Here is a 144,179-nt window from a genome sequence, read left to right as displayed (position 1 = left end):
CCCCAGTTCCCCAAGTGCATGCCTCTCTTGCTTGCTCTTTCCTGTCTGAACATGCCTGAATCCCCCTATTAGATGCAATTTAAGCTCAAGCAGAGACCATCTACCCCATTCACAAAGCACAAATTTGTCCATCAGATTGGAAGTATAATTACAAAAAGTAAAAAAGTTTTAAAAGAAAACATGGCTATGCCCATCCAAGCAGTGTCCAAAGATGATATTGGCCTCCAGATGACCCATGTATTTATCCCATTGAAAAGCTATTCCTGCAGTAAGAAACACTAACTCAAAAAACTTAGCTAAAGAAACCTCCTTAAACTATTTAAGTCAGATTATTTTTATGCCATGCACATCAAACAATTTTGTGATTAAAATGTGACTTCCCCTGAAGTTCTTTTTATTATGAAGTAATTCTCTGTTCATGTTGATTTGAACATACAGGTTATATTTCTCAATGTTTGTCAATTCATACATGGGTTAATCCCTGCAAGATAGATTCACTTTGAAAGGGCCATCTAACCCAGTTTCTGATTTTCCAGGCAATGTGAATATTCCCCTATGCAGATCCTTTGGGAGGCAGCCAGGTGGCCTCTCCTGGTAATAACTTGCACCCATTGCATTTCATTCAAATCAAACTTCAACCCTATAAATTGACATCTTGTAGTTTATTCATTACTGGTTTACTAGCAAAATAGTTCCTTGTTAATGGTTTTCGTTTAAATGTTTGCTTTAAAAGATTTACCGCATTAGTGAGTTTAATATGTATTGAGACAAAAATGTATACATTGAAATACATTTCCAATTTTATTATAAAATTGAATGAGAAAATTCCATATTATATATATATATAAATTCAATTTATAGAAAGCTTTTCTGGAAATAAGTATTCCATAAAATGATTAATGCTTATAATACACAGACTAAATTTATAATTGCATCTACTTTTCAATTATAATGTTTATAATAAGATACTGGTAGCCAAACCTCATCTCTATGCACTGGCTGTGTTGTTTCACAAGCAAGAAAGGGTAGTGCTTTTTAAAGATTTCTCCCTTGGTCATGTTTTGTAGTTAAAAAAATTTATAACATTGTGTTGCCTTCTACCCAGCCAGCCTCCCCACCCCCTCACCCCATAAACATATATACACAAAAACCCTTTCCCGATCTGACAATTCTTTATAAAGATACTTCAGGAAATCAACATGTTTTTAAATTTATGAGGGTATAACTCTGTTCCCTTCTTGCTCTCCTGTGTTTAGCTGAAACAGGCTGTGACTGCTGATTACAAATGGCAAACTTGTGCTATTTCCAGGTGCCTTATGAAACAGCATGGATTAAGTGGAGCTGGGTGTCATTTCTACTGGACCATCATCTCTCCATGCTCTTTTCTGGGAAAAGAACGTTTGGAATGGGTGTTACACTAGAAAGATTAATCTCAAAATGGTAACAGTAGTTCCTTATCCTCTCAGGTTTCTGGTTAAAAGTTATTTGGGCCAGAATTTTCCCAGAAACTTTTGAACATGCTGAAGGACTTAAGTTTGCATCTTCCAATATTTTTTCTTGAAGGAGTTCATATCTCTTGATCCACTATACTTCACCACCCAAACTGCTGCCTATTTCGAGTTAGAGATTTGGAAGCTAACCAGCATCGTCTAAGAAGTGCGTGAGCTCCCTCTCGTGGGTCTTGGAAGTCACTTCTAATACTTGGAGCTCTAGCCTATCAAATTCCAGGTTGGCAAATTATTAAGTCATCTTTGTCTCCAAGAGAAGGTATGGTGCCTTGGCCCATCTTCACCGACTGAACAATTCCCATTTCAAGCTGTTATGCTTAGTTGCACCAGGGACTTTTTTGATTCTTTGAATCAATCCAACAAGCATTAATTATGCATAGAACTGACAGTTGTATAACAGGTTTATTTATATAAATGCTTGAAATCAGTAGTTCAGTTATGACAATAAATACCTATATTTTGCTTTACTAAATGTACATTTTACAAAGCACTTACACATACATTTCATTTGAACCACACACAGATGTGGTAGCATCAGTATCATTCTCAGTTTCAGGTTTGGTGTCAGCAGAGGACAAACTTAAATCTGAATCTTCTGACATCAAATCTGGCATTCTTTTCATCCCACCCAACGTTTATTCTTCTACCTTTTCCATCTTTCAATTCCTCCACCCAAGATGAAATTCTTTCTCAAATCAGGTCTCTGTTCTGATTTTTTTTTCATCAAAAACTTTCATGACAGACATATGATCAGAAAAAAAAAAGAGAGAGAGAGAAAAATCTGGCCTAACAGCCAAATGTTTCTAATTCTTAAAATGTACGTCAGCTGACTCAATATCCCTGTCCACAATGACAATATTTTTAACCCCAATTTGAGATAAATTTGATAAGTGTAGCATTGCATTTGGGAACAAATTGTTAGAAACAAAGGGCTCCCAAAATTAGAAACGTTAAGATTTCTACTCCTATACCTCTTTCTTGTTTCATTATGCTGAAACAACTACCGAAACTAAATTGAACTTTCATTTATGTAAGCAAGATCATTGACTGAATCTTAATCAAATAACAAATGACACTTATTACTCATCAGGAAATGCATAACAAATCTCAGTACAGGGAGATATGATATTTACTTAGTCCTTTATTCCCTCATTCCAGTTCATATCCGCTTATAACCAGAAACCAGTATTTCATTTACTGTATTCTTGGGTAAGTTAATTAATCTCTCTGAAAACTTGTTTCCTTATTTGTAAAATTAAAGTAATAATAGAACTTAGCTCATGGGGTTATAGTAAATATTAAATGAGACTGTGCTTATCAGTGTTGGCACAGATTAGGTATTCCATGAATGTAACTCTTAATAGTATTGTTAATATTACTAAGCCATGACTGTAAATGCCTTGGTTCTTACTACTTTGGTCCCATTCCTGATATTCAGACTTCTTGCCTAGTTTGACTTCTGGTAGCACATATCCATTAGTTTTGGTCTCTCACTGTTTATTCTTGATCTCTGTTGTCTTTTGTCATACACTTTGATCCTCAGTAGTAATGACTACTAGTGCCTCGCTGGGCCTCCCTGCCAAGCTGACTTCCATTGCCTTAATCACTGCCCTTCCCCATATCTTCTCTGGTATAGCTGAAACTCCTAATCCTGACTATACACAGACATGAACTGCTGCTCTCAGGCCCGGATGAAACAAAGAAAATGATATGTACACCATCTCTTGAACTCCAAGACTCTACCTGGTAAACTATGCTTCTCAAATATCAGTCATCAATTTATAAGTCAGTTCAACAGAAGCATAATGCATGGTGTCATTTGGTCATTCATTCATATTTATTTAATTAGTTTACCACGATCAGTCATAGAATGAAGAATGAAGATCACACCTATTTTCTTCCTCCTTATCTCCACACTCACGACTCTAAATAGCAGAAACAAGTAAGAGAGTGAAGGACTCAGAGCACTTGTGGAAGAAGCTGAAAATTCTCAGGATATAAGAAAATGCTGTGGACCCATCAGGTACAGAAAGGAAGCCCAAACCCAGGGAAAGAGGGGAACATGGATAGCAGGACCTTCAGGAGCACCAAAATAATTGAAAGAGCTGAGTCAGAAAATGGAGGGAGGGGTGGGAAACATTCTCTATCTAATAAACATCCATCTAGGGGTCACTCAGAGAAGTAGGCAATGAGGCTCCATTCTCTTTGAATAATGAATAGGAAAGAATTTGCTAGATTAGAGGAAGAAATGCCTCCTTCCTCATGCCATTTCCTCCTTTCCATCCAGGTTTGAATTTGATCACCAGAAAACTTCAACAAAGAACTTCTTGGACCTTCTTCAACTTTCTTTATGTGTGTGTTTTCTTTCAGACAAAAAAATGAGTAAATAACAGTACGCGGCCACCACAACACACACACATACCCCCCTCAAATAAGAGCAATCTATGACACCTTCGGTGTGGATGAGGAGGGGGCATGGGAATCCACCTGTGGAGATATAGAGACAACCAGCTGGAAGAAATGAAGACCAATTTCCTTTTTTACCCTCCATACATAAGAACTTACAGATACCATCTGTGGGCCAAAGTTAGAGCACCTGGTGCCAAGTTACAAGTATTAACAACTTGTTCATCATAAGCTTGCAGTCCTCATTGCTTGGGATATCAGGCAAACCTGCTTTGTAAATGATAAAGAGTGTGTCTCTCTTGTATTATAAACTCCATCAGGACCCCACACACATACACATACCTCACCCTATCCTAAAGTTAAACATTTCAGGAATCTTGAAAAAATACATATTTTACCATCGTGATTGCAATGCTGATAACTTTATAACTTTGGGATAGTCCATTTGGCTTTGTCCATTTTTGTTGACGTACTTAATATTTGTCCTCACGTCAGACATGCCTATATTCATTTTTTTAAAAGATTTATTTATTTCTCTTCCTCTCCCCACCCCAGCCCCACCCCAGCCCCACCCCCACCCCCACCCCCAGCCCCAGCCCCAGCCCCAGCCCCAGTTGTCTGTTCTCTCTGTCTATTTGCTGCGTCTTTTGTCTGCATCTGTTGTTGTGAGCGGCAAGGGAATCTGTGTTTCTTTTTGTTGCGTCATCTTGTTGTGTCAGCTCTCCGTGTGTGGGGCGCCACTCCTGGGCAGGCTGCACTTTCTTTCGTGCTGGGCAGCTCTCCTTACGGGGCACACTCCTTGAGCGTGGGGCTCCCCAACGCAAGGGACACCCCTGCGTGGCAGGGCACTCCTTGTGCGCATCAGCACTGTGCATGGGCCAGCTCCACACGGGTCAAGGAGGCCCCGGGGTTTGAACCACTGACCTCCCATGTGGTAGATGGACACCCTAACCACTGGGCCAAGTCCGCTGCCCCTATATTCATTTTATAATTTCTGTGTTTCTTCTTGAGTCAAGACATGAGGCAGAACAATTTAAGGATAAATGCATTATCAGTGTATATCATAAACCAAAAATCTTTGTAAACACAAAAGTCATTTTGTAAATTTCTATTAGTTTAATTTCTTTGTAAATAATTTGCTTATAAAGCCTCAACTGTAAATGCTAGTATTTCCTGACTCCCTTTTGCAGATGGACAAATTCCTTTTTTTTTTTTAAATTTATCACCTGACAGTTAATGGCAGCTTCATAAATTCCTACAGCTAAGTATCAGGCACTTTGCTAAGCACTTTACAATCATTACCTTTTTCATTCCTCATACTAAGCATATAAGATAGGTATTATCATTATTAACCCTAATTTATGAACAAAAAAATTTAAGATTTGGAGAGATGAAATAGCTTGCCTAAAGTTACATAGTATGTAACAAATCAAAGATTTAACTCATGCTCTTCATCACTGTTTTACTGCCAATAAACCAATATCCAGAGCCTTGTGGAGAACCCAGATGTAACTTCTTATTCATTTCACCAAAACATTATAATTTCCTCAGTACATGTCAAAAATGTCCCAATGCATTCATTTACTTGACCATTCATGCATTTGCTTATTTATTCAATAAGCATCATTTTAGGTACAGTTATGAATGTACAAAGTCCCTATCCTCATGGACCTTTTTGTTTAGCTCATATTCAAGGTTCTCTACTATCTGCTTATGTGAGATGGCTTCTCACAGGGGAAAGCAGTGCACCGTCGGCCACTCACACCAGAATCAGAGAGCCAGTGCAGGGCAGAAAGTCCATAGAGTGTGCTGTAGACAGAAGCAACTACTCCCTCTCTGTGAATAGTATTTCCTCTATTTCTGTCTGGATCCAAGTTTACAGACCCAACTTACCTAAGTTGCATGCTTTTTCACAAATATTCTTAAATATGTGCTATGATAGAGATTTAGTTGTGTGTGTTTATGCACACATAGGAGTGTATTCCCAAACATTTCCTTAAAAAAAAAGACATTGACTCTGTCTCTTCAAATCTCTTCCTTTCACTGTGATTAAAATCTTAAAGATCATTATCCTAGAAATATGGGTGGGCTTCTTTTCCTCTATGGGCTTTACTTTTCACTTGCCCATCCATAAGTTCAAAGATGCCCCATATTCAGCAAATTGGGTCTCACAAAATATAACAATTAGAAACAGAGTCAATATCTCAACAAGTAGAGATTCCTTTTTCTCATCACAACAGATTTGTATCTCTTAAAAGGGTACAGTCTCCAAGTGGCAAAACATGGAGAGGCATCACCCATAAGTTCACATGAGTTTTTGAGACTTTGGAATTGCTAGCCAGGCAACTTTCATGCCCCATCAAATGTACAGATGCAAAAGTCCTGAATTTACCCTTGTTTTATTTAATAAGGGTTGATTAGCTTTGCAATTAAGTCATATAGTTCTTAGACTCTGCTCTGAAAGAGTACCCATCTACTTACTGCCACTTAAAAAGTCTTACATCCAGTATAATAGCCTTTTCAGTTAGTTTCAGTTGGAAAGAACAGACAATATCTCACAGCACCATTTAACACAAATTCAGTCTACGAGTACACTAAGGAACAAGCAACCCTCTCAGTTTGCAGTTAATGAATCAAAGTTTAAGACGACAAATTGGCTCGCTGAGGCAAAATAGTTAATTAACTTTTAGTCAGAAATATTCATCCTGCTTTTCTGGCATAAACAAGTCTCATAAACCCTGTTTACTTACTCTAGTGTTTTTCTCCTCTTCTACATCCCTAGGCATCATTCAGAGCTTTTAATACATCATGTCAGAGTAGCTTCATAATTTTAACCCAATTTTTTAAGTTTTCAGCCTTCAAGACAAAAACATTACATCTCCCCATCATTAATTTGGGTTCTGTAAACACTGGAGTATAAAATTTTTAAAAGAGAGAAACACAAACCGCCAATATTCTGTGGCCTCCATGACTTTGAATGCTAATTGAATCAGACTTTGTGTGTCTTAAAGTAAACACATTAATTCCAAATGTTTGGTTAACTCAGGTTGTTCAGCCTGTCAGGTTCAGCTGAATTCTAAAGTTGCAGTGGACCTGACACATCCAATTAGCAAAAAAGTTTAATGGCAATCACTCTGGACCCTTTTGCCTCTGGTGCTTTACAGATGCACAATTTCCTTAAAACAACATTTTAAATATTAGCTAATGAGAGAACTATGTCAACAGCTTTGATGAATATATATTTGAACAGCCATTATATTATATGCTCCCTAGCCACTCTTTTAAAGTCCCCTCTTGCTAAATTTCTTCTCCCTCCTCCCCATTATCATGTTTCTTCTGGAGAGAACACTCATGCTTTCATTGAAAATGGCATCTATTTGTTATCTTCTGTCATTGCCCCATGTTTTCCAAAGGAAGGCTGTCTGCTACAGTGAATGCTTACATTTAACAGCAGCTGACTCTAAACACTGCTGAAATTTTGTTCTATGCAGTGTTGCCACAAAGTTTACTTTTTTTCTAGCTCTATGCCAGAAACCTCAAGTCATCATCATTTTATGAGATGATTTTTCCAAAAGCAAATTACAGGTTCATGAATTAAGTAAGTGTTGGACGAGAAATGGTGCTTATTTTTGAAGTGACTCATTTGTGTGCACATGAAAGGTAAGGTTAATGCCTTTTTACTTATATTTAGAGATAGGCATAGTGTTCTCGAGAAGGCAATCCTCAACTAAAAAGTAAATTATGTCCCCAAAGTTTATTTGTAAGCTGACCATTGGGAAATTTAGAAGCATTTTCCCATAAAACCAATCCTATGCAAGACTGATGTTGTTTAGTTCAACAAACATTTGTTGGACTCCTGCAAGTTTCCAGGTGAGGTGCTCAGAGCCAGGTATATTAAGATCGATGGGAGAGAGAGCTGTCCCTCAAGGAATTACAAGAAAATGAGGCAATTTATTTTTTATGAGAATTCCAAAGCTTCTCCTTAGAGATCCAAGTATTTATCTCCCTTTAGTCTCCTGGTGGATTCCTCCCATCCCTACACCCCCACCTCCCTTGACACTTAGAGAGCAAAGACTCCTGTGAGCACACAATGTGTGTGGCAGGTGTAGTGAATGTTACAGAAACACAAAGGAGACTCATTCCAGATGGGAAGGGATGAGTGGGTTCCTGAAGGGGACAATAGCAGAGTTGAATTATGAAGGATGGGGAGTGCTTACTAAACAAGTGATTCTCAAAATGTATGACCCTCAGACCAGCAGCATCAAGGTGAGGTGGGAACTCAGAAATGTAAATTATTGGGCCCCACTCTGGAGCCACCGAATCAGAAATTCTGGGGCTGGACTCAGTAATCTGGATTTTAATTAGCCTTCAAGGTGATTTTGATGCCACCAATGTTTGGAAGCTACTGAATTATGGCAAGTTTTCAGGCTGTAGAACAGAAAGTGGGGCCAATGATTGTATGGAGCAAGTGACATAAACTAACACTTAGGATTGTTTTAGTAGATCTTCCAGCTGCTCTGAGTGCTGGCTGCCCACAGCTCAAGCTGTACCGTTCTGCTGAGAATTTACCTCAGCCTATGGAAGGTGGATCTCCTGGGAATGTCTGGGAGGCTATGCCCTTTCCAAAGATGAAAAGACAATGATGGAGTGATAGGGAAATTACAAAGAGCCAGCTCCTTACCTCAAGATAGAAAAATTCCATGGTATTAACCATGCTCCAGAGCTCCCCATCAGACCAGCTGATCCCACTTCTTTGCCTGGCTTCATTCCCTGCCCTCTCTTGCTTCCCTCCCTCCCCTCCTGGTTTCTCATGAGGGAACTCCCCCAGTAAGTCACTGGCACAAGAATTCCCATCTCAGGTTGTTTCTAGAGAACCTAAGCCAAAACAAAAGTACACAGCATGAGGATGCATGAGCAACTGCATGAGGTTTGTGTTGATGGAGACTAAAGTGTAAATCAGAAAAATGGTGGGACTGGGGGATAGCAAAATGGGAGGAGCCTGTCTGTGCAGTACTTTGGGCAACAACAATCCATTAAAGATTTAAGACACACATATACACCCACAGAAAGAGATTGAACTTCAATACATAGAAAGTATTGTCATAGATGGATGAAGGGAAATCATTCAAGCTAAAATTGCCAGGAAGGTATATTTACTATTTACAATAATGGGGACAACTCAAGCCCTTTTATCCCACTCTCAGTGGTCACCACACGCAAGCAACAGAGGTCAGGGGCTATTTGATCGTTTGTAGAGACAGATTCTTTGCAGATCTGTAATAGAAAGGAGGATGAGAAGTGGCAAGGTAAAGAGCTGGGGAAATCCTCTAAGTAATAGTGAATTGGGAAGGGATAGGCCCTATGAGGAGGAGAAACACTGGAGTCCAAAGGAACCTTCAGTAAGGGTCAATTGTGGATTTTCTCCTCTTCCTTCTCCTTCAGCTTCTTCCTTACTTGTGTCAGGAAGCTCCTGCGGGTGCAAACCACTAGGGCCACATTCTTTTCTTCTAAGAGTTTTTGTTTTCCTTTCTATTCCATCAGTAATTGCTTCCAACCAGCCTCTTTTTGCAACCTGTCCCAGTGCAATGGAGAAATTCAGTCAATACTCCAAGCTTCTCCCCTTCCTCTGCCACTCAAATGCCTTTTGAGTTTTTTTTTTTTTTTCCTGTTAGCACAATTGAAAAATAGACCAGGGAGATGTAATAAATTATTGTTCTAACATTTTTATTGTGTGTACCCCCCAGTTTCCCTTCCCTTATCTTAATAGCAACAGTCATTAGTTTTCTTTTAAGGATCCACACTGTCTCCTTTCTCAATCCATGTGACTTAAATGGGTCTCCACCATAGTTTCATCAAAGAGAGGGTTCTTTTCTCACTACATTTGATCCTTCAAATATGAATAGCTGGAGATTCTAAAGCTACTCTGCTATCATTAATGGAGAGGAGGGGCTTCTGGAGATTCCATAAGGACTCTGAGAAAAATGGTAGCATCAGAGGGAAATAAAATATTACTTGATCCCTGAAATTATCAGGGTCTGAAGCCCATTCTACCCTGGATCTATCAAGTATGTACAACATTAAATTACCTTTTTGTATTAAATCACCTTGAAATAGTTTTTCTATCACTTTCAAAAGAGAATCCTAACTGACATAAGTTGCCTTATATTTTTCAGAAAGTAAACATGACTGAACCTTATGTTTTTCTAGGCTTTACTCATTTGCTGGAGGACCAATAAATGTCTTCATTTTCCTACTTTCATTAATACACTATATGCCCATAAGTGTGTTGCAAGGAAATCTAGTTTGTGATATTGTGTTATGCAAAATGTGAAAGGTAAGAGATGCTCTATGGTCACATAAATTCAGAAAATACTGCCTTTCACAAATGGCTCTTTACTACAGTACTTCTCAGTTCCTTTAACATGTGATTTATGTGCTAAATCTCCAAGGGAGACTAATAGTATGCCTAACTCCATCAATTTGTTTGGCTGTGGAAATCTTATTTTCATTAACTATGGAATATGATTACATCAAATATACATCAGAAAATGGGGATCCAAATGGAATTCCAGACCTTTTCTATTCCAAACTGCTCAGCATTTATGAATATTTTTGGGAAGGGCCCTATCTGAAAATGTATTTGGAGACAAGGGTGAAGGAGAATGTATTCAAAGGACAGGTATAAATATGTGTGCTTCCCATCACCACAACAAGATTTTATCACCTTTGGAAACAATGCAGGTTTCCCTTGTAACAAAGACATTTTCATGTTCATTGCTGCATGTGGTGTACATTTGTTGAATTTAAGATGACTATATCCTAAAATTTTTTGAAACACATTTATTAACATTTTTTAAAAATCTTGTACCCAGAACATGAAAACTACAATTCCAAATAATTATCTTGAATACATATGAACAGAACAGATTTTAGAAAGTCACTTATAAGGTTTTGGCTGTACTTCCTAAAATGTTTTTGATGGAGTTTTAATGTTTTAAAAGTCTGACAGCTGCTCCTGAAAATGAAAGTACTGTTTGTCAGCAAGCTACAGTTAACTCATTTCAATAAATAGGTAATTTGTTCCTTTAGAAAACAGTTCTAAGCATTCACTGAATTCAATATCATTTGAATAAAAGGATAATCTCTGAATAATTTCCAAGAGGGGAGGAACAAACTTGCATACCATCTCATCCCAAGCTCTCCGAAGGTGAGAGAAATTGGATACTTGAGGGCAGAGTGCTTTGGTTTCTCAAGTAAAAGTTGTCAGATTGCAAGTAGTTCTCTTTTACCACCAGGCTTAATGATAAAAGACCAGATATGGAAAACTGATTCCTGTGTGTGACCTTTTGTATTTACTTTATAAAGACCTATCATCTACAGCCAAGGTTGGACTCTTGAGAATTCCAAAGAAGAGATATGCAAATTGCTTATAAGCAATGTATAAGCTTTATAATGACTTTATTGTAAGGGTACATGGGAAAAAGAGAGAGAAGTTGTAGCAGAACACTGTCCTGGTCAGGAGTGAGTGACATTTCATAAGACCCTGAGAAATTCTACATAATTTTGCCAGGCATGAGAACCTGTGCTTTTGGGACCTGCCTTTTCTTACATCACCTGGCATTCATATTTTCCCCAAATTGTGGATTTGAATGGGTCCTTTTGCCTCAGTAGGTATGAAACATTGCTACTGAGTAGAGTTCATTCCAAATCACCTCAAAGATTATTGGCCTCATAAACCCAACTCAGATGTGGTTGATTCCAGATCTTGGGCCTTCCCCTATATAACATTATGCTACAACAAAGGCAGCAAATTTCAAGGAGGAGGACTGTGAAGGGCCCCCACCTAATCCATTCATCTCAAAGCAAAAGGTTATCCAGGAATTTTCCCACAAACTAGAGCTCATTGGTTCTTTCATTCCACCCTGAAACATCTTGTACTCTTCACTTTTAATCATCCTAGTTCAGCACCATTTTGCCATTGAACAAGGGCCTTAGGAAATACTCTGAGCAGTGATGCACCAAGAGTCCACCAAGGTAAGATTTCTGGGATGGAAGATACTATGTCTTCTATCCAACCATGTGGATCTCTGGAAACAAGGGTCAAAAGAGAGGAGGAAGAAATAATGGCTAGATTTCTAAAGTACATAGTTAAACAAATGCGATATTATTTGCAGAAACAGAAACCAGTGATAGGGCTCATTTATGATGAATTAGTTTTAGGATGGTGGAGACCTAAATATAGAGATAATAGCTTAAAATCAGAGAATGAATGAGCCTTTTTTGTTTGGTTTTATTTTTAATGTAATGATTCCTAAACTTTTGGTGCCATTAATCACTTTGAGCATCTAATGACAGCTACAGATGCTCTCCTCAGGGGAGAAAGAAAAGGAAAAAGAAAAGAAAAGAAAAACATACAGATGCAAATACAGCCAAAATTATACATATTATTAGAAGATTTTCAGAACTCTCAGGTCAAGCTCCCCCAGCCCCTAACTAATGAAAAAAGAGGGAAGTCTGAGCACTGAATCCATATGGCTGTAGGATTTAATATTTCATCCTCTTTTAGTTCACCTTCCTTACCCCAAAGAAGCTAAAATTCTTTGTGTGCCAAATCGTTTCTTGCCTAGCAATGCTTTTGAGAGATAATGAGAGACAAAGCAGGGCAATTCGATGATAAGAGTTTCTAACCACTGCCAGCAAGAGAAAGACCCAAGGTGTTCATTTTCTCAATTACTGCAATGCTCATTTTCTTGTTGGATGGGCGATTGCTCCTGAGCAAACTTTGGGGCTAATTGTATATATCCTGGCATATACAGTGTGCTCCAAGCTCAGAAGCTGCAGCTAGCAATTATATTCCACTGATTAATGTGTAATCCAAAATTTACAGGCTTGATGGTCCAAAGAGGCTCCCTGCTATGTGAGATAATGAATAGGAAATTGTCAGAATAATTAGCCAAGTCAGACCTCACAAGTCTACCTGAGAGTTGAAAGTAACAAAATAAACGAAAAAACACACAAATGCCTGTCCTTTCAAAGAATTAGAGAGTAAAAGATGGGGTGTAGAGAAGGAGCAGGATAGTCAAGATACTCCTTTTTGCCAATTTTGCTTTATTTAGCTTACTGGCCATAGGGTCTGTAACAGAGAGGTTCACTATCCAGATCCCCCTTCAGTCTACAGGGACTTATTCCCCCAGCTGCTGGAAGTGCTGCTGGTTCATCTGTCGGTGCTCTGCAGAATTTGCCCTTAGCTGGAGAGAGCTGCCTTGTCAAGCTCAGGCCATCTTCCTGGGGAGAGAGGAAGACAGTCCACCCACATCCAAAGACAGTTCACTGTGGGAGTATAAAGATCCCCACTACACCCCTAAACACACCAGGTACCCCAACCCTGCTTCAAAGTTCCCTCTGGGGCGGGCTGAAGCCTTGGTGAGACTCCAGCACAGACCAACTTCTCCCTCTGCCCATTCCTAATTTCTTCCCTGAGAACACTCCCTAGTAAACTCCCTGCACACTAGTTGCTATCTGAGTCTGCTTTCCAGGGATTCAGCTTTCAAGAGTGTCAAATCACACATCAATATCAGGATTACTGGGGGAAAAAAATGTCCCTGACACAAGGAATAGTTCCTTCCGTTCAGTATTACATGTTTTTGTATGCCTATCGTACGTAAGGCACTAGGCTAGGCCTGTTCAGCCAGGCCTGACACTATACTGAACTATTTTCTTGAGTTTTTATTATTGTGGTAGTAGTGGGTTTTTTGTTTGTTTTGTATGTGTGTGTGTGTATGTGAACTGGATATATACACAGACATTGGCCTCAAAGCTGATCCTTCTGCATAAATTCACCTCCATTTAGATTTTCTCACAGTCTAAACTACAAAAAAAGAATACAGTATTTTAAAAATACCTCAGGGAATGCTGTATTTTCTGCATGTTTTTTCTGTAAACATTTATCTTTTCATATACCCCAAAGGAGATGCTATTGATGATAAAAATCCATATTTCTTTGTTACATTTGAAATAAGTATGTGGCTACTATAACTATAGTTTCAAATAGATCAGAGCAAGGCATAAATGAATGTTATTAGGTCATCTCAGTTTGATGTAAATATTATTGTAAGCCATCAACCAAATAATTGCCACTAAAATCTCTATTAACTATAAAGACCAAAAGTGGTGACCTGTGTACATGATATATGGTGAAAGATGACCCACTTTCCAAGTATTATACAACCCAGGTAGACCCCACCTTAAGCAAACCTGATATTTCAAAAGCCCAGATTACTGTAAAGGATAAATCAGAGTGTAATTTTAAAAAGAATCCATTGCAAGTGTTTTTTTTTAATTGGCATTAAATTTATGCCAAATTTTACAATATATTTACACTCAAATTTTTATCAGCTTATCTTTTACATCTCTACTTCAGTGTTTGAAACCTTCTTCTACATCCCTATCTTCTGTAAATACTATAAACTGTACTGTTGCTTTCATTTTTTCAACCTATACATAAAACAGTACTGCTTCTTACCAGCAGTATGACCTTGGGTGAGCCATTTACCCACCCAAAGCCTAAATTCCTATTCCATAAAATGGAGTTGGAAATTGTTAGCTGAAAGCTGCTGAGGCTAATGAGAGATATAGGAGAAAAATCCCCACACAGTTCCTTACTCAATTAATGTTTATTATTTGGTTTCCACAAAGTGAAAGTGTTTGGTAAAAGTTTCACACACTGAGATATAAAAAGGAACAAACCAAATTATGGAATCACTTAAGACACATTCATATCCCTGTAGCTTACATAACTGTAACTATACACACATGCACACACGCACACGTACACAGAGTGTATAAAAACAAGTAAATGGTTTGACTCTATTTATAAATAATGGCCTGGTATAACTCATCATCCACCTTCAAAGTGGCCTAAGATAAATAATGGAAACTAATTTGAGATCAAGAATATCTGCTTGAGTCTGCTTTACCCAAATACATACTGACCCTTTTACATTTCAGTGCTGTGGGAAAAAAGCCTCATGAGAAGAGGCAATGGCCTCACTAACTACTTCAGAATTTTGTAATATAAGGATCTAGCAAGTGTAATAGGCCTTAAATAATCTTTCTGGAAGAAACTCTGTACTGTTTACTAAATAATTTTCACTACTGGGATCATTTGCTTTAAAGCTGAATTTGCTGAAAAGCCTCGGGCACAATTTTACCAGTGTCCCAGAGCACTGTAATTGGGCAATTAGTGCTTAATGATATAGAAGAAGGGTGCAGCTCCAGCCTACATAAAATTGAAAGAAAGGTACCACTTGAGCTGTTAAGACCATGGAGGCATGCATTTGCCAATGTCAGCATTACAGGATTTTTTTTTATGTCTCCATTTTGACATAAAGCATCAAAAATATATTTAATCTAAAGGCAATCAGTCAACATTTAGAAGCAAAGATGCAAAAACAGGAAAAAAGATGTCTCGACTTTCATGTTCATTGAGAAGTCTGATGGAATATACAGCGTATTTATGAACTTGGTGAGGGTTTGTTTTGGGTTGTTGTTTTGGTTTTTGTGTTTTTTCGGTTTTTGGTTTTTGAGGGGTATTGTTTTGTTTTGTTTTATCTTTTTCTGGTCTTTTTCAGGCAGGACATTAGGATTAAGTATGTTTTGGAATCCTGTAAATTTAGCTTTTTTCCAGTTTTGGACTTTTCTCCCATATGAAGGCCATGACTTCTCTAAAATTCAGGAACTTTGGGAAATGATTTCTTGATTCAAACGTTATTCCCACAAGGCCTGTTTTGTGACAGTTTGAAATATTCAAGTAAACACACACACACTGAACATCCCCCAGTGCAAAACGCTCTGCTAGACACCAGGAACACAGAAACAACAGCACATACATGCGCGAGACCGGCGTGCACAGCAGCCCCACTGCCAGCAGGTGCTCAGGCACTCTTGGCAACAGGTGTTTATTATCATTTACAATCTCTATATGATTTAGTTCACGTGAAAGTAAGGTTATTCTTTTGTAAGGCTGATGTGAAATGACCTTTCATGGATGAATTGTTCTGAAAAGTGATATCAGACAGAAGCAGTAATTCAATTAGAGATGTAAAAGAAAAAGGAAATTCTTTCCCTCAGAAAAATGTGATGATTCTGAAGCAGAATTCAGACTAGCTGCTCTTAGAATTCATCTAAGAGAGAGGTGGTTACATACTAGCTGGACTGAAATAGGCCAGGAATGGACCCAGGATGATATTAAGCCAGGATGCTGAATAGTAATTTTCAAGAGTTACATGCTTCAAGTAATCATCCACTTACCAACATAAGTACAAGGAATGAAATGGATTTCTACATACATATGAGAACTTATGACTGAAGTATCTTTTAAAATGTTCCTTCTCTCAAGTTTCATAGCACTGCAAGAAAACAATCGGACAAATTCAGAAGGTATGGCATTCTATAAGACAACTGGACTGTTCTCTTTAGAAAGTCAACATCATTAGGAAAAATAAAAGAAGGTGTTTTAGATTAAAAGTGACTTTTAAAGAAACCCAATAACCAAATCCAGTGTGTGCTTTTCAATTGGATCTTGGTGTGGAAAAAAAAATAGCTGTAAGATATATTTTGGAACATTTACATATGGACTGTATAGTAGATGGCATTAGAGAATTACCACTAATTTTCTTTGGCTTGATTATGGCACTGTGGTTATGTCAGGGGCTGTCTCATTTTTTGGTGGTACATGATAAAGTGCTGTCTTAGGTTGCCAGGTTGCTATGACAAATACCACACAATGGGTTGGCTTAAACAGCAGGAAAGTATTGGCTCATGGTTTTGGAGGCTAGAAGTCTTGCTTCCTCCTGAGGTAGCTTTCTGGCTGCAGGCAATCTTTGGGTTCCTTGGCTTTTCTGTCATCCAGCGATGCACATGGTGAGGTCCTCTCCTTTCTCTTCTGGGTTCCCACTGACTTTCATTTTATGGCTTCTCTCTGTGGCTTTCTTTCACCCTGGCTTCCAGTTTCTTTTGTCTAAAAGGCCTCCAGTAATCTGGAATAAAACCCCAACCTCATTCAATTGAGTGACACCTTAGATAAAAATAACATCTTCAAGAGATCCTATTCACAATGGGTTCAAACCCAGACTAATGCAGATTAAGACTGTGTCTACTTTCTGTACCATACAATTTTATAGGTTCTAGCAAAATGTAAATCAAAATATAAACCATTGACCAGGGTTACTGGCAATGCTTCTGTATTTGTTTATCAATTATAACGAATGTACCATATCATGTAAAATGTTATTAATAGGGAAAAATATGAGAGGGGGAGGGAATGGGGTATGTGGGAATCTCCCTATATTTTCTGTGTAAACTTTTCTGTAACCTAAAGCTTCTTTGAAAATAAAATGAAAAAAATAAGACATTGGGGGAATATGCAGAAGAAATTGTCACTTTTCATAAAGGATGACAGATCTTATAAGAATAAAAAAAGCAATGCAAAAAAATTTTTATTTTTTTATTTTTTATTTTTTATTTTTTGGCTTTATCTTTGGGAAGGTTTTGGATTGCAGAAGAGTCATGACTGTGGCAGAGGAGGATCCCTGGTGCAGGGTGTTGGTGGTGGGGGGATATGTGCAGAGGGGTTTACCCGGGGCATGCCTCTGTGGAATATGAATGTATTTAAGTGGTCATGGGGTATTGTCTCAGTGAGTGGAGACCGACATAATAACCAAAAGAATAGTGAATTCCCACCCTGAGGGGTCCTGCTACATTCTCTAATAGAGTGACAAGAATCCCTAGAGTACAGGGGCAGTACGTAGCTAAGGAAGACAGACCAATACACCAAGCCCTTGATATTGACACTTATACTTCCATACCTTGTTCTTGTGAAATTGAAACTTAACCTAGTGTTATATATATTGCCTAAGAGTTACTACCTGAAAGCATCCCACATGCTCAAATGTGTCCTCTCTCTAAGCCAAACTCATCACATACACTCACTACCTTCTCCCAGTGTGGGCTATGACTCCCATTGATGAACCTCCCTGGCAGCAAGGGATTATTACCAAGCACCAACTAGTGATGAATTTGGAAAAAGACCAAAAACTCCTTAAACACAAATGAGTTTTCATTGCTAAGAAATTTCAAAGTGAGTCAAGGTCATTCAAAAGATTACACTTATGCACATCTTAGGAGGACCTCACAGACTGCTGCAATAAACAGTGCCTCAAACAGGGCACTCCTGAGGGCTCTAGAGACATCTGGACACTATAGGCAGGGCCAACAACCCCAAGAATTCAGCACCCTGTCAGCGTGCCTTACCTTGGAATATATGATAATCTATCTTCCCAATGTACCAGACTTAGACTCACTTCCCTACATATGGTTCTTCTGCACCTTTTATTTGAACCTATAATTAACACTATACTTGTTGAATACATGTCTCAGAGACTTAAATCATCAGGCTGTTCATATGCTGGTTGAGCCCTGAATCTGAGCAGAGTTGCAGCCAACACCTACTCTCCAGTTCATTAGATTCACCCCAAACAACTAACAAAAGGATAATGATGGACAATGCCCATCCCCCAAAACAGAGAGTATCTACACTGCAATCAAGACAATTCCACCCATCTGCCCCATGGGATCTAAGGCCCTTTTCAATCAGAAGCAGAGTGGGCATCACCATCCCAAAATCCTCAAGATTGAGGAATGAACAAACATAAGGGGGAAATGCAACTATGGGCTAAAGTAGACTTATTATTATTCTAGTGAAGGAAGAATTTGTAGCATGGATATAAAGGCAGTGGTTACGAGAGGTTCTGAGGGAGGGGAGAGGGTAATGGGTGTAACATGGGGCATTTTGGGGATATTGGAATTATTTTGTATGACATTGCAATGATGGATACAGGCCATTAGACATTTGGTCCAAACATGTAAAAGTGTACAGTACAAAGTGTAAGCCATAAGATAAACTATAGACCAGGGTTAGTAGCAATGCTTCAATGTGTTCATCAGTTGTAACAAATGTACCGCACTAATGAAAGATGTTGTTAATGGGGGAAGGTGTAGAAAGGGGAGGGGATGGGGGTATATGGGAATCCCCTATATTTTTTATGTAACTTTTATGTACTCTAAAGCTTCTTTAAAAGTAAAATTTTAAAATGTGTCTAAATTCGGATATATAACTCAACTGACCACAAGTACACACAAGTAAAGTGACATGATGGTGGGTTTACAAATGACCAAAGCAGGTTAAAAGTTATATCGTCCTTTAAAGTAGATACAACCCCAGGTAATGGTTCTTCTGAGGGCTACAAAGACCCACAGGTTCTATGGTCATGGCAGATGGAGTTCAGTGCCATGTCAGTTGGCACTTCTTTGGAGTTTGTGTTTCTGTGTGATGGAGCTGGACTCAGATGTGATCTCTTTTCACAAGCCTCTCCTGTTACTTTTACCAGAACTGTAGTCAGTGCTGGGGTTTAATATATACCCAGGGGATCTGAATCTCTGGACTGACCATATGATAGCCAGGCCCTAAGCCTCAACAATCTTCAGCTCCTACACTCTGGTTTATTGGACTTACCCCACTCAACTAACATGGAGTTGAAGAAGGTCAAACACCACACCATGGAGCCTAGAGTGCCTACAACTGAAAGCAGGAGGATTGCATCCAGCATCCATGTGGAATCTAAGCCCCCTCTTGATATAGATGTGAAGTGGACACAACCATTCTAAGGTCCACAGGATGGAGGAATAGAGTATGGATTAGAGTGGACTTACTGATATTCTATTCATGAACTATAATGATTAGTAATCAAAGAAAATGTGGCATTGGTGTGGAGAAAGTGGCCATGGTGGCTGCTGGGTGTGGGGAGTGGGAGGAAGAGATGTGATGTGGAGGCATTTTCGGGACTTGGAATTGTCCTGGGTGGTGCTGCAGGGACAGTTACCGGACATTGTATGTCCTCCCATGGCCCACTGGGTGGAACGTGGGAGAGTGTGGGTTATGACGTGGACCACCGACCACGAGGTGCAGCAGTGCTCAGAGATGTATTCACCAAATTCAATGAATGTCTCATGATGATGGAGGAAATTGTTGCTGGGGGGGGGGGGAGTGGGGTGAGGGAGGTGGGAGGTATATGGGGATCTCATATTTTTTAATGTAATATTAAAAAAATAAATAAAGACAAAAAAAAGTTATATCATCCTTGAGCTAACTACCTCTTGGGTCTGAAGACCAGAAGTGTATTACCTGAAGTCTATTACCTGAAGTTCGTTACCTGAAAAGAATCTCTGTCAAGAATGTTCCAAAATAGTGTATAAAATATTCTAAGTATAAGCCTTTTTCTCACAGAAGGTCCATTGCAGTCATTAGGCTCCCAAGATGGCCAAAGACACCAAAAAAGGTAAGAACTTCTGCCTTAGACTAAATAAGAGTAAGGATTTTGTGCTGTTCAAAGCCCTTGTAAAAATTGCATTTTCTTTTATATGCTTTTTATCCTGTAATAGACAAATTGGCAGATGATCAGCAAAGGCTGCTTTTCCCTTATATAATTTTTTAAACTCTTATTTCAAATGATTATGAAAAATTATGCATTAAGCTGAATCAGCCAGTAAATATTCAGCCTATGTATACAATTTTGACTCATGACATCATGCAACTGAGTTCTTATTTGTTGGCACAAAGAAAATGAATGTAAAGGTTCTTTTTACCCTATTTTTTAAGATTAAAAGATGTTTGAACCAGGGAGCCAAGAGTGCCTACAACTGCAAGCAGGAGAATTGCATCCATCATCCATGTGGAATCTAAGCCACTTGTCGATATAGAGGTGGAGTTTATATAACCATCCCAGGGTCCACAGGATAGAGGAATAGAGGATGGATTAGAGTGCACTTACTGGTATTCTACTATGGAAGTATTGTGATTAGTAATGGAAGAAATTGTAGCATTGATGTGGAGAAAATGGCCACAGTAGTTGCTAAGGGTAGGGAGAGGGAAGAAGAGATATGATGTGGGGGCATTTTCACAACTTGGAGTTGTCCTCGGTGGTACTGCAGGGACAGCTGCTAAACATTGTATGTCCTGCCATGGGGGCATTTTCACAACTTGGAGTTGTCCTCGGTGGTACTGCAGGGACAGCTGCTAAACATTGTATGTCCTGCCATGGCCCACTAGGTGGACTGGGGGAGAGTGTGAACTACAATGTAAACTATTATCCATGTGGTGCAACAGTGCTCCAAAATGTATTCACCAAATGCAATGACTGTGCCATGATGATGAAAGAGGTTATTGATGTGGGAGGAGTGGGGTGAGGGGGGTGGGGGGTATATGGGGACCTCATATTTTTTTGAATGTAACGTTTTAAAAAATGAATAGAGAAAAAAATTTTGAAATTATTTCTTTGATTGCTGCATTTTAATGATTTTTTCCCTAGCAAAGAAATCATGCTTGTAATGAAAGATTCTAATTAATAAAGCTGTATCCATTGCTTTAGCTTAACATTGTTAAAGCATTTGTGAACTAAAATTAAAATAAAATTCTCTGGAACCACAAAAAATGAAGTCATTTTGGGATTATGAAAAATACTTCTTTCCTTTTTGAAGGTATTTCATTCTTTGCCAGAACACGAAATTGGGTAGAACCTGAAAATTATCATAACTCAAACCTATGAGTTTTAAAAATAAAATATTATCAAATTTAATGTAAGTAAAAATAGCTCTACGATTTAATATTTGTCTTCAAAATTACAGATTTCTGTAGCAACAGTAGCAGTAACTAACATTGGTATAAGACTTTCCTGTGAGAAAATTCTTCTCCCAAATTTTATATCTAATTTATTTTCATAATAACACTGTCATGCTTGTCTCTATTTTACAAAGGAGAAACTGAGATTCCCCTGTGCTCTGGATCCTACATCCTCAGGAAATACTCACTGAAATCCCTCTGTCACCAGTGGTTTTTTCCCCTCAGTATTAATCTAGTCGATTAGGGGAAAGTGGGGAAAGGAGGAGAGGAAGAGGGAGAGGGAGAAGAAGAGAAAAAGGAAGGAAGGAAATGTGAGAGGAGGGAAGGGGAAGAGGGAAAAGAAATCCTTTCTGGATACCAATTCGCCTTTAGCTTCTCTCCTCTCTTTTTCTTAATCTTCAAACCAAACTTTTTCAAAAGATTAGTTAGTATCCACTATTTCCCATTTTTCACATCCTAATCACCCTTCAACACACTGCATCATGGCTTCATGTAATCCAATTGGAAAATTTTCTGCCCTTTACATTCCATCTCTGTGCAACATCTCACAATTTTACTCAAACCATCCTAAAATTTCCAACCTTTGAAACTTGCATCACCATCCTCATTAGCATCTGATTGTTTCTATTGATTCTTCTCTGATATTCTTCCTTACTCTTCTTTAATTTAATGAAATGTATATGTAGTTCAGGAATATACATTCTAACTTTTTCTTTTTTCATTGGTCTAGTCTTTTACTATCCTATGCATTTTGTTGAGTGATCTTATCTATTCTAATGGTTTCAACCATTGTCTTATTTTTTTTAAGATTTATTTTATTTATTTCTCCCCCCCCCCCCCCTTAGTCTGGTGTCTGTGTCCATTCGCTGTATGTTCTTCTACATTCGTTTGTACTATCCAGTGGCACTGGGAAACTGCATCTCTTTTTTGTTGCATCATCTTGCTGTGTCAGCTCTCCATGTGTGCGGTGCCACTCCTAGATGGGCTGCTCTTTTCACATGGGGCGGCTTTCCTTGCAAGGCACACTCCTTGTGCATGGGGCACCCCTATGTGGCAAGGCACTCCTTGCACACAGCAGCACTGCATATGGGCCAGCTTACCACATGGGTCAGGAGGCCCTGGGGATCGAACCCTGGACCCTCCATATGGTAGATGGACACTGTATCAGTTGAGCCATGTCCACTTTCCTGAACCATTGTCTTTTGATGCCTCTCAAATCTTTATCACATCTCTAAATCTTCCTCCCAAATTCCTACACATAAATGCAACTAAAAACTAGCCACTTTTTTCTCTATGTTCCATATTCAACTCAAACTAAAGATTTCCAAAGCCAAATTCAATATATTCTTCAACAGACTTGCTACTATTGTCACATTCTCAATCTTTATGAAGAGCACTGTATTAGTCAGAGTTCTCTAAGGAAATAGAACCAACAGGAGATATCTATAAATATCATGAGATTTTATAAAAATTGTCTCACATAACTATGGTAATGTACAAGTCCAAAATCCATAGGGCAAGCTGCAAGTTGGGAGCTGCAATGAAGATTTTCAATGAATTCTCCTGAAGAAGCTTGTTGGTTGAAGTAGAGATGGAAATTCTCTTTTCTGGCTGCTGAAATCATCACTTCTTTTAATTGTTGAAGGCAGTCTCCTCAGCTGATTTAGATGTAATCAGCCATAGATGTAATCAACTCATTGATGATTTAAGTCCCAAAAATGTCCTCACAGTAACAATCAGGCCAATGCTTGCTTGGCCAAACAAATGGGCACCAAAACATGGCCAGGTTAACATGTGAACTTAACTATCATGGGCACCATTTATTCCAGTGGGAAAAGATTCTGGACTTCCCCTCTCTGTCACTCACTCCCATGGCTAATCAGTCATTTAGTCTTGTCAAATCTGTCTTCTTAAATAGGTAGTTTATTTTTTCCCTCCCCCCATCTTTAATCATGGTGACATCTTCCTAACAGCTCTTCCAGTCTCTACTCCCACCTCTCTCCATCTATTTTTCATAATATTAACAATTAATTATTCCAAATAATATTGTGATTTTTATTCTAAAAAACATTGTGATACTGATGTTCCTCAATGCTCCCCCCCATCTCTTAATTTCAGGGCAAAATCATAAGTTTTTAACATAATAAAAATATTCTTGCCTACCTATCCAACTCCATCTCCCATTGTTCCCCAACACACCTTGTAAACTAACCACACTTTAATTTTCCTAATTTTATTATTCATAGACTCACCTCTCTGTCTTGGCACATGTTGATTTCTCTTCTTAGAACTTTCTTCTTGAACTCCAAATCATTTCTAAAATGATTTTTTATGAAGGACTTGAGCTCACATCTCTCTACACCTTCAGAAGGAAAAGAAGTGGCAGTAGTGTTGGTAATGGGAGCAGTAGCTGCTACTCTTTAATAGTAGCAACAATAAAAATAGCTTATCTATATTGAATGCTCACCAAGGATCAGGAATCATAAGACTCACTTTATATACATAACTTATTTATTCCCAATCTAACTTTGAAGTATATAATATTGATATCCTCAGAGTATGGATGTAGAAACCGAGGATTAAAGAGATAAAGGATGTACCAAAAGCTACAGAACTTGGAAGCTAGGAAGAATAATATTTGAATCCAATTATCAAACTTCAGAGCCTCAGCTCTTACCTTTTTCACACATAATCTCATATACCCCCTTTAGAGTGGTTACTCCAGCCTCATCTTCCACCACTTTTCAGATCTACCTAAAACTCTGATTACACTAGACTTTCCTTGAATAATCTCAACCACACCCTTTCAGGGTTCTGCACCTGATATATGTATGTGGAATGCCCTTGGATTGCCCTTCCATCATTTCCTTATTCTCTAGGCAATACCCTAATAATTCTTTATCTGGTAGAATGTGGAGAAGAAGTTACTAATAACATCATCATTACTCATGGTAGAAAAGTAACAGACCAATGACGATATTAAAGATAACAATAGAACAAAATTAAATCTCTCCTAAATAATAAAATGCTAAAAGAGAAGGAGAGTACACACATGAAAAGAGAGCTTAGTGGAAGAATATGTATATAGACATATATCATAAAATGATATAATAAAATTGAAACTAAACATATTGATCATACCCATAAATGTAAAACTTTAACCTCAGTTATTAAAAGAGAAAGGCTTTCAGATTATCAAACAAGCAAAACCCAACTCTGTGCTGCATGGCAGAGATACATCTAAAACAAGGTAATTCAGAAAGGTATTTTTTAAAAGGAGGTTGCATAAATGTATACCAGGAAAATTCAAATAAAAGAAAGCAGAGATCATAATCTTATATAAGGTATAATTAAAACCAAAAATCATTAAACACTGAATTTCAAAAAGATATTTAATACACATAGCATCTCTGCACAATGCACTAAAACTAGAAATTAATGACAAAATAAAAAATCTAAAAGTCTTCCCACCTGGAAACTAAAGAACTCTCTCTTAAATAATTCTTGGATAAAAAATGAATCCTATTTAGAAATCACAAAATTTCTAGAAAATAATGATAAAGAAAACACAACATGTCAGAATCTATGGGATATAGCTAAAACAGTGTTGAAAGGGAAATTCAGAGCATTACATATCTAAATGACTAAAAAATAAAATGAAAATTAAGTAAACAACTCAAAAAGCTAGAAAAGAACAAGTAAATGAAAAGAAAGTAGAAGGAGAACAGTATTAGAGGAAAAGGCATACATGACTACGTTGGAAAAAGCAGTTGAAATAATTTTTCTCAAGCTGGTTCTTTTAAGAAAAAGCAAAAATGGACAATTGATTAACAAATCTAATTTTAGAAAATGAAAGAGGACAAAACACAAATATACATAATGCAATACTACAAAAAGAATAATAATCAATGAAAATAAAGAAAATAAAACTTCAAGAAATAATTCTTCAAAACTATAAGCAAATACATCTTTTTTTTTAAGATTTATTTTATTGCCCGCACTCCCGCCCCCACCTCAGTTGTCTGTTCTCTGTGTCTATTTGCTGCGTGTTCTTCTTTGTCTGCTTCTGTTGTTGTCAGTGGCATGGGAATCTGTGTTTCTTTTTGTTGCGTATCTTGTTGTGTCAGCTCCCCATGTGTGCGGTGCCATTCCTGGGCAGGCTGCACTTTCTTTCGCACTGGGCGGCTCTTCTTACGGGGCACACTACTTGTGCGTGGGGCTCCCCTCACGGGGGACACCCTTGAGTGGTGCGGCACTCCTTGCGCACATCAGCATTGCGCATTGGCCAGCTCCACACAGGTCAAGGAGGCCCAGGGTTTGAACCGCCGACCTCCCATGTGGTAGACAGATGCCCTAACCACTGTGCCAAGTCCGCTTCCCAAGCAAATACATCTTAAAAAACCCAGGGAAAATAGATAACCAGGAAAATGAAATCAAACTAATCCCAAGAGTATGAAACTATAAATAGAACAATTTTCATGGAAGAATTTTTAAAATCTGTGAAAAGCTCCCCAAGAAAAAAACACAACCTCCAGACCCAGATAGTTTCTCCAAAGATTGCTAAGAAACTTCCAAAAACCAAATAGTTACAATGCTACTTAAAGTGTACCAATATACAGAAAAAGAAGTAAAGCTCTGGTATTCTATTCAGGAACTATTGTGATTAGTAATCGAAGAAAATGTGGCATTGGTGTGGAGAAAATGGCCATGGTGGCTGCTGGGGTAGGGAGGAAGAGATGAGATGTGGGGGCATTTTTGGGACTTGGAGTTGTCCTGGATGATGCTGCAGGGACAGTTACTGGACATTGTATGTCCTTCCATGGCCCACTGCGTGGAATGTGGGAGAGTGTGGGCTATGATGTCGACCATTGACCATGAGATGCAGCAGTGCTCAGAGATGTATTCACCAAATGCAATGAATGTCTCATGATGATGGAGGAGATTGTTGTTATGGGGGGAGGAGTGGGGTGATGGGGGTGGGGGGTATATGGGGACCTCATATTTTTTAAATGCAATATTAAAAAAATAAAGAAAGAAAAAAATAGAAATAAATTTAAAAAATAAAAAGTATATAGATCAATACCCAAACCCTAGAAATGGCAAAACAAAAGTTTTAAATAAAACTTCAGCAAACAAAATGCAATATCCTGTTAGAAAAACATATTGTGGAATTTAAAATAAAAAGGCCCGTTATTAAAAATTATATTAATATGCTTTATTCTATTAATAGAGCTAAGGAGAAAAATCATATAATCATCTCCATAGATATCATAAGTGACTAAAATTTCATTACCTATTTATGATTAAAAATAAAATACTCAATAAAATAGAGAAATTTTTTCCATCTTTCCTCCTCTCTCTCTCTCACGCACACACACATAGCGGTGAGAAGAGCAAGGAAGATGGGCTTACATTTGCTGATAAGAAAACACTGTAAAATATGTATTATAAATTGTCTATAATTAAACATGTGAATAACCTTTGAATAGAAGAGCAGACCAATGGGACGTAATTGACAACATAGAAATAGACCCAAGTGTATAAGGAATTTTAGTATGTGATGAAGTGGGCATCTCAGATTAGCAAGGATAAATAGACTATAAAAAGATGTTGGGACAACTGAATATCACTTTGGAAAAAATTAATTTGATAGATAGTTCTTGCTCAATAGTAGATAAATTACAAACGGATCATAGATCTAAACATTAAAAAAAAGAAACTATACAAATTCTATGAGAAAACATGGGTGGTCTCTTTTATAAAAAGGGAGTGAGAAAATCCAAAATTTTTTTAAAATGAAAGAAAAGAGTAATTAATTCAATGAAATAAAGTGCTGAAATACTTTTTTGCCAAATAAACCATGAGCAAACACCTGAAAATAAAATTATGAATTGTGAAAAAAATATTTGCAACTTTTAGCTTCAAGAAAAAATATCCCTAATACATTTAAAAATTTGAAAATTTGGAAGACAAAAGAAACAAATCCTTTTTGATTGTCGTGGTGGTTTTATGACCATAGACACTTATGAAAATTTATCAAACAATACACCTACAAAGGATGAATTTACTGTAAATTATAATTCAAGAAACTTAGTTTTCAAAAAAGAAAGAAACAATCTAACAGAAATATGAAAAGGGAATATGCATAGACATTTGAAGATAAAGAAATACAAAAGACCATCAACATAAAAAATGCTCAAATGCACTCATAATGAAATGTAAGTTAAAACTAGAGTGATACCATTTTTAATTTACCAGATAGACAAAAGTCCAAATTTTTGGCAACACACCCTGTTGACAAGACAGAGTGAAGGGGGATGCATGGGAGGAGATTAACCTGGGGTATACCTATAAGGCATATGAAAGAGTTCAAGTGTTCATGAGGCATTGTCACCGGTAGGTAGAAATCCACACAACAACTGAAAGAATACCCAATTCCCATCCTGGGGAGTTCTGCTACATTCTCTAATGGGAAAACCAGAATCCCTTGTGAGTACAGGGGCAGTGACTAATGAAGGAGGATGAGCCATTGACAGGCCCTTGGTATTGATGACTATACTTATGAACCTTTTCTTTTGAAATTGAAAATTAGCTTGGTATTATAGGTTGCCTAAAAGCTACCTCCTTGTTGCTCAAATGTGGCCTCTCACTAAGCCAAACTCAGCATATAAATGCATTGCCTTTCCCCCACCCCACCCCCCCACCCCACCCCCAGGCATGGGACATGACTCCTGGGGATGAACCTCTTTGACACCTAGGAATTACTACCAAGCACCAAATAGCAATGCAATTGGAAAAACATCTTGACCAAAAGGGGGAAAGTGTAAAGACAAATGAGTTTGTATGGTTAAGAGACTTCAAAGTGAGTTGGAAGGTCAGTCCAGAGGTTACGCTTATGCACATCTTAGCAGAATCTCATTGACTGCCACAGTAAATATTGCCTCAATTACCGGGGTTCCTGAGGTGTCTGGAGACATCCAGACACTATAGGCAGGGCAGACAGCTCTGGAGTTTGGCACCCTGCCAGTTGGCCCTACTTTTGAATTTATGTTCCTTTGTACGACAGACTTGGACTCGGTTGTGGTTTCCCTACACATGGCTCTTCTGCCCCTTCTATTTGAAGATACAGTTAATACTTAAGTTGATAGGTTTATGTCCAAGAGACTTAAATCTTTTGGCTTTCCAATGTGCCAATTGGGTCCTGAACTTCAACAGAGTTGTAATACCTACTCTCCAGTTCATTGAATTCACCCAGGACAACTAACAAGGAAATGATGATGGACAATGACCATCCCAAGGAACACAGAGAATCTACAACTGCAAGCAAGATAGTCCCATCCATGATGCTGTAGGGATAATTACCGGACATTGTATGTCCTCCCATGGCCCACTGGGTGGAACGTGGTAGAGCGTGGACTATGATGTGGACCATTGACCATGAGTTGCAGCGGTGCTCTGAGATGTATTCACCAAATGCAATGAATGTCTCATGATGATGGAGGAGATTGTTGTTATGGGGGGAGGAGTGGGGGGAGGGAGGTGGGGGTATATGGGGACCTCATATTTTTTTAATATTACATTAAAAAAATATTACATTAAAAAAAAATAAAGTCAAAAAAAAAAAAAAAGATAGTCCCATCCATCTGCCCTGTAGCAGTTTGATATTATTGATGAATTGCAAAAAGAAATATTGGATTATGTTTGTACACTGGTCTTTTCCTTTGGATGTATTAAAGTGTATTGGATTCAGAGGTTTTACTTTTATTTGATTAAATAATGATTAAGGCTTTGATTGTGCCACATCAGTAGGCTGTTGATAGGCGGTTTCTCACAGAGAAACTGCACCACAGAGAAGGAGTTTGAGTTTTGAGTTGGAGCCCAGGAAGTAAGCACACAGAGTAGCAGAGCAGCTGAGCCCTAAGAGAATCAAGCCCCAAAAAGAGAGACAGAGTCAGTTGCCTGATAGTCTATAACTGGCCTTATTGAGAAAACAGAGGAGCTGAGCCCCGAGAGAAATGAGACCCAGAAGAGAGGAACCCAGAAAGCCTGAACCCTGGTAGATGTCGGCAGCCATCTTACTCCAACACGTGGCAATAGACTTTGGTGAGGGAAGTAACTCTCGCTTTATGGCCTAGTAACAGGTTTTTTATAAAAACCAGCAGATTTCTGGTATTTTGCATCAGCACCCCTTTGGCTGACTAATACATGCCCCATGGGATCTAAGCTCCCTCTCAATTAGAGGCGGAGTGGTTTGTCACAGAATCCTCAGGATTGGGGAATGAACAATGGGCTAGAGTAGACTTACTGGTATTCTACTATAGACTTATTGTTATTCTAGCAATGGAAGAACTTTTGTCATAGATGTGGAGGCAGTGGCCACTGGCATTTCTGAGGGGAAGGAGAGGGGAAAAATAGGTATAATACACGGGCATTTTCCGGACATTGGAACTGCCCTAATGATTGCAATGACAGATACAAGCCATTAAATATCCTGTCATAAGTTACAAAATTGTGAAGGAGAGAGTTTAAACTATAATGTAAACTAAAATCCACACTTAGTGACAATGCTCCAATATGTGTTCATCAATTGTAACAAAAGCACCACACTAATGAAAGATGTTGTTAATGTGGGAAAGTATGGGAGGGGTAGGGAGGCATATGGGAATCCCCTACATTTTTTACATAACATTTATGAAATCTAAGTATATTTTTTAAAAAATTTTTAAAGATGAAAAAAAAGAAATGAATAAAGATTGAGTGTTGACAAGCATTCTCATACTTTTGTAGAGGGAATGAAAACTGGTAAAGCCCCTATGAAGAGGAATTGACAATACCTAGAAAAATTAAATATGCTTTCACCCTTTGACTCATCAACCTCACTTTTAGGAATCCCAAAAATACATTTGCAAAACAATGAAGTGGTATGTTTGTAAGTTCATTCTTTTTGCCATTCTTTTTTGCTTTTTAGAGAAGTGGATTTACAGAAAAATCATACATAAAATTGGGGTTCCCTATTATTAACATCTTGCATTAGTGTGGTACATTGGTTATAATTAATGAAAGCATATTTTTGTAATTATACCATTTAATGTAGTCATGGTTTATCTTAGAGTTCACTGTTTGTGTTGTACTGGATTTTTTTTTTTATTATTCTTGTAGCATACATATGACCTAAAATTTCCTCTTTCAACCACATTCAAATATATAATTCAGTGCTGTTAATTACACTCACAATGTTATGCTACCATCAACACCACCCTGTGGCATTTTTTTAAAACAAAAGATTGGAAACAAACTAAATGTTAAATAAACTGTAGAGTATCCATACGATAGAATACTATACAGCTGTAAAATATGAAAAAGATCAAGTACAGAACAATGTACATAATCTACTAACTTTTATGAAGGAAGAGGAATACAAATATATATACATATGTGTGTGTATATATATCTAAATTCTTTGCATGTACCTTGTCAAATATTTTTGACTTTGAAATCATGCAAATGCATTTAATGATCAAGAAAACAAAATAAAAATTGTAAATCCCTAAAAAGTAAAGAAAATAATAACAAATTAGCATAACTATATCAAGCTGGTGACATAATTACATAGAGAAAAGAATTTCTTCAACTAACTTTAGGAAACAGTATTTTGTCTATATATTTTAGTGAGATATATTCTGACAAAAAGAAACTAGGAAAAAATCTTTCACATCATTCAGTAGTCTTCATTTTAAAAATTTGGCTTAGATATTAACTATTATATGTAGATAATAGAAAATACAAATAAGTAATTTTGTTAATATCATTCGGAACCCAGATTTTGGGCAACTATAGCTTATATTTAAACATAAAAATCAAATACTTTAAGTAAAACCTCTTAAACTTGAATTAGAAAAAATCACCAGGAAATTGTGATTTTGCCCTCTTCCTGAAAACACTATTTTCCTTGCTATGCCCAATGAAAGGGGCTAAAAACAGTAGAAAAATGGTAGCAATGAGCAGTCCTAGTCCTCAAATTATAATTTCTAAATAATAAGCTCTAATATGAGGAATCAGACTCTTTTTAAAAACGTCTGATTTGGAATTTGGAAAAGAAAATGTACAAGATGAACCTGGGTTATCTCAATATGCCCCAAAGCAAGGACATTATCAAAATCTAAGGCAATCATGCCAAAAGAACCCAGGAGTTATCAGCCTCCCACTAGGCAAAGATGGGATAATATAAGCATCCACAACGATTTAAAATATATATATATATATAACACAAAATATACAAAAAAAAAAAAGACATGGGTTTATAATAACAGGAAAAGGAGAAAGGGAGGAGGAGGAAAAGAGTAGGTCAAGAGGGAAGAGGGAGAGAGTGGGGAGTGGAGAATGAAGGAAAAGGAAGAGGAGGAGATCAAGGAGGAGAAGGAAGAGGAGGAATGGGGAGAGAAGGAAAAGGAAGAAAAAGAAGGGGAAGAAGAGAAAACAAAATCCATTGGACATTTGAATGTGTTAGGGCACAAACTCCTCTGAAAAGTGATAATTAAAGGAAAATAATTCAGCATTTAAACTCTTTTTCTGAAATGACATATATTGTAGGGAAAACAAATATGAATAGTAGATGAGGGAAAGCTTCTTTGATATAGAAGAATTTCAGGTAACATACGCCAAAGGAATTACACAATTAAGAAATGCATCATTTTAAAACCCCTAATGAATAGCTGTTTCAGGCAATTGTCATCAATGGATAGTAAAACCATTAGGCATAAGGTCAATGGGGAATCACACACTCTCACCATTTCAATTTACTAATCTACTAAAACGAGACTACCAGGCATTATTCGATTCCTGATATGGAGTAATAGTATATCCAAAACACTGTCTATGAAGTATTCTTGACTCAAAAAAAACAAACAACTGAATCTAATAAAGTCTTTAGGTCTAACTTCCTGTCTGTAGGAATAAATGAATAAACTATATCCTGAGATCTATTCAGCCAAATTTCAATTATAAGTATCTTAGATTGGATTCCCCCAAAAGAAGACCCTGAGACAGGATTTATTGGTCAATTCGTTGTATATCATTGGCAGAAAAATGAATATGCAAAACAAGCAAGGGAAGAGAAGGTAGGCATTAATAAGTATGCTGCAGGCAACTGGAGTTCAGCCCACTAGGGAACTCTGAAAGAAAGCATAGAACCGAAATCAGAGTTATCCCAACCAAAGGTGAGGAAGCTAAATCATTTTTCCACTCTCATCAGTCATTGGTTGAAGGCTGCTGGAAGCAGGTGAAAACAGAAGGGAATTATTAACTAGAGCCGAGAAATGGCACAAACTGCTGCTGTCTTTCAGCTGACCACCACACAGACGCCCTCACCTGGTGGACAGCTTTCTGAGACCCACTGACAGAGTTTCAAGCTTCCTGTTTTATTTCGTACATTGTCTTCCAAGTCTGGCCCAAATGCAAGTTAACATCATAGATGGTAAGGTAGTAGTAGCATAGTTATTAAACATCATATCAAAAAATGTTGCCTTGAAAAGGTGCATCCTGCCATCTGGAAGGTTTTCTGACAAGAATAGCCTGCCTGGCTATGAATAGATAACAGCTGGTCAGATTATCATCCTACCTTATAGTTCACAAAAGCCCTAATGAATGTGGGAAGACTATACATATAGTCTCATCTTTCACCATACACAACTCCTCCTCAACCTTGTACTCTGTTTTCAAGCTACACAGAACTTCTATAAATTCTTCAAACATGTTTTGGTCTCTCTCACCTTCACAAAAATGGTTCTCCTGTCCTCTCACCACATGGCTAACTCTAGTTCACCTATATTATCTCAACTGTGAAGTTCTCTCCTCTGGAAAAACTTTCCTGGGGCTCCTAAACCAAGTTGGATAAATCCTGTCTGCTTCCATTACTTCCCCTCTCATAGCTCACAGTATGTTGTTGCTTGTCCTTCTATAACTCTGAGGGGCCATATCTAACTTGTTCAACACTGTATCTACAACAATTAGCACAGTGTCTAGAAAACAGCAGCTACTCCATTAATATGAGATGAATAAATGAATAAGCAATTAAATTTAAAAATACAGAACAGAAGGCACAAAAGAAATTAGAGAAAATAACAAAATATGATCTGGAAATCTTTACCTCAGCAATAAAGAGCCTAACATTTACCTATTTCTTAAAAAGTTACATCTTGATGGAAAAGGTTTTGGGAAAGTTGATATGGCACCTCTCCATCACTGTCTAAGCACAGCGGCAAGAATAGTTGATGTTACTGAAGGCTTTCCACCCATCCAAGTGCTTTGTGTGTATTCACTGACTTCTCACAATTACCCCATAATGTAAGTACTAATATTATATCCATTTTATAGACCTGAAAAATGAAGGACAAAGAGGTTAGTTAATTTGCAACAATACAGCAGTGAAGAGTCAGGATTTGAACACAAACAGGGACATACTTAGCAGTGGGAGCAATTTCAATTAGTTATAAGGAAAAGAGTTTTGACTTCAGGGAAATGAGAAGGATGCATACATTTAATCAGGTTTTGGTCCGGAAATGTGTACTTTCCTCCATCATGTTTAGAGTATAAAACGTATCTACCTGGTCCAGTATCTTAGTTTTCCTGACCTGATATCGCAAGTACCACGCTATGGGTTGGCTTTAACAACAGGAATTTATTGGTTTAGAGTGTTGTGACTCTAAGAAGTCCAGAATCGAGGCGTCAGCAAGGCAATGCTATCTCTGCAAAGGCTGTGGTGTTCAGGTGCTGGCTGCTGACGATTCTTGGAGTGATTCTTGGGAGTTCCTGGGCTTGTATCCCTGCCTCCAGTCACAAGTTCTTTTCCGTATTCCCTTAACTTCCAGCTCCCACTCCTCCCCATGGGTTTCTCCATGTCTGAATTTTTTCTGTTTATAAAGGGCTCCCAGTTAAGACCCAACCTCATTCCATTTGGACACAGCTTAACTAAAATAACACTTTAAGAGATACTATTTACAATGGATTCACACCCATAGGAATGTAGATTAAGAACATTTCTAAATTGGAGTATGTAATTCAATTTACCTCATCCACTGATAGCCAATCAAGAATTCTGAGCATGAAAATTTCCCTCAACACAGCAAAAACTTAAATTTCAAATTATGATTTCCAACTACAATTTCATCTTTACTTAATACTAAGTAAGTAAAGTAAATGAGTAATTAAATTTAAAATGTTCTTTCTTGGTCCTAAGGTTTGATATTGATATTGGGTATCACAGGAAGTTAATATAAATACCTGTCCTGGAGAAAATTTTATGAATAAGACAGAAGAAGTGTATGGTTCATGGAGCCCCAGCTTTGCATAATATTATGGGAAGAAAAATAATAGAAATTTGGGAATGGCATACGAAAGTGAAAAGAATCGTCACTGCCAGCCTTCACAGAGACTTCAATAAACTAGTCACTGTGAACACCCATGCATAATACGCAAAGTTTCCTAAGCTTTACATCATTAAATTCTTTTCTTAAGGAGGTTTCTAATTTTCACGTCTATGAATTTATGGGGCCAGGGAATTATTGGTATTGTCCTTGCTTACAGACACATGCTTAGCAATTGGAGAAACATCATCTGGTTTATATCATTTAAATATCAGAACCATTTAGAAATGGTATGTAAACTGTCCATTAATTCCTATGAATATTGAAATTTGGAAAAGATATTAGGACCAATTTGGTACAACATCCCACCTAGTGTGGATGATACTATGAAAAGTTGGAGACTGATTCAACTTTCCAGTGTAATAATCTTACTTTGAAAGATTAAAAGCACCAGAGGAAAATGCTTTTCTGAAAGAACATCATACACTCCACAGAAATAATTAGAGGCTACACCAGCTGCCTCACTAAACTAATTATAAAGAGAAAAACCTAGGGTGACACTATAATGAAACATGAATTTCTATTATTGTATTCCTTTGATTGGACTAAATAGGCTTAACAGAAGCTCTGCACCCTGTAAATAACTTTTACCAGGAAAGTAACAATGAACTTGAGTATATGTAGTGGGCAAATTTCAGGTCTCCAGTAGTCCTTAATTAACCATTATCTAGTAAAAGTCAAGAACATGTGCTAGACAAGAGATGAAGGACCAGGCAATCACACAGATCAGGGGAGTTCAGGGTCAGAGTTATGAAAAACTAAAATAGAAATGAGCCTTTCTAGTTGTCAGTTATCGATGAAAAAAATTTAGGCCCTAATAGGACAGGTGACTTCAAGGTCACAAGTCAAAAGCAGAGTCAGAGCTATTAGGTAGAAGGAATTGCAGTTGCCAGTATAAACTGCTTTCGACCTACAAAAATGCTTTGTAAAAAAATTCCCCACTGTTAGACCATGGTTTTCCCCCACACAACATGCTAGAACTTTTGATGTCTGTAACCACTCTACACTAAAAAAGGGAGATGACCTGAAAAAGGTCCAAAATAGAGCCTTCACCTAAATATTGAAAATATTGGGAAACTGAAAGAAGTAAAGCACAAGACCTTTTCCAGGGAAGCGAACTTGGCCCAGTGGTTAGGGCATCTGTCTACCACATGGGAGGTCTGCGGTTCAAACCCCAGGCCTCCTTGACCCATGTGGAGCTGGCCCATGCGCAGTGCTGATGTGTGCAAGGAGTGCCCTGCCATGCAGGGGTGTCCTCCGTGTAGGGGAGCCCCAAGTGCAAGGAGTGTGCCCTGTAAGGAGAGCCGCTCAGCATGAAAGAAAGTGCAGCCTGCCCAGGAAGGGAGCCGCACACACAGAGAGCTGACACAACAAGATGATACAACAAAAAGAAACACAGATTCCCATGCCGCTGACAACAACAGAAGCGGACAAAGAAGAACATGCAGCAAATAGACAGTGAACAGACAACTGGGGCAGGGGGAGAAGGGGAGAGAAATAAAATTTAAAAATAAAGACTTTTCCATTTTAAAAATAGCAGGGGGAAGTGAGTATATCTCAGTGGTTGAACATCTGCTTCCCCTGTACAAGGTCGTGGATTCAATCTCTGGTATCTCCTTTAAAAAAGAGAGAGAGAAAAGTAGGATAACCAGCACAAAAAAAATGCATTGAAGAATGAATTCAATTAAATAATTGGCTTAAGTAATGCACCAGTTTGCAAAACGTAAAAAAAAATAATAATCTTTAAAATTATTTTGAGCACAATCCAGGGGTGGCTAAGAGTAGCTCCTGTCTTTCTAGCTTCTCTGCGAGGATGCTTGGCGCCACCTAGTGCCAACCAAGCAAAAGTGACACTATAAACATGACGGTAATCATAGCTAAAAGTAAGCGACCACCTGGACAATTACTAGCCTCTTCTTCATAAATAAGTACTGTGAAGCATTTTAGTTCATTATAAAACAGAAAATTTATGACAACCATTCATGGTTGGATATGTCTACATAATCATATTCTGAAGTATCCAAATCATACCCAATACACCATTCATTCATGCCACAGACCTGGTGGAGCACCACTTTTCTATCAGGTGTTGTGCAAAGACTAGGGACGGGAATCAAGGCCTAAAAATCTGGTGGAGGAGAGAAATAAGTAAACAGATATGATACAATATAATAGATGTGTTAGTTTGTGAGCACAGAGTGGGAGGACCTGCGAGGAGTTGAGTCCAGTGGGGGCTTTGAGAGGCACAGTGGTTAAGGGGTAGATTCTGGAGCCAGACCATCCTGGTTTTATCCTGACTGCTACTTCACTTCTCTGTGCCTCTGTCTTCACATTTGTAAACTAGAGAAAAGAATAGTATTTCAAAGAGGGTGATCATGAGGATGAAAGGAGTTAATCAACAGAAAGCACTCAGAAGAGTGCCTGACACATAGTGAGTGCTCAACATTTATTTTGGTTGGAGCGTAAGTGTATATGGGCCGGAAAGGGATGCAGATGCCAAGGGTGCACAAATAGTTACTTTAGAAACAAATAAGAACTGAACCCACCCTCTCCCTCCACACCCATGTTCTGTAGCACAGCCAGCCAGGGTTGCAAACCACCAGACGTATATTTCTTTTATCTAAGGACACAGGGGGAACTCTAGAAAACCAGGTGCCTCAGAAGGGCTCACTGGCACTTTTCAACCCTAGTGTGAAGACAAATGCTGTCAGAACCTCTCTACAGTCCCAAGGGTTACCAAGAACTCTGGTTACTGGAGTCTGAGAGCCCGAGTGGCGGGTTTTTTGTACCTACAGACTTCTCTCTGACAAGGCAGTGGATGATGGACAGGCTCAACCCAGAGGTATGAGAGGAAGACTAAGATTTAGAGAAATTATCTCTTGTATCCGCCTGACTTCTTTTTCTGATGTTTCTCATGTCTACTCTCTTGGTAGCTTCCTGTCTTTCTCCCACCAGGGGGTTAAAGAGGAGGAGAAGAAAAAGAAGGTGGAGGAAAGAAGAAAAAGAGGGGATAGAAAGGCAAAGGCTAAGATTCATTGAGTGCTTATGTTATTATATGCCAGGAATTATCCTAAGCATTTTATATATATTAATCTCATTTAATTAACATAGTCACATCTTATAAATGAGAAAGCTGAAACTGAGGCTTAGGGAGATTAAACAATTTACCCAAAGCCACACAGCTGATAAGTGGTGGAGCTGGGACTCTAACACATCTAAACCACCAAATTTACTGTACTCCATATACCCTGAAGCTTTCTGAAGGTCTTCAGCATGATAGACCACGCAAACTTTTCTCTCCCACCCCATCCAGACCCCTGCCTAAGGAGAAATTTTTTCAAAATGACTAAATTCATCCAGATAATAAAAACTTTGAACATACATATGTACGTATGTGTTTGAGTAAGTTTACATTAAGAAAAAGAAGAGTTACAATTCTCTCCTGGCATTCATGTCTACTGAGCATGCACATACACACATGCATCGACATGTAATCCCCCCAGACAAATTTGCCTTTTGAATTGGAGATTTTGCTAATTTGAATCATTCCTGAGCAAACCATAAAGAATTATTCCTGATTAAATCATGAGAAGCCCTCATCTCATTTTTCAGTCTTATCTCCACTCTCCTCAGACTTAAAAAGGGAACCCTTCTCCGCTATCAAAAAGTCACGCTTCATGTGAAATGAAGGTCATGTGTTACTTCACCTGGAGATTGCTTTAGAAGCCTCAACTTTATCACAGAATATAAATCCTACTCCTAGCCCCACACACCCCATAGAAGAATCCCAGATAGTTCTCAAACATGTACACTTGTTTTTCCCATAAAGGAAAAGACTTATGTGAGAGGAAAAGAGGCCAGACTTAAGTGAGAGTACGGATTCAGATTTTGAAGGAAAAGAGAATGAGAAAAAGTTAAAATTCAAAAGAATGGTAATTTTTACGCACATTTGACCCTGAGAATCTCCATGTATTCCTTTTTCCACTAATTCATATGTATGTTTGTATTGTAAGAGTATTTCAGATCCCGCTGAAACTGGGCTAAAATATAGAAAAAGGAAATTGGACATATATGTTAAGGAGGCAGGTTCAGGGCACAAGAGAAACTTTAAGCCAGGGGTTCTTAACAATGGGTCCATAAGCTTGAATTGAAATAAAAAAAACATTATTCTTGTGGGGACATGTCGGTGCAGGTGTGATATAGTTATTAAGTAATACACTGTGTAGTGTGACCTTAATAAGGGGTCTGTGGTTTTCACCTGACTGGCAAAGGGGTCCGTGGAACAAAAAAGGTTGAGCCCCTGCTTTAAACAAATGATCCCTTTATTACTTGCACAGAATAGAGTCCAGAAAGGATAAATTATCTCCTTGTCACTTACACAGTACAAAAAGTCCAAAAGAGCAGGGAAAGAATCCCATCATGACTGGTCTCCTGGGGTGGCTGTAAACTGCTCCCAGTCGGGACTGACTTAGATGGCACCTCGGCATGCCCCACTTGGCACAGGAAAAGAGAGACCAATCTACACGACCGGAGTGTGGGTTTTATCCACGGTGGTGTGGGGAGGGCTGGGGCTGCAGGTTTAAGGTCTGACGGGGTCTTTTCATTAGACTTATTTCTCCCAGGTTGTAGAATGGCACACAGAAGGAAAGGATGAGGGGGTAGTAGAAAGCTGGAGAAGACCGCAGGGGTAGGTGAGGTCTGGGGGATGGCTGATGGTCACCTAACAGGTGTCTGATTTCCACAACAGAAGTGTATTTGAAAACACAATAAGCTTTACAAAAGTCTTTGTAATGTAAAGTATGCATTATAATATAATGGACACATTTATTTCAAAATATCCATCTGGTAATTCTCAAGGTCTCTCTCTGAGGTCCACCAAGTCACCAAATGCTCAAGTAGCATTTGGAAAAATCTTTGACTGAAGCAGGGAAATATTAAATACAAATGTTTTCATAGCTAAGAGATTTCACCGTGAATCATGAGGTGATGTCAGAGGTTACGCTTATGCACGTCTCAGCAGGATCTCATTGGCTGTCACAGTAAACAGTGCCTCAAAAAGGGGGGCTTCTGGGGGCTCCAGAGACATCTAGACACTGTGGACTGGGCAGACAACCCCAGGAAGTTGGAACCCTCTCAGTGAGCCTTACCTTGGAATATATGATAACCTATCTCCTCAATGTAACAGAGTTAAACCCATTTATAATATTCCTACACATGGTTCTTTTGCCCCTTTTATTTGAACCTATAAAAAGCACTATACCCATTAAATATATAACCCAGAGGCTTAAATCTTCCAGCTGTTCATATGCCAGTTGAGCCCTAAAACTCAGCAGAGTCGCAGCTAACACATACTCTCCAGTTCATCGAACTTGACGAGAAAACTAACAAAGGATGACAATGGACAATGCCCATCCCCCCAAAAAAACCCAGAAAATATCTACAACGGCAATCAAGACAGTTCCATCCATTTGCCTAATGGGATCTAAGCCCCCTCTCAATCAGAAGCAAAGTGGAAATCACCATCCCCAAATCCTCAAGATTGAGAGAAATGCAACTATGGACTAGAGTAGACTTATTAATGTTCTAGAAATAGAAGAAATTGTAACACTGATATAAAGGCGTGGTCAGCAGAGGTTCTGAGGGGAAGGAGAGGGAAGGAAAACTGTAACAAGTAGCATTTCGGGGACATTGGAATTATTCTGCATGATATTGCAATGATGAATACAGGCCATTATACATTTTGTCAAAACCTATAAAATTATGCGGTGCAAAGTGTAAACCATAATTTATGCTATAGACCATGGTTAGTAGCAATGCTTCAGTATGTGTTCATCAATTGTAACAAATGTATCACATTAACGATAGATGTTAATGGAGGAAAGTGTGGGAGGGGGAGGGGGTGACGTATATGGGACCCCTGTATTTTTGATGTAACATTTATGTAATTCAAAGCTTCTTTAAAAAAATTTTCTGATTGAAAAAAAAAGATGTGGCAATAAAAGAAAAAAGGCACCTGTTTCTATACACAACAAGAAAAATCTCAGACAGATGATGACTATGGGCTTTCAAGACTGGCTTCTCATTCAAAATCTGCTTTGACTCATCTAGCACATTATCTACATGAATTCTCAGTTCTCAATTTGCTTAAACAACATGACTCAAATTTACTAAAGAAATACTACCTGCAGACACCTAGCAAGTTGAGTCACAGATGTTTTACAGCCCTGTTTTCTGCAGAGAAAAGTTGAGATTTCAGGGGTTTTCCCTTAGCTTTCCTTCCACAAATATTTTTAAAATACGTTCTGTAAAGTCATTATGATGGATACTGTGAAATACAGAGTTGGATAAGGCATAATCTCTAACCTTGGGGGATTTGATGGCCAGGTGAGAAGATAAAAGCCATTAATTTTATTGAACATGGACTACATTAAGGCAGAGGTACTGCGTGCTAATGAAGAGCTAATGAGGAATCTGGTCTGGTGGGGAGAAATCACCTAAATTTATACTTCGATGTAGTAAATATTACAGCAGAGTCACCAATGAAGTGCAAGAATGATGCAGGGTGGGGAGACATCACCTACAGGGTCACCTAAGCTGGCCCCTAAAGCATGAGTGGGAGTTAGAGGGATCTTAATAAAGCAGCTAGGAATTTACCAAATAGGAAAGTGGAGAAAAGCAATCCAAGAAATAGTAAGAGCCCCGAAATTAGAGTTAAATGAAATAGTCAAATAGCTGAATGACAGATTCTGATAAATGCCATTAAAAAGCCATCACAAAGGACTACACAAGTTCAAAAAGGGGAGAAAATACTTCCACCTAGAGAGATCTATGGAGCTAAGGTGGTGAGGAGAGCGAAAGGAAGGGGGTTGCAGGAAGAATCCAGTTGGTTTCAGTTTTAGGAAAAGCATGGTTCTGCACATTGCAGCCGTGTTTTAGACAAGGCAAATGATTCCCAGACCTGTATACTTACCTCCTCTCACTTTCGAGTGAATAAAATAACTCAGTAGTAACAATAAAATATAATTCGACATGTTAATTCAGGGAATCGGTACTCTATCGAGAAGGGTAGGGATAGCAGCTGCCTCTGGTGCCCTGCAGTGCAACCCCTCTGATTATCTTTGATTGCTGCCAAGCTGCCGTGCATAGCAGTGCCATACAAACTCAGACCCAGCCAATCACATGCTGTGAGAGTCCCATTGAAAACCTTGGTTTTTGCACTTTCTACTTCACAACCCTCACTCTCTCTGAACTGGGCAGCCCAGAAGGGTCCTGAAGTACCTGGTGCCAACCCTTAGTAAGACAGAGTCATGCACAGGGCAATTCAGAAATGCAAGAAAGGTAAAGACGGGGAGGGGGTCACCCAGAAGGTTGTAAACTGCACCTTTAAGATTCTCAAGAGGTTCCAAGGAAATCTAGGCCCTCAGTGCTCATTGCAGTGACCCCAATACCACATACTCATATTGGATGTTCCTCCTTTCTTGCCTCTATCTCTCTCTCTCTTCCTTCACTCCTGAACTCACTTCTTAAAGAAGCTGCTTGCACAAGTCTTTGTTTCAGGCTCCGCTTTCTGGGAATTCAAACCGAGACAATGACTCATATTTTAATTAGAATAAGTTTAAGTCTTAAAGTCTTGTTTTGAAAATTTATAAATTGAAAATGCTGATGATCTAAATATGCCTCTCTTCATACTGTAGGGTTAACAAAACAATCCACAAAAAAATCAAATTGAAAATGATGAAGCTAAATGAACGGCAATTTCTAATTTTTTTCAAAAAGCAATATTAAATAGGAAATGCAATGCAAAACCAACTTCAGAACAGTACATATAACAAAGGACAATATGTATTTTTGGAAAATCCAGTTACCTAGGAGCTTTGTAATTGTCAAGACAATGTATCAACCAGATATGTTAGAAGAATGGAAATTCTAATCCTCAATAAACTTCATTAATTCACTAGTGCTTATAAATACCAAATTTATTAATCCTTATTACCTCCCTTAATAGTTTAGCACTAGGTAAAGCTTAGTCACACATATAGAGTAAAGTCTATGGAATTGAATATTGTTCACCAGCAAGAACCTAAAGAACAGACGGGGATTTGGGGATTAGTTCTCAACCCACAAAATAAGGACTTGAAAAATCTTTTCATTATATAGAGATATCCATTGTGATGGGAATTTGTAATGGGATTTGAGCATTATAGGTTTGCACAAAAGATGTATAAGAAGCATAAGATTTTTCTTAGGAAACCATTTTTGTTCATTTGCAAGTATCAGTAACTAAAAATAATCTCTGAGGCAAAGGGAATTCCCCAGAAGGCTGCTAAACAAAATAAAAGCTTTGTCAAGGCTAATGTAGATTATGTTACTGTGTGGAAATGAGTCATAGAACCACAGACTTTTATTATCAGAAGCACTTCATTCATTATTGATGCCTGGCACTTTGCTAGGCGCAAAAAATAAGTAAAGCAGGTATACTGTTCTCATGAGGTATACAATTCTAGTGGGGACACAGACACTAAACAAATAAATAAAAACACAAACACATAGTTAGAAATTGTGATAGGTGCTAGAAAAGAGATGTATAAGGGGAGAAAATAAGGTAAGAGACCAAATTTAGACCAGAGTCAGGAAAGAACTCTCTAAGGAAGCAATATTTATGCTGAATCCTGAAGAATGAATAGGAAGGAGTTAGCCATATGAAGAGTAGGATCCTCAGGAGTCCAAGAAGAGGAAAACTTATGTGCTAATGTCACAAGGCAGAAAAGCACTCAGTCAATTCAAAGATTTTTATTTATTTGTCTATTTTTTCTAGTGAATGGGTAGTATAAAATGAGCAAGGCTAAGGGTGGCCCAAGGTGAAGCTGAAAAAATGGGCAGAGATTAAGTTATATGGCTCATCAGAGTATAGCTTAAGATGCTATGGGCTTTATGTTAAAAACAGGAAATATTTTAGAAACCTTATTGTCTAAAGTTCTGTCATATGCAAAAAGATTTAAAAAGACCTCAACAGCTTCCTTGGCTCTAGGTGGTCATAACACCTCTTCTTGAAACCATGACTGTCAGGGAACTTACTACGTGTTAAAATAGCCAGTTTTGGTGCCATGTGCCAAAACTGTCAGGAAACCCTTTCTGTGCAGGTTTCATTTTATGTGATACACCCTGATCTCATAGAACAGGATTGTAAGAGGGATCCAGGGCAAGACAATAGATCTGAATGACAAATGAGAGTCAAAGTTATAAGAGGCATTTAGCCCCCAGGACTTCTAATGGGGATGGATCAGAGTGGCATTTGTGGGGTTCTCTGGAGCCATGAATGCTTTTGCCCAGAAAACAACTACCACAAAGGTATGGATTGAGGTGAAGGGAATGGAAAGGGAAGACTTCTAATAACTATTTAGTATCTTACAGATACTGGTCACTATGTGAGCAGTCACATGTTTTTATGTAATCTTCACAACCATCTTACGAAGTATAATCACTTTCATTTCACAGATGAGGAAAGGGAGAGTCAGAAAGTTCAGTTCAATAGACAAAACTGGGAAGGAGCACTGCATACCAGGACTTGAAAAAGATGCCTTGCCCTCTTTCCACTAACTAAGATGCTACCCAATAAAATCCAAGCCTGGGAGGAATAAAAAAGTCGAAAATTCCCTTCCACCCAGACCTTTGTCTTATCTTTGTATTCCCCTCAAAATCTCTTCCCAAAGCAGACCATAATATCTGTTAATTAGTTGATGAGCTCACCAGATTGTGGCCATTTGTGCAGTCTTTCAAAAAGGGTCTGTTTGTGTCAAACAATGAACTCACTAAAACCACTTATGATGGGGAGTGGATGTGGCTCAAACAGTTAAGTGCTCATCTCCCATATGGGAAGTACCAGTTTTGGTTCCCGATGCCTCCTAAAGAAAAACAGAACAGACAATGAGCAAAAACAACGAGCAGACAGGAGCAAAAACAAACAGCAAACAATGAGCAAATAGAAAAGGAATAAGGGAGCAAACTCAGGGAAGCTGATGGGGCTCAGTGGTTGAGTGCTTGCCTCCTGCATATGAGGTCCCGGTATCTAAAAAAAAATCTTGTGAAACAATTAGACTAAAAGAATTTTGTTTGATAACAATGAAAGGTGGGAATGGGGACTGTTTATCACCCAGGGCCACAGACGTTTTGTCCTCAGGCTGAAGCCAAGTCCTGCCTCCCAGTGAGGTGTCAAGAAAAATAGTAATGCCACCAGAGGCATTCATTCTGAAGTTTCTTCAGTTTGCCTTTGAACGACGCAGTCAGGAAATTGCCACTAGGTGTCCTCAAAGTAAAAATAATAACTTGTATGAACTAAATTTACTTAAATGTCTGGGTTCTTTCACTCCTGGGTCCTGAGAGAGAGAGCAGTTATATGGTAAGTTAAACAGGAACATCCAACCTCTTTAAAGAAATGGAGGTATGTGAAGGAAAGGGTGTAGGATAACTGCTCATTTTCACTTTTAATTAGGGTTTGTAATACTTTGCTTCAGGAAGGCAGACCAAAGGAACTTGGAAGGGCAAGGAAAACACTGTTCCAAAACTTACCAGTCTGGAGAACACTGGTAAAGAGCACCTGGGGGCAGCTTATTATGGTTCCGAGCTACTTAGCATTTCAAACATACAGAAGCTGGGCTCTGCCAGACTTTTTATGTACACATATCTTTAAAAATTAAATTACAAATTGTAACAATTGCCTTTTCCAGAACCAGCAGCTGAAATAGCCCTCATCTTCTTTGCTTATGACATCAACAAATGATAAAACAATTTACCAAACTACTTAAACAGAGCTGCCTCCTCTCTTCAAGGTTGGTCTCTGCAAGTTCAGATTCCTCTTTCCTTCTTACCCATTACCTTCTCTTTAGTCCCCTTCTTTCCAGTTCTTTCCCTCATCCCCACTTCTTCTGCTCTCCTCTTCCATTTACTGCCTTTTTTTAACAGTATCTAAGTTCACTATTTTTTACATACACACACACAAAAGTAATTTCCTGCTTTTGATTTCTTATATATTCAATTGAAATAACTACTTGCCACAGCTTTGGAAAGGCAGGAAAAGGAAAAGAAAATAAAAAGAGAGGAAAAGAACAAACGATGAAGAGGACAAAAAAGGGGAAAGGAAGAGAAAAAGATTAGAAAAGAGGTGGCTCCATCTGTAATACTCCAAAACTTAAGTAGACCACCAAGGTCGGGGGAAGGGAGGGAGAATAAAAACCTTAGAAGGCTGCTTGCCTTCCTTTCTCCCTGCCACAAACACTGGAGTTCTATATCATGTTTTAAGAATGTCTAGTCTTACCGCAGCCAGATGACTCATATGCACTGACTGACTCTTTAGGTTTCTACAAAACACCTGGAAAGATAAACCTTAACCATGAAAACAATCTCTCACTCCAGGTCAGCCTTTCAAGGTAAATAGGGGAATTTTCAGCATTTATTGCCATTTTGTTCACCAAAGACTCATAGGCCCTAATCTTGATTTCAGACATAGTTGTGTCTGACAATCAAAGACTATTTCCGTATCAGGGGATAAACTGGCATAGACTGAGGCTTGCCTTTGCTTGGGGAGAGAGACTGAAATTAGTCAAGGTTGACCTTATTTGGGACTACAAAGGCCTAAGGTTTATGTGGGAGGGCACCCAGTCAGCTGCCAAAGCCAGTTCCCTCTCTCCTCAAAGCATCCCTCTCTTCACTCACCTCACTGGTCCCAGGACACCCTTTGGGACATGTCTTCTACTTTATCTCCTCCAAGCCTACTAAGATGATCTTCCAAACTAAAATCTCCCTGAGTGCAAACTATGAGGTAAAGAGAAGTGGAGTCCCTTGGCAAGGTCTAGTTCAAAACTTTTAACTGTAAACTAAACCCATGGAAACAAACATTTAACAAAATGCCTTCTTTTTAGGTGAGAACAAGAAGGGAAGAGGAGTTAAGAAAATACCTTTTCTAAAAGGAGTCCTTAATTTAGAAAAATAAATATATACAAATAACTACCTGCCAGACTCTTCTAAAATAACAACTGACATTGATTGAGCTCTTTGACTATTCCTGGATATACCCTAGGAACGCTATATGCACTGGTTCATTTGATACTCTCTATAACCCTAAAAGGTGTTTAACCCCTGGTAATTAAGAATTAGGAAGAATAGAAGACAAGACCATTTATTAATTTCTGGATCATCAGAAAAGAAAATGTCTAAGCTTTCCTGGTATACAGAGAAGGGAAGTACACGCTAACCATTTCTTGATTTTGCTTTTCTCTTTCTCTTAGATGATCCATTTTCTTCCCAGTAGACTCCATTTCACATTCAAAGTATCCACAAATACAGAGTACAGAGGCCCAGGATTGAACCCAGGAAGTCCACTCCAGAGCCTAGACTCATATTTACTCTTGTTATGCTGACTTGCCCGTGTTGGCAATCTTCATGCCACTGTCATGGAGGCCAATTTTGAAGAGTAGGTGTACTGACACCTTTAGAAATCTGGGTACTCTCGTGTGAATGGTGGGGAGCATCTGTGAAATTCCAATGAAATAGAATAAAATTGCCTTCCAGGGCAGTCTCCCATTTGAATCTATCTTGTTTCTAGGACTGTATCCCACTCCCAAGATGCTCCATGAGATTGTTTACTTCAGTGCCACTCAATGTGAGGTTCAAGGGCCCCTGTCAATCATAATTGTCTCTTTCCAGTCAGTAACAAGATAAGAAGAAAAATTGAGATTAAGCATTTAGAAAGCTTTGTTGCAATTTGAAATGGCCACATCATCCAAGCAAAGAATTTTTTATTTCCTGCTTCGAATTTGATCCTGCCTCGGATTTTGATCCTGCACCACAAATAGTTTAAGGAACTCTAGTTAATTTCGCTGGGGCCTTCAAGGTGTCTCAGGTCTCCCTTAAGAGATCTAAGCATCATTAGGCAAAAAACCAAGTTCATTGCCTGCTTGACCAACTAAACTGTTTGTTCTGTAAGGGCAGGGACTTTGTTTTGTTCACTGCTTCATTCTTAATTTCTAGAATCATGTCTGATGCTCAATGGATATTTATTGAATAACTGAAAGATGCTCACATCCTCCTCAATGAGAAATGCTCAGTCTTGACTGGGATTTGCTTGGAACCGCTTTGAAAGATCAGAGACACAAAACCCAGGCGGTGACCTGTGTTCTTCCCCAGCAGCCTGTCTGTCTCCTCTCTCCCCTGCCATGCTCCCCTCACCCAGCCCAGACCTCCATTACCCCTGAAGAAGAGATAGGAATGTTATGTCTATTTTGCCATTTGAGCTTCACAATATTTGGGCATGTTTCCCATAAAGTACCATTGAGATTTTGATTGACATTATTTAAATACATATATCAATTTGAGAAGAAACATTTTTAAAACATTGTCTTCCCACTTACAAGCCTATGTCTCTTTATTTCATTGTCTTCTCTTATAACTCTCAGTAAAATTTTGTAGTTTTCATATAGTTTCTGCATATTTATAATTAAAGTTAATTTCTAGAGTACTTTATTTTAAAAGTTGCTATTTTGCATGGGGGGGGGATTGCTCCACTACCCTTACCCTTTTATTTTCTAATTATTGGTACAGAAGAAATGAATTAATTTATGTATCTAGTCACTTTAACAAAATTCTTACTAATTCTAAGAATTTTTCATTTGATTACCTTGGGTATAAAATTATATTATCAACAAATGACAATTTCATCTCCTTTTCCATTCTTAGTTATGCCACTTTTTCTTATTGCATTTGGTTGAGCAAAACCTTTTTTAAATAAATCCTTCATTAGGGAAGACATTTATGATGCTCCCAAATATTTGAAGAACAAAATTATGAAAATAACAAGTGTCAATTTCTAGGATGCTGCCAATGCAGTTCCTGGAGGAAATGTATTGATCCCTGTGCTTTTATTAGGGAGAAAAATAAAGAAATCGATAAATCAAATCAATACCTGAAGAACTTTGTTCCATTTAAGTTACAAAACAAGAGAATAATCAAATGATAAATTTAAACAAAATGGTGGAAGAAGAAGAAAATCAGTTAATAATTGATCCTTTGTCACAAATAGTTTATTTTACAAAGCACTAGTTTATTTCTATAGAGTCTTGGTAGTTGTCTCCAGGTCTCCTTATAAGGGCTAAGAATCATTAAGCAAAACCATTCTGCAAAGAGGCAAGTTTTTCTTTGGTCAGCAGATTCCCTCCTGAAATTTAAGAGTAAACCTTAAATATTAAGCCAAATAATGCAAGTGATAATAATATAGGACTTTGAATTTGGATGCCAATGTTATATTTCAAATATAAAATTGGGATTGGCCAATATCTATGTAGTTTTAAGAGGAATGATGAGTTTCTTGCACTCAGGCAGCCTAATCACAGAACACTGGGCCATTCTTGATAAGTCAGAGCTATTTCCCACCTGCCATATAAAAAGAAAGGACAATGGGCATTTCTTCAATTATACCTGTTGACACCAACTCAGCAAACTGTCCTTCTCTCTCACCTGGATGATGGAAGAGACAGTTTTCTTGGAGATACAGAAGCTGTCAACAACACTACTCTTGCTTCTCTGTCATCAGAATGCACCTAACCCTGACCAGAGGGTAAATGAGCAAAAGTAATTTTGAAAAACTTGTCTGTCTCAGGCCTTTGCTTGGTGGGGGAAAAAAAAAGTGTTCCCTAAGAATTTGGAAACTCTAAGCTTCCCATCAGTAAGTTGGAGGTGGTGGGGAAAGGGATAGAAATCCTGGAACCCTCAATCCAATCTATCAAATTAAATATTCTTTCAGGCTGAAAACACTCTCCGGATCTTGTAAAAAAAAGAAACACAAATCTTTTCTGGAACTTTGGACATCTTCATACAAGTCCCCTCAGTAGTCTAAGAGAATTGTGATTAGTCACATATGAGAAGTAAGAAGTTATAAAAAATGAATGAGCAAAGGGATGTAAAAAAAGTAAATAGAACATCAAGGAATGAAAACCATAATCACCGATATTAAAAACTCACTGAATGATATAAATATCAGCTTAGAATGAGCCAAAGAAAGAATCTGTTCACTAGAAACTTGAAATAAATAAATCATATTGAATATGTCACAGAGAAACAAACAGTTGGAAAGGTAAATAACATGGGGAATAAAATAAAAATGTCTAATAATTGTCAAACAAAGTTCTAGGAAGAAAAAATAGAGAAAATGGGATTGCATTAGTTATCTATTGCTATATAATAAATCAACCACAAAACTTAGCTGCTTAAAACAAGCACAGTTTTTTCTCACAGTTTCAGAGGGTCAGGAATCTGGAAGTAGCTTGCTTGGGTAATTATGGTTCAGGGTCTCACACAAGGTTGTAGTCAAACTGTTAGCTAACACTATTATCATCTTGAACTTGACTAGGTAAATCACTGGGATAATATAAAAATTCCACTTGTATATACCTATTAACATAACCTCATAATACATAAACCAAAAAAATTAGCAAAGGTATAAGGAAAGGTTGACAAATCCACTATCAATGGGAAGAATTTTAATATACCCTCTACATAATATAGAGATAAAGCTAGCTATAATAATCATAGGAATAAAGAACATTTGAATAACATAATTAATTAATCTAATGGGCACAAACTAAAGACTGCAAGACTGTGCACCCAATGATTAGAAAATGTACGTTCTTTTCAAGTATTTTGGAACATTTATACCATGAAACAATTCTCAATAAATTTGTCAGTATCATTCATATCAGGTTGTATGTCCTAAATGCAATTATATTTGGAATCAGTAAAAATAATTATTACAAGAAAATACATTTGGGAGAAATCACAAACCTGCTTTATTAAATAACTAATTGATCAAATAAAAAGTCCTAATGGAAATTAAAATATATCCAGGACCGGACTGTAATTTTCACACAGAGAGTTATTATGTCTGTGTCTTTAATAACTGTACTATGAAAGGTAGATGAAACTATTTTAGTTAGTTGTAATTTTAAAAAAAAAGAAAAGAAAAAATATTACTTACAAAATGAAGGAAAAAAATAGGAAGTGCCTCAGTTTTGCCAGACTGTTAAGACAAATACCACACAATGGGTTGGCTTAAACAACAAGAATTTATTGGTTCAAAGTTTCAGAGGCTAGAAGGCTGGCTTCATTCAAGGTTCAATAGCATTCCTATACTGGCTTGCCACAATCCTTGGGGTTTCTTGACTTGAATCTCTACTTTCCATCACATGGCTATGTCCTCTCCTTTCAGCTCCAGGTTTCCACTGACTTCTTGCTCCTGGCTCCTTCTCGTGACTTTCTTTGCCTATATCTGAATTTCTTCTGCTAAAGTACTCTGGTACTGTAGATTAAGGACCACCCTCACCCAGTTGGACCACATCCTAACTAAAATCTAACATCTTCAAGAGGTCCTATTTACAATGGGTTCATACCCACAGGATTGTGAATTAAGATTAAAACATGTCAAAATTGGGGTACATAAATCAGTCTACCACAGGAAATAATCTGTTCTCTACCACATAAAACTACACACAAAAGAATACTACTGTCTGAGAAAGAGAATCATATTATAGCAAGTCAAAGAAAACATTACAGTTAGTCAAATCCACACTTTTACACTAAAACAAATGAGGATCAGAGAGAATAACTGCTTTCCTAGGATCTTACAGCTGTTTAATGGAAGGGACACATCTCCTGACTGCACTACTTTGTCATTTTATTAACACCTACATAACATGTTCCTGATACACATAACTCCTGCTTTCACACAGCATGTTCTTCCCCCTCCCACACATCTTTCCTCAAGCTGGCCCATGAGGCACTTGACTAGAGAGTATAAATAATAATTAAAACCATTTCCAGGAACTGCTTGCCACATATACCTAATTAAGTTAAAATAAAATTGCTTATATAACGAGGTAATTCTCAGCTAAACACAGCTATAAATTGTACTTTATCAAAGCACGGTATTTCCCTCTTACATACTCTTCATACTCTCTGCCATTTTCGTCAGCTACCAAGGAAACATTGGCATGAATGTTTATGAACTTCCTACCTTTGTCGTTAGGAAAGGAAATAGGACCCCAGAAGCGGGTAATAAGTATATATTCTAACTGAGAATTTCCAAAGTCCTAGGCACTGGATTGACTAGCAATTTTTCAACTTCTATATAGATTTGTAGTTCCACTGAGAGATACGGGCATGCACTATACATTCAGTATTTCTCCTAAACTCAGGCCATGCTCTCATACACAATTTAGAAGTGTCTTGGTGGACATGCAGTTGGAGCTGAAAAGGCTGCTTATGAGTCCATTTATTAAAAAAAAAAAAACTTTTCTAAGGAGCTATGGATGCCCTCTGGCATCTTAGAAAAGTTTATTTAAGGATTGGGAAAATGATTTTATTTTCAAATTTTCAAGTTATTTTTGAAATATACCTTTTTTGCCGTGAGTTTTTAAAGTCTATCTACATGGAAAAAAACACAAGTTTTAGAACTTTATTTTGAGAATACTTAGCTGTCACCAATTTGCTATATCTAAAAGTTCATCATCTTTGTTCTTTGAGAGATTAACATTTTCTCACTACAAACTGACAAGAGTAACCTTTTGCTGAGATCAGCTCAACGATAGGTTGGCTCAAAGGGAAGGCAACACAAAACTTACAGAAATAAAGGACAGAGAGAAAGACACAAGAGAAGAGATAAAGATGGGACCAGGGGACTCACAGCTTCTGGAACTGAGAGCCTCGACCCTAGTTTCCACATCATATTTATTGGAAACTCTCAAGCAGCTATTTGCTATCAGAAATACAACATCATCTACAATAATAGAGAACAACTGCAACATCTACAATAAGGCAACATCTACAATAGAACAGGTGAAACTCTTTTTCCCACAACCTTTGCTCCCAATATTTACTTCATTATTTTAATACTCTTATTTTCCTCAAATCAAATCCTGCTTTATCCAGTTTAGTCTAAGTAGAGAGCCAACATAGAACAAAATAACTTTTAAATAATAATCTTTATAAGAGGAGAATCCAATGTTATATAACTATTGCAGCAAAATAGATTAAAAGTTTTTTTTGGTTTTGGTTTTGGTTTTGGTTTTCTAAGATTTATTTTTTTATTTATTTCTCTCCCCTTCACCCTCTCCGTTGTCTTCTCTCTTGTATCCATTCACTGTGTGTTCTTCTGTGCCCACTTGCATTCTTGGCTGCATTGAGAATCTGTGTCTCTTTTTGTTGCGTCTTCTTGCTGCTTCAGCTTTCCATGTTTGTGGCGCCACTCTTGGGTGGGCTGCACTTTTTGCATGGGGCAGCTCTCCTTGCAGGGTGCACTCCTTGTGTGTGGGGCACCCCTAAGCAGGGGGCATTTCTACATGGGATGGCACTCATTGCATGCAGCAGCACTGCATGTGGGCCAGCTCACTACATGGGCCAGAACTCCCTGGGTTTGAACCCTGGACCTCCTATATGATAGGCAAACACTCTGTCAGTTGAGCCTCATCTGTTTCCCACAAGTTATTTTAACTTGTGATTTTACTATCCTTCAACTAACTTTAGGTAAAAAAATCATGCTCCTAGGAGCCATAGCAAATTTTCAGCCTTATGGATTAATCAACTCATTCATAGCTGTATTCTTAATGAGTAGTATGCAGGCATTAGTCTAGGCACTAAAGCTATAGCTATAAACAACATGAAATCCTTCCCACACCACCCTCCATCCCATGGAGTGTACATTCTAGTAGAAAAGAGAGACAGTATAGAGATAAATGAATAAATACATAAATACTGTCCCATTTTATGAAGAAAATAACAGGGCTAGAAAGTGGAGGAAGTGATATTGAGTATCTGTCTAAGAAGGTGACATTTGAACAGAGACCTTAAAAAGTGAAGGAACAAGCCACAGAAATATATTGGAGAAGGGTGTGTGTTCCAGAGAGAATGAATAACAACTGTGAAAGTCTTGAAACAGGAACATGCAGGGTTTATTAGATTTTTTTTTCTTTTTTTTTTATTGATTTTGTAAAAATATTACATTTAAAAAAATATGAGGTCCCATTCGACCCCACCACCCCCACTGCACCCCTCCCCCCCCCAGCAACACTCACTCCCATCATCATGACACATCCATTGCATTTGGTAAGTACATCTCTGGGTATCTCTGCACCTCATTGTCATTGGTCCACATCATGGCCCACACTCTCCCCCATTCCATCCAGTGAGCCCTGGGAGGATTAACAATGTCCGGTGATTGCCCCTGAAGCACCATCCAGGGCAACTCCAAGTCCCAAAGGCGCCTCCACATCTCATCTCTTCCTGCCATTCCCCATACCCATCAGCCACCATGTCCATTTTTCCCACTCCAATGCCACCTTTTCTCTGAGGTCCTTGGATTGTTGTGTCCGTTGCACCTCTATGTCAGAAGGAGGCTCAGATTCCACATGGTTACTGGATGCATTCCTCCTGCTTTCAGTTGTAGGCACTCTAGGCTCCATGGTGTGGTGGTTGTCCTTCTTCAACTCCATCTTAGCTGAGTGAGGTGAGTCCAATAAATCAGATTGTAGGAGCTGGAGTCTGTTGAGGCTCAGGGCCTGGTTATCATATTGTCAGTAAAAAGATTCAATCCCCTAAATATATCTGAAACCCCAATACCAACTACAATTCCAGTAAAGTAGCATGATAGTCTTATGAAAAGAGATCCCCTCTAGGTCCAGTTTTACCATGCAGAAACACCAGCTCCAAAGAAGGACCATCTGTCATGGCAATGAACCCTATCTGCCATGACCATAGAACCCGTGGGTCCCTTTAGCCCTCAAAGGAACCAATACCTGGGGATTGTATCTACTTCTAGATTTTTTTTTAAAAGACATACTCTTTTATGACTTCAGTAATATTTTGTCTATATAATCTTACATTATTAGCACAGGATTAATGCACACCACTAAAAGATACTAACAGAGCACCTACTATGCCAACACCAGGCTAATTACTTTAGAAAAGTAAGGCACAGACCCTATTTGTTTTAGTTTCCCCACTACTGAAACAAATACCTTAAAATGGGTTGGCTTAAAAAATGGTAATTTATTGGCTCACAGTTTTGAGGTGAGGAGAAGTCCAAAACCGAGGCATCAGCAAAGCAATGCTTTCTCCCCAAGACTGTAGCATTACAGGGCTGGCTGCCAGTGATCCTTGGTCCTTGCTTTTCTGTCACATGAAAATGCACATGGTGGCATCTTCATCTTTCTCTTCCAGGTTTCATTGACTTCCAGCGTCTTTCTTCTCCCTGTGGCTTCTCCTTTCATGCCCAATTTCCTTTGCCTACAAGGACTTCAGACATATTGGATTAAGGCCCACCTTCATTCAGTTTGGGCACACCTTACCTAAAAATGTCTTCAAAGGTCCTATTTCAAATGGATTCATACTCACAGGACCAGGAATCAGGACCTGAACATGCTTTATGGGGGGACATGATGCAATGCCCACCATTATTAAAGGAACTTAATAGTAGACTTTGCAATTGGAAGGGATCTTTGAATCTGAGTTTAACTACTCAGCCAGAATCTACAGACCTTAGGGGAAAATTTTTTTCTTGTTTTTGCATTGTGTAATCCAAGTTTAATTTAAGGATATCACTTGCAATACAAAAATGGAGGTTTATCTTTCACAGTCTAAAGCATTCCAGAAAGTCATAAATCAGGCGGTCATTTCTCTCTTTAATGATTTACCACCTTATCAAAGGCATCTCCTTGTTAGCTTTTTATGGAGCTTATCATCTAAGGCTGGCCTCTAAAATTAGTGGCAAATAAATGATTAGCTACATGTCTATATGTGAAACAGCTGATGGAGAAGTAATAAAAGAGCCCTCCCTTCTCCCTATTCAGCTGAGCGATTAGTCTGTGTCCACCAGCACAATCTTGTCAAGATCTAGGAATCATTTTGTTAATGTGTCCAGTACAGACAGCTGGGGAAAAGCCTGTACATGGCTTTGGAGTTTAGTAATCTGGGTTCCACTGACTTCCAGTTTCTTCCTTCTCCCTGTGACTTACACTGAGCACACTTAAAAGACTCAAACTTTTATCTCCAAAAGTCTGAAAACCTCTGTCATCTGAAGACACAGACAGATATCAATTTTTATTTTTATTTATGATTTTGAAAACTATGAGTTTTTTAAGTGTGCTGTCAAATTTCACCAATTTGGATTCAGATTGCACTAATCTTGAAAGTCCAAACAACTCTGAAAATAGCTGAGAAAATATCACCTTTCTTTCCTGGCAAATCTGAAAGCAAATAACATGAAAACATTTGTCAGGGGAGAAGATGTTTATGAGTATAAGTATTTATTCCCTTTAGAAGTGTGTTTCCTAAGCCAACTCACATAGGTAAGCCAACTCACATAGGTAGGTAAGTACATCCACATTGATAGATAGATTAATGATGAATGACAGGTTAGACAGATTACATAGAAGATAGATAGATAATATATATCTAGATAGCTAGATAGATAGATGGATGGATAGATAAAGTGAGTTTTCATAGCACAAAGAATCTATAGATTACTATGACCTGGTACCCACTCCTTGAGTTTGCAGGCCCTGAAATGCTCTGTATTCTCAAGATTGCTCAGCCTCAAGGAAACTGATTCGGATTAACAATCTCATGCAATATTTGTAAAATGTTTATTTTCAAAGCCATTTTAAAATTCCACTATAAGAAATCTCCCTGGCCACAATCTAAAGCCAATCACCTGCCCATCACCTGGGAAGATTTATTCAGGAGCAAAGGTTAGTTGATGGAGAGAAAATTAAACCCCAAGAAATAAGTGTTCTGTGGCAGACGTCACTCTTTCTGTTTTAGAAAGAACAGAAAGCAGAGCTGACAGCTGAGGTAGAGTGCGCAGATGACACTACATCCAGGAGATTTTCTACATTTAGGGTTCACTCTAGACATCTGACTGTGCAGGAACCCAATGCTTATGGTACAATCACAGAGGATCAATCAGAAAGGGAATAACTCTTGTTCATCTAAGTCACATAGGTGGATGTATATGCTGACCATTTGTGCTCTCCACCAAAAATTCCTGGCTCTCTACTTTCCAGGCACTTTCCAAACCCCACTGATATTAGGCATGAATGTATGTCTTTGCTTTAGGCAATAAAATGTGGATATAAGTAAAATGTATCTCTTCCAGGCAGAAGCTTTAAGAGGCAATGTGTGATTTGCCACACTCCCAGTTTTGGTGATCAGGGAAGCACAGGTTCAGATGACTATCATGAGCAAAACCCTTTGACAATCTGTGCTAGAAATGTGTTTTTTGGGTTAAACCACTGAGATTTCTGCGTTGCTCATTACTGAAGCATGACATAACCTATTGAAACTCCAAGTTGCAAATTATTTATCTAAAATAAAGCTACCACCTTCCTGGCATTAAGGTATGTTGACAACCTAATGAGTACTTAGCAGTTGACCTGGTGATTATATAATTAGAACAAAGGGAACTGGAAAGCGTTCTGAGCGGCCTGAAAAAAGCATGATAAAACTATACTGCCTTATAATAGAGCATATTTCTTTGATGATTGCTTTAGACCTGCCTGCCAAACACTATGGCTCATTCATTCATTCATTCACTCATTCACTCACTCAACAAAGAGTGCTTGTGATATGCCAGACACTATTGGATCCTTGGGCTACAACCATGAAAACGTTGGCACAGTCCTAGCCCTTACAAGCATAATCATTATCCTTGTCTGCTTACTCTCATTCTTCTAGATTCTATGAAGATCTTATGTTTTCTGCAAATACATTACTTTTTTATCATATCTGCTTTTACCAAAACTGTTTAGACTGTCACTTCAGTTATGTTCTTGTTCTAAACATACAATCTAGAAAAGTGCCTCTCAAACTATCAGGTTTTTTTAACCTGTCACAAACCGATAGTTTTGTAAAAATAAGTTGCTAGAAAAATGTTTCATGTGCTCAAAAGTCACAGCAATGTCAAAGAATTTTTACGCCTTGCTCTGAATTTCTGTACTTAACTTCCTTGCAGATAGACAAATGAGTTCACAGACCAATACTGTTCTGTAGGCCAATTTTGAGTCCTTTTTGAAACCTCCTGTCTCTATAGCACCAAAGTCATACAGTTTTACATGGTAGGTCATTCCCCTATTGCCCAGTCAGTTTGCCACTTGTGTTATTATATAGTTATCATTTTTCAAATCAATCCACTTTTCTTACCTGAATCCATTTATTTTTCAATGTCTACTCCATGTAAATAAAAAACCAATTTCACTTGCCAGAAATAAAATTTAACTGTACAAAGTACTATGACTAAGTTATTCAAGTCTAGAGAGATGCAGGTGACTTCTCTGAGAAGAGCTAAACTCTCGCAAATATTAAACTGAAACTTTCTACTTGACATAATTAGAAATTTGAGAGGGAATTAAAAAGAGAGCATTTTGTCATACTTCAGTGTATTTAACACCCTATTCATGTCCCATCCAAAACCACTGTAAGGGTTAAATAGTAGTCTTTACACTTCAAAAAAACAAGGCACCATCTTAACTCTCCCAATTTGGGACCAATTGAAGTTGTCCTCTATTTCTGTATCTAAAGGCAGCAATCAGTTGGTCATAATCAAATGAACAACTCTGATTGAATGTGGTCGTGAAATGCCACCACTTCCTTTCCTTTTATCCCTGTCTTAGGCACCCCAATGCTGTAGACCATAGACCTATTTCAAAATCTGAAATTAATAGTTTTCCCAGATCTAGTGTCTATGAAATTTTTGGAGTCCTAGTGCAGCATCTGGCACACGGTTAGTACTCAACAAACTTGTATTTTCTTCCTTCTTCCCTCTAAAAGTCAGTTTCTTTTCCTGACTGACGAGATAAGAAAAAATAAAATGACTAAAATTCCTCTTAGGTTCCCTTGTAGCTATAAGGAGAAAGACTCTGTCAATGCTGCCCAGTTATTTTTTACTATAATAATTATTTAATCATGATCCACAATTTTTATATTGGTGACATTATCAAACAGGCTTCAAAGATTTGGCTTGGTCTGTGCTTTCATATATCCATAACTCTACCCAACTTAGAACTTTGTTTTGACACTAGGGAACAGATATTAAGGACAGAAGCGTTGTTTATTCTCTGTATTACTCCCACTAAAAAACCCGGCCAGGGTTTATGCATGCACTAGACCAAGCTCTGAACATGCACAGGCTGAAAATTAAAATTATTTGATATTTCCAGGGACGGGAATATGAGCAGAATCTTTATAACAATGGAAAGGTCCTTCCGCAGGCATCTCTTACCTAATGTTGAACTTTTATCAAAGGGTTTTTTCCCAACTGTTTCAAATAAATGCTAACCATACAGTGTCTCCTCTCCCCTTTCAGGATATACAAACCACAGAATTCCGATGACTCACCCCAAAATAGCTTATGAATATGCCAGGGGCGGAAGGGCATGCTGTTTAGTTCTTTAAAACTTCCTGCCAAACTGAAGAAACTGAGAAACTGAACATACACAGATATTTGGGGACTAACTGTGAGTAATAATGAGAATTTAATCCCTTGTAGCATTCAGGGTTAGCAACAGCTTGCCTAGCATGTCCGGTTACATCCTGTTTGCTACGCATGTGACTCCTCAAAAAAATAATAATATAATATTAATAGCACAATGTTTCATTGTTGTTAGACTGCTATTATCTGTGTCAATGGTTCCCAGAAATTTGCAATCATTTGTGGGCTAAGGTCATTTCTTAGAAGATCTAAAAATGAACAGTTTTATAAGACAAATGTATTTTCACTATGGCATTCCTTGAAGTAAAATGCCAGGAGTCAGTGTATTTAATTTTAAGGCTGCATAAACCCTTAAAAAGAAAAGCAAAAAGTATATTGGCTAAAATCTTGGGATCAAATCCTAGTCCTTACACCCACTATGTCAACTTTAGCAGTTATTTGACCTCTCTAAATCCCAATATCCCCAGTTGCAAAATTAGAGTTGTTGTGGGGATTAAATAACAGCATGCATGAAAAGCATGCAGGGTATTACTCACTAAATAGTTGTCATTATTGTTAGGCAGTGAAATCTTTCTTTTCACAAATAATGGAATCTGAGGGGCAAAAACATTAAAATATCTCACAAGGACCACACACTTCTTCGGTAACAGTGCCAAGACAAAGCATCAGATGTGGTGGTTATGAACAAAGGCCCTTTAGCCAGTCAGCCTGTGTTCAAGCCAGTGTTCCTGCTTACTAGGTGTTTGACCTTGGGCAAGTGACTTCAATTTGCTGTACCTCAGTTTTCTCATCTACAAAATGAAGATGTTAATGTATTTTTTCACAGGATTGTTATTACAGCTTTAAACAAAGATAATACATGTAACAGTGCCTGCGCATAATAGCTATTCAATAAATCCTATTACTCTTTTTCTACTACACAAATATTGGGAAGTTTTGGTTCTTCCAAAATCAAATTTTCAAGTAATGAATATCAACAATGTGAGGCATTTTTAAACTGTATCCATAACCATAGTGAGCAGTAATATTTTGATGATCTTCTTTCAAAATCTGTAACAAATGTTCCACAACAATGCAAGGTGTTGGTGGAGGGGAATGTATGGGAATTCTGCACATTAAGCATGAATTTTTGTAAGCTCACAACTTCTCTAATAAAAAAATGTTTAAAACATACATACACACATACATACACATACCTGTGTATGTGTGTATGTGTATATTTGGTGAGTTCCAATGCATGTATCCTTTAGTTTGCTAAGAAACTTATTAAATGGATAGGAGCTTAAATTTGGAAATAGACGACACTCTGGGAAATATAATTTGATGCTCAATAGATTGAGAAACCTACAGATTATGAGTACTCTGTTCTTGCTATTTTTAATACATCGCATTTACTGAAGTTTTGCACCATTAAAATTTTTGCCATTCTTTCAAACAACAAACTGTATCCATATAAGCATCCCTAACTTAAAAAAAAAAAGAGCTTAATATTTTATGTGATGTTGTTTACCACAAGGTGGCCATAATATTTGCAGATGTCTTTTCAGAACAAGGTACATGCCTTCTTAAACCATGTTAATGTGCCTTATTTCCCTTCTGTTATAAAGGGAAAATATGAAACAAATGACTTAAAAATATTTCAGACAACTCCAGTTACTGAAAAGTCGACTGGCATTTGAAAAGAATGCTAAGAGCTGCTACTCTTGACATTTATGGAGGGAGAGTAACACAATGGAAAGGTGCCAGACTCCCCTTTCCAGTCCAGGCTTTGCCACTTGAACAGCCACATTAAGTTATTTAAACTTTAAGTCTCCATCTACGAAATGGGCACAATAAACCATCCCCACCTTATTATAAATACTGCATGAAACAAGTATGTGACTTGCTTCATAAATTGCAAGGTGTTCTATCACATTAAAGGTTATTATGGCTCATTGACTAACATTAAAAACTGATTCTGAAACAGTTAAGAGTCAGAAATATGTTTCCATTCTTTGCTTGTTACACACTCGAAGGACACTGAGGCTCTTATTTTAAAAAGCAATAGAGAAGAGGAACAGAGAAAACCTTCAAATCCCAAAGAAAGAATTTGAAACTTGTCAATATTGACATATGATAAAGACATACAAGACTATATATTTTTACATCTCTTGGAATCAGCACAGAGACATACACTAGTAGCTACTAAAGATATATTTGTTAAAAGAATAAATGAGACAATGAATTAAAGATTTTAGGATTTTTTGTGTCTAGCCCCTAATTGACACCATTGTATGCCTAGCCACACCAACTTAATAGCAACTTTGGAAATCTCTGATCTAGGCCTAGCCGTTAATGGCGGCCTAGAATTATATTCCAATAACTTCTAGAACCTTCATAAACAGATTAAAAAGCTGGTAGTGCCATAGATAAAGACGCTATCTGCATCCTGTGATTTATTCTTCCCTTGGCCATCCTTGGCCTTAATGTTGTCTTGAAATTCTGCAATCCCAAATTGGAACCAAGTGATCAAAAGGTCTTTAGAAACCACATTTCTTATTCTCAATAGACAACATTTTCAAAAGAGGAAGAAAAGTATACACATGGCCTTTACGTTCTATATGTATCTTGAAACGCTATAAGAAACAAATAGGAATGTTTAGTGATTTGGGAGTAGAATGGGTGCCTGGAAATGTCATGGCCTTTCCCAGCTACTCACACTGTCTAGGAGAGAGTTTATTGAACAAAACTTTGCTTGAAGACTTCAGAGAGCACCCCATATCAAGCTACTCCCTCCTGATATTCACAATGAAAAATCAGGTGGAGATTATCAAATATTTCATATTCTGCCGTCGGTCTCACTTGACACTGACCCATTATTGCATGAAACACCAAGGTGTAATCATGTTGGCCCATGTAACTTGTCATTTCCAGCCAAGTATTCAAAGCCCTAGTCAGATATTGTCCACCAACTTGCTTCTGCACCTTACCCTGAGATATTCCAAAAACCACAGCCATCATAGACTGCTACTCCCACCACCATGCATTTGCTCCTGGCTCCTCCAACTCTCTCCCCCAGGGGAGAAGCTGGAAGATTCTTCCTGGTTCTCAATAAATATTTGTTCAATTCAGTTCAGCCCTACTCAGAGATAATAGGCAACAGGGACAACCAGCCTTCCTAAATGCTTCTGAAAATGCATTGCCTAAGATTAGGATGATAGGGGTTGTTTCCTAACACAAAAAACAATTTTCTCCAATGCACTGCATTAAACTTCAATACAGATATTGTGTCATAATGAAGCTTGATAAAAAAATTCAACAGGTCTGTCACAGCAGCTAAAGGCCCCAGGCAGAAAATTGGAATCAATAACAAAATTCTCCCAAAGTAATAGATGGTTCATGGACATCAAAGGTGGAGTCAAACCCATCATGAAATATGTATTAGATAAAAATAGCATGGGACTAGCTTTTGTTTCTTCATATGTCGGAACAGCATGTCCTTCCCTCTTCTGTAGCAGAATCCATGTCTTATTAGTTTGTGTACACTGTGTGCCTGTAATGTACTAGAAGCAATGACAGATATTTTATATTCACTTCCGTTATTTAATGTGTTAAGAAGGCTTACATATTACTATATCATGTTTTCTTTTATTTTTAGTAATTATATTTCAGTATAATTGGTTTCTTTTGTAATCCTGTGTATTTTATTTTGTCAATTTAAAAATCACTATTCTGAGGAGTCCACAGCTTTATCTGACAGCCAAAGGTGTCTGTGGTAGAAGAATGTTTAAGATCTGTACTATAAAAACAAATTCAGGAAATAATTTTGACTATCTAAAATTTTAATTTGCTTTTTGCATTTTTAACCCTAAAAATGGCATTTATATGTAACCATTTAACAAATTTTACTAAGTATATTTTTGTTTTAGCTATCATGTTTTAATATTGGAATTGGTCACAAAGTCAGTAATGAAAGAGGAAAGGAATAAACAGAGAAGGAAGAAGTGGGCGAGGTGTTTTGCAATTTATCAAGTTATAAATTCTTAACCCCTTTTTCACGAAGAAAGAAACAAAGTATAAAAAAAAAAAAACCTTGTTTTGAATGTCTTTAAAATAGAGTCTGCCAGGCCACAAAAGCTCTTGTTCTTTCTATTTTGTTCCCCTGGTGTTTTTTTCTGTGTCTTGACATAATTAACTCTAATTTAATTCCAAGTCGCTCATCTAGGAATTTATACTTGAGACTAGGTATATTTTCAGCCTCCTGAGGAACTGAATTACTTACATTTACTACCTGTTATTTAAAATATAACTTATTTTTCAGATGTTTCTACATAAAAGTCTGAGTTTGGGTATTTTGTGATTTGTGGAACAAGGCAGCTTTTAGATAAGATATTTTCCCAGATTTCATCACATCCCCCTCTTAGATCTCTTTCCAAAATATAGAAGTAAAATGCAAGCATTTTCCCTTTATGCTTATATTTTGCTCGCTAGAACTCCCTGCCTGGACCTTTTCTAGGCCAGACTATCTTGGGCCTTGGATTCCTATGTGTTTGTTTCTCAGGTTCTTTAAACTCAACTGACCCACCACACCCCAGCCAGAACTTCAAAAGAAGCTATGAACAGCAACACTTGTTCTAGCTGGAAGATCATACTGAGTCCCTCCCTGTTTACTCTTGAAATATTTGGGCCTCCTTTCATCTTCAGTTCTCAGATTCTGACACAATAACCCAGCTCTGATGTCTGCTTCTGACCCTCTGTATCCCAGGCTGTCACTGCAATTTTTATGCTATGCTGATTCCATGGCTCTGCTCACTCAACTGATTTTGCAGTCTCTACCGCCTCAGGTGAGAAATCTCCCTGTCTATGACCAGACTCCCAATCCCTAGAGCACCAGGATTTGGGCATCCTTTACTTCTTTTCATGCAGCCTAGTCAGACCTGGAAGGACCCTCGACCGTAAGCCACACTTGAAAACAGTATTTTTAAATGGCCCACCATAAGATATCATTGACTCTCTCCTATAACTCAAATAAAACTGAGCCTTCCATTTTCAAACCTTTTTAAGCAAAGTGGCAAATCCAATAGGAGCAGAAAGTGGCCTTTTCTGAAAATTTCTTAAGGAATGGGGAAGTAAAGTGGATTATACCTCACAACCCGAGGAAATCTTCCAAATAATATTTTTTCTCCATCTTTCTCCCCCAAATTCCCACATCAACATACAACATTATCCCAATCTCTCTCTCTCTTTCATTGCTGCTAAGTTTCACGCAGCCCTAAAAAAAGAAAAAGGAATATCTCCATGAACTGATATGTTGTGATTTCCAGAGATATTTTTAAGTGGCTGAAAATAGGCTGGAGAAGAATACATACCATATATTCAGATTAAAAGACAGGGAAGGAAGAACCCTTATGTATACCTGCATATCTTTATAAAACGAACGAAGAAAGGATAAACGTGAAAACAAGGAAGTGGGTTACCTACCAAGTGTGAGCAGAACAGAACGAGTGGAAAGATATACAAGGGAGTGCGCTTCTCTGAGAATTCTATTTTTATAGTTTCGACTCGAAATCATCTGAATATTGTACTATTCAAAAAAATAAACATTAATCAACCAAGGATAAAAATAGAAAAAATCTAAAACTGAGAGTAAACAAATGAACCCAACATTACTTCAAAAGAAAAACATAATATTGGAAGGATGGAGAGGGAATAGAAGAACTAGTCTGAATAACTTATGATCATAGAATTGGACTATATTCCCTAAGTCTTGGGAAAGGTGTAGGGTGGGGAATGGAGAACAGCCAACGCATACTAACTCTTTTTAATAGGTTTGCTTTTTAGTGGCATGGGCAAAGCAATTCTGAAATTATTTTAAATCTATTATAGAATGGAGCAAATGAGCAAATGTATTGATGTTTTTGGGAGCCAGGGTTTTCTCCCTATGAACGGAGGGACAAAATGAAATTTAGGGAATGGAGAAGGCAGGAACCCTGTGGGAAAGGATCGGGACTGGTGATATCAGTATGGACTCAAATTATCTAAACAGTACATACATATTTGTATATGTATCTGTGTGTTTATATATATATAAATGCATCATGTGTTTTATGTATGTACGTATATATATGGTGTGTGTGTGTGTCGATATATATATATATCAAGAGAAAGAGAGAGATGTGTACATACCTGCACATATTTCTTAGCTCTGTCCACAGAAATGGCCTAAAACCAAAGATTCCATAGTAGCTTTGAACATACTTAGGACCCAGTTCATAGTCTCTAATAGCATTCCTCCCTAAAAGGAAACAATTTCCCTAATTTACTTGCCACCCGTTTTCACTTACCTGTACTAACAAACTTTATAATTAACTTAAAAATGAATACTTTTATTAATGTTTGAAGATCCCCAAATGCTCTCTAAATTCTTTTACATGTCATATAGGAACTCTCAACCTTTAATATATTTAAATCAAATCAAATTCATAAAGTACTTTGGCAAATAGCTTGATAAAATCTTCAAAGAACCCTATTTAATAATTTGAAATAGAAATGAGCTATCGATATGTTTTACTGAGATCTAGAATAATGTCAATATACTTATAAACATACTGCTCTATTGATACCTATGTCATCAAAGAAACTATTTAGTTAACTAACTTGAAAATAGAGAAATCATAATATGGAAAATCTATCTATCTTTTGCTTCAACATAATTTTCCTAGAACAGGTAGAAGTTATTCAGGAAGATCTCTGGGCTTTTGGTTAAACCAAAGGTTTGTCACTACTGCTTTTCCTGGTCACTTTGAGAATAACTGGGACAATATTTTTTTAAGGATCAAGAAAGGTCACCAAAAAGCAGTTTTTAACACATGATCTTATATGTAGGCTGAGATATTCTGCTGGTCTGAGTTGACCCTTTTATTCAAGGTTGCATTTCTAGTTGCATCACCAGTTAGTGATTGGTAATAATCCTTCAGCCTTGAATAAAAGGGGGAAATGGCAAAGACAAATGAGCTTATATGGCTAAGAGTCTTCAAAAAAGAGTTGGGAGGTCATCAGAGGGGTCACGCTTACACACGCCTCAGCAGGATCCCAGAGACAGCCAAAGTAGATACAACCGCAGGTACTAGTTCTCCTGAGGGTTATGGAGACACACAAGTTCTATGGTCATGGCAGATGGCTCTGGAGTTCAGGGCCATGTCAGTGGGTCCTACTTTGGGGTTTGTGTTCCTGAGTGTGACAGAGTTGGACTGAGATATGACCTTTCTGCACATGCCTTTTCTGTCACTTTTACTGGGTCTGTGGTTGGCACTAGGATTGGTGTATATTCAGGAGACTTGAATCTCTGGACTGTCCATGTGTCAGCTGGGCCCTGAGCCTCAGCAGAGTTGCAGCTCCTACTCTCTGGTTCGTTGGACTTACCCAGGTCAGCTAACAGGGAGGTGAAGACGGTCAACCACCACACCAGGGAACCAAGAGTGCCTACAACTGCAAGTTGGATAATTGCATACATCATCCCCATGGGATCTAAGCCCTCTCTCAATAGAGAGGAGAACTGGACATCACTATCCCAAGGTCCACAGGATGGAGGAATAAAATATGGATTAGAGTGGACTTAGTGGTATTCTACTATAGAACTATTGTGACTAGTAATGGAAGAAATTGTAGCCTTAATGTGGAGAAAGTGGCCACAGTAGTTGCTGAGGGCAGCCAGAGGGAAGAAGAGATGTGATGTCAGGGCATTTTTGGGACTTGGAGTTGTCCTACATGATATTGCAGGGACAGATGCTAGACATTATATATCCTGCCATAACCCACTGAATGTACTGGGGGAAAGTGTAAACTACAATGTAAACTATTATCCATATGGTGCAGCAGTGCTCCAAAATGTATTCATCAGGGAAGTGGTTGTGGCTCAACTGATAGAGCATCAGCCTACCATAAGGATGGTCCAGGGTTTGATCCCCAGGGCCTCCTGATCCGTGTGGTGAGCTGGCCCATGCACAGTGCTGCCATGCACAAGGGGTGCCGTGCCATGCAAGGGTGTCCCGTGCATAGGGGTGCCCCATGCGCAAGGAGTGCACCCTTCAAGAATAGCCACCCTGCGTGAAAAAAGCGCAGCCCTGCCCAGGAGTGGCACCGCACCACACAGAGAGGTGATGCTGCAAGATGACGCACCAAAAAAAAAACGACACAGTTTCCCGGTGCCACATGACAAGAATACAAGCAGACACAGAAGAACACACAGCTAATGCACACAGAGAGCAGACAATGGGGGGGACGGGGAGAGAAATAAATAAAATAAATCTTTAAAAAAAAATGTGTTCACCAAAAGCAACAAACGTGTCACAATGATGAAAGAGGTTGTTGATCTGGGAGGAGTGGGGGGTGGTATATGGGAAACTCTTATATTTTTTAATGTAATATTTTTTGTGATCTATGTATCTTCAAAAAAACACAATTTTAAAAAATGATGGGGGTGAGGTGGTATGGAGTGGGGTATATGGGAACCTCTGATGGTTTTTAATGTAATGTTTTGTGTGATTTATTAACTATTTAAAAATGATAATTAAAAAATAAAATAAAATTTTTTAAAAAGTAAAAAAAATAAAATTATTTGTAGTGATGAATGCACAAAAATGTGATTTTACTAAAAGCCATTGATTGTACACTTTAGATAGATGGTATGGTATGTGAATATATCTTAATAAAACTGCCTTACAAAAAGAATTTTTTAAAAAAGGTGACCAGATAAGAAAGTTCCACATGCATATATGTACACTTTTTGTTCATCCTAGACTGCCTCCTTTTTTTTCATCCTATTTCACTTGATTTAACTTAGTCTCTTTGTCAGCTGTAGTGATGGAAATTCACCCTAGCCTTAGTAGATTTTGAAGGATGGCCTAATCAAAAAGCAAAGAAAGTACAAGGTCGTAGCACACTTTTCCTGCATGAGGTGTGGCCATGGGTTCCTTCCTGGGACCTAAGTTCAGATGATATCAGAAAAGAGCGCTGTGAACCCCCACTAACCCACCAGCAGAAGGACTTGCCCTGCTCCTACTGATAAGGTCAATGAAGAGAGGTGTGGTCAAAGCCCAAGGGAGGAAAAATCCTCTAATTGGGAGCTAAGACACCATGTAGTAATTAAATGTTTGCTCAACCAAGGTAGACTATAGTCAGTTTGCCAACGTGTCAGCAAGCGTGGGTGTCATGAAAACTCGAAACAGGAAAGACCTGGATTTCATTGAGACCTACTAGCACATTTTTTCAGAGATCAAAAGTGAGGTTAAATGAATCGTATTGCTCAAGACAAAACAGCTGCACTCCTGAGGACAAAACCTTCCTTTTAGATTCCAGAATTTTCTCCAGATAGAATTTGTGCAATGATGATTTTTTATGTTTACTCGGCTTTAATCGGCTAAATGTTATAACGTACACAATTTACCGAATGCATATTAAGAAATTGTTGAAGCAAAAGGCCCAACTTGTTGAAATCATTGCAGCTGAGAACACACAAGGAATAGGTTGTTTCTAGGCCTTGGCATGACAGAGGAAGGGTAAAAAATAAAAATAAAAATAAGAGGAAATAATATTAAAATCATAACATGTTAGCAGCATTGAAAGAAAATTGGGGGATTATCTGTTTCGGTGGTTTTTAAGAGGTTTTGTGGGGAGACAGGAGGGTGTTTTGTTTCATTATTGTTGGTTCCTGTTCCCGTTTAGATTGCTTTTAAACAGCGCCCCCTGAGGCGCCTTTTCCATACTTAGGGAATCAATGAGTTTGAAAATCATGGATCCATTTCAGCCTCCTTGTTTTTTTTTTTTTTATGGGAACCTCCAGTACCACTGTCTTCCAGTAAAAGTGAAGAGCGAACGAAACAAAACTACTTTTTTAATCCATTCTGAAAGCAACGAAATAAAACTACTTTTTGAACCCATTCTGAAAACCCTGCAGATGAGCCAAGTAGCAGGGAGAGAGAGGCAAGTGAGTGGTGACAGGTCCATCCGCCGCGCCCCTAGCGCTGAGCCGGGTCAGGACGTCCAGCCCCGGGCCGACCCGGCGAGCCCGAGGATGAGCTCGGCCAAGGCCAGGGCAGACGCGCCGTTTCCAGGCTCCCAAGATCGCGTGGCTGCAAGGCCAGACTGCCTCGCTGCGGCTCAGGAGTGAGGAAGAGTGCCACGAGGTATGGGCTCTTTGACATAGCATCTACTGAGTGAAAGCGTTACTGCCCGCGATTGATGTGGTCTGCGAAATGGCGTTTAAGGTCCATTTCGGATCACAGCATGTGTGGGGTTGGGGGGAGAGAAGGGCGGAGGGAGACGGCTGACCCCATGCCGGAAAAGAATCCCCAGAAGGAAATCCTTCAGGATAAAGAATTTAGGGACGTTCCAGAGGTGGTGGATGGAATGGAAATCCTGGTTGATTGACATGAAAGTGCAACCTTCAAATGTTTTTGCAAAAGATGTCCGTGCATTACAAGGGTTTGAGAAATATTCTGACCTGGCTGCATCACAACTATTTTAGAAGAATAATAAGCTAAAATGCCTTGGATACGAATGTTGGTCCTAATCCTGAGGACCATAAGAGGCAAACTTGATGTTCTGAAATAAGAAATTACTGTGTTTGAAACGCTGATGTAAATGAAAGTATCAAAAAGTGGAAGGGTCACTAAAGAACCAATCAGGCTCAACACTTTTTTTTCCAAAAGTTAAATATTTAAACCAGTCAAAACAGACAATCGTTTATCTTAAACTTAATATTTTCCCAGGGATATTAAATTTCATACAACAAATTTTTATTAATTACCATGTTAAAAGTACTGTAGGAGATAACACAAGAAGACCACTGTGGGGATCCCCAAAAGATCTTCTAGAGACAGTCCACTTACATGCACATCTGTGCACTGCTCTTTGCCAAAGTGGAAGTAAAAGTCTAGTATGTTATAAATTTGCTATTATGAAATCACTAGGGAAAACGAAGAGTATTCATTAGGGATGTGGAAATGAAATGATTTTAAAAGTTCTGTTAGTACCTCCCCTTATACCATACTCCCAAAATTAATTCATGAGGAATAAAGAGATAAGTATTTTTAAAAATCATGCATCAGTGTGAAGCAAATTTAAGTATACATTTTTTATTGTAGGATGGGATGGACTTTCCAAGTAAAAGTTTTCAAAAAAATAACAACAAAAAGTATTGGTAGACTTGACTATGTAAAAATGTAAAATGTATTTAGGCAAAAAAAAAAATTAAAAGAAAATCTATGAACGTATTTACAACATAGGATACACAAAGAGTTTGTTATCACAAAGTTTTTACAATTCACTAAGATAATCTCTGAAATAAAAAGTGGGACAACTATCATGAATAGGCAACAAATTACAATTATACTATATGAACACTTGAAAAAATGCACTCATTAAGAGTTATAAGAAATGCAAAGAAAGCTGAGATGCAATATTTCAAATTTCAGTTAATAAAAATAATGTTAATATTTTCACTGATAAAGTTCAATTAAAATAGGCACTCATTTTCTAAAAATTGAATTCAAAATAATTTCTGGGAGATAATTAGACAATAGATAACAAAAATGTAAAAGTATGCTCTTTGGCATAGGAATTCCATTTTGGGAAATTATGCTATGTAAATGGCCATAGATTCACATGAAGATTAGCACAAAATGATAATCACTTTCCAATGACTTGAGTAATATATTAGCACAAAATAAAATGTAACTTGAAGAAGTAGGTTACAAAGAGATCTAAATTTTTTACACATTATACACATTTATATATATCATGAAACCCTATCTGATAGTTTACTAAAGGCTGCCAAGGCAATATACCTGAAATGGGGTGACTTTCACCATGGGGATTTATTAACTTAAAGCTTAGAGTTCTGAGACTGTGAAAATGTCCAAATCAAGGCCTCATCAGGCTATGCATTTCTCCCTGAGGACCTGCTACTACCTCACCCCTCTCTTCCACACCTCCTTGCTTTCAGTTTCTGGCTTCAGGGACTTCCTCTCAGCTTCTCTCTTCTGTTTGTCTCAATTTCTTGCTCTCCTGGCATTCTCTTTCAGCTTGAGGGAGTTTTTTCTTGGTTCTGCAGCCTTTTTCTCTGTTTATTCGTTCTGTTTATAAGGGACTCCAGTAAGAATGTTAAGACCCACCCTGGGCTACGCCTTACTGGAGTAATCTAATCAAATGACCTTTAACTGAATCTAAGCTAATCAAAGGTCACAAGAGGTTCACCCCCACAGGAATGGACCAACGTAAGACCATGATTTTCTGGGGTCCACGAAAGACTCAAACTATCACAATATCCTGAGAGAAAACTGTCACAGATATCCCAGAATGGCAAGTGGTCATTACTGGTTTTGGGATTATAGTTGACTTTCCAAGCTTTTTATAAAAAACATGAATTACTTTCATAACCTAAAAAATAAATATTGTAATATAGAAAAATACAAAAAAACAAAAATAATAAACCATTCAACAGTCTCAAGAAATCAAATAAAACTTTATAAAAATTAAAAAGCAAAAATTTTTAATTGACTCTTTTCTTATTATGTGAGTTAAAACTAAGAAGGATATTTGCAACTGAATTCCAGAGATAATAATTATTTTACTACACTAGATCACAAGTCTATCATCATCATAATTACCAGTAGCTTCATCATTATCATATTATTATAAATGTTTCTTCAAATAAATGTCTTTTTTGTTTTTCAGTAATTTTTCATATCATTGTTGCTTACTTATGCTAAATGGGGCTGTTAAAAATATGTTAAAAATATGACGCAGTAAAATAAATTAGAAAATAGATTTGAATATTAGATAATATTAAAGGTTTATTGTTAATTTTCTATGATGTAATAATGGCATGGTAGTTGTAAAAAATGTTCTTATCAATTAGCAATGAATAATGAAGTATTTATGGGTGAACTGACAAAATGCCTTAAATTTGCTTAAATACTCCAGTTTTCCCCCTAGAAAATGTAGACTGGATAAAACAAGACTGACAAAGTGCTAATAATTCTTGAAGCAGAATGATGGGCTCATAAGAATTTATTATATTTTTACCTCTACCTTTGTGTATTCTTTAAATTTCCCACAACGAAAAGCTTTTAAAATGTCATTAGAATGGTATTGTGTTGATAATGGGGGGAAGAAGGGTGGTATGGAAAAAGTGTGTCAGATGTACGCTATGGACCATGGTTGGTGGTAATAGTCTGATGATATTATCTCATAATTTGTAACAAATATTCCACCACGGTGTGGTGTGTTGGTGAAGGGGTGTTTTATGGAAACTCTACACATGTGCATGATTATTTTGTAAGTTCACAACCTCTGTAATAAAAATATACTCTTTTAAAAAATAGGGTGGGTTGGGGGGAAAATACACCAAATGTAAGGTAAAGACTATAGTTAGTACTAATGTTTTGATGATGCTCTTGTATAGTTTGTAACAAAAGTTTTACAACAATGCGAAGTGTTGGTGGAGGGGTGATGTATGAGACCCCTGTATGATATTATACACGTTTATTTTGTAAGTTCACAATCTTTACTATACACTTACTGTTTATGCATGTTCATGTATGAATATTTCAATAAAATATATATATATGTATTTTTAAATGTCATTAGAATAGTTTGGGCAACTACTAATAAATATATTGTGGGTGAAAGGAACTGTTCTGGAAAAAAATCAGACAATATGACAACTTCTAAGAGAGTAGAATTTTATTCTCGATATTCTTATCTTGTGTAAGTACAAAATACCACTGGCTTTTGAGTTCTCTCCCTTTTCTCTGGCCCCCTCACACATTTTTCTCATTTCATGTAATGAGTCATTACATGACTATAGGAGTAGGTCGAGAGTCAAGGTGACGATGAAGATTTTTAAAATCTCAACAGCTCTTAATGTTTATTATACTTTAAAAAAAAAAATAAGCGCTTGCTTTTATTTTCTATCAAACTAGTAGATGTTCCCAACTGTTATAGATGTGAATAAAAATGGATTTGAATAACCAGTGTTAATAGCAATCTACAAAAAAGTACTTCCAAAAAATTGCTCCTAACATAGTATATCCTGAAACACATTCTTTGTTGCTACAGTCAAGGACAGAGAATGAGAGGATCCTTAAAATGGCATGAATGATATTTTTCTTGTATTATTTGCATTTTGATAATTTCTGTTGTACAGATTTGCATTGGGAGGCACTACAGAAACATCTAAGTTTATTGTAAATAATGAAGCCTCTTGCTCATGAAACTCTCATCCCTTCCAAACTGATACAAGTCTTTCTGCTTACACATGGCAAGTCTCAATTCACTGAGTGATCTGTTCTGCCCCAGTGTCTGAAGGTCTTTGGCCTGTTTTAGTGGTGAATTTGCCATGCATGATCTGCAAAAACAAAGAGATCTGAGGATCTCAGGCTTGGTTAATTCTGTTACATGCTCATGTCCCTTACTCAGCTCTGAACTTGGCTCTATGACCCAGTCTCCATCCTTCCCTGTATCACTGTAGGGCTTGACATTCATAAGTTATTTCTTTGCTATTTTTACTCTCTTAGATTTCCCTAACAGACCTTGATTTAGCATACTATCCATTACTCCCTGCTGCCTGAGTCTTTGTTCCTGTGAATTCTACCCTCCTCTAGCCTTTGAGTCTTCCCACCCTGTCCCTCCTTCCCCCAGCCACCTCAACCACAGATAGGGCTTAGCAATGGGACCTGATGCTCCCAAGACGGTAGGGTTATAACATCTCATCTACCAGCTCTAAACATGTGGCTTTCACAACAATGTTGCTTTGACAAAAGATTTATAAAATATATTTTCTGGATGTTTTCACAATCGCCTTGGCCAGAAGGAAAGAATATAGAATATAGAATTCATTACATTGTGGAAATAATGAGGCACCTTAAGAGTTTGTTGCTTTTCACAACTGTGATTTCCTTCTCAAACATTCAGTGCAGGCAATGCCCAATTATGCTGTAACACAGATAATGAGTCAAACGTAAACCTGAAACTAAAAACAGAAGCTTCATATGATGCATTAACTTCTAGCTTTACCGTAACCAAATCACACACCAGAAAAGTTGACAACACTTTTTAAAAGCCTTTAATTGCAATTTCACCTCTTTTCCTCCACTGCATTCAAATGTTGTACAATTTAAAACATTTCCTCTTCAACTCTTCCCCTATCCCATCAACCCTGTTCTCCTTGTGACCTAATTATTCTATCAATTCAATAAGCATTTGCTACGCATCTGATTATGTTCTAAATCCTGGAAAATGTTGATGTGTCATCATAACCATAGCTAACATATAATAAGTGCTTATTCTGTGCTAGGCACAACATGTATTATTTAACCTTCACAGCAACATTATGAAATAGAGGCACAATTATTTTTAACTGCTTAATGCTAAACTGAAAATTTCCTCTAAATTTATCAAACCTTTTAGATAGAAGTTTGGATCTATGCTAAAATGTTATCAAAGAATTAGTTACATTTTTTAAACTGATAAAAGAAATGTGAAACACAAAATAGCAACTATATAATTCCAGAGGCAAGTATGCAGAAGACTAGCTCCCATTCAGTCTGAATTTATGAATGGTACCTGACATTGTTGTACTACTAGAGATGTTTCGTTGCTTTTTGCATTTCCTCTGGGAATGCTAGATACTTTGGTGAGAAGTTTGTTAACGTATAGATGGAAAAGACTAGTCAGCTCAGACTATGAATTCACTATAATCTCTGAGGTCCAGATTTAGGCATACTGAATTTGGTAATACATGAACTAAAGAGCACACATATTTTTTGAACACCTACAAAGCTAAGATTTTTTATACCTTATCTCATTCAATATTCACAAAGTAGGTAATCATATTCCCATTTAATGGATGAGAAAACCAAGAATCACAGAGTAAGGTAATAGGCTCAAAATATCAAAGTTGTGATGTCTTAGGAAGAATGGAAGAAAACTGCATGGAAAGACTGAATTGTGAGGTCAGATAGATATGGGTTCAATTTAGAGCTCTGATATATTCTTGCTATGTTACCTTGGACCAGTCCCATAACCTCTCTGACTTCCATTCCCTTAATTATAAAATGGGGACAATAATACCTATTACATAGACTTGTAATAATTAAATGAGATAACATATATATATATAATAGACTCTCAATAAATGATAGTACTTCTAATTCCTACCCCCTGAGATTAATGTAGTAAGGGAAAATTCAGGTCTGCTTCAATTGGACAATGAATCTCCCTCAAATGAGAACCACTGTACATTAAGGGCAAAATATAGACATACTGAAAGAGAAGGAAAATTATCTAAGGAAAAGGATGAAGATATGAGCCATGGAGAGTTATTCATATTAAAAGATGCCATACCAGGTATTCTTCGGTTTTTAACAACATAAATAAAATTAGACTGAATAAATATTTAAAGGAAATTATTGGAAACTGTGGTGTTTTGAAACTGTATATACCAAGAATAGCATGGTCTTAAAGTTAATCCATTCTTGTGGGTGTGGGCCCAGTGTCAGTAGGATCGTTTGATGAGGTTACTTGAGTTAAGGTGTGGGCCACCTCATTTAAGGAGAGTCTTAATCCTCTTCCTGGAGTCCTATGTAAACAGAATCGAGAGAAAGAGAGAGAGAGAGAATCAGAAGCTGAAAGCAATGAAACCCAGAAGAGAAGGGAGAGGCTAGCAGATGCCACCATGCACCTTACCATATGGCAGAGGAGTCAAGGATCTCCAGCAGCAAGTCTTCAAGATGAAAGTATTGTCTTGATGATGCCTTGGTTTGGACATTTTTCTCAACCTCAAAGCTGTAAACTATTAAATTCCCATTGTTAAAAGCCAACCCATTTTATGGTATCTGCTTTCAGTAGCCTAGAAAACTAAAACAGAAGGAATGAGATGGAGTAAATCACAAAATCAAGGGAAACTTGAACAATTAGACTTCTTGAAGAACAAGGAAGCACCAGTTATCAAGGCAGTTTGGGTCATCTCTTCAGAACATGGCCATGGGAATTAAGCCATCAACCATTTTCTTCCTTAAGTAACTCTTCTAAGACTCAAATTCCCAGGAAAGAGTATCATTTAGCCCATTTTGGATCATGTAACCTGCCCTGGAGTCTAGTCATGTTGAATGACAACCTGGTACACCCCAAACAACATTTTGTAATTGGGAAGGGATAATTTCTTTTACCAATTTAAAAGAAAAATTGGAATCAATTAGAGAAGGGGTAAGGAATGTTGAGGAGGGAAACAACAGAGTCCATGATAGAAAGGAAAAAGCATATGTGGCTAGCTTGAGAAAATGACCCAGGGGAGGTATAATTCTGAGCAAGCCTCATTTACACCATTGACCAAAATGCCTTAAAAGTGTTCCTTTACCTGGGTCACCCACAAGATTATGAGTTCCTTAAAGGCAGAGAATTGCTTCGAATATTTGTACCTCAGGTTCTGGCAAATAGGAAGATCTCAGCAAGTCTTACACCCCTACCACTAAATGTCCTTTTCACATACAAATGCAAGGAATTGAGACCATTATATAAGTTGGTTTATGAAAAATAGAACATTTATTTACATGAACCCTACATATAGGATGAATAAAGTTCAGGGTGAGATGAAGAATAGAATTAAACATCAGTTCTCCATCTCTAGAATTAGTGAGCAGTGTAGGCAAAGGAGTCAAAAGGCTTAGTAAACAATATTAGCAACTTTTATTGTGCACTTAGATATATACACAACAAAGAAAGGAATCCCTGGTAATTGGTTTTAGAAAGAAGCTTAACATGTCATTTAAAAAGAAAGTGAGATTCATAAGGAAATATGCTGACCTTCACATCCATCCATGATACTTCAATGGCATTATTCATCCACCATCACACATGAACAGCCTGCAGTTCTGAGCTGTTTTCACAGGAGTACCTGTGCATATTGTTTCATCCATAATCTCTTGCCAGAACCCTTTTAACGACCAAGGTTATATTTCAGAGAGCTACAGAGGCTACAGTCTTGGGAGGTAGCATGGGCCTTAAAACCAAATGACTCATTTGTGGATCAAACTCGTGTGTTAATATTGAGCATTTGCAATTGATAATAAATGACTTGCTCTTGATGATGTTTGTTTTTGTTGAAACTTGATATGGGTTTTTTGTTTCTAGTGTTTTTTTAAAGATTTATTTTTTTATTTATTTCTCCCCCACCCCCCACCCCCACCCCTGCTGTCTGCTCTCTTGTGTCCATTCGCTGTGTGTTCTTCTGTGTCCACTTGCATTCTCATCAGGCAGCACGGGAATCTGTGTCTTTTTTTTGTTGCACCCCTAGGCGGGCTGCACTTTTCACGCAGGGTGGTTCTCCTTGCAGGCCGCACTCCTTGTGTATGGGGCACCCCTACATGGGGGACACCCCTGCATGGCATGGCACTCCTTGCATGCGGCAGCACTGCACATGGGTGGGCCAGCTCACCACACGGACCAGGAGGCCTGGGTTTGAACCCTGGACCTCCTATATGGTAGGCGGACATTATCAGTTGAGACACATCTGCTTCCCTGATACGGGTTTTAGAGTCATTTTAAATAAAAATTTATGTAAGATTACTAGACATTATGATTATTTTTATTTCAAATAGCTATACACAAAGTGAGTCATTTCATTTAATTAAATGAATCAATTTTCTAAGAAATTAGAATTTTTCCTTAAATTTAGATGATATTTAATGAGCTTAGGACAGAAATTTGTTTCTCTGTTAGCTGACACCAAAATGTAGAGGAAAAGACTTATTGAGCTAGAAAGTAGAAAGGAAGCTCTCCTTTTCTGTTATCAAACAAAATTAACAGCCTTCCAGAACCTTCCCCAATATCCTTATTCATTTTCTTTAAACATGGACATTAGAGTTTTGTAAATATTGTCTCCTATGAATTAAATATTGCTCACTAGAAATGAAGACTTTCATTTTATAAGATGGCAAATCCAGTTCATTAACAAAACATCAGTTAGCAGGCTTTTATAAAGTGAATAATGAAGCTAATGGGCATTAACTCTTATCACAAAGTTATCAATAAATGGATTGCGATATGACAAAAAAGGAAGTATTTAAATAATGGGACTTATTGCTTTGGATTTCCAGGTGGCTATTAAGTACTCTAGCTACCTTATGCCTCTCTTTCAAGTATGAAGCAGATAAGGAGAGTTGCCCTCTTCCTTATTGATTGCAGGCCTACAGCAAAAAATGGTCAATTGGCTTTTCAGCACTGACAAAGTTACTTTTAAACTAAGGGTAACATAAATTCTTTATGCTTCCCTGATTCTTGGGTGTTTCCAAAGTTTCACTGAATGGAAAGCAAGTGGCTGTCTTTTTTATTTAAAATTGCTCAACTAGATTATTTTTTCAGTAACTTCCAGATTTTATGTTTTATACATCTATAAATAGCACATTTTCTTTCACTTCCTTGTTTGACACCCATGAATGGCTTCCCTTGGGTTCTTAGCGTTGTCTACAAGGTCCTATGTGATCTGCTCCTACCCTCACCCCCAAAGCTTCATCTAACATGATTACAGGCATCAGGCATTTGCACAAACCATTCTTTTTTCTGCTGGGTATGAGCACTCAGTAGGCAAATGCTCTTAATACTTTCAGTAAGGTAGAGTATCTTAATAGATTGTCCTATGCTTCACTAGATATTTCTATCCAGAAAACTGGAGATTGCTCCCAAAATTAGGTTTCTTTCTAATCTGAGAACTACTGGCTGTTCCAGTGAGAAGTCTTTATTCTTTGATATTCAATTTTCCAAACTCCATTTCCCTAACTAAATCTCTTTTGATAACATGACATTACCATATAGGTGTTAGAATAGTGCTGTCCTATTTTCCTCGGGTAAATATGCTGGTCACCTTGATGCAACTTGAGAAACACTCTGATGCCCATGACTAAATAGAAGGGACATCTTGGTCTCATCATCAGCATATTTTGAAAATTAGCTGAAGAAGTTGTATTATAACTACTTTGGCTGGCTGCATTTTTTACTCTATTCATTTTGAGGGAGAAATGTTTTCTGATACAGTTCCTATAATCTGAGAGTAATGTTCCCTTTTGGAACCTACTGCTCTGTGTGCACTGATTAGATCCTCATATTCACTGGACAATGTGACCGTGTCCAATGACTGTCTCTGAATCATTCTGCTGCCTCTCCTAAACCCCCCATAGGAGTTTGATATGGTTATAAATTCCAAAAATAGATATTGGATTTTGTTTGTAATCTGGTCTGTACCTGGGCATGTTTGAGTTATGATTAGGGCTTTGATTGGGCCACATAATTAGGGCATTGAGTCCCCGCTCCTTGGTGAGTGGGAACTCACAGATAAAAGGCATGGCAAAGGACAGAGTTGAGGGTTCTTAATGTTGGAGTTTTGATATTGGTGTTTGATGCTGGTCTTAAGTTGGAGCCCTGGGGAAAGAGACAGAGCCGTTCACCTGATAGTCTACAGCTGACCTTGTAGAGAAAACAGAGGAGCTGAGCCCAGAGGAAGACATCAGCAGTCATCTTGCTCCAACACGTGAAAATAGACTTTGGTGAGGGAAGTAATTTATGCTTTATGGCCTGGTATCTGTAAGGCCCTACCCCCAATAAATACCCTTTATAAAAGCCAACCAATTTCTGGTATTTTATATCAGCACCCCTTTGGCTGACTAATACACCCCTAATAATACTTCTGTTGTTAAAAATGTTTGTAATAACTTAGGTTATCCCATTCCCACTCCTTCCAAACAGTGCGATGTTTACCTTTTGAGAGATATACTAGTAAAATATCATGTCACATAAGCAAAAATCTGTAGAAATCGTCCAAAAAACGAGAGTCAGAAAACAGATGTCTGAAAAGATGTGGCTGCACCCATGTTGGTCAGAGTAACTGTACAAAGCATGACTCAGGACCACCACACACACACACATATGCACACACACATGCACATGACCAATAACAATAAGGAAAAAGGATAAACCTTGCATAATCCTAATCAATTATTGTAACAGGAGGAAACCTTGACCTAATTAAGTAAAATATGATGTGGCTGTGAGTATGAAATATATCAATAGAAGGAAAAGATCTGCATAGGACCTAGAAAAAGAGAAGCAAAAAGCAAGAAGTGGTCAATGTTTCTCATGTATCATTCAAGGAGGGAGTGCCTTGAACCTTGAGCCTGGAAATTTCATTCCACTAGTCAGATAATAAAGATAATGTATTACACTCATATAGTTTCTACACTATGCCAATGCAAAGTTCTAAGCACTCTACATTTATTAATTAATATTCACAGAAGCCTATAACTAGGTACTATTAATATCCCTATTTTCACACAATGAAACTGATGCACAGAGAGTTTATTTTACTTATCCAAAGGAAGGGGTAGAGCTGGACTTGTTCATAGACAGCCTGGCCCCAGAATTTGCCCTGTGATATTAGAATATGCTAGAAGTCGAAAAGACTGCTTCTGTTTATCTTTGTAAAGAGCAAAGAGAAAACTAGCATTTTTTGAACATGTACAAAATGCTGGGGATTATGTCATGAGTTTTAAATGCATTGTGCCCTTGGAGATCATATCATTGATTCGCATTTTACAGATGTGGACACTAATCCTCAGAGTGGCCTCTGGAGAACCAGGCAGTTCCTTGAACAATTTCTTAAAAGCAAAGCAAGTGTTGAGTCCTTTCATTCATCTTGAAACAAAGTGACAAGAAAATTTAGTATGTTAAACTGGTTCTGGTGAAAAGGCCCAATCTTGAGATTGTGGTCCATCTATTTATCAGATTTGGATCAGATGATAAAACATACATACAGTCACACACACACACACACAGTATTAGGGAAAGAAACAAAAGTTTAGCTAATTCCATTGAGATATCTTCTGAATGGATCGGACTAAATTGCAGATGACTCAATTTAGCAGACTCTAGTCTACTGATTGTGTGAGTCAACAGACTGTGTTCTGTTTAGTATCTCAGAGTCTACGAGATTGAGCACATTTTCAGTCCTCCAAGTGTTTGTTTAGCACCATAAAGACTTGTTTAGATGTAAGAGATGGTCTAAGGTTACAAGAGAAGTCAAAGCCAGAGCCAAGATAATATCCAAGAATCTCTCTAAGCATAATGACTTTTCCAGAAACCTTTCTTTTAAATACATCTACATTTTTATTTAATGATAACAGTAATATATTTTATAAAAGACTCTACAGAAAATGATAAAATACTCTATTACTATCCTGTGATAACCATGTTAATATCTGAGCCTGAGATAGTATTTTTCAATATATATATTTAGATAATATTTGGATCATACTATTATATACATTATTGGATTTTTTCATTCAGTATTTCATCCTGAATGTTTTCTTTTTTTAAATATATTTTTATTTATTTTTAAAAGATACATAGATCACACAAAACTGAATATTTTCTGTTATTAAATATTTTTTGAAGTTTAAGACTGCAAAGTATTTATAACATGGGCTTATAGCATGGATATAACACAGTATATCTTCTTTAGTTGCACTTTTAAATTGTTACAACTTTTCACTTATAAATCAATGAGATGGAATTTGCAAGGGTACCAACTCATTACTCTGAAAATGGCAAATAAGGGACGATATGTTTCAGGATAACCAAATTGCTGGAGAAGGAAAGTTTTCTTTATGGAAAATGTCATCTAATAAATGTACAAGGATTGGCAGAATTAGAAAAGATTCATTTTTTAAATCCTAATGAAATAAATGGATCTAGGCAAAAATCTGTAATGAATGCTATAACCATTATGTAAAAAGTCAATGGGAAACTTGATAATAAAGTATTCACCAGAACTTTACTTATCAACCTTAGCATCACTAAAAGTGGGGCAATTAGAAATCATGTGCCTTCTGGTGTAGTGCGACAGGAAGTACAGAACACCACACATCTAGCTCTTGCCAAAAATAAAAATGAGCCTAAGTCTAATCAAGCCTCTCACTTTAACTACTAGTTTACAGGAAATAAAAGGGATAGAGAAAAAAAAGTTGAATGAAACCATGAAGCATTAATCAGCTCAATCTAGAATGTAGGACACTCTAAAGGATAAATGACCCACTTTATTTATCAAATAAATAGCAGGAAGAGGACTGAAAGGGGGAAGGGCTATAGACTAAAAGAGTCTTAAGAGATATAACATCACCAAATTCAATGGGCAAACTTTGGTAGTGAAAAAAAAGTATAAAAATACATTCTTGAGACTATCAAAAAATTTGAACATAAACTGGTTCAATTTTCTTAGGTTAGATATGGTCTTTGGTTACTGTTTAAAGCTTTTACTGTACAAAAGTGTTTACAAATAAAATATCTTGGGTTCACTTTAAAATACTCCTGCAGAGGGTGGTGGGAATGTGGAGAAGCACGGGAAAAATACAACTGGTATGACCTATGGATTGAGGTTAACAGCAATACTATAATATTTCTGCATCAATGCCAAAAATGTACAATGTTGATAATGAGGGGTATGGAAAAAGTGTGCTAAATGTATGCTATGGACTATGGCTGTTAGTAATAGTCTGATGATATTATGTCATAATCTGTAACAAATATTCCACCACGGTGTGGTGTATTAGTGCGGGGTGTTCTATGGGAATTCTACACATGTGCATGACTCTTTTGTAAGTTTACAACCTCTGTAATAAAAACACATTTTTTAAAAAATAGGGTGGGTTGGTGGAGAAATAAACCAAATGTATGATAGGGACTATAGTTAGTAGTAATATTTTGATAATGCTCTTGCATAGTTTTTAACTAATGTTTCACAATAATGCGGGCTATTGGTGAGGGGATGATATATGGGATCCTTGTATGATGTTATGCATCTTTATTTTGTAAATTCACGACCATTACTATACACTTATTGTTTATGTTCATGTATGAATGATATATTAATAATTCAATAAAAATACATTTTAAAAATATTTTTTAAAAAATACTCCTGCAGAAAGAGAGAAGAAAGAAAGAGGGGTGGGGAAGAGAAGAAGAAAAGGAAAGAAAGGAGAAAGGGCAGGGGGAAGGAGGAAAGAAAAAAGATCCAGAAATAGATACAAGATTGGGAAAATAATAATTGATAGGGCTGGGAAATGGGTGCATCGAGATTTATTATAATATTCCCTCCACATTTATGTAAGTATAAAAATTTTCACAATAAAAAGCTTTTGAAAAATATTGAAATAGAAATCGTTCTAAATATATACCTTTCTTTAATTTTTTTACTAAAACTGCAGGGTATATTCTTAGAAAGAAAATTATAAGGTCAAAAGGCATGAATTTCTTTGAGGTTCTTAAAACTATTTTCAAAGTGTTTTGCAGAAAGTTTGTACCAATTTATCTTCCACCAATATGTATGTGTACATTACAGCACACTATCATCAAATCTGAATAAATAAACATTCATTCTATTTTGATAGAGGAATGGTATCTTGTTTAACTAATACCTTCTGTACAAAGTGGGTTGTAATATTTCAGTGAGAATAAGCTGTTTAAATTCTTTCTTTTCCCTACTTAAGATATCATCTTCCACATAATAAATATCTATATAGACTATAATATGACCCTAACTTCTTAATTTTATAGCTCCCTCTTACTGTTGAATTTTGTTTTATATACCATATTATTGACTGTGATTTCATACCTGGCGAATATAGATAGACTTGTTAAGCAAACCAGAATAAGAAATGAGAGAAATTAGGCTCCAAACAAGAAAAGGGCAAGAGAGTATTATAGCATGGACAACAGATGCATTTCAGTTTACATCATCTATTTCACCCAATATATTTTTCCTACCTTCATTCTTTTTTCTTTTTCTTTTTTCTTTATTAGAGAAGTTGTAGGTTTACAGTTTGCAGAACAACTTAAGTTTCACTGTTTGTGTAGTGTTGTTCCATCGACTTTTTAAATTCTTTACTTTACTACTGTATACACAATCTAACATTTCTCCCTTTTAATCATATTTTGATATATATTTCAGTACTGTTGGTTGCACTCACAGTGTTGTTCTACCAATATTTCATTAGCATCAATCCAAGGAAGAGAGCAAAAGTTCTGGAGTCAGTTTACAAAGATTCAAAATTTGGTTTATTTATTTTGTTAAAGATTTATTTTATTTATTTATTTCCCAGAAACCAAACCTGGGACCTTCCATGTGGGAGGGAGGCACCTGAGCTCCCCCTGTGTCTCTCACTGTATTTCTTCATTGTGTCTTTACATTGCATCATTTTGGCTGTATCAACTCGCCATCCCAGCCCGTCTCGTCAGCTTGCTTATCTTCTTTAGGAAGTATTAGGAATCAAACTGGGACCTCCCATGTGGTAAGAGGGTACCCAACTGCTTGAGCCACATCTGCTTCCCATAATCTGGTTTTATTTATTTACTGCCTGCGTGTTCTTAAGCAAATCACTTAACTTCTCTGCTCTTCTTTCTTCCACTAAAAAACAAGGATAAATAGGGTATTATAAGGCCAAATGTACTTGAGAGGTAGCTGAGAAATTCTTGGAAGTTATAGAACAGCTTGTTTTTTTTATATTTCAAACTAAAATGTTGGCAATTTGGCAATCCTCAGGATACTGATGAAAAGAAATAATAATACATTCACTGAAAAGATGCTGGAGATATTTGACATAACCTTTTCTGTAATTTCTGCAGTAAAGATATTCACTTCTAAGACAATGGGTGTTAAATAATCTGCTAGCTGAAGGGGGTTAAACACAAAAGATCTTGTTCAGTTCTTTGGGGTTCTGCAACATTGCTGGAATTAAAGATTTTGCAAAATAACCTCTATTTCCTGTGATCAATTTGACTGAAGCGTAGAGCTAAGTAAACTCTAACTTTATTTTTGGCTACTGCAAACTTGGCCTCACCTGTATAATGAAGAATTGTGAGTAGAAGAGACTAAGTCCTCCCCATCGTCATAATCAAATATGGCAGGTATTTTGCTTAGAGTCATCCTTACAAGCACTTTTGACAAGTGAGATTTGGAGTTTTAAAAATTCTGTCCTCGGTTAATTCCAACAAACCTGTAGGCTCCAAGCACATTCTCCAGGTATCACAAGCTGTGATCTGCGCCTTTTAAAAGATGCAGGGGGCACACACGCCAGCACAGCAAGGAGGGATGAAACACATCTGGAAGTTGGGGCAGTGGCCAACCTTCCAGCAGAAATTTGGAGTGCTTATCCTTCCTCCTCCTACTCTAACAACTTTGCGGCCCACACAGGGTCACACCCTGCTCTCATAATGAAACTTAATCCTCAGTTTTACCCATGCCAGCTTCTCCCCTCTTCTCTACTGCCTGATCAGGTGCTGACTCCTTACTGGCTTCCCAAACTTCTCTCCCCACTTGATGTGCCTGGCTTTATCACTCATGTCAACAAGTTCCAGCATGTGGAACATGACTAGGAGCCAAACTTCAATAAATACACTTGATGGGTGGAAATGAATACCAGAAAAAGTGCTCTTAGAAAAGTAAAAGGCATCAGTCTCAGAATAGGATAATGCAGCCACAGCCTGTAAATTTATGAAGTTTGACTCCCAGTGGAACATGGATTCCCTGACTGCTCACATTTGCACTTTTCTCAGATTAGAGACAAGAGGTTTAACAAAAAGGAGCATGTTCTAAAATAAAGCAGGTACAAATAAATTCCCATCCCAGCTTGACTTCCTTTACTTTCAGTAGTCAAATCTCCAGAGGAATTTCTTAGACTTAAACTGACAGCAATTAAAAGGAAGAGGAATGGTATAATATATATAAATTAAGAGGATCATGGAAAATATTGAATCTGTATACCATTCTATATTTACATTTAATTAATTTAATATATTCCCTCTTGGCCTAAGATTCATATCTATATGCATAAAACTGAGTTGAATGAAAACAAAACACTGCCATTTTTATCTAAAGCCACCATGCACAGACTGGAATCCAAAATTGAGTCCAAATAAATAATGAAATCCATACTCTTTCTTCTTATACTTAAGCCTTGAAATTAGAAATGCTTCTTAATTATATTTTCTTCTAATTTTTCAAATTCCTATTAAATGCCTACCATGTGATAAGCATAGCTAGGCAGTTGCCCATAAATTTTCTCATTTAAACTGCATAATAACCCTGAGACGTTCATTTAGAATTCACCTTAAGCCTGTAAGAGGTCAAAGAGCTATACTTTGCTGAGAGGAGGGAGAGGGAAGAAGAGGTGTAATATGGGGGCATTTTCAGGACTTTGAGTTGTCATCAATGATATTGCAGGGACAGAAGCAGGATGTTATAGATCCTTCCATAACCCACTGAATGGACTGGGAGACAGTGTAACCTACAATGAAAACTATAATCCCTGCTGTGTAGCTCCAAAATGTATTCATCAAATGTAATGAATATGCCACACTGATATAAGAGGTTGATGATGTGGGAGGAGTGGGGGTGGATGGGACATGGGAGTAAATGGGAACCTCTCATATTTTTTAATGTGACATTTTATATGATCTATGTATCTTTAAAAATAATAATAAAAAAGAGCTATGCTGAGCAGCACTAAAATTTTAACTCAGGCCTTTGATTCTAAGACCATTCCATAACTTGGCTTTCTTTTCCTAAACCCTTGCTAAATTCGGTTAATTACTGTAAGTCTTTGTTTGCCAGAGCTGCTATAACAAATGCCACAGATAGGTTGGCTTAAACAACAGGAATTTATTGTCTCATGTTTGAAGGCTGGAAATCCACAATGAAGCTATTGGCAAGCCATGCTTTTTCTGAAATCTGTAACGCGCTGGTGGTGGCTTGCCAGTGATCTATAACTCGATCTCTGCCTCCATCACAGAATGATCTGTCTCCTTCTGTCCCCACTTCACTCTTACTACTGCGTCCAAATTTCCTGTTCTCATAAGGTCTTCAGTCATGCTGGATCAAGGCCCACCCTGATTCAGTTTGGCCTCATCTTAATAGCTCTTTGAAGATCCTATTTACAAATGAGTTCACATCCACAGGACTGGGGATTAGGACCTGAATGTGTCTTTGTGGGAGACATGATTCAATCCATCACACTGTGGGATGTGAAGTCTTATCACTATTAATAACACTTCCAAAATGCACATGGATACAATATCCTTTTAAAATAGACTTTAAAACATAAGATATCCCTGGCACCAAGGGATTATTACCAAACGTTAATCAGCAACGCAAGAGATTATTACCAAGTGTTAACCAGTAATGCCTTGGGGAAAAGGCCTTAGCCAAAAGGGGGAACTATTAAATATAATAGAGTTTTTATAGCTAAGAGATTTCAAAGTGAGTCAGGAGGTCATTCTGGAAGTTAGTCCCATGCAGGTCCCAGGCATATTTCACAAACTGACACAGTAAACAATGCCTCAAATAAAAGTGCTCCCATGGGCTCTAAGGATGTCCAGACACCATAGCCAGGCTGGACAGCCACGTAAAATCAACACCCCTGAGCAAGTCCTATCTGGGAATGTATGGAAATCTATTTCCCCAAATATAACGTAGTTATACTCATTTCTAATTACTTTAATCATGATTCTTCTATACCTTTTATGTAAACCTATAATTTTCAATGTACCTGTTAAATATATTTCTCAGAGACTTAAATCTTTGGATTGTTCATATGATGATTGAGTCCTGAAACCCAGCACAGTTGCTGCAACTTCTCCTCTCCAGTTCTTCGTTCTTGCCCAAGACTGCTAACAAGATGATGATGATGGACCAGTCCCATCCCCAAAGCAAGGAGTATCTTCAACTACAAGCAAAACAATTCCTTTCCTCTGCTTCCTAGTATCTAAGTCCTTCTTAGCATGAAGCAGTCAGAGTGGGCATTATCCCAAATCCCACAAGACTGAGAAATGAACAAACATAAGGGGGGAGTATAACCATGGACCAAAGCAGATTCGTTGCTATTGTAGTTATTATCTTGTGTTAACAGAGTAACTTGTAATATTGATATAAAAATAAAATAAAATAAGAAATATAAGCTACTAGTTTCCCATATATTTAAAAATGGATCATAGATTTTCAAATAGAAGACTCAAATTCCAGCTATTCTCACCCCCATGTGAAATCAGAGTAAAGACAAAAATACAGCAAAGGCAAAAGCCTGCCTTTAAAGAAAGCCAGACATCACTAGAGATCAAATTCTGGCTCTCTTTTACTTACTATTTAAGTGTCACTGGGTATATTACTTCTCCTCTAAGAGACTCAGTATCCTCATCTATAAGGTGGAAAAAATAATTTTTTCCCCAAAGTATTTACTCAAAGATTATATCAAATAGCACATAAATTACCCCAATAAATGCCCAGAAAATAGTAGCTAGTATGGTCAGCTCAGTTTTTTAGGAACAAGTTAACTAATTTGCAGATTAAAGTTGGAACAAGTTGAAAAAACATTCTTCACAATACATAATATTATATACTTTATTATATATATAATAAATTAAGAGAATATACAGGAAAATTCCTGTTCTAATCCTGGTCAAGACATGGTTCTCATCATCCTCTTTTATAATAGCTGCTGTCTAACCTCTTCAGCTAGGGAAGTGATTAAGGCCCAAGTCCCCTCTGCATCTAATAACAGTTAACTTGTCTCCAAATGATACTGAGCTACTGTGGCTTTATTTAAACATTATTGGACTTATCTGTAACCTTCCAAGGTCTTGCCTTACCTCCCTTATACACACACCATACACACCACAATCAATACCTTTCTCTCAGACAATTTATATTTGACTCTTATTTTTCTATACGTTGCCTTCCAAGTGGACCTTCAGCTTACATTTCAACACCTCATTGACAGAGAAATAATTTCCTCCTGAACACACATCCTATTTGATATTTTGATAACTCTGAAAAAAAATCCTTCCTTACCCTAAACTAACAAGAGGCATCATATGGGCATTCTTTGGGATGCTAAAATTATCCTATATCCTGATTATGTTGGTGGCTATAATAATCTATGCATATATCAATACCCAAAGAACTGTACACCAAAAAAGTGAATACTACTATATATAAATTTAAAATAAAAGATAATATTAATTGATCTCTTGCTATGTGCCAGGTACTTATTCTTTCATTTAATCCTCAAAATAATCCCATGAGGAAGGTGATATTATTATCATTCTCATTATGCAGATGAAGAAACTGAGGCTGAGAGAAGTTAATTAAGTTGTCTCAGGTCACAAAACTTGATAGAGACACATCTTAAATTTTAATCCAAGCAGTCTGACTCCAAAACTAAATGTCTATACTACTCTTTTATGCTTTCTATGGAAAGAGCTAAAAGGGTTTTCATTTAGTCTTTATCAGTGAAACTACATGATCTATTTAAGGAGTGGAGCACCACAGAGAACTGCATCAACTTAATTTAACATGCAAATGGAGGCAAGCAGATCAAACCAAGACAAACATACTTCTAAGCCCACAAAAAGTCTGAATTTTTCTTTAAGTACCTAATATGAAAATTTCCAATTTCCACTTTTCTTTGTAATGAAATGTCTGCCTGTTAACATACTAAATAAATTTCAAAACTAACTTTCTAATGTCTGTAGACACTGTTCTGAAAATCTTTTCTCAACTGTTCCATAAGGAATCCAGATTCCAATGGAAAGGAATTAGAATATATCACCTGGAAGCTCAAATAATTGTTTAAAAATTCAGAAATTGTATTCCACTTGCTCTCCCTCTCCACTTCCCCAACACTAAGCCCTTCCGGATATTTTTTTGGAACTAAAACCTCTTAGTAATGAGGAAACGGATAAATACACCCACGTCTGGTGCCTTGTGGTCATTCTTACACATTCATTGAGGTCTTTCAATCCTATCATCTATATCCCCACAAACTCCATTCCATGCATTTTGCAAAAACAAAACTAGCAACTAAAACAGTGGTGCATCGTCTGTATCATAATTCAGGAGCAGCAGGAGCAACTGTAATGAGAAAAAAATTATGCTGGCTTTTAAAACTAAGAGTACAAAGAAGGTCTAGATTCAGTAAGCACTATCTTGAGATGAAAAAGGTTCTTAGTTTTGATGAGGAGAGTTGGCTATAGAAATTCCGCTTCTTGACACTTTTTTTAGAAGGTACCAGGGATTGAATCCAGGACTTCATACATGGGAAGCAGGGCCTCAACCACCTGAGCTAAATCTGCTCCCCTCTTCTTCACTTTTAATGTTCAATAGTTGTTCATGATGGATTTTAATCATGTCAGTACTTTTTTCCCAAGAGAGATTATATCCACAATCACGTACACATTTTCAGTCTCCAGTTAAGAATGATCCAAGATCTATGGGATATTTCTGCCTTGGGTCCACATTTCCTGGAATATTCAGGGTTTAATGGAGCTATTCTCACTCACCATCATCACCCTCCAAACATCATTAGCCTGGACACTCTTAAAATTCAGAAATGGTTCTACTAATAAACCCCATTATACCTTATGTAATCTACAATTAAATTTCATACAGAGTCATATCAAAAAAGGCACAAAAGAGGCATTAATGGGAAGAATCTACTTGGTTCTTGGTCTTTAGAATAGAACAGTTCTGGGACCTTCCTCACTCGATCATTTGCCAGCAGTGTGACATGCAATTTGAATTCTTTAGTCTTTCTTCTGTAAAAGTAGGATAGCCATATTTACCTTTCAGTCCTACCTTTAGAATCAAAGCCATATTTACCTGTCAGTCCTACGTTTACCATCTTTAATTTGTGACTAGCAAAGTTCTTGTCACATTCTAGGCCTTCAATAAGTGGTAGGTGGGAAGCGGACTCTGCCCAGTGGTTAGGGCGTCCGTCTACCACATGGGAGGTCCGTGGTTCAGACCCCGGGCCTCCTTGACTTGTGTGGAGCTGGTCCATGCGCAGTGCTGATGCGCGCAAGGAGTACTCTGCCATGCAGGGGTGTCCCCCGTGTAGGGGAGCCCCACGCGCAAGGAGTGCACCCCATAAGGAGAGCCGCCCAGCACGAAAGAAAGTTCAGCCTGCCCAGGAATGGCACGGCACACACGGAGAGCTGACACCACAAGATGACGCAACAAAAAGAGACACAGATTCCTGGTGCCACTGATAAGGATAGAAGTGGTCACAGAAAAACACACAGCAAATGGACACAGAGAGCAGACAATCAGGGGAAGGGAGAGAAATAAATAAAAAAATAAATCTTTAAAAAAAACAATAAGTAGTAGGTATAATTACAATAAAGGAAAGAAATCCTACAGATGAAACGGTGTTCATCTGTGGCCATTTGCAGTTTTATTTCACAATATTTCCTTAGGCAATTTTCTCTAAATCCCTGCCCCTGTTTCAGGTTTGATCTTGTTATAAACTCCTAGGCTTTGCGGTGTTAATTATTAGTTACCAGCACACTGCTCACAGAATATAATGGCTTTTAGTTTATGAATTTAGGCCCACTACAGAAATACTTATGACATGTGAAATGACTTTGCAACCTGGTGTGCTAACAGGGAGATTGCACAACCTTAATTCACAAGTGCAAGCACATATACACCCACTCACCCAGGAAGTGCGGGGGTCTTGTGGAAGTCAGTAGCTTATCTATTATGTGCACTTGGGAGCTGTAAACAAGACCATGTGAGGACTCAACCAAAACGCTTCCTCTGAGTCAGTATTAAACAAACTTCCGAACTGTTAGGGAAGGAAATAGGGCACTGTACCCCTCTAAGATACCCAGGGCAGAAAGCCAGGGACTGTGCGAGTTGTGGTCAATATTCTATCAGAAACTGATGCAATAATTAAAGTGAAGTTTGTAACAAAAACTAATTTCTGCAAAATAATTAATAGCTAGCCTGAATTAGAATGGGTGTAACTTCCTTACATAGTATCAGATCAGAAATACTAATAATTTCAATGTGGCATGTTATAGCAGAAATTTATGTGACTTAACAAGTGGGGAAACATGGTATTTTACTTCATAAGACTGCTAACACAACTTCCTATTTGGTGATGAAAACTTTAGTGTCATGGTCTCTAATATGATTTTGATTTAGAATGAATCAGAAGCAAAGATCTCATCAACAGTAAAAAAATAAAATGCCAGGAGATCAAATTCTCACAGAGTAGCAGGGTGCAGTAGAAAAGACACAGGCTTTGGAATCAGAAGTGTTCCAACTCTGTATTTTCTAGTTTTATGGTCTTGGACCATACATCTCCTTACTGAGATTCAGGTTTCTCATCTATAAGATCATGACATTCACAGGGTTCTTATTGAGATCAAATCAGATATTTGACAAGTAAGCACTTTGGCAGATAGGAAGAGCTATATATGATTGTGGTATATTATTATAATGATTCATTGCCACTAACCTTTAAATATTGTCAGATCAACTGAAACAGAGTTAGAAAGAAATCAAATTTAGAATACACTGGAATTAGAATTGTTTTGCTTGACATAGATAATGAGGACTAAAGTTTACATCCCTTTTGGCCTGAACTATGTTTTTATTTTTAGGAAAGGAAAAAGATGAATATCACCTATAACTGAAAATATGCAGTTATAGCTGAATACATATGCTCTTAATTACATATAATTTTACTTCTGAGTTTTAGAAGAGTGAATACATAAATCATAAAAGATAAAATAAGAGGAACAGTGAAAACATTTTAAGCCTTACCAAGGTCTACAAAGTAGGATGCTTCGTTAAGTGTTGTCTGGATGTCCAGACAGTAAAGGACATCACCATTTCCGGCAATCCAAAGCTTGACCTCACACTTGGATTTCTGAAGGTAAACTTCCTGAAAGGAAATTAAATACAGAGAACCTCTTCCAGTTTGAGATACTGCTTCTGTAAAAAACACTGTGAGAAACATTTAGAATAAATTAACTTTTAAATTTTACACTAAAAATATTAAAGCCAAAGAAAGGACAGTGAGGCTTTTTTAATTTAGAAGAGGAAGTGAAGTAAAAATCAAAGATGTTCAAATATCCTTTTCTCCTTGCCTATCCCGGTGTTAAATAAAAGGCTCTAAAGATAAAAGAATTGCTCCTTCCCTTCCTATTATATTTTTACTTAAATTGCAATCTCCAGGCCTTAAAAATGAACACATTCAGCCAGAAGAAAAAGAAGAAATATAACAGCCATAATTTACCAATGTGACATATCTATAAATTAAAAATGAAAATTATTCATACATTTTCATTACTCTAGCTACCCAAGACCATTCAAGCTCACTTTCTTCTCTAATAGTAATAGTACTCATTCTGGGTTCAATGAACACTTCAAGAGGTCAAATAGAGTCCATACTTCAGGCAGATGAGACACTGCCTATTTTTAAAAGACCTCTAAAGAAGGAAATTCCACAAGCTCTCCCAATTATACATTCCAGTGTCTCTCAATCATCACTGTCTGAAAATTTTTCCTTTTCTCTTATCTAAATCCCTCATGCTGCAACTTAAGCCCGTTACCTCCTGTCAGGTTCTTAATGGAAATCATCATCCTTCATAGTTCAACCTCTTCACATTAGGCTCTTTTCAAATTCTGCAAGCCAGACACCACTGACTTCTAAACTCTCTATTTGCAGTTATTTATTCATCTTTGTTACTCACCTATGATTTTCTCCCATTTTCTTCCTCCAATTTTGTATTCGTTTCACACATCTTTAACAGAAAAAAAGACTAAATTAAAGGGAAATTACCAAGTAAGTTCACTACACTACAACAGCCAATATGCAATATTCTTTTTTCTTGTCCATTATACACCTACAGGCACACATTACTGTAACCATTATGTGCAAATTTTATTGAATTTATTCTGAGTTTCAAATTCCTTCTTAAGTTTCACCACCAAAAACTTGCTTAGAATGAGGTAGTTTATCATCGTAATTTCAAAAATGCCGGCATACCTTCATTCAATAACATTAAATGATTGACCACTAAGTACTGAAGCACTTTACTAGGTGCTAAGGATTCAAAGCATTTAATGTACAGTCTTTGCCCACCACAAGTCATAACAAGAAATATGGCCAACTAAACTAGAATGAAAAGGTTCCTGTATAGATTATTCCTTCATCCACCTATTTTACACATCTTACTGGATAAGAGAGCTGGGTCTAGAGGGAGAACCAACTGTGTAGAACTCAGAGTTGGGAGCAGCAGAAGCTAGGGCTAAATTGCCTCAGTTGCCACCCAACTATTAGGAGGCCAGAGTAACTAAGTACACGGGTGCTGTTCAGAGTTTAACAGGGCCTCTGTAGGAGCAGGTTTGGTAAATTCTGAGCTCAGTGGCAACTGCCTTCCCAAACTTTTCTGAATTATAAAACAGAGCTTTGTTACCAGAATGAAATAGTAATTGAGTACAACTGGAAAAAAAAAAAAAGAGAGAGACTGGTTAACAGGGTAAGATGATTCTGCAGTAAGTGGAATTCGAGAATTCACTTCATAATTGATGAAACAGTGTGTTATCATTAAAAGAGCAACCATCTGAAATAAAATTTGATTCTAATATCATAGTGTCCTTGGGCAAATGGTTTCTTTGGTCTGGCCCTCAGTTTCCTCATTTGTAAAGGAAGATGTTGTTTACAGTGTTTTCCTGGACTCAGTCCAGGAAAAAGCAAATATTAAAAATAACACATTGTGTTTCCAAAAACTGAACATTCAATCATTTCTTTACAGATCCACATCCATTTCCACTACATCTTTGGCCTGGAAAAAAGTAAAATGGAATAATAGACAGATGATGCTGTCAAGGAGCTTAGTCTTAAAAATTGTATCCTGGTTTTAAACATTGAAGGAGCTTGCAGTTTATTGGTTTCTGATTGAAGTGCAAAAGCGCACAGTCATTTGTCCATTCATTCAATAAATACACGTTAAGCATTTACCATGTACCAAGCTTTGTGCTAGGTACTGGCAATATTTTGAAGAACAAAATTCAAAATTCAATTTTCTTTCATTAAAGAAAGTTTAATGAGAAGTCCATGTGTAAAGGGTGTGGGCAGCGTTAAGGAAAACTGAAGCATTCTGAGGCTAGCAACAATGAGGAGGGAGAGGAAGAGAAGCCAAATAAACAGACCGGGAAGACTGAAGGAAGGGGGGAAAAGTCAATATAAGGGTGCATTTTGAGATCACAACTTTGTGACACTGGGACTGAATCCTAGTGTCTAAGGTGCATACAGAATGTATCCTAGAGCTTTCTGCTAGGACAGCTGGGAAAAATATTTATCCATAAATTTTCATCCCTTGTTGTGTGGAGATTGCTGTCAGAGTTAATTTTCATAAATTTGGAGGCTCCACATGTGAGCTTAACGAGTAGGATCCCACTGTCACCTGTGGCACTGAAAAAGCCCTGGGGTAAAAAGTAAAAAAGTGCATGGTGTTCACTTGAGATGAGCGTCTCATGTTATAACAAAAGTCAAATTCAGAATGTTACGGTCCATGCATCCAGGCTGGGATCAGAGGTGAGGTTTTGAAGTTGTGAGTTAGGGTACTACAGATTATGATGCAAACTTGTATGAGCTTCTCAAGGGGGTTTGGACTTAGCTTGGTAAAATGTAAGCAAATATCAAAGACTTTTAAGCAGAGGAGTTACATGACTAGTTTTGTACTAATATTTTAGAAAGACTACACTTGAATGACTGAGGGTCAAAAGGATGTCTGTCTGACAAAAAAAAATATCTTGCCTCTTATTCTCAGAAAATTTGGTGTTAGGACTTGAAAAAGGGTTTTTTGGAACAGTGATATTAAAGGAAATAAAAATTGTGTATGAAAAGAACTTATGAGAAACAAACCAAGTGCAGCTGTAATGCTAAAAGTGCATTACAAAAGGCCAAAGTCTGTCATTTGCATGTGATCGTGATGTAAGATAAAAACAAATTTATAAAATTCACCACTTTCAATTTCAGGATTTATCACTTCTGACTTTGTACTAGCCTCTGCATCTCTTTAGCTATTATTGAACACTTATCAAATGAATATAAAAATACCTTTTTTCCTCCTTTGTGAAATTTGTATTGCCCCAAATACCTAGAACCTTCCTCTTTTTTTTTAACCCCAAATAGTTAATGAGCAGCTACTATTTAATCACCCTCCTAGGACTATTGATACTATCATTAGTAAGATAGACATAGTATTTGTCCTGTAATGCTTAGGGTCCATATTTGTATTCTGACTTTAATATGTAATTAACCATGGGACATCAAGTAATTCACTTAATCTTTATGACCCTCAAATTGTTAAAGGAGAAGGGAGGGGCAGAATAATACATATAATAAACAATAAGTTCTTTTTTTTTAAGATTTATTTTATTTATTTCTCTCCCCTTCCCCCTGCCAACCACCACCCAGCCACTAGTCTGTTCTCTGTGTCCATTTGCTGCATGTTCTTTGTCCACTTCTGTTGTTGTCAGTGGCACGGGAATCTGTGTTTCTTTTTGTTGCGTCATCTTGTTGTGTCAGCTCTCCGTGTGTGCGGCACCATTCCTGGGCAGGCTTAACTTTCTTTTGCGCTGGGCAGCTCTCCTTACAGGGCACACTCCTTGCGTGTGGGGCTCCCCTACGCAGGGAACACCCCTGTGCGGCATAGCACTCCTTGCGCACATCAGTACTGCGCGTGGGCCAGCTCCACATGGGTCAAGGAGGCCCGGGGTTTGAACCGCGCACCTCCCATGTGGTAGACAGACACCCTAACCACTGGGCCAAGTCCGCTTCCCAACAATAAGTTCTTTCCATGTCTAACATGTGCCAGGCTCTATATCTGCTTGTGCGCCAAAAATAATATGCCAATAATGTGGGTTATTATTGTGTGTATTTGATGAACAAAATGGACTCTTTTTTGCTGTTTAGTTTGCTTTTTAAAAAGCTTTGTCAAATAATTAAGCAGCAGGTCATAGACAGCGAATTTCAGAAGTTCTGAGGGGAGGAAGAGGAAAGAACAGGTGCAACATAAGGGCATTTTTGGGACATCAGAATTGTCCTGCATAACCCTGTAATGGTGAATGCAAGCCACTATAAATTTTGTCAAAACCTATAAAATTGTGTGGGGCAAAGTATAAATTATAATGTAAAGTATAGCCCTTCATTAGTAGCAATGCTTCAATATGTGTTCATCAATTGTAATGAATCTACCAAACTAATGACATATGTTGTTAATGTGAGACAGTGTGTGGGGAGGGGTTTTATGGGAATCCCCTATATATTTTATGTAACATTCACAAAATCCAAACATTTTTAAAAATAAAAATGAAACAAAATTAAATTTAAAAACATGAAAGTAAGCCAAAAAAAAGCTTTGTAAGCCTTTCTAATTTGTAAATTTAAGCACAAAACTATCATTTCTAGTACAAGTATATCAACAATTCTAATAGCTATATTCAACAAATCATTTGTGAGCCTCATAGAGGGGACAACATTTCACATCTAAATTGAAGAGTCGGAGTGGCTTGTTCACAGAAATAGTCGATAAAATTTGAAAGTAAACTGAAGCAAGAGGAAAAATAATGAATAAAGAGAATGGGGAAAAAACAGTGAAATTGGGGAAATTATTTTGAACTGTAATATCTCAGAATCACATATTCTCAAACTGTTTTCTGTTCATGCTTTTTGGTATGAAGACTACCTCAAGAAGGTCAAATACTTCATTGTTACTCAAAGTATTTGTTGGTTGGAATTCTGTGGCACTTTCATAAGATGACTTAGCAAAAGTTGTCTTATGATATTTAATTTTCTATATTTGTGTTACTTGAATTTTTAATCTAAATCCCAGATATATCTGTACTTGATAATATAGTGCTTGTTCCCAAGTACAATCAATGGCCACCACACAAAGTTAATGGCATGGAATTGCGTTTATCTTGCTTAGAACACACAAGCAGCAAATTTAAAGGGAAAGAAATACTTTATTACAATCCACATAACTTCCAACCAAACCCGATTTCCTTGCACATATGGTGGGCTTAAACCAAAAACATTTTCATGCCATTTACTATCACACATATAATATCAGCTATTCTGCTTGATTGAGTCTTATTTCAAATATACACACTATATATATCACAACCTCAGGAATTTGAAAATCTTTCACCTATACCACCTGTTCCCTTTATCACCATGTCAGCATCAGGACAACTGGTAACAGAAAATAAACCTGGAGAGAAGACATAGTAAAACAGGAGTTAAAAAATCCATATACAGACTTAAACAAGTTTAGAAATGAGTAGAGTTTGTAAGATTAAAGGCAAAAAGAACTGCACATACTACTGTACTTTATAAAGTGGTTTCCCATGAGGATATAAATTAATTCTGATACTTCTCTACATGCATACTGGAAATGAACAATTTAAAAAATGAATGGCAGATAGTGGGAGCCAGGTTTCTCACTGTTGGAGTGGCTTTTTTACAGAATAGCAAGGGCAGGTGTCTAGAGGAACCAGTAGTGGAGACATCAATATGAACTGATGTTTAGCTTAATACAGATACAGGGAAGTGGACTTGGCCCAGTGGTTAGGGTGTTCGTCTACCGCATGGGAGGTGCACGGTTCAAACCCCGAGCCTCCTTGACCCATGTGGAGCTGGCCCACGCACAGTGCTGATGTGCGCAAGGAGTGCTATGCCACACAGGGGTGTCCCCCGCGTAGAGGAGCCCCACGCGCAAGGCGTGCGCCCCATAAGGAGAGCTGCCCAGCGCGAAAGAAAGTGCAGCCTGCCCAGGAATGGTGCTGCACACACAGAGAGCTGACACAAAAGATGACACAACAAAAAGAAACAGAGATTCCCATGCCGCTGACAACAACAGAAGCAGACGAAGAACACACAGCAAATAGACACAGAGAACAGAAAAAAAAAATACAGATACAGATGATTACATAAAGAAATACTTAAGAACATGTGTACATACACAGCTGAGAGGGCCTAGAAGCAAGGACATCACAGTAGCAACAAGTATACCTAGTCCCCAGATCTTTCCTTCTAGTAAAGGAAACCAACAAAAGGAACTAGAACTCCTTGGAGAAATGGCTGATTCCGGGCAGGAAATATATAAGAGGAGCCTAGAGTATCTTGTAGTGCTGGCATATTAAGGAAATGCTAATAATACTAATATTAATAATAATAATAAATAAAAGTAAAACAGTAAGACCCTACAATGCTGGGGGTATGTCAAAGGGACATGGGAACCAAGTGAAATAGTTCCCAATAGTCAAAGCTGGAAAACTGTGAGCAACACAAAATTAAGTGTTGGATTATAAACCACCAAAGTATTTTTTAAAAATCCATAAGTACATACGGATATAAATAAATGACTGAATAAATAAATGGAGGAAGAGCGTAATTCCCCACTCAAGTGTGGGCTACACATAGTAACTTCCTTATAAAGAGTACAGCATGGATGGAAAAGGGGGAAAAGAGTAAATTTACAATGGAGAAATCTGACAAAGACTACCCCAGTCAGGTGATCATGGTCAACATCATCAGTAATAAAGCATGTTAATAGTATATACCCTGGATATGATGTGATGAAGATAACACTTTGCCTCTACTGTTTTCCTTCCCAAAATCTGTCATCCCAGTCTAACCATGAGAAAAACAGAAGACCAATTCCAATAAAGGCACAGTCTACAAAATAACTAACCATTCTCCTCAACACTACCAATGTCTGAGAAAGTACCACAGCCAAGAGGAGCCTAAAGAAGCAAGAAAACAAAATATAATCAAGTATCCTGGATGGGATCCTGGAACAGAAAAAGAGCATTAGGTAAGAACTAAGGAAATCTAAATACAGTACATATTTTAATTAATAAGAATGTAACATGTTGGTGCATTACAATAAACGTACAATACTAATGTAAGATGCTTGTGATAGGGGAAACTTGATGAAGGGCTTTGGAAACTGTACTATCTTCTCAATTTTTCTATAAGCCTAAAATTGTTCTAAAAATAAAACCTATTTATTTTAATCAGTAGACACTGAGGAGGCATTTGAGAAGATATCAATCCTTACAAAATATTTTTGAAAATTAAAAATAACAAGATACTTCTTAATCATGATATATAGGAGAAGTTTTGGAAGCAATCATAGAGGAAATTTTATGTAGATTAAACAACTTCCAAATTTTAAGAAAAACTCTCAAAGGGCAGACAAAACCTGAGAAAATATTTTCAATATATTCAAAGTAAAATATTAAAGGAGATAGATATTCTGAATCTATATAGAGGTCTTACAAATTTACTTTAAAAAACACTTTTGTTAAAAATGTACGGGGAAGCAGATGTGGTTCAACTGATAGAGCATCCACCTGCCATGCAGGGGTGCCCTCTGAGTAGAGGTGCCCCATGCACAAGGAGTGCTCCCTGCAAGGAGAGCCACCCATGTGAAAAACGTAGCCCACCCTAGAGTGGCACCGAACACATGGAGAGCTGACACAGCAAGATGACCCAACAAAAAGAGACAGATTCCCAGTGACACCTGACAAGAATGCAAGCAGACAGAGAAGAACACACAGCAAATGGATACAGAGAGCAGACAACCGGGCAGGGGTGGGGGGTGGGAAGAAAGGAAAGAAAATAAATCTTAAAAGAAAAATGTACAAAGGGCGTGGGAAGACAGTAGAAAAAAGAGGAAGTAAAAGTGCCTAATAAACAATGGGAAATTATTTGATCTAAATGCTATTCAAAAAATAAATTAAAATTAAAGCAAAAAAAAGAGGTACAATACTAATCTATATCTGATAAATTCCAAAATTAGGAAAAAATATACATAGCTGGTTACAGAGAATAAAACAGGTACTCTCATCAGGTAATGCTGGTGGGAGCGTCAATGAATACATAAATATTTAGTATATGTTTACAAGAACTTTTAAAATGTTGTTCCCATTTGACCCTAGTAATCCATCCTAGCAGTTTGCAAACTGTTTCTGTAAAAGGCCAAAGAGCAAATATTTTAGGCTTTCTGGGTCATATAGATTGTGTTGCAAATACTCACTTATACTGTTGTAGCACAAAAGCAGCCATAGACAATATATGATTGAATAAGTGTGGCTGTAGTCAATAAATCTTTATTTACAAAAAAAGGCTTTGGGCCAGATTTTGCCCATGGACCGTAGTTTGCCAAACCCTGATCTATCATAAGGAATAACAAAAGTGAAAGACCATTCATGATTTATAGAGCATTTATAGTTCTATAAATTCGTAGGATACAAACCAAAGACTTACATATACTGTATGATCTCAACTATATAAAAAAGTATTTGTACAGAAAATGTTAGAAGAAATAGCAAAATGTTAGCCAAATTTTTCTCTGGATAGTGGAATAAGGCCTTTTTTTTTTTTCCTTTTCTACCTTCTTCCAACATTTGCAATTTTTTTAAGTATTAAAAATAATAAAATGCAATCCTTAAGCAAGCTTCTTCAGATTTGTGTTTGAAGAATTAAGTTAGGCCTTTCAGGACAATTTAACCTTTGAAAGTATTCTTATTTGTAATATTTATCTACTTTCTAGAATATACTTGAATTAATCTTCATCCAATCCACAATACTGAGCTTTTTTTGATATTTGTAAGTTACAGGTATGAAATACTACTCTTTTCTAATCAATTCAGGTTATGATTCTGAGGCTTTTGTTAGTTATTTGTGAGCTTCTTCACTCCTGAAGCTTCTGATACCTTGCAGAGATTGCCTAAAGCCACAGTACTGGAAATTGTTGCAAGCTTTTCTAAAGCTCTTTTTAATGACTCATGTTCTTAATGGCCTCTGTTTAAGTGACAAAAGAACCAGTGTTGTTAGGAGGGATGTACAGTGTATTACACAAGTTTACCCTGGCAAGCCACAGGCCCTGATCTGCAATCCTGTGTCAGCATTTTTCAGTCCCCCTAATATGGCTACAGATGGGTGTGCTATCTGTTCCAGGCTTCTCACCAGGCCAAGCATAACATGGAAGACAAAGGCCTTTATAAGCCCAACGCTGACCACAGTTCCCTGTAGTATTGCTAAAGTCACATTTTTCTCCTGACTTTCTGTACACAGAACACCTCTCACCTGAGAGAAATCAGATTTAATTCACAGCCTAGGACTTAAGTTGGTTGTTCTAATGAGAGTGTGTAATTGCTCCCTTTGGAAAAGGGAAAATAAAGTCTTTTTCAGTCTTGCTCTAAAAACTTACAAAATAACCTCATGCAAGGCACATAACCTCATGATATCAACATCCCCTTGCCAGCCCTATTTGGGAATATATGACCATCTATTTCCTCAATAAAACATAGTTATACTCATTTATAATTCCCCTTATGATTCTTCTACTCCTTTTATTTGAACCTATAATTCTCAAAACACCAGTTAAATATATCTCAGAGTCTTAAATCTTTGGTTTGTTCATATGACAATTGAGCTCTGAATCCCAGCAAAGTTGCAGCCACACACTACTCTCCAGGTCTTCATGCTTGCCCGGGACAACCAACAAAACAATGATAATGGACAAGTCCCATCCCAAAAAAACAAGGAGTATTACAACTGCAAGCAAAATAATACTTCCATCTGCCCCATATTATCTAAGTCCCCTCTCCACCTGAAGCAGAGTAGACATCATCCCAATTCCATCAAGATTGAGGAATGAACAAACAGAAGAGGGGAGTGTAACCATGGACCAAAGTAGATTTATTGATATTACAGTTTTTATCTTGTTTTAACAGAAGAAACTGTAACATTGATATAAAGATAGTGGTTGTCAGGGGTTCAGAAGGGAAGGGAAGGGATGAATGGGTAGAACACAGGGCATTTTTAGGGCAGTGAAACTGTTCTGTACAATCGTGCAATGATGACACATGATATTAAACATTTGCCAAAACCTATAAAACTGTACAGGACAAAGTATAGATAGAATGTAAACTATAGGCACTGGTTAGTGACAATGCTTCAATGTTGGGTCATCAGTTGTAACATGTACCACACTGAAGTAAGATGATAAGAATAGGGAAAACTATATGTGTGGTTGGATGGAGGGGGACGGGGCGGGTTATATGAGAATTCTCTATATTTCAGGTGTAATTTTTCTGTAAATCTAAACTTCTTTAAAAATAAAGTTTATTATTTAAAAAAACAACCTCATAGCTCTATAAATTCGCAGGATACAAACCAAGGACAATGAGGTAGCCTAGATAGAGCAAAGGCATACAATTGGGCTGAGGTGACATAAATGAAAGAAAATGGAAAAAAAAAAAAAAAAGACACTATTATCTGAGACAATTCCAGATAAAGAGGTACTTCTTTATCTTGAAGCATTTGCTTAGCTTCGGTATCACCTCAAAGAGCCCAACCTGATCACCTTAAAGAAGGCCATCTCCTGCCCTTCACCCCCATCCACTATTACCTCTCAAGAGGACATTTGTGCTATTATAACAGTTTGCCATATTCTATCATTTAAATTTACTTGCTTTTGTCTGTTTCCCTGTCTAGAAATATGCTTTCCATGAGACAGAGTTCATAGACTCTCCATTCTCTGTTGTGCTCTTACTGCCTTCCATAAGCCTGGCATATAGTAAGTATACATGATAAATGTCTGTTTAATGCATAGATAAATAGCACAATAATTTAGTAGAAACAGTCTAGATTATAAGTCAGACAATGTGAGTTCTAGCTCTGGCTCTATCATCAACTGCTAGGTGTATAAATGAGGCTTCTTCTGTGATAATGCTGGTTAACAACCTCCCTGAATCTCAGGAACTTACATCAGCAAGTTTATTTTTGTCCACAAGCCTGTGGGTTTGCTGCAGCCGTGCTGAGCTTGGCTGTAGTCAGCCTGCAGGTTGGGTTCAGGTCGGTTCCACATGTCTCTTCATTTGGGGACCAGCAGCTACTTGGGCTGTTTTCATGGTGAATAGCAAAAGCACAAAAAGACGAACAGAAACATGTGAACCTCTTAAAGCCTCAGCTTGGAAATGAAACAGTGTCACTTCTGCCTACCTTCCATTGGACAAAATAAATCTCATGGCCAAACCCAACATTAGGGAGACAGGGAAGTATAGTCCACCAATAGTACACCATGGTGAGGACAAGGAGACAAGGAAGAATTGTGGTCAAATAATATAATCCACCACACTAGACAAGTGAAATTTATCAAGTTCTATGTTTGGAAAATAGGAATGACAATTCCAACCCTGACTACGCTCAGGGTTCTTGTGAAAAAATGATTTTTGTAGACATTATTCAATTAAAATTCACTTCAGCCATCATACTAGGCACTAGATAATGGTGACTGAAAATGATCAAGTCATTTTCTTTTCTTATAGAAAGAGTGTATAATCAAAATACATATTATTGCTATAACATAATTGTGCACAAAATACAGCAGAAACAGATGGTCAGCCTGGGTAATACAGTGAAGACTTTACAAAAGAATTGATGTTGTTTGCTAGTTAAAAGATAAGTAAGAATTGCTAATGAGGATGAGGGTAAGGAGAGAGAAAGTTTTAGCTTTATCAGAAATATTTCCTTTCTAAGGGTAAACATGAGAGATTTGAAGCAAATATGGTAAAAAAAAAAGTTTATATCTGATAAGTCTAGGTGTTGAAGGAATGGGTATCTGTTATAGTATTTTCTGTATGTGATAGAAATGTTCCATAATCAAAGAAAAAATTTAATTAGTTTTAAATAGTTGCCAGGAAAACAAGGAAGAGAAAGAGGATATTCTGTGTAAAAAGAACACACCTAGTAGGAAAAGGAATTTGCTCTTCATAGATCATAGTGGGGAGGGGGGCGGGTGGAGAATGGTGAGAGAGAATGAGGCAAGATGGATGGGAAGGGACAAGATATTGCTACAATTGATTGGCTGTTATTAGCAATAAATTTTCATGTTTATTTAAAAATTTTAAAGGAACATCAGAATATATTCTTAAACAATTGTAAAACCTCCTCAAGGGATCTGTGACTTAGATGACTGTGGATAAAAGAAGGGAAATCACAAGAAGGATGATGTTCATCTTGCTGTACATCTACCTCCAAAACAATGGGCTGTGCTCACCCCCAGTATACTCTGCCTCAAAGCAGCCCACGCTGGATGACTCACCACCCTGCCCCACTGTCCTTTGCAAAACAGTTTCATCATTCAAAGGAAAAATAATCTGGCTACTATCACCACTCTTTCGAACTGCAATACTTTGCCCTCAGGCTAGTTTTTAACCCTGGGATCTCCAGAAACTAACTAGAATGCAGAGACTCCAGCACTTATGGTCTGCCTCCTATTTCCAGCTCTGCTTTAGTAAACTCTCCACAATGTATGGGCTGCTCAGACTGAATTTTCATTCCCTTGTCATCTATTTTCCAGCTTTCAAGTATAAAACCAGGGATTTATTCCAGATCCGTTCTTACGACATATCAGCCAGGACTTACGTGGCCCATCCCTTACTCTAGCCAAGTGGCTTTCCTCCTCCAGCTGTAGGATCTGATTCTTGATAACTTCTCTAACCCCCATCCCACACCACTCTCTCTGTAGCTCACTATTCTCCAAATTTACTACCTTCTATCCCTTGAACAGGCCAAGGCCTTGTTCATCTCCATACCTTTCCTCTCTGTCTTCCCTTAGTCTAGATTCACTAGTGTTCTTTTGCCAGCTCATTCTCAAACTTCATTCTCATCCTCAAACATCACTTCTTTGGAGAGGCTTTCTGTGGCCATCCTGTCGAAAATACTTTCCCAGATTCTCAGGATCTTTGCCCTGTTTATTTCCTTCTACAGTTACTTGATCATTTCTTTATTTACTGGTTTATTGTTTATACTCTTTATACTTTGTCCTCCTAGTGCACTAATAGCGCCTGTCCTAATACAGTTCCTAGTTCATGATAGGTGCCTAACGAATGAAATGAAAAGAACTCTACCTGTAAGCTCAGGCCTTCCAAAACTCCAAGTTTTGGGCTCCAAGTAGGAAATATGGAAGGACTTGCCTTAGTCAACTATTAGTGTGGGTGCCCTAAACCCCTGGTTCTGTTACCCAGATCCTTTGTCCAAGTTACTGACACTTTATTCTAAAATTTTTTATCTTTGGTCTTGACTTAGCTCCAAAATTCGGGATTCCAGACTTTGCCGGTAGGAGCTCAGATCTAGATATCAGTGGTCTCCTCCCTGGTTCTTTATGCACTGAACCCTTATGTGCTAAACACTAGAATAGCTGCTGCTCCTCCCCACCTTAGCTAACAGCCTTGGAATTGACCAAGACCTGCCAAGGTTCTCCTTATTGACTGAGATCCTGTTCTCTCTAGTTCTTATCCATACATTTCCACTATTATTCAATTTCTATCCTTATCTTTGTAAGCAAAAGGGGTGGTTAATGTGTACATGTCTTTAAAAGTGAATCATTCCAATTCAGTCTCCTCGCTACTGACCACTTGTGCAAAGCTCCTACTAGATCTGTTTCATTAAATACAATAAATCTCTAGGTCGACAATTAAAATTTATGCATCTGCCAACTCTAACATAAATATGAATTAAGTCTGCAGTGTATCAGCTCTGAATACTTTCAGGTACTATTTAGATACTCTTGGGACCCTTTATACTATTGACTGTTGGAACGCCTTGAAGACTCTCCTCCTATTAACCCAATTCTATCACTTTTCCCTAAAAGCTAATGTCAATAATGCATTTAAGAAAAGCTACTGTGAGCTCCCTGGATATTTTCCAAGCTCTGGATACCATGGTTAGTCACATGGAATGTGGAATGGGCTAGACATCTTAGAATTATTCTTGTTGAACTGGTGTAAGAGATTGACCCAATTGTTTTAATAATCACTATTTGCTTAGCAAGTTCCTGTAAGGAAAGCTATGAAGTTGTCTTGTGAAGTAGCTTCTTAAAAGGCTTTTATTTTGTCTGGATATGATAAGGATCATTACATGGTATGTCTAACTGATGACTTAGTGCTCCGTTAGTGCATAGAAACTTCTCTGGGAAAAAGAATTGGAAAATAAGTACCAATGACTTAGAGCATGCTATGTTTCTAATTCAGTTTGCTTTGATAAAAATCAAATAATCCCCAGAAACACAAATATTTGTGTACAGTGATTTGACAGTCTATTAAAATTGGCATTCTTGGTGCTCCAAAACATTCATTTGTCCTTTATACGACCCACACATTGTCAAGAGATTAATAATGTTGAGAAATTCCTGTGGCATACTTAGTTTTTGTGCTATCTAGCAGAGAAACACCAAGATCCTTAATTTGCTTTTCAACATAGCATTTTCTTTATCCACAATCAATGGTTTTCTCTCTTAATCAACAAAATAGGAAACAGATTTTTAAAATACTACAAGCACTGTAAATTCATAGCATTTTTTCTTTGAAGTAAAATGTTTTATATGGCTACAACAAAACACGAAAAGAATTCATATGCTCAGAAGGCTTAACAACTAAAAGCACAGTAATTTATCCTCTGTGGAATAGACTGAGATTAGAAAGGTAAATGGGTACTATTAAATGGTTTGGCAAAGTGATTTTAAAATATGGTAGTTTTAAATTTCACAATAAATTTCAAAATGTGATTCAACCCTAAATACAATTAATTACCACATTTCCTATGTGCAAAGATTATTCTTTACTTTTTAGATAATTTTTTTAAGTACTACATTTTACCTCAGTGTCAATTTCCTGGAACCAAGATAAAATGTACCTTTAAAAAAGATAAGAAGCCATCTACTCCAATAAAACCATAGCAGATAAACTCTTTTGTCAAATGTATTCAGTACAGGTTAAATCATAAAATATCATAGGACTAACTAAGGAGGATACCTTTACACTTTAAAGGTTATTGAATTTATATACATACCCAACATGCTTTAACACAAGACTTTGGAAAAAGCAGACTTTATTATTATTAAGATATAGGAACTAATATTAGTCACAAAAATTAAAAAGCATAAGTGGGCTTCACTTTCTTCAATATGCCTCTGGTATTTAGAGAAAAGAATGGTATGGGAAGAAAACTCAGATGATAGCAACAGGATAGGAAATTAGAACCTAATTCTAACCCATTGGGGAGGTGGAAGCCTCTAAAAACAGGATATTATTTGGATTCCCATTCATAATTAGATTGCTAAATCACATGCACTTATGCAGCAGAGAAACAGGAACACTGAAAGAAAAAACAGTACCATATGATTCAGAACGGAAAATTCCCTGTATCTATAAGTCCTGTGATTTGCTTTTTCAATAGTTTGAATCTTCAGATAAGAGCACACCATCTACACAAGTGAAGTAAAGAGCCAATTTGTTTGGAAGCAGGATTCTTAATTTATAGGCAAGTTAGGACTATTTTTTTGCTCCCGATATGAGAAGCATAAATGTGGACGCCTGTACAGTATACTCTTAGTGATCTTAAAGAAAACCTTATCTTCATTGTCACAATTTGTTCTCAGGACAAATCAAGAAAAAACTTCCCAATCCCAGGGTAAGAGAGGAAAGAACACAGAACTGGGAAATAGACTTACTATCATGTGAAAACTGGAACTAGAGATAAGCTATTAATAGACCTGGACAAAGAAAATAGGCCAGCAGGGCAGTGGTGTTCTCCTGCTTTCCAAAGCCCACAGTTCCAACACTATCTGAGGAGAGACCTGACGAGTGCTTTCAAGTCCATTGACGGGCTTGTTTTGGAAAATTCCAGCTTAACTCTTAGAATCTCACCTGCTTAATTGAGACTTTGTCAATATTTTAAATACCAGTTTATATTATGTAAAGGCCAGAAACTTTTGGAACCCTTCCTACCAGAGAAGGATGATCCCAAGAGGGAGACAGAATGGGCGGTAGGGCTGAAGGGTGACAGAACAAGAAAACAGCTCTAACAAGGTCTGGTCAGTAGAAATGGCATTCTTATGTTCTTGGGAGGGTATTGCCAGAATAGACACACACACACACACACTTCAAAACAAAGTAAGCATAGTAACACATTCCAAAGTAAATGCACATTTTTATTATTATTATCTCCAACCTTTTATTATCCATGTCTCTGTTCCTAGGTATTTGTGTGGATAATTGAAAAACGACAACATAACAGATTTCTTTCCTTGGGTCTTCATTTCTCTCAGGGCAGAAAAGCTGCAATAAAACAGGCATCCTCCATGCCACAGAGGACAATTGTGTCTATCAGGTAATCCAGTGGTCTTATCTTAACAGTCATACCCTTCTACGACCCTTTCCAACCTCTAATGGAACCAATACACATGCAGTTGTGGGAAAGAATGTTTTCATGCCACTGATTTTCACACTCCTTCTCTGACTTTGCTTTATTTCCAACATGAAATATTTATATATCTGCTTTATTTTGATACCCATTTTATTGTTCTCTCTCAGATTGTGCTTTTCAAAATGTGACTGCTGGCAACACATTAGGACTTCGTACTGTAAGAAAAAAATATGGATCCTCTACTGGGGTAAGAACTAGGGCACGAAAGGTGAAAGCAAATAATCTGCTATCTATTCCCCACCAATACAGACAAGTTAGAATTTATGTCAGTGTTATACTAAATATAATATTAGCTGAGAAATTATCAAAGCCAGGTGACAAATACCCAGGTTTATTTTTTCTATTTTCTCTAGTATATGCTGGAAACTTTCCATCATTAGATAAAAAACTTTAAAAATTTAAATGAGATCAGAGAGATACTCTCAGAGGAAAGAAAAAAAAAAGTGGTCTGAAAGATGTACTCAGATTTCAGACTCTAGTCATAATTCCTAGCCATAGTAGAGCTCCAGTGTTCCTTTCTTCAACCTTGGGTGATTCCTGAGGTGCTAAGCATTATTTGTGTATGTGTGTGTATAAGTTTTACTCCCATAAGAGGTTGCCCAGTTTTCTTGTTGAGGTTGTTCAAACATGAAATGCTATGCATTTCAAACTAAATGGAGGATAGGGTAAAAAAAAGTGTAAAGGCTCCAGAGTTGGATAGAGTGGATCCAAATCTTGGTAGCAGTGCAATTGGGGGGAACTACTTAATTTCTCTGATTTTTTTTTCATTCCTAAGGTGACGTTAATATCAGCTTTTGAAAAGTTATTATATTAAAGTGCCTGCCAACATTTCTGGCAAATACATGTTCAATGTACATTTATTTCCTTCCTTCCTCAAGTGTCATAGATTCACTTACTAATCATACAACATGTTTAAGAAACTCTAGACTTTCTAATCATAACTCTGAAAACCTTTTCAATTCTCCAAAACACCAATAACAGCTTGGCATTTCCAAAGTCAGAGTACATTGTTAATAGAAGAGCTACTAATAGAAAAAGAAACCCATGTCTTTTAGACAAATTAGACATCAGGTAATGTGGTATTTTAATGATAGGGGCATGGATTCTCACACCCACTCTCTCTTTGAAAACAACACTTCACGAACTCTTGTCTTCACCTCCTTAATCTTTACAATGAATTGGGGAGGGAATTTTTCTGAAGTATGTTTAAGTTCTCCACTTGCTATAAAATAGATAAGCACAGAAACTGATTAAAATACATGAAATTAATCATCTGATATGCCACTGTATTAAATATGGTTTCTCCCAGATATGGAAACCAACTTTATTAGATTTTGACAAACTAAAAATGTTGTATAAATATGAGGTTTTGACTCCAAATCAAATGGCCTTGGCCAGAGGCCACTGCACATAGTTGTGTTGTTTTATTATTATTGTTTCAGTTAGAATAAAAGAAATCAGGATTATGACTCTAGTGAAATAAGTAGCTGTGAATGAGCAAAATCCCAGCATGGAGAATAAGTAAGAAGGTGAGAGCTCAGCTGTCGGACACCCTGGGTGCCTGACCTGGCCCCGTACCTTGCCATGGTCTAGGCAAGTTATTCCACACTCAAAAAACTCAGTTGCCTCATCTCTTAAGACGGGGCATCTCTACCCTCGAAAGTTGTTAAAAGTTAAAGTGAGGAAATCTTGGTAAAAATTTTTCTGGCCTTGAGTAAGTGCTTAAGAATCTTCTTCTCTGTGAATTTCTATTTTTAGGCATATCAAGCCAGTTTCTAATGAATAATACTGATACTCTGAAAGTTAAAATTCCAAATTTCACTTTTCAAGTTTATATGTCACATCATTATTCACCATACATTTATATGGTTGGAAAAAAAAAAAGTTAGCAAAATCCTAACAGAATAGCAAGATCACAGTATTTATTGTGGGTGAATATCCATGGAGACCTCATGTACTCCCAGACTAAAGGACTCAAGTCCAGGGTGGCTCTCAGTAGGAAAGTGTTACGATCCATCAAAAGCCACAGATGTGTCTAAAGCCCTACCCTCCTCAGCCCCAGTCACAGGACGCCTGTTCAGGCACACGGGCCAAGGCAATTTGCAAATCACTCTTGAATAACAGGGGATGTACAATTCTAGCATATCACATATCTAGAGACTTGAAAGCTAAGAAAAGAAGTAGCAGGACAATATGTATAAGTACAGTTGAAGATCCTATATTTGAGGGCTTGGGCTTGCGACAATACAGAAGGAGACAAAATTCTCTTTAAATAGAAAATTAGTTTTGATTCAAGAAAGTAAGCAATAAAATCTGGATAGCGCAGGATGTGATCCAGCACTTTGACGTAGATCAGCAGATCATTCAAAACACGGAAGACAGGAAGAGACAAACACACAAATGGAGTAGCCCAGACCAAGCATTCTCCAGGCACATTTATGAAAATCCTAAAGGGTTGGAATAGAGGGCAAGCTGCTGATAGGATCTAAACCACTCTGTGTGTGTACTGGCTTTGCAACATGTAAATTAAATGTGCAGCTTTAGGTATGAGTAGATAATTTATATGTATATACACACTGATGCAATGTATGTATATGTGAATGTATGTGTGTAGGTAGAGTTTTCCTCAAAATTGACCTGCAATTTTGTTTAGGAAAGTCAGGTGAACTGTCTTGGAGTGATACCAAATAAGCATTTACAGAGAAACATGACTGTAACAAAGTGTCCAGCACAGGTCCTAATTCTAATCCTATTTGACGGTGCCTCCTCCTTTACAAACAGTACAAGAATTGATTCTGGCTACTTTCATTTTCAGACCTCTCACCACAAGATGGGATTTAAAGCATCTATACCAGTTGGATATATTTATTTAGGGACTCAATACAATCATTGGTACTCCCAGAGTAGCACAGACACTAGGGCTTTATTGATTTATTAGGAAAATATTCTCTTACTGTCTCCATGACAACCTGAAAAAGAAATTCATCTGCCTTTGCACTTCATCTATCTCGCAAGTCTTCCTCTGTGTTTTACTCCTTATTTTTCTCCTTCTTAGATTCTTTCCCCAAAGCTATTCATCTTTTCCTTACCTCATATCAACAAGGAAATCATTTAACTTCTGAGAATGGTTGTCCCAGTTTACCTTTTTTTGGGGGGGTAGGAAATGGCAGACTTACCCCACAATGGAATCCCTGCCAGCAGGAAACCCCACAACCCGCCATCCCACCACTCCCACCTCCTCATCCCCGTAATAAGAAAACCCAGACATTTAGCTGGACCTGAAACTGCCCTTGCCTGAGAAAGCACGAATCTCTGAGACAAGAGAGGAAATGCTGTAGACAATAGCAGAAGCTACACAGTCCTCAAACTCTCAGCTTTTCACCACACCCACTGGTGGAATTCGTTACCAGTAAACACACATTGCTCTAAGTATCATTCTTTATTAGAGATGAAAGAGAAAAATCATTTGCTTTTGCTTTTAAGTCAGCTTAGCTCCAGATATGGTGTGGATGAAAATAGGATATCTATGCTTCCCTGAGCTCAAAGCTAGAACCCTTTGCTGCCTAAAAAATTGTTCTTTTCTACGTTTGCTGAGCATTATTTCTCTCTTGGTACTCCAAGATGGTCAGTGATTTCAGATCAAATTGAAAAGTATGCTGGGTGCGGTGGTGCATGCCTTGAGTCGCAGCTGGCTTGGGAGGCTGAGAAAGGAGGGATGCTGGTGCTCAGGAGTTCTGGGCTTTAGTGAGCTATGCCGATCAGATGTCCACACTAATTGGCGTCAATATGGTGACCTCCCGGGAGCAGGGGACCACCAGGTTGCCTAAAGAGGGGTGAACCCGCCCAGGTCAGGTCTAAAAGTAATGAGGGCAGGGAACATGATGAGGGAGCACTATTTATATTTCTCATCAAAAGTATCTAAGGGGAAGCAGATTTGTCTCAACAGATAGAGCGTCCACCTACCACATGGGAGGTCCAGGGTTTAAACCCAGGGCCTCCTGACCCATGCGGTGAGCTGGCCCATGCACAGTGCTAATGCACGCAAGGAGTGCCCCGCCACGCAGGGGTGTGCCCCACATAGGGGAGCCCCACACACGAGGAGTGTGCCCCGTAAGGAGAGACACCCAGCGCGAAAAAAGTGCAGCCTGCCCAGGAGTGGCGCCACACACACAGAGAGCTGACGCAGCAAGATGACGCAACAAAACGAGACATAGATTCTGGGTGCTGCTGACAAAAATATAAGCAGACACAGAAGAACACACAGCGAATGGACACAGAGAGCAAATAACGGGGGGGGGGGGGGAGAGGCAGGGAAGGGGAGAGAAATAAATAATAAATCTTTTTTAAAAAAGTAGGAATTACATGTACAAAGGAAATCTTCATGTTTAGTCTTATAATTAGGAAAGAAAGCCTTACTAAGCAATAAGAAATATTTGAAGTTTATTCTACATAAAATAATAATTAAAATAATAATGGACAATAAGGAAAAAGAATAACAAAAGGATCAGATATACTTTATACCATCAGAAGGTCCCTCTTACCTAACCCCAGCCCTTCTCCCTCTGCTATGATTTAAGAACTTCCAGAAATTGTTCAGGCTCTCCTTTCTCCCCTCCATATATCTCTGGGCTCAGTCCAGCAGCTGTATATCTGCCTCTTTCCAGCTCCTGTCCAATGATGCTTTAACCATAACGTCAGCCTTGCTCTCAAGCATCATTACCTCTGGGAGCTATGGCGCTCCCCTGATTTCATTCTCTGCAGCCTTCAGACTCACCTGATGCCCCTCTCTGTCACCCTGGAACTTGGTCCATTGTTCTATCCTTCTAGTTATTTGGCAAAGAAAGTCAAATTTTGATCTCAACTGTCTGAGCTTCGGTTTTCTCATCTAAAAAATGGGCCAGGCCTAGCCATTTCAAATAGTTGTTATATTTAGAAATACTTCATTTAAAACACCTGGAGCAAAGCTTAGAACATATTAGGTATTCCAGAAGCAGCAGTAACAATAATAACAAGAATGATAATAATAAATTAGAAGTAAATAATTCCACATTATGAAACAAGTACTAACTCCATAAACAAAAAGTTGTTCACCTACTTCAAAATATATATTGAGCCAATAAAATTATAGGAGTCAAATAAATAAAGACAAAAAAATTATAGGAGTCAGACACTTTTTAAAATTTCTACCTAATCGTTGCCCAAAAAAAACAAACCCATGAGATAGCATTATCATCGTTTTCCATGTGAGGGAACTCAGACCCAGAAGAGCTAAATAATTCACCCAAGAGCTATCAAGTCCTAAAGCCTTTTTTTTTTTTTAAGATTTTATTTTTTTATTTATTTCTCCGCCCCCCCCCCCCCCCCCCCCCGCACCCTCCTTTCGTTGTCTGCTCTCTGTGTCCATTCAAGTCCATTCACTGCGTGTTCTTCTGTGTCTGCCTGTATTCTTGTCAGCAGCACCCGGAAGTCTTAACCCTTCTGTGAAGCCAGCCCTGAGCCTAGAACCCATGCTCTTATTTCACCATTTGTGTTCTTTTCAGTACTAGAGATGTAGATAAACGGCTCTTGCTATTGAAAGCCATCCCAAACCACGGTTTGAAGGGCCCTGGAGGGAGTTTTCAGAGTCCGACATCTGATACATGAATCCACAATCCTTCCCCTCCAGCACCACCCTTGTTCTAACCGAGATGGCTTCTCCCGCCTCCCTTCCTCACTCTCTTTCTTGCCCTGCCTTTCCCCCACTCCAAAGTCCTCAGTGCACCCATGCAGAATATTAAGTGATCTCAAAGTTCCCCTTCCAAAACACAAAAGCACCCACCCAAACCATCATTCCCCCTCAAATTATCACCCTTCTTCCCTCATTACAACTCTCATAAGCTTAGTTTCTCACCCACTAGTTATGAGAAAGGGAGGCTTCTAATTACTAATTCTGCCTTAAGAATAACTTAACTGACATTCTTCCTTTGTTTTAAAGAAGATGCTTAGGGAAGCGTACTTGGCTCAGTGGTTAGGGCATCCATCTACCACATGAGAGGTCCAAGGTTCAAACCCCGGGCCGCCTTGACCCATGTGGAGCTGGCCCATGCACAGTGCTGATGTGCGCAAGGAGTGCCCTGCCACACAGGGATGTCCCTGCATAGGGGAGCCCCATGGCAAGGAGTGCGCCCTGTAAGGAGAGCCACCCAGCGCGAAAGAAAGTGCAGCCTGCCTAAGAATGGCGCCACACACACAGAGAGCTGAGACAACAAGATGACACAACAAAACGAGACACAGATTCCTGTGCTGCTGACAACAACAGAAGCAGACAAAAGAGACAAGAATGCACGTGGACACAGAAGAACACACAGCAAATGGACACAGAGAGCAGACAATGGGTGGGGAAAAGGGGAGAGAAATAAATAAAATAAATCTTTTTAAAAAATTAAAAAAAATAAAGAAGACACTTAGTGCCAACTGGCTACCTCATTGGTCAAATGTCCCCGTCTGAAAATAGTTTATTGTTTTGGGGGTATTTTTGAGTAAAAGAGGTTGGCCAACATAACGATTTGAAACAGAATGTCATTCTTCTAAACTTACTTACTTCATCTACAAATAAAAGCTTTCTGAAGTGATCACCATTCTCACTGCTCTCCAGCAATTGCTCCTCCATTCCCATTCAAGCTTACCCAAAGAGCCAGGATCAAAAGCGCAGTTCAACTCTTTTTGGAAGATGACCAAACCTTTTTCTCAACCACACCTTCATCAATACATTCCTCCACTGCACATTTTACCTTTTTCCATTGTTTTCATTTTGAAAAGAATACATGCACGTATTTTTAAAACTATGCAAACCTACAAGTGTATACAATAAAAATGTATTGTCTTGCCTGTCACAGACCTCTTCTTTGACTCTCCAAAGATAATTACTCTCACATTTTCTAAGTTCCCTTCCAAATGTTTACCATCAATAGGTGCATACATGAATATGGTTTTCCCTGAATCAGAGAAATATAGAGTTTTACCTGGCTTTCTCATTTAGCAATATGTCTTGCAAATCTTTGTAGATCTGTATATGTAAATTATTTTACTCCTGTAAAATTGTCATATATTATTCCATTGTTGAGATATATCTAATTTTTTTAGCACTTTACCTATTGATAGACATTTTCTAATATTTTCCTATTGTGAACAGTACTGCAATGAACCTAATTATGCATACACGTTTGTTTATATTTGTAAGCATAGCTATAGAACAAAGGCCTAAAATCATAATTGCTGAATCAAACAGTAAGTGAATTTTGAATTTTGATAGTCTCAACTTGTCCTCTAAAAATTTTTCCAATTTGCACTTCCTACAACAGTGTATAAATGTCACTGCTTCTGCATATCTTCATCAATATGTTATTTCCACCATATATTTTCCTTACCTCTCTGTGTAGCTGCTTTTGACCTGTTGATGAGGTAGTCAGTGTAAGGAATGACAGTAGGGTAGTGACCAGGAATTAGGACCAAAGTGTAAGCATGAAAGCAGAAGTCTTAACAAGCTAGCATATGAAGTGGGTACAGCTAATTTTTATTTGATAACTATTTTAACAAATAGACAGTTAAACGTACCCTACAAAATAGTATCTTTTAAGGTCACTGCCTTATTCTAAGGATGTTGCCTATATTCCAAATATCTTTGCAACTGGTCTTTGGGTATGTTTTCCAGAGTTAGTGCCCCATTCTCTCTCTTTTTTTTTTTTAAGATTTATTTTATTTACCGCCCCACCCCCACATTGTTTGCACTCACTGTCCACTTTCTGTGTCCATTCACTGTGTGTGCTCTCTGCGTCTGCTCATCTTCTCTTTAGGAGGCACTGGGACCCAGATCTGGGACCTCCCATGTAGGAGAGAGGCGCTCAGTGTCTTGAGCCACCTCAGCTCCCTGGTTTGTTATGTCTCTCATTATCTTTCCTCTTTGTGTCATCTTATTGCATCAGCTCACTGTGCCTGCCTATTGCTCCAGCTCACCTTCTCCAGGAGGCACCAGGAACTGAACCCGGGACCTCCCTGTGGTAAGAAGAAGCCCAATCGCTTGAGCAATATCCTCTTCTCCCATTCTCTTTTTCCTCTTCAGTGGTGACAACACTCTGCATTTTAAAGCTGTGTTTGATTTTTCTGATAGCCAAAGGCATCACAGTTCAAGTCCTCTGGGAAAGAAAATTGGTTATCAAGCAACATAAAACATTTTTGTTTAAAAATGAGGTGTCCCTTAAAATAATATGTGTGTGATAAATTGTGTCTGAAGACTGTATCCAGTGAAGAGTTTAAATGTTTGATGCCATGTGTGAACAATTTCCCAAGGTCACAGCTCTGAAGGACAATTCTCATTTGGATATAGATATTGTGGTATGTTTGCCTTAAAAACTGATTGTTTTATAGTTACAGATCATAAAACCTCTGGTCATAAAATCCCTCACTATATCTTGGAGGTAGACCATGCTTGTGTAAATAATGGTATCACGTTCTAACTTAGCTAGACCACTTCTGGCCCTAATGTAGCTAGATTCCACTCTATACCCAAGTAGACCACTTCTATTCCCACAGAGCAAAAGACTATGTCTGGCTTAACTAGAAAATAAAAGAGGAATTTACTTTCAAAAGAATATTGTTAAAGGATGAGAAAGTTCTAAAACATAAAATCACTTTAAAGATAGGAATATACATAATATTTGGAGACTCTTTGGTTTGTAATAAAGGACTTTAAAATTTGAGAAAGAGAGACATAGAAAGACGCAAAAACTCTATCTTGATTCCACATCTGCTGCTTGCCAGGATGGCCACACCCCACTGCTCCATCTCTAACAGCCCTGCTTTGTCACAGTTCAGTTTCAACTGACTTAACTGTCCTTTTGGTCACTTTCCAGTCATACTTTCCAAATCTGCTGTTTGCTATTTCAGAAACTCATAATCTCTTAAAATTTTGTAGTGTGCACCTACTACCTCAAATTTGGTTTACCCATTCCTTCCTTGATTCCTTAAAATGCAGTTTCCTGAAAATAGACTACACTTTGAAGTCAGAGATGGGTTTAAATCTTGGCTTTTAGTTGTGACCTGAGAAAATATAATTCATGGTTCTCGGCTTTTCTAAATGTAAAAAGAAAAATTATTTAGGTTTTTCTAAATTAGTTAAGCAACAAATGTTCACCAAAAAAACTGAAAAATGTTTATACAAGGCAAACATTTATCTGTTTGGTAGATTTTTGTATGCGTGTTATACATATATAAGCTTTGTGAAAAGGGAGCATAATATAATATTTATTGTTCTATATTTTACACTGTTTCCCTTGACAACATTTCCAGTGAGTAAGTTGTCCAGCCTCTGCTTGCATCTGCACCATGGCCAAAAACTACATAACTATAAAAGGAGTCGCTTCTCATTGCTGCTGCTGCTGTTGTTGTTGTTGTTATACTGTCTCTGTGGTTGGCTTTGGAAGGTCTTCTCCATTTTGGTTTTAAATCTTCCTACCTCTAAATTGCATCCATTTGTCACATTTCTGTCCTCTAGAAAAATAAAAATAAATTTAATCGCTTTGCCACATGATAACCTTTAAAATGTTAGAAGTAATCATTCACATCTCTCTGGATCTTTTCTTCTCTAAGCTAGGTAGCCTCAGTTGGGATTTTTTGGGGATTTTTGTCCATTTCTCACCTACCATTATTGCCAGGTCCTTGGCCATCCTAACACTACATCCTGCCAACTCTTTGACCTCTCCTGTCCTTCAAGGCCTCCCTCAGGTCCATCCCTCACCTAAAACCCTTATCTCCTCAGTGCAAACTCATTTCTCTTCCCCAACTTTCACTGTACTTTATTCTGTTTTCATTTCTCTCTTCAGCTAGACCATAAAAGGTATGTCATATTTCTTTTGGAAAAACATCTACCCACCTACTTTTCATCCCTTCCATTTTCCAAACCATAAGAGAGTATCTCAATGCTATTCCAAGTTAATTTGGTTGACTTTAGCAGCCATTTCCTCTTTTTATGTAAATATATTTTACATGGATTGTTTCGATCTTTAAAATATTCTCAATGGCTTACTAAGAAGTAAATTATGAGTTGTGAAGTAATAAAAAGCTTGTAACATAAAAGAGAACTCTGTTCACTATGTGGGCCCACTTTTATTTTTAAAATGTGTAGGAATAGTTTTTAAAATCATTACTCTGGAGTCATCCTGCCTAGGTTGAAGTCCCAAAGACACTCAACAGCTGTGTGACCTCTGTTTCTTCATCTGTAATATGGGGATAATAGCAACCACCTTGTAAGGTGAGGACTACAGGAGTTCCCAGTAAGACAAGTAAAGCGCCTGCCTTAGCACCCAGCACAACATTGTCTACCATTGTGGTGATGATCACAACAACAAAGGAAAACATCTATTGCTAAGTAATTTTTGTTTTCTTCTTTTTGTTGATCCACATTTATACATTTTTTATGATCCTTTAGCATTTTTTAAATTACGTATATACATATGGTTATTTTTTTAAGCAGGGAGTTGAACATTATAGAATCTCATCCTGGCTCTGTCACTAACCTGATCTATGTGCTTGGCCAAATCTCTTCATCTTTCTGGGTCTTAATTTTCTAACCTGTAAAATGAGAAGGAAAAGGGATAAATGTTGACAATAGTAAGAGTAATGCTTTACAATCGAACAGGCCTTGACTTTTTACAAAGCACTTCCATATGCAGTAGCTCAATAGGAAATACTCCTTCATTAGTATCAGTGATATTTCATTCACTTCTATAGTATGACAGAGAACAAACACATCTGAAGGGTGGTCATTGTTTCATATGATATATATTGGCAGTGAATAAGCTCATGACTGTTTTCCTCTTTATTCTTCCTGATTTCTTTTCTACCAACAAGCTTCTTTGAGCCCCCAACTTGATGGGTTAAAGCCCCAAGGACATGTGAGGGTAAGGTCAGCATAATACACATTACTCAAAAGTCCTGAGTCAGTCAACTGGAACTTACTTGCTTGTTCAAAAGAAACAGAATAAAATTGTTGGAGCAATGAAGCCAGGGTCTTGATGTCCAGATTTCATTGTGTTTGACCAATGCCATACTTGAACTTGAATAATTAAAATTATAATTACATTTTAAGATGCATCAACATTATCTTCATTGACGTCTTAACGGACACTTAATAAATGTCAGGCAAAGTACATTGTGTATTTTTGCACCTGACCTTCACAATAACTGTGAGGGAGGCATGATTATTATACCTATATTTAAAGAGTTAATGGAGGCACAGGAATGTTATGTAACTTTCCAAAAGTCACAGAACAAAAAACTGGTAATATCAGGTTTTATACCTTGGCAGCCTGACTCCAATACTCATGCTTTCTAAAAGCAAGTTTCCATTCCCTCCGGAAGATGGTCAGATATGTAGGTGTATGCCCCTAAACAAGGACTGTATAGTTTAATATTTTACAAATTCTTCAGTCCATTTAGACACCCCTGTACTGAGAAGGTGGAATGATTGAGCTGGATGTAGAGATCTGTGTATGCTAAGACACCCATCGATAGGGTCACGTGCCTGTTGGATCACAGGCCACCCTTGAGTTGGTATTTCACTGAGGATTTTTTGGTATGGTTAGAGCTGACTTGTGGTGAATATACTAAAGGCATTGTATTTCATTCTATTACTTGTATCCAACTCTCTCAGTATGAGATGCGCCGTTAAAAAGGAAATAAGGAGAAAACTGTCAGCCTATGAAACAACTTGTCACTGATTTGTTTCAAAGCCTAGAATTCACAAAACCTTTCATTCCTTTTACTCCACAAAGGTCCTTCTCCTGCCAGAAAGCTCCTCTTCCCAAAGCCAACACTGAGAAAATAAGGACGGAACAGCAGGTGCCTTCTTGTCTCAAGTGGCTTATTGACATGGCTGAGATATTTCAGACTGGGTGACACCCATTAGGCTGGTTATGCCCTGCATAGGAAAAATCTTGGGGTACTTTCTCCCTGGTAAGAGGGAGTGGAGTGGGGTGGGGAACATGCCATATTATGAATCAGCCTTTCCCTATTTTCAGTTTTAGTGCAGCTTCACTTATGTTGCCCAAGTGTGACTCCATTGCAGGAGAGGATTGAAGGTTACTTTGTGGTACCACTAAAAGGCAAAAGGAGGAGAAGGGCTCATGACAAGGTTACTAGAAGAGCCCACCCAGGGCAACTCCTCCCTGTGTTACAAATGTCTACCAGGGAGACATGTGATGAACTGAAGACAGCATAGCCCTAGGAGTCAGGAGGTCAAGATTCAAGTGCTCCTCAGGCTAGAGACTTGGACCAGCTTCTTTCCCTATTGAGGCTCCAGTTGCCTCACTGTTTGGAAGGGATAAAACCTCACCAGATGGTCAGGAAGAATTGATGAAATATCTCATACAGGCATGCTTGCTCTGAATCAACTCTAGGGGCCTGTGTCAAATGCTGTTTGTGAGTTTATTTTTCACAGATCTGGCCTTGCCTCTCATTTTACCCAGGAGCTTGTCCTCGATCCTTGAACCTCTTACCAGGCACAGGAGAGGTAATAATCTGATATTGCCTTGGGTGTGACCCCAGTCAATCTTGTTAATAAACATCGCTTCCTGTTTCTCCACAGTGAGAAAAGAGGAGGGAAGCAAGGTCTGAGGAGAGCTATGAGGGCCACCCGGGGTGAGGACCTAGGCAGGGACAGCAGAAGGTCGCTCAGGCTGACTCAGGCCTATGGTTTTTCCTGTTAAATGATTCACTTGTGGAGGCAAATCAGTCCGAGATATGAGAACACTTCTCTGCCTCTCCGATGAACTTCTAAATTAATTGGCACTTCTTTGTTTTTGTTTTTGTCTTTCCTATTTCACTTCTCTCCCTCTGTCTTTTCTGAAATATGATTTCAGAGTTTTCCATTTATGGTTGGGTCCTTGCTACCCCTCATTTAAATGCCCTGGGAAGGAGCCTTTGTCATAGCAAAGAAAGTCTGTGCTATTACCCATGACTTTAAATCTATTTAAATGGCTATTTTAAATGATAATTCATATTCCTTAAATTTCCTTGTATGTTTTTGGACTCAAGTAGATCAAATTATAAATAAATAAAATTTCACAGTGTATAATATAGAGTGAATCCTGAGCTCCCTAGAAAACAAGGTCTGGATAATGTGAATTTTCTATCTTGAAAAGATTATCATTGCAAACACCCAAATTTACAGTTCTTTTGAATGGGAAGTCCTTCTGATTTATATAACATATATAACATTTTTCTTCAGAATAAAATGTAACTTTACTTCATTATTAAAAGTCATTATTCCTACATCCTTTTGGCACTCTGAGCTACCATTTGTTCCTACTCCAATGTTTAACTCAGGTGAATTTTAATTGAGGGCTTTCTTTCATGTTCTGCTTAACCTTCTTGCATCATCATAGCCATAACATCCTTTAATCAGAAAGAGATGGTTTTACATAGGAGGCACTCAATAAATACATGTTGAAGGAATGAATTCTGGCTCATCTCAATAACTTCTTAAAGTTGATCTCCATCTATGACAGGGAGCTCTGGCTGCCTTTAGTCTTGGTGCAGATTGGGTAATCTAGTCTGAATTATCAATTACGATTACATCCTCAGATGACTGTCAAAACAGTGAAAGCTGGTTAATGTCCAATGTAATTTGCTCCAACTTTGGAATGAGACAAAAGAGCTAAGAGAATGTTGAGTACACACTCTTATTTCTTGGGCAGTTCTTTTTAAACTTTTCCAACTAAATACAATGAATAGCTGAGAATAGTGAATAATGACACAGGGGAAGATCAGGAGAGGAATGTAAATTAGCCCCCAAGGGCAAAATAATCTTTGAAGTTGCATGATTTATTTTTAGAATTCAGATGAATTTTGCACTCTAATCCATAATATATCTGGGTTTCATTTAAATATAAAAGAAATTTCCCTTCAAATTTTTTTGGGGGAAAATGTATCTTCCAAGATGTTCCCTTTTTACCATGGCAAACCACCAAGAATCCCAAGTACATCTGGCCCAAGCAGAGAAACATCTAGAAATTATTCTGGAGGAGGCTTCAAGGGAGCATATAGCCTTCCCCCACGCCCCCAGCTTCACCCCAGGGAGGAAAAGCTCTGGAACACAGACAACCTAAGTAGACCCACAACTCTAGAAGGTGTCAGGATTTGAGAAGAAAAAAAAAGATGAAAACTCTAGATTTCTGGAATTTTTCTTTTTCCAGACATCTCTTGAATCAATTCACTGCTTGCTTGCTTTCTACATGTTTGGTGATGTAAGAAGCATAGGAAGATACCCCCTAGAATTACCAGACATCCTGGTTTTCTCAGGACCAACCTGCTTTATGACTGCTGCCCCACTTAAATATTAATAGCACTCCTTTTCACATGTACAATGTTTGATCACCTTCCCCACTCTCCTCCACCTTAGAATGACAACAGGTGCCAAGCTAAAGGAGTCATAGACAACATGATATCAATCTTCTTTCTAACTTCAAAAAACCAAGGGAGAGGAGTCCTCATGATGGATATCAGTTTAATACAGGTCTATATCTTGGTTAGTAATAATGAAGTTGCCTTTTCCTCATATATTTCTACAGTTAGGAGTTTATAATCACCATTGGCTGCTCCTTGAGGGATGGAGGTTCAGGATCCAGGCCATCTTACACAAATTATGATAATATCTATAGGGAGGAGACAGGAGAAGAGGCAATTGGGAAGGTGCGAGTGAATTAGGCTAACTAAACATCATCAGGGAAATTAGGAAGCAATATTTTACCATAAAAGAAAAAATCATAAATGGAAAATTTTCAGTTAGAGATGTAACATGAATTTTAATAATTAGCCCTTGCAATGACCTTGCATTTGAAGACATGAGAGAAAGGATCATTATCCCATGAAGGTACCAAGAGCAGCTTGCTGGAATGGTAGTTATGGTTGCCATTTGGCAGAATATAATAGACTGATAGTCCCAGCTGCTGTCCACTGAAATCCATCACATTGGTTCTGAATCCATGTTTGCTATGGCTGCTTCCAGCCAATAACTGAGCACAGTGGAGCTTACAAACCAGGTCCATTCCTGGAAGATGCAAGTCTCTACTGATGGACAGCTTTGCCTTGCAGACTCCCAATCAGCCTTGTCAAAACTTTCTTAGAAATGCAATCTTTAATCTTTATTGTTTTAATATTAACATTCATGTAGGCATAGTCCCCACTCCTTAAGAATTGCAATCTCCCAGCATCCTCCAGCTCCCTCTCCTGTTTTCCCCCACAAGCATGTTCCCAGCAAATCTCTTGCACAACAAATCTCTTGGAATCTACTTCTCAGAGAACCCAATTAACACAGTGGTCCAAGGAGAATATGTTTGAGGGACAGGAAGAATTAGACTGTTTAATACATTGATGAAAATTTGATCCAAGACTAAGAGGGCCAATAATGGATGACCGTAAGAAAGACATGTTTGATCAAATGTAGGAAAAAACCTTCTGAGAATAAGTAGGTGATTGTGATGGTGGTAGTGAAGGTGAAAATAATCAAAGCCTGAAGTGATTTCTTTGCATATCTAATGTTGTATTAAGTCAAAGGGCCAATGAGAGAATCTGATTAGATTCCCCCTGTTTTGGGCAATATGGATAGTTTGGCTGGTGGATGGATGGACTGGAGGTCTTTTAAGAAGACTATAAATTTTTATCTGGCTTTAGATTTATGATTACAAGGTTTTGCATAATCAGAAAAGGTGAAAATGTTCATTATTTGCATCAGATATTAAATCCATTCAAAATTTTTCAGTTGCTAGAAATGTATTTATTATAAAAGCAATAATTTACATTTTTATATTCTATGAAAGTCTTCAAATGTGTGGAACTTTGGATCACTGACATAGTAATGTTTATATAACTGAACTGAAATATGTTTAACATACATTATTACATTCAAACATAACATCAACTGTATGAGGTAAGGAGGCCAATAGCATTTTACCAATGAAAAAATGGACTTGAGGAAGTTAAAAAGGTAATATATTGTAAAATTCAACCCGGAAGCCAAATTGTGGTAGGTAGAATTTCTAGGAATGATGCACTGGATTCCAAAACCTTATCTCTGCAAATGTGTGACTGCAAATCACTTCTGTGATTACCTAATGTCATATATAGCATAATTTACCTTTAAAAGGGGACATTATACAGTGACTTAATCTAATCCTTAGAACCCTCAAAAAAGCAGAGAATTGAGGGTTTCTAGGAAGATGGCATTGTAGTAGGCAGACAGGGCTCAACTCTCTCACAAAAACAATGGAGAAAGGGCCAAAAGCTGTCCAAGGGGCCTACTCTGAAGGTCAGCAGACCAGGACAGTGCTGCTGAACTTCAAGGAGGGTAAGGAACAGATAGACAAAGAGTCCAAAACAACAAACATGAGTTACTAAACCCCTGTAGCTGGGAAGGGCTCTCATCCTTCACCCACAAGACAATAAGCCTCAATAAAACCCCTCGCTCACTGCAGCCAGCTGAGAGGGGAACAGACATCTTCTTCACTGTCAGCTCTCTACTTTGAATTTGGCCAGTGGAGCCCACTTTGAATCTTGGTTCTGGCCAGACCAGAAACACAGGAAAGCAGAAGTTGAAAGAAACATTTCCGTGGAAAGGCTCACTGACACCTATCATCTCCTGACCAACCAGGAAACTGCAAGGAGAAAAACTGTTTTCAGGTCTTTCTTTTGCCCCATCCCTGAGGAAAAAATCTGTGCACCATTAGTGAGTCCCTGGTTTCCTTTTGATAACTTAAGCTAGACAATTTTAAAGATTTAGAATAAGTTGAATCAAAAATGAAAGAAGAGCTATGGAAAAAAAAAACACTAGGCAAGAGAGAAATTGACCATCAGAGTAATTTTACCATCATCAGGAAAAATTACAAACCATACTAGGAAACGGGAAGAGATGGCTCATCCAAAGGAACAAACCAAATATCCTGAAGAGATACAGGATTTGAGATAACTAATCAGTGTTAATCATACAAATCTCCTAAATCAGTTCAAAGACTTGAAGGAAAATAAGACTAAAGGGATAAAGGATATTAAGAAGACGCTGTGTGGACATAAAGAACAATTTGAAAACTTGCAAAGAAGAGTAACAGAGTTTATGGAAAGGAAAGAAATAATGGATGAGACTAAAAATATATTAAATTTTAATTGTTCAAAGACAGAATTAGTGATTTTGAGGACAGAACAACTGAACCAGAAAAGACAGGAGAACAGAAAGAGAAAAGAATGGGGAAAAATGGAACAGGGTCTCAGGTAAATGAATGACAATAAGAAATGCACAAACACTCACATTATCAATGACCCAGAAGTGGAAGAGAATGGAAAGGGGGCACAAAGAATATTTGAGGAAATAATGACTGAAAACTTCCCAACCCTTATGAAAGACATAAATATCAATATCCAAAGACAACGCACCCCAAATACAATAAATCTAAATAAACCTACTCAGACACACCTACTATTTAGAATGACAAATATCAGAGATAAGGAGGGGTTCTGAAAGCAGCAAGAGAAAAGCAAAGCATCGCATACAAGGGAACCTCAAAAAGATTAAATACCAACCTGTCAGCAGAAACCATGGATGCAAGAAGAAAGTGATATGATGTATTTAGAGTAGTAAGGAGAGAAAAACTGCCAGCCAAGAATTCTGTATCCTTCGAAAATGAAGGTAAGTTTAAAGCCTTTACCGACAAACAAACACTGAGAGGGTATGTTACCAAAAGAGCAGTATTACAAGAGATACTAAAAGGAATTCTGAAGCCTGAAAAGAAAAACCAAGGGCAAGAGACTTGAAGGAGAGTATAGAAATGAAGATTATTAGGAAAGGTAAATTAAGAGGCAAAAAAAACAGACAATTGTAAGATATGACAATGGAGAACCAAAGGACAAAATGGACAAAGTAAGTAATGCATTTACAGTAATAACATTGATTCTTAATTGCTTGAATTCCCCAATCAAATACATAGATTGATAGAGTGCATTAAAAAAATATGGGCTATCTATATGCTGTCTATAAGAGACTCACCTCAGATGTAAGGACATAAGCATGTTGAAAGTGAAAGTTTGGAAAAAGATATAGTAACCAAAAAGAGCTGGATTAGTGACACTAATATCGGACAAAATAAATTTTAAATGTAAAACTGTTATAAGGGATGAAGAAGGTCATTATATATTAAAAAGGGGCATTTGCCAAGAAGAAATGATTATAGTAAGTATTTATGCACCTAACCTGGGTTATTCAAGATACATGAGGCACATACCGGCAAAACTGAAGGGAGAAATAGATGTCTCTACAACAATAGTGGAGACTTCAATACACCACTCTAAGTATTGGGTAGAACATCTGGACAGAGAATAAATGAAGAAACAGAAAGCTTAAATAATGTGATAATCGAACTAGACCTAACAGACATTTATAGAGCATTACACCCCAAAACAGCAGGATATCAAGCACTCATGGATCCTTCTCCAGGACAGATTATATGTTTGGTCACAAGACAGGTCTCAATAAATTTAAAAAGATTGAAATAATACAAAACACTTTCTCTGATCATAACTGAATGAAGCAGGCAATCAAATAAATGGAAAAAGGGAAAATTCATGGAGATTAAATAACACACAATTAAATAATCCGTGGGTCAAAAAAGAAACTGCAAGAGAATTCAGCAAATATCTTAAGATGAATTAAAATGAGAACACAACCATCAAAACCTATGGGACAGCACAAAGGCAGTACTGAAAGGGAAATATACAGCCCTCAATGTTTACATTAAAAAGGGAGAAAGAACTAAAATTGAAGGTCTAACTGCACACCTGGAGTAACTAGAAAAAGAACAGCAAACTAATCCCAAACAAAGCCAAAGGAAAGAAATAGTAAAGATCAGAGCAGAAATAAATGAAATCAGGAACAAAAAGAAAAAAACAACAGAATCAACTAAATCAAAAGTTGGTTCTCTGAGAAGAGCAACAAAATCAAAATCAACAAACCCATAGCTAGACTGATAAAGAAAAGAAGAGAGAAGATGCAAATAAATAAACTTAGAAATGAGAGGGGGAACATTACCACTGACGCTGCAGAAATAAGAGCGATCATAAGAGGGTACTATGAACAAGTGTATGCCAAAAACCTAGACAATGTACACGAGATGGACAAATTCCTAGAAATGCATGAACAATCTACACTGACCCTAGAAGAAATAGAAAACCTCAACAAAACAATCACAAATAAAGAGATTGAAACGGTCTTCAAAAACCTCCCAAAGATATAAAGCTCAGGGACCAGGTGGCTTCATTGGTAATTCTTACCAATTATTTAAAGGTGATCTAATACTAATCTTGCTCAAGCTTTTCCAAAAAATTGAACATGAAGAACACTACCAAACTCATTCTATGAAGCCAACACCACCCAAATACCAAAACCAGATAAAGATAGTCCAAAAAAGAAAATTACAGACCAATATCTCTAATGAACATAGATGTAAAAATTCTCAACAAAATACTAGCAAACAGAATCCAAAAGCACATTAAAAGAATAATGCACCACAGTCAAGTAGGTTTTATCCCAGGTATGCAAGAATGCTTCAACACAAGAAAATCAGTTAGTGTAATAAATCACATTAATGAATTAAAGAAGAAAAATCACATGAGCCTCTTGATTAATGTTGATAAGGCATTTGAAAAAATATAGTATCCTTTTTTTTTTAATTAGCCCACCTCCCCGCCCCCCACCCCGTGGCTTTTTGCATGCTCCCTGCTCTCTGGGTTCATTCTCTGTGCATTCTTCTGTGTCTGTATTTATTTATTTTATTTCCCCTCCCCCTTTGTGGCTTGCTTGCTGTCTGCTCTCTTTGTCCATTCACTGTGCCCTCTTCTGTGTTTTTGTTTGTCTCCCTTTTTTTTTTTTTTTTTTGCTTTACCTTACTGAGTTGGCTCTCCACAGCACTTGGAGGCCAGGTGGCTCTCCGCAGCATCACGTGAGCCTGCCTTCATAAGGAGGCCCTGGGATGCAAACCCAGGGCCTCCCATGTGGTAAATGGGAGCCCAACTACTGAGCCACAGCCGCTTCCCAGCATCCTTTCTTGATTAAAAAAAAAACTCAAAAATATAGGAATAGAAGGAAACTTTCTCAATATGGTAAAGTGCACATATGAAAAATCTACAGCCAGCATTGTACACAACAGTAAAAGACTGAAAGTTTTCCCACTGAGTTCTGGAACAAGACAAGGCTGCCCACTTCACCACTGTTATTCAATATTGTGCTAGAAGTTCTAGTTAGAGCAATTTGGCTAGATAAAGAAGTAAAAGGCACCCGATAGGAAAGGAAGAAGTAATACTTTCACTATTCATTGATGATATGATCCTATATCTAGAAAATCCTGAAATATCCACAACAAAGCTACTAGAACTAATAGACAAGTTCAGCAAAGTGGCCAGAAACAAGATTAATATGAAAAAATCAGTAGTGTTTCTACACTTTGCTGATGAGCAATCTGAGGAGGAAATCAAAAAACAAAATCCATTGATAAGAGTGACTAAAAGAATCAAATATTTGGAATAAATAGGACAAAAGACCTGTAGTCAGAAAACTACAAAGCATTGCTAAAAGAAACTGTAGAAGACTTGAATAAATGGAACGGCATTCTATGTTCGTGGACTGGAAGACTAAAAATCTTTAAGATTTCATTCATACAATCCCAGTAAAAACCCCAACAGCCTTTTTTGCAGAAATGGGAAAACCAATTTACAGAATTATTTTGAAGAGTGAGGAGCACCAAATAGCCAAAAATATCTTTAAAAAAGAACAAAGTTGGAGAACTCTCACTTCCTAACTTTGAAGCATATTATTTAGCTAAGTGGTAAAAAGAGCATGATACTGGCATAAAGACAGACAGATTGATCAATGAAACTAAATCAAGAACTCAGAAATGAACCCTCATATCTACAGTCAAGTGATTTTTGACAAGACCATCAAACCCTCCCAACTGGGCCAGAATAGTCTATTCAGCAAATGGTGCTGTGAGAGCTGTATATCCATATCCAAAAGAAAGAAAGGGAACCATTATAGTACACCTTACACAAAAATTAACTCAAAATGGATGAAGAGGGAAACAGACTTGGCCCAGTGGTTAGGGCGTCCATCTACCACATGGGAGGTCCGTGGTTCAAACCCCAGGCCTCCTTGACCCGTGTGGAGTTGGCCCATGCGCAGTGCTGATGCGCGCAAGGAGTGCCCTGCCACGCAGGGGTGTCCCCCACGTAGGGGAGCCCCACGCGCAAGGAGTGCACCCCATAAGGAGAGCCACCCAGCGCGAAACAAAGTGCAGCCTGCCCAGGAATGGCGCCACCCACACTTCCCATGCTGCTGACATCAGAAGCGGACAAAGAAACAAGACACATCAAATAGACACAGAGAACAGACAACCGGAGGAGGGGAGGGAATTAAATAAATAAATAAATCTTTAAAATAAAAAAAAAATGGATGAAGAACCTAAATATAAAAGCGGCAACCATAAAACTCTTGGAATAAAATGTAGGAAAACATCTTCAAGATCTTGTTTGGGTATAAACCTTACACCCAAAGCACGAGCAACAGAAGAAAAATAAATAAATAAATGGGACCTCCTCAAAATTAATACCTTTGCACTGCAAAGGACTTTGTCAAAAGGGTGAATATGCTGCCAACTCAATGTGAGAAAGTATTTGGAAATCACATATCCTGTAAGGTTTTAATATCTATGGTATATAAAGAGCTACTACAACTCAACAATAAAAAGACAAACTACCTAATTAAAAAATGGGCAAAAGATTTAACTAGACATTGTCCAAAGAAAAAACACAAACAGTGAAAAGAAAACACATGAAAAAATGTTCAGCATCACTAGCAATTATGGAAATAAATGCAAATCAAATGAGACATCATTTCACACCTACTAGAATGGTCACTATTAAAAAGTTGGAAAACCCCAAGTGTTGTGGAGGACGTGGAGAGATAGGAATGCTTATCCGCTGTTGGTGGGAATGCAGAATGGTACAGCCACTGTGGAGGACTGTTTGGGAGTTCCTAAGGAAGTTGAATATAGACTTGCCATGTGACCCAGCAATACCACTACTAGGTATATGCCCAGAAGAACTGAGAGCAGTGACAAGAATAGACATCTTCACACTGATATTCATAGCAGCATTATTCAAGATTGACAAAAGATGGAAACAACTCAGATGTCCATCAACTTATGAATGGATAAACAAGTTGTGGTATATGCACACAATGGAATATTATGCAGCTGTAAGAAGAAATGAAGTCGTGAATCATATGACAACATGGATGAACCTGGAGGACATTATGTTGAATGAAGTAAGCCAGACACAAAAGGGTAATTATTGTATGATTGCACTATTATGAACTAAATATATTGTGTAAACTCATGGAGTTAATAATTAGATACAGATCACTAGAAAATAAAATGAAGGTAGAGAATGGAAAGCTGAGGGTTATTCTGTGCAGAATTGATAAAAATAGTTGTTTGTAAATCTTTGGAAATGAATAGAAATGGTGAAAGCACATCATGGTGTTTGTGAGTAGCAGAGCTATTATATGGGTATGACAGTGATTGAAAGGGAAAGTTTAAGGACATTTATACAACTAGAAGGAAAGCTAAAAAATGTAACATGGGATTGCATATCACAGTGAAACCTTGTGTTTAATAATAATATTAGTAATATTGCATATATGAGAGTGTTTTTACAAAATGTGAGTATAAGTAAACTAGAGAGAAGGAAACAGAATAGCAGCTATGTACAGCACAGAATGCATAGAGAGACAGATATGATGAAGGATTTTTTTGTCTTTGGTTTATTATTATTGTAATAAGGAAAAAATGCTCTAATAATGATTGTAGTGATAAAGGCACAATTACGTGGTGATACCAAATACCACTGATTGTACACTTTACATGGATTTATGTGTTATTAATATATATCACAAAATGATTTGTTTAAAAAATGAAAAAAACAGGGAGTAGATGAAAGTAAAATAAAATATATTATTTTTCCATCAAAAGAAGAAAAAAGAAAAGAAGCAGAGAATTTTCCATGGCTGGTGGCAGAAGAGAAAAGGGGAAGAGAAGTCAGAGAGAGATGCAGTAGAAGGGGAAGTCAGAGAGATTCTAAGCAGAAGGAGATTCGTTGGGCCATTACTGACTTAAAGATGGGGGCAGGGGGGATGTAGAAGCCTTGAGGAGGAAATTAATTCTGCCAACAAGCAGTGAGGTTAGGAGGGACCAGGCCTCAAATGAGAACTGCATCCTAACCAATACCTTGGCCTTGTGAGTTTCTAAGCAGAGAACCCAGCTGAGCCAAACTACCTGGACATTGGACCCATAGAAATCATGAGAAATAAATATATGTCGTTTTAAACCACTAGGTTTGAGGAATTTGTCACACTGCAGCAGAAAACCAATGCATGGGTTTCTGATTTCATCACTTTCCACCACACCACAATGATGCTTAAATAAGCTAATAAAAGCAAACTGAAATAGTAAACTGAAAGGGGTACCACACTAGCCATCTAGTTTTGCTAATTTCATTTTTACTAGAATTTTAGCAGTAAGGGTGATTTGTTTTTGCTCTGCCTTCATTTGTTTTGGGTCCTAAGCCTTTAGGCCTAAACTCATCTTCAAGAAGACAGAACCGGGAAAGGGACTTTGGCCCAGTGGTTAGGGCGTCCGCCTACCACATGGGAGACCCGCGGTTCAAGCCCCGGGCCTCCTTGACCCATGTGGAGCTGGCCCATGCGTGGTGCTGATGCGCGCAAGGAGTGCCGTGCCACACAGGGGTGTCCCCCACGTAGGGGAGTCCCACACACAAGGAGTGCACCCATAGGGAGAGCCCGCAAGGAGTGCACCCATAGGGAGAGCCGCCCAGCGCGAAGGAGGGAGCAGCCTGCCTAGGAATGGCTCCGCCCACACTTCCTGTGCCGCGGACAAAGAAACAAGACGCAGCAAGAAGACACAGAAAACAGACAACTGGGGGAGGGGAATTAAATAAATAAATAAATCTTTTTAAAAAAAAAAAGACAGCAAAAAACTTTAAAAAAAAAAAAAAAGAAGACAGAACCATATGGGAACCCTGTAATTTATGCATGATTCTTCTGTAAACCCACAACTTCCTTAATTAAAAAGAAGAAGAAAACTCTCATTTTCTCATGTTGATTGTTTACTTTTAAATGTTTCAGGTAAATTATAAATAAAATAATTGAAGAATAAAATATTTAAGGTTAATTTTGCTGCAATAGTTTGAGAATTTTTTAAACTCTCTTTATAATATACTGAAAGTACCATGGGGATTGTCTGAATAAGTATAGTGAGGAACTAGTGTTCTATCTGTCCATTCTAGTCCCTTCTGTAAACTGTGCTCCCCTTCTGGAAATTATCTTCCCCCAGTATAACCAAGTGGCTCTGAGAAAATATCCCCTATTAGTTTCCTGTGATTACTGTAACAAATTACTGTAAAATTTGTGGTATAAAGCAACAGAAATTTTATCCTGTCACAGTTCTGGAGGCCAGAAGTTCAAATTCAAGGGGTCAGCGGGGTGGCATTTCCTCTGAAGGTTCTAAAGGGAAAAGAATCCTGCCTTGGCACTTTCAGCATCTGGTGGCTGCTGGCAATCCTTGGGATTCTTTGGTTTGTAGGTGCGTCACTCCAATCTCTGCCTTTGTCTTCCCATGACCTTCTCCCTATTGTGCCCTGTGACTCTAATCTCCCTCTCCTTTCTCTTATAAGTACACCAATCATTGCATTTTGTCCAGGATGATCTAATTTCAAGATCTGTAACTTAATTTCATCTGCCAAGACCCCTTTTCTAAATAAGGTCACACTTACAAGTACCAGGAGTTAGGAGCTGTCCATATCTATTTTGGGGGACAGACTGCTGGGTTCAGATTTTGGCCTTACCACTAACTCACTCGAACAATGTACAAGTTATTTAGTGACTATGGGCCTCAATTTTCTCATGCATATAAAGATATTATATATAGTCTCTTTTTCTCAAGCAGCCGGGAAGATGGCAGACATTCTGACTGAGCATGCCTACCAAAAGCAGCCAACAATCTTCCAAAACAAGAACAGGATCCTGCTTGGAGAAACTGGCAAGAAGAAGCTCCTGTGTTACTACAAGAATATCCATTTGGACTTCAAGACACCCAAGGAGGTCCACTGAGAGCACCTTCATCGACAAGAAGTATCCCTTCACTGGTAACATCTCCATCCAAGGGCACATCCTCTCTGGCATGGTCCCCAAGATGAAGATGCAGAGGACCATCATCATCTGCAGGCATTAACTCCATTAGATCCACAAGTATAACTGCTTCGAGAAGCTCCACAAGTACAAGTCTGTGCACCTGTCCCCCTGCTTCAAAGATGTCCAGATCATCAACATCATCACAGTGGGCAGTGCTGGCCCCTGAGCAAGCCCATGGACATCAACATGCACAAGGTCACAAGGCTGCTGGCACCAAGAAGCATTTCCAGAAGTTCTGACACTGGACATCACCTCCCAACCCCTCCCCACCTGGCTCAGTCTAAAGTTATTTTCCCATCCAAATAAATAGATATATAAACACATAACTTACATGTAACAGTTAGGTACAAGAACGTTCAAGGCCACATTGTTAATAACACCAAAGATAAAATAAAATAAAGTGGAAGCAACTTAAATATCCACTAACAGTAGAATAAATTATAGTAAAATCATCCAGTAGAATATTATTTAGCAAGAGCAATAAACTATAGCCACACACATCAATATTGATGAATATCAAAATAAAATGTTGAAAAGCAAATCAAGTTCTAGAAGAATTCATACTATAGCATTCCATTTATTTCAAGTTCAAAAACAAATGCAAGGAAACCATGTATTGTCTAGGGATACATAAGAGGCAAAACGAAAGAAAAACAAAGTAATGGTTTCCATACAATTTAGGATAGTGGTAACTTCTAGAAACTGCATGCAGATGCAATTGGAGAGAGAACAAAGGTACATCTAAGGAATAATAATTCTATTTCTTAAACTGAGAAGTTTGTATATGGATATTTGTTTCCTAATCCTACTGTAAACTTCACATATATATGTTATGCACTAATACATGATAATTTCAAAGCAGAAATAATAATTATAGTAACTAGATGTGACATCTTGGGAAAATTAAATAAGATCATACATGTTTACAACAGTATTTAGCAAATAGATTATAAATAAATTATAGGAGTTATAGTGATGATGTTATAATGTACAGATATTAGTACCACTTATAAGAAGAAAATACCAAAAACATAGCTAATTTCTATACACTATTGTATCTCAAGACCCTTGGGTATCTGTGTTAAATCCAAAATCTTTTAGAGAATCCAGATTGATGGTTTTCAACTTTAACTCACCTGAAGGATAGTACCAGAAGAAATACTGAGATTCTTACCCACAACCAAGAGTTCATCTATACTGATGAATAAGAGGTATTTACTTACCTGAAAATAGAGAATTTAGGAGAAGACCCTTGAGGAAAAAGTTATTAACTGCATCTGTGTACAGAAAATATAGACAGTGGATCAAGTACTGACTATAAACTAGTCTATCTAGAGTCTCTTCACAGAATAATAAACCTGTGAAGTTAGTAAAGCACCTTGGCCATCATCTCACTTAATTATCTTCTTCTACAGCTGAAGAAACTGAGGCTAATGGAGGTTGGTTAACTTCTTCAAAATCACTAGTGAGTTTGTGGGAAAGTTGGAACTAGAACATATGTCAGGATGGAAGCTGCAAAAAGTATACTACTATGGGTGTTCACCAGACCATACAGAAGGAAAGATGAGAGATGGAAGGGAGGGAAAGGGAAAGTGAGTGAAATCAAGTATGGGAGGTCCAGCCCTCACTTCCCTTCAGAGAAACATGGGAGCCAGCACCCATCGAAGCTTCTCTAGAGTACAGTCCTAATACACCACTTTTCAGGGTAACACCTCCAAATGAACTCTTTTTGAGCCAGACACATATAATTCTGAGCAGATAACATCTCATGCAATTTCCCAGAACTCAGCACTCTCTGTTTTACCCTCTTCTGAAGCTAATCCATTTGATGGGTATGCAATACAACAATTGTTCTTTTTCTGCTTTTGAATCATTTTTATCCCTAGCCAATCACCAATCTAAGACAGAGTTTATAATTATTCATTCAACAAGTACTCACCAGAGAATCTGGTACATATAAAGACTCTATACTGGGCACCAGAAATGCAATGAGAAATGGCTTTTTAAAATGCCATTTACCTTGTACCATCAGGAGAGACAGGGAGTTATTCAAAATAGACCAACAAGAAGACTAATACTTCCAACCCCTCTATCACAAGGACAACTAAATAAAACCTCATAGAGAACCTTTACTTGCTTCAGGACCTTATCAGCTTGAGTCAGCTGATAGGGAAAGTAAGTCTTATGGCTGAACTCTTGAACCAGGAAAGGATCAGTCCAAAGTTTCTGTCAGGTGACGTGACCTACAAAAGTATTCCCATTCCCCGGCTTATCTTTATGACTGACAAATGATTAGCTGTTATTTGCTTTATGTGCTTGGAAAATATGGTTAAATTGCAAAAGCTGTCCCAAGCAAAAGGTTTCCTTCTGGGAAAAAAGAAAATTTAACCCCTAAGTGAAGAATGTAAGATGCAAGTTTTGATTAAAGAAGAGGAGCTTAGATTATCAAACTGTTTTTTGGTTTTTTTTGTTTTTTGTTTTTTGTTTTGGTCTGACGTTCAGTGATTTGTGGGGCTTCTTTAACAAGCATGGAGGCCTCTGAACAAAAACCAGATCCTTCTCTAATTTTTATATTCTAATTTTTTGCCACTTACAGCATTTAGCCCATAACAAGAAAGCATTGCCTCATCAGTTATCCACTCAAAGACATTAAACAATTTAATGATTTATCAGAAATGCACAATTAAATATCCATTTTGGGGGAAATCTCTAAATTGTAAAATCACTCATTTTTTCCTTCTCTGTAAATGAAAAAGTTGAATTATAATGGAAACATAGTAGTTGGTTTCTCTGAAGGAATAATTCAGTATACAAAGTTAAGTTTAAACTTCCCTGTTCATTAAGGGAAGCTAGGCTTGAAATCCTAGAGCAGAACTGTCACCAAACTAAGTATTTAGTGACTATATGCACTGCCACAGTATAGCTTAACCAGCTTATTAATTCTCAAAGTACATGTATTGAATGTAGAACAATGTACATAGACAAGAGCTCAAGCAATTAGAATAATACTCTCTTCTCACCTGATTTATTGTCTAAAACACTGAGTTCAATGAAGCACCTACCATCCCTAAAGGCAGGGGTTAGTAAACGAAAGCCAATCAATCAAATACCAATCTCCAGAGCTCATTGAGAGAAGCAGTGTTTTATTCAACATGTAGTATCGGAATAAAGTAAAGTTACTTTGCAAAGATCAATCCTAGAATCAAGAAAGCAGAGAAAGTAGGAGCACAAACATGTACTTCTATCAGACAAGGCCACAGGAACATATTTTAATATCAGAAATTATTTCAGTTTAAAGAAAAGAATGCAAAGACAAATGTTGTCATAGTCAGAAACACTTGGGTTGGGGGATTGTGTCTTGTGGTTTTTTTGCTTGTTTTAGTTAATTTTCCTATGGTGAGTCAGTTTGTTTCTCAGACCTTGCCCCAAAATACATTGAAATCAAGTTCTTGAACAGAGATCCAGGATGCCTTGCCTAATGACACACACTCCTTCTCCCTTCTCCTAAGCACATTTTGTCCCTTCAGATGACGTTCACCATGAAATTAAATGGCTCTGTCAGAAAGCACCTCATAAGGAGATCTTTGGGCTGTCTGAAGGCAAGTCACACCACCTCAGCCTGGCCCTATGAGAAGACTAAGATGACCAGTGAGTCCTCCTGCATAAGAAATGGCACATTGTATGGGTGGTTGCAATGCTGGGTGGAGGAAGGCAGGACTGGAGAAAACAGCCTTAGATCATCCCCCCAAGGCACCTGATTTAGAAAGAAAAATCACCCTGTACCCACAATTCATCATTGTAATTCCCAGTACAAGGATTTGGGGTGTGGGAAATGCGGCTAGCAGGGAATGTGAAAGCTAGAATTGCAAGGTAAGAGATCTGAGAACCTCAAATGAGGAGGGTTTCCAACATTCAAACAATTCTACTTTGTTTTCAGTCTAGATAGAGAGTGCAAGGACTTAGGAAACATGATTTAGGTTAGAAGACAGCCTGGGTTGTTTTCTTTCTCTGCTTAGAGCCCTGAGTAATAACACACAATAATGCCAGTGCCAATACTCAAAGCTGACTAATGGCTACAGAAGTTCCCTCTCTTTCCCTCCACGTCCAATCAGTAATCAAGGATCACTACCACTGTCTTCTTAGGACCTCCTCCACTTTGCCCTGCTGACGTCTTCAACACTTCTAAGGCCTCAATATTTTTAGTGACTTCTGATAGCCTTCAGGTTAAACTCCAAAACATTCTAATCCAAGCTCTGGTAAAACAATTACCTCTATTCTCTCCTACTTAACAACTTGGAAAATTTCTCAATCTCTCTGATCCTACAAAATTGGGAGAATGGTCCTTATTCCATAAGTTTGTTGTTAAGACTCCATGAGATACTCCTATTTAAGGCCTGGCTCTGTGCCTAGATTTCAGTGATAACACTGAGCTATGATGATGATGATGATGATGATGATGATGATGATTTTACCAATGTAAAATTATTAGCTGCAAAAGCCCCCTCACAACCTAGCCTTTTCTCCCTCTCCAGTTAAATCTGTCTTGCTACTGGCCTATCAAGAACCACAACTATTATATGGGAAGTACCTACTTTGTGCCAGCCTTTAGGCTAAGGAATTTATATAAATATTTAATTTTTAACAATTCATTGAGCTCAATAAGGGTATCCTCATTTTACAAATAGGGAAACTAAAGTCACAAAAACAGTTAAGTAACTTGGCCAAAGTAATTCAGTTCGTAAATGATGGAACCCAGAATTGAAATCAAAGTCTATCAAACTCCAAATCCATTTTAAAAACTATGCTGGCTTTACCCCACCTTACTTCCAAAAATGCTGCAAAAATATTTCTGATTCCACATGCTTTCCAGAACCTTGACTATTCTCCATTATGAAGTAGAATCTTTGTCCCCTTCCCTTGAACCTGGGCAGGATGTAGGGACAAGTCCAGCAGAGTGAAGTTATATGTCTTCCAAGGCTAGGCCATCAAAGGCAATGAAGCTTCTGTCTGGCTCTCTCTTTGGAACATGAACCTTGGAAGGCCTAGAATGCCATGTAAGAAGTTCAGCTCTCCAGAAGCCACCATCCTTGAGAAACCATGTAAGAGAACACATAAGGTAGAGGTGACTGAGGAGCCCCAGCACCAGGCCCAGTCGTCTCTCAAGCAGCCCTGCTGACACCTCAGGGAAGGGAGTGCAGTTGTTCGGCCAAGCCCTGCCCATTGCAGATTCATGAGCTACATAAATGACTGGGATGATTCAAACCCTTAAGTTTTGGGGTGGTTTGTTAGGCAGTAATAGAAAGCCAGAACACCACAAAAACCTCTGACACTATTTAATCACTTTCATTTCCCCTGAAAACATACCTTCCATGGTGTTCACAGGTGTAGCTGCCTCTTTCTAAAAGCACAATCAACCAATGACACCCCACCCAGCACACGCATATACTCATTTAAAGAGTTACTTTGCTTTCAAGAGTCACTGTAGATGTTGCAATTTCAGTCATCTTTCCCCCAAATCTGAGAGTGCTGGTTAAGGATCCAAGTTTCAAACTAAATGCCTAGGCTTGAATTTTTTGTCCCCTGCTTCCGGACTGTGGGACTTAATCTTTCTAGACCTGTATTTCCTACAAAAGGGAAAAATAATTATATTATTATAGGGAAAAGTATATTATTATAGGGAGTCATTTAGAGCTTCAAGCAAAGTTCCTGTTACTTACTTAGAGTTCAATACATATTACTGTTATTAGAGCACTCATTATATTTAATTTTTTTTATTCTATTTCCCTATTTCCTCCTCTGACCTGTTAGTCATTTGAGAAGGGGAACACTGTATCCTCAATGCCTGACCCCAAGGATTCACAAAATGCATTTCTGTTGAATAAATAAGTGGATGAATGGGCAAGTATAATCTAGTCTCCCTTCACCCCAGCATGTACGAGAGGAAAGAAGCTAAAGATCTCTGGTCCTCTGGGAAGCAATCTTCGTGCTGGCTGCAAACTTTCCCCCATGTTAGGCCCAATTCTACACTCTTTCTTAGAGTTGTTACAGTACTACAGCCATTATTTGTAGTTCCCAAAACCATGTTGATGCCTCCTCACTTAGCCTAGTGAATTCTCTGGCTTCAGATGATCAAAAGCCCATGCCAAAATCTCACCTGGCTTCCATCTGCAGACTCCCTTGACATTTAACCACTTTATAGCATGCCATCTAGATGCCTGAGTTTGCCAAGTGAAATCCAGTTAATCTTTTACAATGTCAATCTTCTTTATGGACTGCATTATATGGCAATGCCATATGGTAGCAAGGATGTGGAAGGGGCTCTGCTCTTACCTGACAAGTAGTTTATGCTTCACTAAGCAAATAATTTATCTCTGGCCCAATTATGAGATTTCCCCATTGATTTCTGCTCAATAGAGAGAAATGGAAAGAAATTATTAAACAGCAACATAATCTTGGTTAGTAAGAGGAGAAGAGAAATTCCATACTTAATTTTATTTTCACCATAGAACTTACATATATGCATATTTATACATAAAATTCATACCATAACAGCTAACTGAATCTATGGATATGTTGGCTGAATGCCAATGACTGTCATTGGAACTCAATGTCATTCCAGTACATCTTAATCTCAATACCCAGAAATCCCCAGTGCACCAGCTAATGCTGCAGTATGCCCTCTTGCCTCAGCATAAAAAGGGAAGTTTAAAATATTTTTTAAATTAGTAAAATCCATGGGGTTGCTTGTCTACAATTTCTTTAAAAAAAATGCTTTAAAAGCAAATGTGGGGTTTATCGTATTGTTGCTATTCTAAGTTCCATGCGTCTTATAAGGTTTAATCATCTCTGCATTCTTTCTCTGGAAAGAACCCTTTGCAAGCTTCAGAAAGCTGAGGTTAAGAAAGATTTCTGAGGCATGGGTCCGCGTCCTCTGATTGGGTGGTGGCTCTCGAACGATGCGAGCCTTTTGCTGTTGACTCACCAGAGGGCAGCAGCTTCGCAGCTTGATGTCAGCTTGCAAGAATGTCAGGCACTTCTCTCTGGCAGGTCCCCCACACCCCCCAGTTGCCACCCAGAGTTAAGCAAAGCTGTTCGGTTTCGCCTCTGACCAGCCTCCTGGCTGGGCCTCTCAGTGCCCTGGTTACCATGCTCTAACAAAGAAAATCCTGACCAGATCTCGGCAGGAGAACACTAAACTCTTCCAGCTATGCACCTCTGGGGATACGAATATATTCACCCAATTAAGGTTAGGATATTTGGGGAAGTGGTTATGTTTTTCTGTATACCCCTCACTGCCACACACTCGCACACACACACACACACAAACACAGAAGTCTCTGGGAGGAAAACACAAGTATACAAAGAAACCTGTACATTGTTACTAATATTTCTAGATTCTGAATGGGTTGTGAGCTGTCTGCACATCTAGTTATTTAATCTGCCTCAATTTCCCATTTATGACTGTTCACCCTGAAGCCCCAGATGAGAGCCAGGACTATCTAGGAGGTCCTTTCCACCCTACCAGTCTATGTTCCCACGAGCTTAGATAGCTGGGAGCTGTCCAAGGGAACTGCCTTCCTGATGTTCATGAGATTTGGCACAGTTGCCTGCTCCACCCCACCCCCAATAGATAAACCTAGCTCTGTGCCTACCTATTTTTATATACTACCACTGAGTTTCACATCTCCTCTCCTACTCTTGACACCATCCTCACATTTAGCAGAGAAGAGAGCCTTAGAGCTAAGTTAATTAAAATGTTCATATTTGGGGCTGTCTTTAGATGATTCTTGTGGTTTTAGGCAAATGAAAGCAGTAAGCAAATGGTTGATAGCACTTGGCTAAGGTCAAGTAAGCAACTACACCAGTAATTGGGTGGGATTGATGAATCATAGAAACGAAATCATTCCTAATTCAACTGGTAAAGAGTGAGTATTCCAGAGTTTAAGGCTGTTTGATTCCCTTGGTACACTATGATTTCAGGCAAAATTGCTATCTACCAACTTCCATTTTTTTGTCCTTTATCCTTAAGGATGGCACCAGCTTCAATTTCCCCATTCTGCTGGAATGTCCTCCAGTAGACATATCCATGTCCTAATCCCCAGAACCTGTGAATGTGACCTTATTTGTAGAAAAGATCTTTGCAGACATAATTGTTAAGGATAATGAGATGAAATCATCTCAGATAATCTGGGTGGACCTTAAATCCAATGACAAGTGTCCTTATAGGAGGTACACACAGAGAAGAGACATAGGGAAAAGAGCCATGTGAAAATAGAGGCGGAGTTTGGAGTGATGTGGCCACAAGTCAAGGAACACCTTGATCCACCAGAAGCTGGAAGAGGCAAGGAATGGAATCTCCCCTGGAAACTCTGGAGGCTCTGGCACCTTGATTTCAGATTTCCTGCCTACTGAACTATGAGAGAATAATATTCTGTTGTTTTAAAGCCACCAATTTGGGGTAAGTTGTTACGGCAGTCCTGGGAAACTCTACAGTTACAAACTTATACCTTATAGGAATAATACATATTATGAAATAAGCAAGCAGTCCAGGTAGGAAAATTCTGGTCTTAGCATCCTGTATAATTTTCAGTACTAAAAGTGACTGTTTCAAAGACAAGGAAACAACAGGAAGTGTAGTAGTCTGTAGCAAAGTGAGAACAAAGTCCCATTCAAAAGAAGCACCCATTACTCAGAGCCATCGATTTGTTACCATGGGAAGACTTGAGCCCAATGTGCTCAGTCTTTCCATTTTATTGAGTTTTTATTTTAAATCTCCTACATTTTAAGTTTTGATTCAAAAACAAAATAGACCAAGAGCACTGGATGGACCAAACCAAATGCATTTGAAGGCTGAATGATGACCTCAAGTTGTCAGTCACAGATTTTAGAGCCAGTTAACCCTTCTAACAGCATCTAAGTGGTATGCCATTGACACGGCATTACAGAAACAAGAACAGGACTCTCTTCCTCTTCTCAAACATCTTCCAACCTAGGCCACTTGCATTCAAAATCCTCCCCATCCTTGGTGTAGG

The 144,179-nt window shown here is 37.8% G+C and overlaps 1 pseudogene; it reads left to right on the top strand.

The window, feature by feature from the left end:
- The first annotated feature begins 69,509 nt into the window (after positions 1-69,509).
- Positions 69,510-137,597, top strand: LOC101423985 (small ribosomal subunit protein uS17-like; annotated as a pseudogene).
- The last annotated feature ends 6,582 nt before the right edge of the window (positions 137,598-144,179 follow it).

This window comes from Dasypus novemcinctus, chromosome 8, assembly GCF_030445035.2.
Source record: "Dasypus novemcinctus isolate mDasNov1 chromosome 8, mDasNov1.1.hap2, whole genome shotgun sequence".
In the NCBI taxonomy this organism is placed as follows: Eukaryota; Metazoa; Chordata; class Mammalia; order Cingulata; family Dasypodidae; genus Dasypus; species Dasypus novemcinctus.
The sequence above is the reverse complement of the archived record's forward strand: the minus strand, read 5'-3'. Positions and strand labels throughout refer to the sequence as shown.